Below are 141,973 nucleotides of genomic sequence, written 5' to 3'. Positions count from 1 at the left end.
GGACAGGAGGTGAGGAGGACAGGAGGTGAGGAGGACAGGAGGGGAGGAGGACAGGAGGGGAGGAGGACAGGAGGAGGGGAGGACAGGAGGGGAGGAGGACAGGAGGGGAGGAGAACAGGAGGGGAGGAGGACAGGAGGGGAGGAGGACAGGAGGGGAGGAGGACAGGAGGGGAGGAGGATAGGAAGGAGGAGGGGAGGACAACAGGAGGACAGGAGGGGAGGAGGACAGGAGGGGAGGGAGGACAGGAGGGAGGAGGATAGGCGGATAGGAGGGGAGGAGGATAGGTGGGGAGGATAGGAAGATAGCAGGGGAAGAAGATAGGAGAGAGCAGGGCAGGAAGGGGAGGACAGGAGAGGAGGAGGACAGGAAGGGAGGAGGGGGAGGAGGATAGGAGGGGGAGGAGGTTAGGAAGAAGGGGGAGGAGGACAGGAGGGGAGGAGGACAGGAGGGGAGGAGGACAGGAGGGGAGGAGGACAGGAGGGGAGGAGGACAGGAGGGGAGGAGGACAGGAGGGGAGGAGGACAGGAGGGGAGGAGGACAGGAGGGGAGGAGGATAGGAGGGGTGGAGGAAAGGAGGGGTGGAGGAAAGGAGGGGTGGAGGAAAGGAGGGGTGGAGGAAAGGAGGGGTGGAGAATAGGAGGGGAGAAAGGGAGGAGGACAGGAGGGGAGGACGACAGGAGGGGAGGAGGACAGGAGGGGAGGAGGACAGGAGGGGAGGAGGACAGGAGGGGAGGAGGACAGGAGGACAGGAGGGGAGGAGGACAGGAGGGGAGGAGGACAGGAGGGGAGGAGGACAGGAGGGGAGGAGGACAGGAGGGGTGGAGGATAGGAGGGGTGGAGGAAAGGAGGGGTGGAGGAAAGGAGGGGTGGAGGAAAGGAAGGGTGGAGAATAGGAGGGGAGAAAGGGAGGACGACAGGAGGGGAGGACGACAGGAGGGGAGGAGGATAGGAAGGAGGAGGGGAGGACAACAGGAGGACAGGAGGGGAGGAGGACAGGAGGGGAGGACAGGAGGGGAGGATGACAGGAGGGGAGGAGGATAGGAGGGGAGGAGGACAGGAGGGGAGGAGGACAGGAGGGGAGGAGGACAGGAGGGGAGGAGGACAGGAGGGGAGGAGGACAGGAGGGGAGGAGGACAGGAAGGGAGGGAGACAGGAAGGGAGGAAGACAGGAGGGGAGGAAGACAGGAGGGGAGGAACTCAGGAGGGGAGGACAGGAGAGGAGGAGGGGGGGAGGAAAGGAAGGAAGAGGGGAGGACAGGAGGGGAGTAGGGGAGGAGGATAGGAAATGAGGACAGGAAGGGAGGTCAGGAGAGGAGGAGGACAGGAGGGGAGGAGGACAGGAGGGGAGGGGGATAGGAGGGGTGGAGGAAAGGAGGGGTGGAGGAAAGGAGGGGTGGAGGAAAGGAGGGGTGGAGGAAAGGAGGGGTGGAGAATAGGAGGGGAGAAAGGGAGGAGGACAGGAGGGGAGGACGACAGGAGGGGAGGAGGACAGGAGGGGAGGAGGACAGGAGGGGAGGAGGGGAGGAGGACAGGAGGACAGGAGGGGAGGAGGACAGGAGGGGAGGAGGACAGGAGGGGAGGAGGACAGGAGGGGAGGAGGACAGGAGGGGAGGAGGACAGGAGGGGATGACAGGAGGGGAGGAGGATAGGAGGGGTGGAGGAAAGGAGGGGTGGAGGAAAGGAGGGGTGGAGGAAAGGAGGGGTGGAGGAAAGGAGGGGTGGAGAATAGGAGGGGAGAAAGGGAGGAGAACAGGAGGGGAGGACGACAGGAGGGGAGGAGGATAGGAAGGAGGAGGGGAGGACAACAGGAGGACAGGAGGGGAGGAGGACAGGAGGGGAGGACAGGAGGGGAGGAGGACAGGAGGGGGAGGAGGACAGGAGGGGAGGGAGACAGGAAGGGAGGAAGACAGGAGGGGAGGAACACAGGAGGGGAGGAAGACAGGAGGGGAGGAACTCAGGAGGGGAGGACAGGAGAGGAGGAGGGGGGGAGGAAAGGAAGGAAGAGGGGAGGACAGGAGGGGAATAGGGGAGGAGGATAGGAAATGAGGACAGGAAGGGAGGTCAGGAGAGGAGGAGGGGAGGAGGACAGGAGGGGAGGAGGACAGGAGGGGAGGAGGATAGGAGGGGTGGAGGAAAGGAGGGGAGGAGGACAGGAGGGGAAGAGGACAGGAGGGCAAGAGGACAGGAGGGGAAGAGGACAGGAGGGGAAGAGGTCAGGAGGGGAAGAGGACAGGAGGGGAAGAGGACAGGAGGGGAAGAGGACAGGAGGGGAAGAGGACAGGAGGGGATGAGGACAGGGAGGGAGGAGGTGGAGGAGGATAGGAGGGGCGGAGGGTGGGAGGACAGGAGGACAGGAGGACGGGAGGACAGGAGGACGGGAGGACATGAGGGGAGGAGGACATGAGGGGAGGAGGACAGGAGGGGAGGAGGACAGGAGGGGAGGAGGACAGGAGGGGAGGAGGACAGGAGGGGAGGAGGACAGGAGGGGAGGAGGACAGGAGGGGAGGAAGACAGGAGGGGAGGAAGACAGGAGGGGAGGAGGACAGGAGGAGGGGAGGACAGGAGGAGGGGAGGACAGGAGGGGAGGAGGACAGGAGGGGAGGAGGACAGGAGGGGAGGAGGACAGGAGGGGAGGAGGATAGGAAGGAGGAGGGGAGGACAACAGGAGGACAGGAGGGGAGGAGGACAGGAGGGGAGGGAGGACAGGAGGGAGGAGGATAGGCGGATAGGAGGGGAGGAGGATAGGAGGGGAGGATAGGAAGATAGCAGGGGAAGAAGATAGGAGAGAGCAGGGCAGGAAGGGAGGACAGGAGAGGAGGAGGACAGGAGGGGAGGAGGGGGAGGAGGATAGGAGGGGGGGGAGGTTAGGAAGAAGGGGGAGGAGGACAGGAGGGGAGGAGGACAGGAGGGGAGGCGGACAGGAGGGGAGGAGGACAGGAGGGGAGGAGGACAGGAGGGGAGGAGGATAGGAGGGGTGGAGGAAAGGAGGGGTGGAGGAAAGGAGGGGTGGAGGAAAGGAGGGGTGGAGGAAAGGAGGGGTGGAGAATAGGAGGGGAGAAAGGGAGGAGGACAGGAGGGGAGGACGACAGGAGGGGAGGAGGACAGGAGGGGAGGAGGACAGGAGGGGAGGAGGACAGGAGGACAGGAGGGCAGGAGGACAGGAGGGCAGGAGGACAGGAGGGGAGGAGGACAGGAGGGGAGGAGGACACGAGGTGAGGAGGACAGGAGGGGAGGAGGACAGGAGGGGTGGAGGATAGGAGGGGTGGAGGATAGGAGGGGTGGAGGAAAGGAGGGGTGGAGGAAAGGAGGGGTGGAGGAAAGGAGGGGTGGAGGAAAGGAGGGGTGGAGAATAGGAGGGGAGAAAGGGAGGACGACAGGAGGGGAGGACGACAGGAGGGGAGGAGGATAGGAAGGAGGAGGGGAGGACAACAGGAGGACAGGAGGGGAGGAGGACAGGAGGGGAGGACAGGAGGGGAGGAGGACAGGAGGGGAGGAGGACAGGAGGGGAGGAGGACAGGAGGGGAGGAGGACAGGAGGGGAGGAGGACAGGAGGGGAGGAGGACAGGAGGGGAGGAGGACAGGAGGGGAGGAGGACAGGAGGGGAGGAGGACAGGAGGGGAGGAGGACAGGAGGGGAGGGAGACAGGAAGGGAGGAAGACAGGAGGGGAGGAAGACAGGAGGGGAGGAAGACAGGAGGGGAGGAACTCAGGAGGGGAGGACAGGAGAGGAGGAGGGGGGGAGGAAAGGAAGGAAGAGGGGAGGCAGGAGGGGAGTAGGGGAGGAGGATAGGAAATGAGGACAGGAAGGGAGGTCAGGAGAGGAGGAGGGGAGGAGGACAGGAGGGGAGGAGGACAGGAGGGGAGGACAGGAGGGGAGGAGGATAGGAGGGGTGGAGGAAAGGAGGGGAGGAGGACAGGAGGGGAAGAGGACAGGAGGGGAAGTGGACAGGAGGGGATGAGGACAGGGAGGGAGGAGGTGGAGGAGGATAGGAGGGGCGGAGGGTAGGAGGACAGGAGGACAGGAGGGGAGGAGGACGGGAGGACATGAGGGGGGGAGGACATGAGGGGAGGAGGACAGGAGGGGAGGAGGATAGGAGGGGAGGAGGACAGGAGGGGAGGAGGACGGGAGGGGAGGAGGACAGGAGGGGAGGACAGGAGGGGAGGAGGACAGGAGGGGAGGAGGATAGGAAGGGAGGAAGACAGGAGGGGAGGAACTCAGGAGGGGAGGACAGGAGAGGAGGATGCGGGAGGAAAGGAAGGAAGAGGGGAGGACAGGAGAGGAGTAGGGGAGGAGGATAGGAAATGAGGACAGGAAGGGAGGTCAGGAGAGGAGGAGGGGAGGAGGATAGGAGGGGAGGAGGCCAGGAAGAAGGAAGACTGGAAGGGAGGACAGGAGGGTGGGAGGACAGGAGGGGAGGAGCATAGGAGAGGAGGAGGGGAGGAAGATAGCAGGGGAAGAGGATAGGAGAGGGGAGGGGCAGGAATGGAGGACAGGAGGGGAGGAGGACAGGAGAGGAGGAGGGGAGGAGGACAGGAGGGGAGGAGGAATGGAGGGGAGGAGAGGAGGAAAGCTGAGGCGGATACGAGGGGAGGAGGACAGGAGAGGAGGAGGGGAGGAGGATAGGAGAGGAGGAATGGAGTAGGATAGCAGAGGAGGATAGGAGGGGAGGAGGACAGGAGGGGAGGAGGACAGGAAGACAGGAAGGGAAGAGGGAAGGAGAATTGGAGGGGAAGGAAGAGGTTCAGAAGGAAGGGGAGGACGAATGTGAAGGAAGAGGAGATGGAGGGAAGAGAATAAGAGGCCCGAGGGAAGGGAAAATCACCCTGCCAACTTTAAAATATTGTCAAGCAGGAAATTAATTCCAGAAATGTCAGTTCACCAGCCACTATTTCTTTGACCATAAACTGTATTCAGAAGAACTGAATGAATCTCTCCAGATTTACTTGGCTGCGAGGAACGAAAACGCGTGGGACTAATTTTACAGTTCGTACATGAAGCAGCACAGACACAAAGTGCTGAATGGCCTCCTCATTGCCTGTAACATTTCATCCTCATCAACCCCCTTCTTTTAAATAATATTCTCAATGTACTAACAACACCAAGAGCATTGACAGGAGTGATGTCAGACAGAACTTTGACCCCTAGCCACACAAGGGTACATTTGGACAATTGACTAAGGCTCGGTCAGAGAGATGGGTGTTCAGAGACAAAAACAACATTCTGGGCAATCTCAGCAAGTCTGACAGCATGGGCGGGATTCTCCAACCCCCCGCCAGGTCGAAGAATCATCGGGGGCTGGCGGGAATCGCGCCGCGCCAATTGGCGGCCCCCCCCCCCCCAGGCGATTCTCCGGCCCGGATGGGCCGAAGTCCCGCTGCTGGAATGCCTGTCCCGCCGGCGTGGATTAACCCACCTCTCTTACCGGCGGGACAAGGCGGCGCGCGCGGTCTCCGTGGTCCTGGGGGGGGGCACGGGGCGATCTGGCCCCAGGGTGTGCCCCCACGGTGGCCTGGCCCACGATTGGGGCCCACCAATCCGCGGGCGGGCCAGTGCTGTGGGGGGAACTCTGGGAAGAGACCCCCTCCACTGCGCATGCGCATGCGCGGGGATGCCGTGAGCGGCCGCTAATGCTCCCGCGCATGCGCCGCCCGGCAATGTCATTTCCGCGCCAGCTGGCGGGGCAACAAAGGTCTTTTCCACCAGCTGGCGGGGCGGAAATTCGTCCGGCACGGGCCTAGCCCCTTAAGGTTGGGGCTCGGCCCCCCAAGATGCGGACCATTCTGCACCTTTGGGGCAGCGCGATGCCCGACTGATTTGCGCCGTTTTGGAGAATTTCACCCCAGATTTCCACTCCCATGACAGGAGGAAGTATTTCCTGATTTATAATCCCTGAACAGCCTCAGATTTTAACCTGTCCCCCTTATTCTGCGCTGGAGCTTTTCATGAACGTCAGGGAGAGGGAAGGAAGGGCAAGAGGGAGGGAGGAAGAGCAAGAGGGAAGGAGGAAAGGGCAAGAAGTGGGGTGGAAGAGGGAAGGGCAAGAGGGAAGGAGGAAGAGGGAAGGTGAGTGTGGAAAGAGAGAGAGGCAGGGAGGGAAGAGGGAAGGAAGGGGAGAAGAGGGAGGAGAAGGGGAAGAGGGAGGAGAAGAGGGAGGAAAAGGGGAAGAGGGAGGAAAAGGGGAAGAGGGAGGAAAAGGGGAAGAGGGAGGAAAAGGGGAAGAGGGAGGGAAGGGGAAGAGGGAGGGGAAGGGGAAGAGGGAGGGGAAGGGGGAAGAGGGAGGGAGGGAAGGGAAGGGGAAAGAGGGAGGGATGGGGAAAGAGGGAGGGAAGGGAAGGGAAGAGGGAGGGCAGGGGAAGGTGGAAGGAGGGAAGGAGAAGGTGGAGGGAGGGAAGGGGAAGAGGCAGGGAAGGGAAGTGGGAGAGGGAGGAAAGGCGAAGTGGGAGGGAGGGAAGGAAGGGCGTGTAGCGCACAAAGACTCCCGAGAGCCGAATAGAGGTGAAGTCGATGAGGCTTTATTAAGCGTGACTTGTTCCCCGCTGTTCAGTAACAGACTGGCCTGCGGGGGAGAACTCCTGGTTCTTATACTCCGCCTTCAGGGCGGAGCTAGAGGTCAACAGTCAACCAGGACCCGGGATCTGTCAGCCAATGACATCACGGCTTCACAGTCCCACATGACCCCTAATGCATACTACCACATTCACCCCTTGTTAAAAATGAACCCGGCGGGGTGGTGCTTCGCATGGTGGTAGAGGTTTACAAGGCTGGTCCTGGGAGGAAAAACTTTTGCCTCTCATCACAGTATGTACAGGGTATTTTTTGTTTTGAACTATTTACAGTATTCGTAAGAGGGAAAAAGGTAAAAAAATTCTCGTTAAAGTCCACAACATTCTAGTGTTACACCGATGCCACAAGCCGGTCGGGCGGTCTGGTCGTCCTTGTCGATCGCCTCAGCCCTGGTGGTGGTGGTGCTTGTTCCAGTGTTGTCACCTCCGGGAGCTTTACGGTTTCTGCTTCAGCTTCACTTCTGGTCGGACCTGGGAGGAGAACCGATCCTCCCGGTAAGGGGGCTGTCGCGGGGTGCGCCGGTGGCAGGGAGGGGGTGATAGGTGTCGGGGGGGGTGCGTGTTGCCGGCGGGCGCCAGATCTCGCAGGGAGACCGTGTCCTGTCGGCCGTCGGGGTACTCCACGTAGGCGTACTGCGGGTTCGCGTGGAGGAGGTGAACCCTCTCGACCAACGGGTCCGACTTGTGCGCCCGCACATGTTTCCGGAGAAAGATGGGTCCTGGGGCCGCCAGCCAGGTCGGCAGCGACGTTCCAGAGGAGGACTTCCTGGGGAAGACAAGGAGGCGCTCCTGAGGCGTTTGGTTAGTAGTGGTACACAGTAGGGACCGGATGGAGTGGAGGGCGTCCGGGAAGACCTCCTGCCACCGTGAAACTGAGATCCCTGGACCGTAGGGCCAGTAGGACGGTCTTCCAGACCGTGCCGTTCTCCCTCTCTACTTGCCCGTTCCCCCGGGGGTTGTAGCTGGTCGTCCTGCTCGAGGCTATCCCCTTGCTGAGCAGGAACTGGCGCAGCTCGTCACTCATGAAGGAGGGCCCCCTGTCGCTATGGACGTATGCGGGGCAACCGAACAGTGTGAATATGGTGTTAAGGGCTTTAATGACTGTGGCCGCTGTCATGTCAGAGCAGGGGATGGCGAAGGGGAAACGGGAGTACTCGTCCACCACGTTCAGGAAGTATGCGTTGCGGTCGGTGGAGAGGAGGGGCCCTTTGAAATCCAGACTGAGGTGTTCAAAGGGACGGGAAGCCTTGATCAGGTGCGCTCTATCTGGCCTGAAAAAGTGCGGTTTGCACTCCGTGCAGATGTGGCAGTTCCTGGTGACTGTACGGACCTCCTCCACAGAGTAGGGGAGGTTGCGGGACTTTATAAAATGGTAGAACCGAGTGACCCCCAGGTGGCAGAGGTCCTCGTGGAGGGCTTGGAGACGGTTAATTTGTGTGTTGGCACATGTGCCGCGGGATAGGGCATCGGACGGCTCGTTCAGCTTTCCGGGACGGTACAAGATCTCGTAGTTGAAGGTGGAGAGCTCGATCCTCCACCTTAAGCTCTTGTCATTTTTAATTTTGCCCCGCTGTGCATTATCGAACATGAAAGCTACCGACCGTTGGTCAGTGAGGAGAGTGAATCTCCTGCCGGTCAGGTAATGCCTCCAATGTCGCACAGCTTCCACTCTGGCTTGGGCTTCCTTTTCCACTGATGAGTGGCGGATTTCTGAGGCGTGGAGGGTTCGGGAGAAGAAGGCCACGGGTCTGCCCGCTTGGTTAAGGGTGGCCGCTAGAGCTACATCGGAGGCGTCGCTCTCGACCTGGAAGGGGAGGGACTCGTCGATGGCGCGCATCGTGGCCTTTGCGATATCCGCTTTGATGCGGCTGAAGGCCTGGCAAGCCTCTGTCGACAGAGGGAAGGTCGTGGTCTGTATTAGGGGGCGGGCCTTGTCTGCGTACTGGGGGACCCACTGGGCGTAATATGAAAAGAACCCCAGGCAGCGTTTTAGGGCTTTTGAGCAGTGAGGGAGGGGAAATTCCATGAGGGGGCGCATACGTTCGGGGTCGGGGCCTATTATCCCATTGCGCACTACATATCCCAAAATGGCTAGCCGGTTTGTGCTAAAAACGCACTTGTCCTCGTTGTATGTGAGGTTCAAGGCTTTAGCGGTCTGGAGGAATTTTTGGAGGTTGGCATCGTGGTCCTGCTGATCGTGGTTGCAGATGGTTACATTGTCGAGATACGGGAACGTGGCCTGCAACCCGTGTTGATCAACCATTCGGTCCATCTCTCGTTGGAAGACCGAGACCCCGTTTGTGACGCCAAATGGGACCCTTAGGAAGTGGTATAATCGCCCGTCTGCCTCGAAGGCTGTGTACTTGCGGTCACTTGGGCGGATGGGGAGCTGATGGTAGGCGGACTTGAGGTCCACGGTGGAGAAGACCTTATATTGGGCAATCCGATTGACCATGTCGGATATGCGGGGGAGAGGGTACGCATCTAGCTGTGTGTACCTGTTGATGGTCTGGCTATAGTCTATGACCATCCTTTGCTTCTCCCGTGTCTTTACTACTACCACCTGTGCTCTCTAGGGACTATTGCTGGCCTGGATTATGCCTTCCTTCAGTAGCCGCTGGACTTCGGACCGAATGAATGTCCGGTCCTGGGCGCTGTACCGTCTGCTCCTAGTGGCGACGGGTTTGCAATCCGGGGTGAGGTTTTCAAACAAGGATGGGGGCTCAACCTTGAGGGTTGCGAGGCCGCAGATAGTGAGTGGGGGTATTGGGCCGCCGAATTTGAAAGTTAGGCTCTGCAGGTTGCACTGGAAGTCTAATCCCAGTAATGTGGGCGCGCAGAGTTGGGGAAGGACGTAGAGCCTGTAGTTTTTAAACTCCCTCCCTTGCACCGTTCGGGTCACTATGCAGTAGCCTTTGATCTGTACGGAGTGGGATCCTGCAGCTAGGGAAATATTTTGCGCACTGGGACGGATGGTCAAAAAACAGTGTCTTACCGTGTCGGGGTGGATGAAGCTTTCTGTGCTCCCGGAGTCGACCAGGCATGGTGTCTCGTGCCCGTTGATCAGCACCGTTGTTGTCGTCGTCTGGAGCGTCCGGGGCCGTGCTTGGTCCAGCATCATTGAGGCCAGACGTGGTCGTAGTGCTTCAGCATCTTCCTCGAACCCGGTTGACGCGTCGATGCTGGGGTCCATTGTTGCCGTCCAAGATGGCGGCGGGGGGTGAACAAAATGGCCGCCCCCATGCATCGCACATGGCTGGGGGGTCACAAGATGGCGGCGGGGGTGGACAAAATGGCCGCCCCATGCGTCGCACAGGGCTGGGGGGTCCCAAGATGGCGGTGCCCCTCCTCCCCTCGTGGTGGCCGGGACCCAAAATGGCGGCGCCTGCGGGTCGCACATGGGGTGCTGGGGGGGTTGGGGAGCGTTTGAAACGCGCAGGACTCCTTGTTCTCCGGGGACAGCGGTGGCCGGGACCCAAAATTGCTGCGCCTGCGGGTCGTACATAGGGCGCTGGGGGGGATTGGGGAGCGTTAGAAACGCGCAGGACTGCTTCTTCTCCTGGGACAGCGGCGACCTCCCGGGACCGGCACACAGTCGCGAAATGGCCCTTTTTCCCGCAGCTCTTGCAAATCGCTGCGCGGGCCGGGCAGCGCTGCCGGGGGAGTTTCGCTCTGGCCGCAGAAATAGCAGCGGGCCCCCCCGGGACGACTTGGAGTCTGAACCGCGCAAGCCTGTGGGGTGGGGGGGGGGGGTTTGTCGCGATGGGGGTCCACGGAGCCCAAGGGGCTGCCGCGCCGTCGGGGCCGTACGCGCGGGCGTTTCGCGCGGCTACATCCAGGGAGGCTGCAAGGGCCCGTGCCTCTGAGAGTCCCAGCGACTCTTTTTCCAAAAGTCTTTGGCGGATTTGGGGAGAGTTCATACCTGCGACAAAAGCATCGCGCATCAACATGTCCATGTGTTCAATCGCGTTTACCGGCGGGGCAGCTGCAGGCCCCGTCCCAAAATTAGCAGCGCGGCGTAGAATTCGTTCCAGCGATTCTCCGGGACCTTGCCGTCTCATTGCGAGTTGGTAGCGTGCGTAGATCTGGTTCACTGGGCGAACATAGATGCTCCTTAGTGCTGCGAACACCGTCTGGAAATCCTCTGCGTCTTCGATGAGAGGGAAAATTTCCGGGCCTACCCTCGAGTGCAGGACCTGTAGTTTCTGGTCTTCTGTGACCCGGCAGGGGGCCGTTCGGAGGTAAGCTTCGAAACAAGTCTGCCAGTGTTTAAAAAACTGCTGCTGAGTTCACTGCGTGGGGGCTGATCCTCAGGCATTCCGGGATGATCCTGAGCTCCATAGTCCTTTAAGCACGCTTAATAAATTGTAGCGCACAAAGACTCCCGAGAGACGAATAGAGGTGAAGTCGATGAGGGCTTTATTAAGCATGACTTGTTCCCTGCAGTTCAGTAACAGACTGGCCTGCGGGGGGAGAACTCCTGTTCTTATACTCCGCCTCAGGGCGGAGCTAGAGGTCAACAGCCAACCAGGACCTGGGATCTGTCAGCCAATGACATCACGGCTTCACAGTCCACATGACCCCTAATGCATACTACTGCAAAGGCAGAAGAGGAAGGGAGGGAAGGGGGAAGAGGGAGGGAGGGAAGGGGGAAGAGGGAGGGAGGGAAGGGGGAAGAGGGAGGGAGGGAAGGGGGAAGAGGGAGGGAGGGAAGGGGGAAGAGGGAGGGAGGGAAGGGGGAAGAGGGAGGGAGGGAAGGGGGAAGAGGGAGGGAGGGAAGGGGGAAGAGGGAGGGAGGAAGGGGGAAGAGGGAGGGAGGGAGGGAAGGGGGAAGAGGGAGGGAGGGAGGGAAGGGGGAAGAGGGAGGGAGGGAGGGAGGGAGGGAGGGAGGGAAGGGGGAAGAGGGAGGGAGGGAGGGAAGGGGGAAGAGGGAGGGGAGGGAAGGGGAAGAGGGAGGGAGGGAAGGGGGAAGAGGGAGGGAGGGAAGGGGGAAGAGGGAGGGAGGGAAGGGGGAAGAGGGAGGGAGGGAAGGGGGAAGAGGGAGGGAGGGAAGGGGGAAGAGAGAGGGAGGGAGGGAAGGGGGAAGAGGGAGGGAGGGAAGGGGGAAGAGGGAGGGAGGGAAGGGGGAAGAGGGAGGGAGGGAAGGGGGAAGAGGGAGGGAGGGAAGGGGGGAAGAGGGAGGGAGGGAAGGGGGAAGAGGGAGGGAGGGAAGGGGGAAGAGGGAGGGAGGGAAGGGGGAAGAGGGAGGGAGGGAAGGGGGAAGAGGGGGGGAGGGAAGGGGGAAGAGGGGGGGGAGGGAAGGGGAAGAGGGGGGGGAGGGAAGGGGGAAGGGGGGGGAGGGAAGGGGGAAGAGGGGGGGAGGGAAGGGGGAAGAGGGAGGGAGGGAAGGGGAAGAGGGAGGGAGGGAAGGGGAAGAGGGAGGGAGGGAAGGGGGAAGAGGGAGGGAGGGAAGGGGAAGAGGGAGGGAGGGAAGGGGGAAGAGGGAGGGAGGGAAGGGGGAAGAGGGAGGAGGGAAGGGGAAGAGGGAGGGAAGGGGAAGAGGGAGGGAGGGAAGAGGGAGGGAGGGAAGAGGGAGGGAGGGAAGGGGGAAGGGGGAAGAGGGAGGGAGGGAAGGGGGAAGTGGGAGGGAGGGAAGGGGAAGAGGGAGGGAGGGGAAGGGGGGAAGAGGGAGGGAGGGAAGGGGTAAGAGGGAGGGAGGGAAGGGGTAAGAGGGAGGGAGGGAAGGGGTAAGAGGGAGGGAGGGAAGGGGTAAGAGGGAGGGAGGGATGGGGTAAGAGGGAGGGGAGGGAAGGGGTAAGGAGGGAGGGAGGGAAGGGGTAAGTGGGAGGGAGGGAAGGGGGTAAGAGGGAGGGAGGGAAGGGGTAAGAGGGAGGGAGGGAAGGGGTAAGAGGGAGGGAGGGAAGGGGTAAGAGGGAGGAGGGAAGGGGTAAGAGGGAGGGAGGAAGGGGTAAGAGGGAGGGAGGGAAGGGGGTTAGAGGGAGGGGAGGGAAGGGGTAAGAGGGTGGGAGGAAGGGGGAAGGGGGAAGAGGGAGGTGAGGGAAGGGGGAAGAGGGAGGGAGGGAAGGGGGAAGAGGGAGGGTAGGGGGAAGAGGGAGGGGAGGGAAGGGGGAAGATGGGAGGGTGGGAAGGGGGAAGAGGGAGGGAAGGGAAGGGGGAAGAGGGAGGGAGGGAAGGGGGAAGAGGGAGGGAGGGAAGGGGGAGAGGGAGGGTGGGAAGGGGGAGAGGGAGGGAGGGAAGGGGAAGAGGGAGGGAGGGAAGGGGAAGAGGAGGGAAGGCAGGGGGAAGAGGGGGGGAGGGAAGGAAGGGGAAGAGGGAGGGAAGGAACGAAGGGGAAGAGGGAGGGAAGGAACGGGGAAGAGGGAGGGAGGGAAGGAAGGGGAAGAGGGTGGGAGGGAAGGAAGGGGAAGTGGAGGGAGGGAAGGGGGATGAGGGAGGGAAGGGGGAAGAGGAGGGAGGGAAGGGGGGAAGTGGGTGGAGGGAAGGGGGAAGAGGGAGGGAGGGAAGGGGAAGAGGGAGGGAGGGTAGGGGATGAGGGAGGGAGGGAAGGGGAAGAGGGAGGGAGGGAAGGGGGAAGTGGGAGGGAGGGATGGGGGAAGAGGGAGGGAGGGAAGGGGGAAGAGGGAGGGAGGGAAGGGGGAGAGGGAGGGAGGGAAGGGGGAAGAGGGAGGGTGGGAAGGGGGAAGAGGGAGGGAGGGAAGGGGGAAGAGGGAGGGTGGGTTGGGGGGAAGAGGGAGGGAGGGAAGGGGAAGAGGGAGGGAGGGGGAGAGGGAGGGAGGGGGAAGAGGGAGGAGGGGGTAGAGGGAGGGAGGGGAAGTGGGAGGGAGGGGCAAGTGGGAGGGAGGGGGAAGTGGGAGGGAGGGGGAAGGGGAAGTGGGAGGGAGGGGGAAGGGGAAGTGGGAGGGAGGGGGAAGGGGAAGTGGGAGGGAGGGGGAAGGGGAAGTGGGAGGGAGGGGGAAGGGGAAGTGGGAGGAAGGGGAAGTGGGAGGGATGGGGAAGGGGAAGTGGGAGGGAGGGGAAGGGGAAGTGGGAGGGAGGGGGAAGGGGAAGCGGGAAGAGGGAGGGAGTGGGAAGTGGGAGGGAGCGGGAAGTGGGAGGGAGGGGGAAGTGGGAGGCAGGGGGAAGTGGGAGGGAGGGGGAAGTGAGCACGAGGGAGGGGGGAAGTGTGAGGGAGGGTGGGGGGGGAAGTGTGAGGGAGGGTGGGGGGGGGGAAGTGTGAGGGAGGGTGGGAGGGGAAGTGTGAGGGATGGTGCAAGGGGAAGTGAGAGAAGTGGGAAGGGAAAGAGCATGGGAGAGGAGAGGTGGGAGGGGAAAGAGAGTGAGAGGGAGGGAGGAAGGAAGATGAGGCAGAGTGGGAGGGAGGAAGATTGATGGATTGAGGGGGAGGGAAGCTGGGGGAAGAGGGAAGAAAGGGAAGAGGGATGAGGGAGGGAGAAGGATAAAGGTGGGAAGGAGGCGAGGGAGGCAGAAGAGTGTAAGGAGAGAGGGGAAAGAGGATAAGGAAGGAGGGGAAGAGATTAAGGCGGGAGGGGGTAGAGGTTAAGGCGGAAGGGGGAAGAGGATGGGAGGGGAAGAGGATAGGATGGAAGGAGGTTAAGGGGAGAGGAGGGTAGGAAGGGAGGAGGATTAGAGGATAGGAGATGAGGAGGGGAGGAGGATAGGAGGGGAGGAGGAAAGGAGGGGAGGAGGGGAGGAGGAAAGGAGGGGAGGCGGGGAGGAGGACAGGAAGGGGAGGAGGATAGGAGAGGAGGAGGGAGGAAGATAGGAGGGAAGGCAGTTAAGGGGGCAGGAGGATAGGAAGGGAGGAGGATAGGAGAGGAGGAGGATAGGAGAAGAGGAGGGGAGGAGGATAGGAGAGGAGGAGGATAGGATGGGAGGAGGAGGGGAGGAGGATAGGAGGGGAGGAGGATAGGAGGGGAGGAGGATAGGAGGGGAGGAGGATAGGAGGGGAGGAGGAGGGGAGGGGGATAGGAGGACAGGAGGCGAGGAGGACAGGAGGTGTGGAGGAGAGGAGGACAGGAGAGGAGGAGGGGAGGAGGGGAGGAGGACAGGAGAAAAGGAGGGGAGGAGGATAGGAGGCGAGGAGGGGAGAAGGATAGGAGGGGAGGAGGATAGGAGAGGAGGAGGGGAGGAGGTGGATAGGAGGGGAGGAGGACAGGAGAGGAGGAGGATAGGAGGGGAGGAGGACAGGAGAGGAGGAGGGGAGGAGGATAGTAGGGCAGGACGGGAGGAGGATAGGAGGGGAGGAGGATAGGAAGGTGGAGGGGAGGATAGGAGAGAGGAGGGGGAGGAGGACAGGGGGGAGGAGGACAGGAGGAGAGGAGGACAGGAGGAGAGGAGGTCAGGAGGAGAGGACAGGAGGGGAGGAGGATAGGTGGGGAGGAGGACAGGAGGGGAGGAGGACAGGAGAGGAGGAGGGGAGGAGGATAGTAGGGCAGGAGGGGAGGAGGATAGGAGGGGAGGAGGATAGGAAGGTGGAGGGGAGGAGGATAGGAGGGAGGAGGGGAAAGAGGACAGGAGGGGATGAGGACAGGAGGGGAGGAGGACAGGAGGGAAGGAGGATAGGAGGGGAGGAGGACAGGAGAGGAGGAGGATAGGAAGGAGGAGGACAGGAGGGGAGGACAGGAGGGGAAGAGGACAGGGAGGGAGGAGGACAGAAGAGGAGGAGGGGAGGAGGATAGGAAGGAAGAGGGGAGGAGGACAGGAGGGGAGGAGGATAGGAAGGAGGAGGGGAGGAGGATAGGAAGGAGGAGGGGAGGCGGACAGGAGGGGAGGCAGACAGGAGGGGTGGAGGACAGGAGTGGTGGGGGACAGGAGGGGAGGAGGACAGAAGGGAAGGAGGGCAGGAAAGGAGGAGGGGAGTAGGATAGGAAGGAAGATGGGAGGAGGACAGGAGATGCGGAGGACAGGAAGGGAGGACAGGAGAGGAGGAGGATAGGAGGGGAGGAGGACAGGAAGGAGGAGGGGAGGACAACAGGAAGGAGGAGGACAGAAAGGGAGGACGGGAAGGAGGGAGGACAGGAGGGGAGGAGGATAGGAGGGGAGGAGGGGAGGAGAGGAAGATAGCAGGAGAAGAATATAGGAGAGAGGAGGGCAGGAAGGGAGGACAGGATGGGAGGAGGACAGGAGAGGAGGAGGACAGGAGGGGAGGAGGGGGAGGAGGATAGGAGGGGAGGAGGTTAGGAAGAATGGGGAGGAGGACAGGAGGGGAGGAGGACAGGAGGGGAGGAGGACAGGAGGGGAGGAGGACAGGAGGAGAAGAGGACAGGAGGGGAAGAGGACAGGGAGGGAGGAGGGGGAGGAGGATAGGAGGGGCGGAGGATAGGAAGGAGGAGGGGAGGAGGACAGGAAGACAGGAGGGGAGGAGGACGGGAGGACATGAGGGGAGGAGGACAGGAGGGTAGGATGACAGGAGGGGAGGACGACAGGAGGGAAGGACGACAGGAGGGGAGGAGGACAGGAGGGGAGGAGGACAGGAGGGGAGGAGGATAGGAAGGAGGAGGGGAGGACAACAGGCGGGCAGGAGGGGAGGAGGACAGGAGGGGAGGACAGGAGAGGAGGACAGGAGGGGAGGAGGACAGGAGGGGAGGGAGACAGGAGGGGAGGAAGACAGGAGGGGAGGACAGGAGAGGAGGAGGGGGGAGGAAAGGAAGGAAGAGGGGAGGACAGGAGGGGAGGAGGATAGGAAATGAGGACAGGAAGGGAGGACAGGAGAGGAGGAGGGGAGGAGGATAGGAGGGGAGGAGGCCAGGAAGAAGGAAGACTGGAAGGGAGGACAGGAGGGTGGGAGGACAGGAGGGGAGGAGGTTAGGAGGATAGGAGAGGAGGAGGGGAGGAAGATAGCAGGGGAAGAGGAGAGGAGAGAGGAGGGCAGGAATGGAGGACAGGAGGGGAGGAGGACAGGAGAGGAGGATCGGAGGAGGACAGGAGGGGAGGAGGAGAGGAGGGGAGGAGGAGGATAGCAGAGGAGGAGGACAGGAGGGGAGGAGGATAGGAGGGGAGGAGATGAGGAGAGCTGAGGCGGATAAGAGGGGAGGAGGACAGGAGAGGAGGAGGAGAGGAAGACAGGAGGGAAAGAGGGAAGGAGAATTGGAGGGGAAGGAAGAGGTTCAGAAGGAAGGGGAGGACGAATGTGAAGGAAGAGGAGATGGAGGGAAGAGAATAAGAGGCCCGAGGGAAGGGAAAATCACCCTGCCAACTTTAAAATATTGTCAAGCAGGAAATTAATTCCAGAAATGTCAGTTCACCAGCCACTATTTCTTTGACCATAAACTGTATTCCGAAGAACTGAATGAATCTCTCCAGATTTACATGGCTGCGAGGAACGAAAACGCGTGGGACTAATTTTACAGTTCGTACATGAAGCAGCACAGACACAAAGTGCTGAATGGCCTCCTCATTGCCTGTAACATTTCATCCTCATCAACCCCCTTCATTTAAATAATATCCTCAATGTACTAACAACACCAAGAGCATTGACAGGAGTGATGTCAGACAGAACTTTGACCCCTAGCCACACAAGGGTACATTTGGACAATTGACTAAGGCGCGGTCAGAGAGATGGGTGTTCAGAGACAAAAACAACATTCTGGGCAATCTCAACAGGTCTGACAGCATGGGCGGGATTCTCCGACCCCCCCCGCCAGGTCGAAGAATCGGCGGGGGCTGGCGGGAATCGCGCCGCGCCGGTTGGCGGCCCCCCCCCCGGCGATTCTCCGGCCCGGATGGGCCGAAGTCCCGCTGCTGGAATGCCTGTCCCGCCGGCGTGGATTAACCCACCTCTCTTACCGGCGGGACAAGGCGGCGTGGGCGGGCTCCGGGGTCCTGGGGGGGGCGCGGGGCGATCTGGCCTCAGGTAGTGCCCCCACGGTGGCCTGGCCCACGATTGGGGCCCACCGATCCGTGGGCGGGCCTGTGCCGTGGGGGAACTCTTTTCCTTCCGCCTTCGCCATGGTCTCCACCATGGCGGAGGCGGAAGAGACCCCCTCCACTGCGCATGCGCGAGGATGCCGTGAGCGGCCGCTAACGCACCCGCGCATGCGCCGCCCGACAATGTCATTTCCGCTCCAGCTGGCGGGGCAACAAAGGTCTTTTCCACCAGCTGGCAGGGCGGAAATTTGTCCTGCATGGGCCTAGCCCCTTAAGGTTGCGGCTCGGCCCCCCAAGATGCGGACCATTCCGCACCTTTGGGGCGGCGCGATGCCCGACTGATTTGTGCCGTTTTGGAGAATTTCACCCCAGATTTCCACTCCCATGACAGGAGGAAGTGTTTCCTGATATAATACCTGAACAGCCTCAGATTTTAACCTGTCCCCCTTATTCTGCGCTGGAGCTTTTCATGAACGTCAGGGAGAGAGACAGTTTAGAACATAGAACATCGAACATTATAGCGCAGTACAGGCCCTTCGGCCCTCGATGTTGCGCCGACCTGTGAAACTACTCGAAAGCCCATCTACACTATTCCCTTGATAGAACATAGAACATTACAGCGCAGTACAGGCCCTTCGGCCCTCGATGTTACGCTGACCTGTGAAACCACTATTCCAACACTCTCCAGTTCCAACATGATCAGCCACTAATAGGGAGCTGCTGTCTGCAACCTCCTCCAGCCCCTACAGCCCTCCCTATCTCGGTAACGTCATCCAGCCCCTACAACCCTCCCTATCTCTGTAATGTCCTCCAGGCCCTAGAACCCTCCCTATCTCTGTAACCTCTTCCAGCCCCTACAGCTCCCCCTTTCTCTGTAATCACCTCCAGCCCCTACTGCCCTCCATATCTCTGTAACCTCCTCCAACCTCTACAACTCTTTCTATCTATGTAACCTCCTGTTCCTGTACAACAGACTCAAGAGGCTGAATGGCCTCCTCCTGTTCCTGTTTAACAGGATTGAGGCTGCATGAATGGCTTTCTTGTTTGCTACAGTGCAGGAGGCCATTTGGCCCATTGAGTCTGCACCAACCCACTTTCCCACCCTATTCCAATAACCCCCTAACCTAACCCACACACATCTTTGGCTACCAGGGGCAATTTAGCATGGCCAATCCGCCTAATCTACACATTAGAATCATGGGAGGAAACCGGAGTACCCAGAGGAAACCCACGCAGACATGGGGAGAAAGTGCAAACTCGTGCCGATCCTGCAGTGGTCCCGAAAGTGGGAGAAGTGCTTATGACAATATTAATTTCTTTACCCGTCAGTCTGGCCTCAATAAAACGCGAGATGGATTTGTAGGTACAGTATTATTTATTTTTAACCATCTTGCAAGTCTGACTCGCTTCATAATGAGCCTCAGAACACACAAACTGTGTCTTCTGAAACCCTAGGAACCGAGTGAGGTTGGAGACAAAGAGATCTCTGCAAATACATTCAAATGGTATCAAGTTTCACATACACGATTCCCATAGGTCGTCCTATACCCCTCCTGACCTGGCCATATATCCTGATTGGCTCACTTCGCATTCCTTAATCCTGGGCCTCTTGTTACCCAGCATCCTTTTCCCATCCTCCACCAGACACCCCTCCTCCCTTCCTTGCTATGCTTTCTGAAATCCTTTGTCTGTGAACTCACTACTGTTAGACTGATCACATCCACATTACTGTAATTAATATTTGAACTAACTATTTTATATCACATTCGTTTGTTCAATTCCTCACTTACTGGCTTTTAAATTCAGAATGGCAGCCACTGCCGCCTTTTAAATGAAAAGAAATGAGATTGTGTGCAGTTTTCCAGCCAGAAGTGGCAGCAGAGAGCAGGTCACATGCCTGGCCCAGACACCTGCCATCAATCGCCCTCCATGTACATGCTTACGGTGCCAAAGCACAGAGCTGCTTCCATTTTCTAGCTGCTGGCCAGAGGACATAGGAACATAAGAACTAGGAGCAGGAGTAGGCCATCTGGCCCCTCGAGCCTACTCCACCATTCAATGAGATCATGGCTGATCTTTTGTGGACTCAGCTCCACTTTCCGGCCCGAACACCATAACCCTTAATCCCTTTATTCTTCAAAAAACTATCCATCTTTATCTTAAAAACATTTAATGAAGGAGCCTCCACTGCTTCACTGGGCAAGGAATTCCATAGATTCACAGCCCTTTGGGTGAAGAAGTTCCTCCTAAACTCAGTCCTAAATCTACTTCCCCTTATTTTGAGGCTATGCCCCCTATTTCTGCTTTCACCTGCCAGTGGAAACAACCTGCCCGCATTTATCCTATCTATTCCCTTCATAATTTTATATGTTTCTATAAGATCCCCCCCTCATCCTTCTAAATTCCAACGAGTACAGTCCCAGTCTACTCAACCTCTCCTCGTAATCCAACCCCTTCAGGTCTGGGATTAACCTAGTGAATCTCCTCTGCACATCCTCCAGTGCCAGTACGTCCTTTCTCAAGTAAGGAGACCAAAACTGAACACAATACTCCAGGTGTGGCCTCACTAACACCTTATACAATTGCAGCATAACTTCCCTAGTCTTAAACTCCATCCCTCTAGCACACCCTCCAGTGCCAGTGTGGTGGTATGTATTAGGGGTAATACGGTACACCATGAATGCCGAGGACCTATTGGAGGACGATGCTGGGTCCCGATTGGATCTGCCGCCTACTGGGCTCCACCCAGATAGGAGGGGTATAAGAACCTGGGTTTAATCCCAGCAGCTGCATTCTGTGACTGAGCTGCTGGGGAACAAGTCTGAACAAGTCTGCTCAATAAAGCCTCGATTGAAGTTCTTCACGTCTCGCCTCATGTGTGTTCGATGGTGGTACAATTTATTGAGCAGACTTGAAAAGGAATATGGAGCTCCGGATTGCCTGCGAATCGGCCCCCAAGCAGCTCACGCAACATCGGCGTTTAAACACTGGCTGGCGCGCTTTGAGGGGTACCTCCGAACAGCCCCCGGCAGACCAACAGAAGACCAGAAGATGCAGGTCCTGCATTCCAGGGTGAGTCCCGAAATCTACTCTCATTGAGGGCGCGGAAAAATTCCCAGCGGCTATCAACTTGCTGAAGGAGATCTATATTAGGCCCGTCAACCAGGTCTACGCACGCTACCAGCTCGCGACGAGACGACAAATCCCCGGGGAATCGCTAGACAAATTCTTCAATGCTCTAACGATCCTGGGACGAAACTGCAACTGCCCAGCGGTTACGGCGAACGAACATACGGACCTCCTGATCAGAGACGCTTACGTAGCAGGTTTGGCATCGTCGCAAATTCGCCAGAGACTTTTAGAGAAAGACTCTCTCAGACTCACAGAGGTACGGGCCCTTGCAGCCTCCTTCGAAGTGGCCTCCCAAAACGCCCGCACCCATGCCCCCGACCGCGCTGCAGCCCCTTGGACTCCTTGGACCCCCGCCACGACCGACCCCCCGGCACCCCCCACGCCTCCGCAAGCATGCGCAGCCAGAATCCCAGACCACCCGGGAAGGCCCCGCTGCTATTTTTGCGGGCAGCCAAAACACCCCCGCCAGCGCTGCCCGGCCCGCTCGGCCACCTGCCCAAGCTGCGGTAAAAAGGGGCACTACGCAGCGGTGTGCCAGTCCCGTGGGGTCGCCGCTATCTCCGGGGAACAAACGGGACCAGGGACTCAACCCCCCCAGCGACCCACGGGCGGCCAACGGGCACCGCCATTTTGGGCCCCGGACACCACGAGGGGGGGACGGGCGCCGCCATCCTACTACCCACAGGCCGCGTGCGATCCATGGGAGCGGCCATTTTGTCCACCCCCGGCCACGTGCGACCCATGGGAGCGGCCATTTTGTCCATCCCCAACCGCGTGCGATCCATAGACGCCGCCATCTTGGCTGACAGGCAAGGACCCCAGCGTGGACGGCTCCACACTGCCTGAAGACAACGATCTGATGCACCAACCACGTTTGGCATCGGTGACCCTCGACCAGTCGCGGCCCCGGACGCTCCAGACGACAACGACAAAGGTGCTGGTGAACGGGCACGAGACGCCGTGTTTGATCGACTCGGGGAGCACGGAGAGTTTTATTCACCCGGACACGGTAAGACGCTGTTCCCTTGTAATTCGGCCAAACACCCAAAGACAGGGGAGAAGCAAAGGATGGTCATAGACTACAGTCAGACCATCAACAGGTACACGCAGCTAAATGCGTACCCTCTTCCCCGCATATCCGACATGGTCAATCGGATTGCACAGTACAAGGTCTTCTCCACCGTGAACCTTAAGTCCGCCTACCACCAGCTCCCCATTCGCCCCGGTGACCGCAAGTACACTGCTTTCGAAGCAGACGGGCGGCTATACCACTTCATAAGGGTTCCATTCGGCGTCACGAACGGAGTCTCGGTCTTCCAACGGGAGATGGACCGAATGGTCGACCAGCACGGTTTACGGTCCACGTTCCCGTACCTCGACAACGTCACCATCTGCGGTCACGACCAGGACCACGACGCCAACCTCCGCAAATTCCTCCAGACCGCTAACGCCCTCAACCTCACCTGCAACGAGGAAAATGCGTGTTCAGCACCGACCGTCTAGCCATCCTTGGCTACGTAGTGCGTAATAGAGTGATAGGCCCCGACCCCGAACGCATGCGCCCCCTCATGGAGTTCCCCCTCCCTCACTGTTCCAAAGCCCTGAAACGCTGCCTGGGCTCCTTTTCTTATTACGCCCAGTGGGTCCCCCAGTACGCAGACAAGGCCCGCCCGCTAATACAGTCCACTATTTTTCCCCTGTCGACAGAGGCCCGCCAGGCCTTCAGCCGCATCAAAGCGGATATCACAAAGGCCACGATGCACGCCATCGACGAGTCCCTCCCCTTCCAAGTCGAGAGCGACGGGTCCGACGTAGCTCTGGCGGCCACTCTCAACCAAGCGGGCTGACCCGTGGCTTTTTCTCCCGGACCCTCCACGCTTCAGAAATTCGCCACTCATCAGTAGAAAAGGAGGCCCAAGCCATAGTGGAAGCTGTGCAACATTGGAGGCATTACCTGGCTGGTAGGAGATTCACTCTCCTCACTGACCAACGGTCGGTAGCCTTCATGTTCGATAATGCACAGCGGGGCAAGATAAAAAACGACAAGATCCTGCGGTGGAGGATCGAACTCTCCACCTACAATTATGAGATCTTGTATCGTCCCGGAAAGCTGAACGAGCCATCCGATGCCCTGTCTCGCGGCACTTGTGCCAACGCACAAGTGGACCGCCTCCAAGCCCTCCACGAGTACCTCTGCCACCCGGGGATCACTCGTTTCTACCACTTTATAAAGGCCCGCAACCTCCGGTACTCCGTCGAGGAGGTCCGAACAGTCACCAGGAACTGCCAAATCTGCGCAGAATGCAAACCGCACTTTTTCAGGCCAGATAGAGCGCACCTGATAAAGGCTTCCTGACCCTTTGAACGCCTCAGTTTGGACTTCAAAGGCCCCCTCCCCTCCACCGATCGCAACACGTACTTTCTTAACGTCGTTGACGAATACTCCCGTTTCCCCTTCGCCACGGTCATTAAAGCCCTATGCACCATCTTTACACTGTTCGGTTTCCCCGCCTACATCCATAGCGATAGGGGGTCCTCCTTCATGAGTGACGAGCTGCGTCAATTCCTGCTCAGTAAGGGCATAGCCTCGAGCAGCTATAACCCCCGGGGGAACGGGCAGGTAGAGAGGGAGAATGGAACGGTCTGGAAGACCATCCTACTGGCCCTACGGTCTGGGAGTCTCCCAACTTCCCGCTGGCCCGAAGTACTCCCGGATGCCCTTCATTCTATCCGGTCCCTGCTGTGCACCACCACGAACCAAACGCCGCACGAGCGCCGCCTTTTCTTCCCTAGGAAGTCCGCTTCTGGAACGTCACTTCCGACCTGGCTGGCAGCCCCGGGACCCATTCTGTTCCGGAAACATGTGCGGGCGCACAAATCAGACCCACTGGTGGAGAAGGTACATCTACTCCACGCAAACCCGCAGTACGCCTACGTGGCGTACCCAGACGGCTGACAGGACACGGTCTCTCTGCGGGACCTGGCGCCCGCCGGAGCTCCCCACCCCCCCCAACACAAATCACCTCCCCCTCACTCCCGCCGGTGCACCCCACAGCTACCCCCTTCCCGGGGGGATCGGTTCTCCTCCCAAGCCAGTCCAGGAGTAAGGAAACAGAAGGGGACAGCGCGATGCTCCCAGAGTCGACCGGACCCGAGCCAGCACCACCACCACCACCCGGGCTGAGACGATCGGAAAGGGCGACCAGAGCACCATCTCGACTCATCGAATCAACTTAAGATGTATATAATTCAGTGGCCCAGTAAAGCGGCATTGTTGTAAATAGTTAACGCTGCAAATCGGGTAAAATGTGAATAATTCAGTGGCCCAGTAAAAGCGGCATGATTGTCTATAGTTCAATGGTTAAGGTACCGATCCTGCAAACCCCTACCACCCACCACCCCGCCGGGTTCTTTTTTAACAAGGGGAGAATGTGGTGGTATGTACTAGGGGTAATACGGTACACCATGAATGCCGAGGAGCTATTGGAGGACAGATGCTGCGTCCCGATTGGATCTGCCGCCTACTGGGCTCCACCCAGATAGGCGGGGTATAAGAACCCGTTTTACTCCCCGCAGCTGCATTCTGTGACTGAGCTGCTGGGGAACAAGTCTGCTCAATAAAGCCTCGATTGAAGTTCTTTACGTCTCGCCTCGTGTGTGATCAATGGTGGTACTGCCAGTACGTCCTTTCTCAAGTAAGGAGACTGTAGCACCATCGATCACACACGAGGCGAGACGTAAAGAACTTCAATCGAGGCTTTATCGAGCAGACTTGTTCCCCAGCAGCTGTGTCACAGAATGCAGCTGCGGGGATTAACCAAGGTTCTTATACCCTGCCTATCTGGGTGGAGCCCAGTAGACGGCAGATCCAATCGGGACCCAGCATCCGTCCTCCAATAGCTCCTAGGCATTCATGGCGTACTTTATTACCCCTAATACATGCCACCACAGAGATCAAAACTGAACACAATACTCCAGGTGTGGCCTCACGAATGCCTTATACAATTGCAGCATAACCTCCCTAGACTTAAACTCCATCCCTCTAGCAATGAAGGACAAAATTCCATTTGCCTTCTTAATCACCTGTTGCACCTGTAAACCAACTTTTTGCGACTCATGCACTAGCACACCCAGTTCACTCTGCACAGCAGCATGTTTTAATATTTTATCCCTTTTGCTGTTATTCCTACCAAAATGGATAACCTCACATTTGTCAACATTGTATTCCATCTGCCAGACCCTAGCCCATTCACTTAGCCTATCCAAATCCCTCTGCAGACTTCCAGTATTCTCTGCACTTTTTGCTTCACCACTCATCTTAGTGTCGTCTGCAAACTTGGACACATTGCCCTTGGTCCCCAACTCCAAATCATCTATGTAAATTGTGAACAGTTGTGGGCCCAACACTGATCCCTGAGGGACACCACTAGCTACTGATTGCCAACCAGAGAAACACCCATTAATCCCCACTCTTTGCTTTCTATTAATTAACCAATCCTCTATCCATACTACTACTTTCCCCTTAATGCCATGCATCTTTATCTTATGCAGCAACCTTTTGTGTGGCACCTTGTCAAAGGCATTCTGGACTGTGAAGATGGATCATTTTCTTAAAAGTAAGAGATGGCCAGAGACTCAAATAGGCAGTGTATCCACTGGACACAACAGAATCTGCTGGAGCGAGCTGCTCAGGAGGGTCTAGGGCAGGACAGAGCAGTGCTAGTGTTAGCTCCTTACAGAGCTCCAGGTTAACAGCCTACAAAGAAGAAATGTAGCTGGGAATAAAGCATTAGAAAGATTTCTTGTGGATGGTTCAGTCAATTGTGCAAAAGCAAATAAAGATGCAAAGCGCATGTATGTTAAATGCAGGGAAGTATTGGCAAATGAGAGATGTTTCAGATGTTAGAAGAGAAGTAGGATGAAAAATTCCTTGAGGTTGAGACCCCAGAGACAGTTATTACCTTATAGCTGACTCCAAATTAAAAGACTATGCTGATGTACCTGCCTCAGATACCACATTAAAAATAGGCCAAAAGCTTATGAGGCTGTTAGCATTCTGGTGTAGTGTCTCCCAGGAGTATCCAAAACAAGCATTATGTTTCAATTACCCTTCATAGCGACCTACATGTGCAAGGTTGGATTTTCTATTTTCACAAAGCTGAAGAAGGCACAAAGGAACTGGTTGAAGTCTGCGCCTGTGCATTGCCCTCGCCTCCTGTGAACCTGATTCAAGTGAGATTGTGAGGATCAAACAGGCATCCTTGCATATTAAAGGTAAATTAACATGGCATGGGTTGCAAAGGTGGTCGGTGTGTCGCAAATGTCGGCTGGTTGGCAAAAGTGGCTCCCTGGAACAAAGGTTTGAAAAACACTGCATCACACTTGCCCTTCCAGACAGAGCATGAATGAACGGAGATACACGGCTCAATGGGCAAGAATAAAGGTAATTTTTAATGACATTGCGCCCTGCATACAACATATTCATCTTCTGGTGATCCTCGGCAGTTCCAATCACAAATCAAGTTCCAAACTTAAGCGGATTTCCCCAGGAAAAAGACCAGCAGTGATGCAGCAGCAAGCGAACAGCAGAGTCTATGGAGAGACAGAGATTAAAATAACACCAGTACTGAGGCAATACTGCACTGTCGGAGAGTCAGTACTGAGACAAAGCTACACTGTCAGAGGGTCAGTACAGAGGGAGCGCTGCACTGTCGGAGAGTCAGTACTGAGGGAGCGCTGCACTGTCGGAGAGTCAGTACTGAGGGAGTATTGCACTGTCAGAGGGTCAGGACTGAGACAAAGCCTCACTATCAGAAGGTCAGTACAGAGGGAGCGCTGCACTGTCGCAGAGTCAGTACTGAGGGAGTATTGCACTGTCAGAGGGTCAGTACTGAGACAAAGCTGCACCGTCAGAGGGTCAGTACTGATGGAGCGCTGCACAACCGGAGAGCCAGTGCTGAGGAAGTACTGCACTGTCAGAAGGTCAGTGCAGAGGGAGCACTGCACTGTCGCAGAGTCAGTACTGATGGAGTGCTGCACAATCGGGGGGTCATCACTGAGGGAGTGCTGCACTGTCAGAGTCAGTACTGAGGGAGTGCTGCACTGTCAGAGGGTCAGTACTGAGGAAAATGCTGCACTGACAGAGGGTCAGTACTGAGAGAGCACTGCACTGTCGGAGGGTCAATACGGAGGTAGAGCTGCATTGCCGGAGGGTCAGTACTGAGGGAGTGCTGCACTGTCAGAGGGTCAGTACTGATGGAGCGCTGCACTGTCAGAGCGTCAGTACTGAGGAAGTGCTGCACTGTCAAGAGGGTCAGTCAAGAGGGTCAGTGCTGAGAGAGCGCTGCACTGTCAGAGAGTCAGTGCTGAGGGAGCGTTGCACGGTCAGAGGGTCAGTGCTGACAGAGCGCTTTGTCACAGGACCAGTACTGAGGGTGCATTGCACTGTCAGAGAGTCAGTACTGAGGAAGTGCTGCACTGTCAGATGGTCACTACTGAGGAAATGCTGCGCTGTCAGAAGGTGAGTACTGAGGGAGCGCTGCACAGTCAGAGGGTCAGTGCTGAGGGAGTACTGCACTGTCAGAGGGTCAGTGCTGAGGGAGTGCTGCATTGTCAGAAGGTGAGTACTGAGGGAGCGCTGCACAGTCAGAGGGTCAGTGCTGAGGGAGTACTGCACTGTCAGAGGGTCACTGCTGAGGAGTGCTGCACTGTCAGAGGGTCAGTGCTGAGGGTGGGCCGCACTGTCAGAGGGTCACTACTGAGGAAGTGCTGCACTGTCAGAGGGTCAGGACTGAGGGAGTGCTGCACTGTCAGAGGGTCAGGACTGAGGGAGTGCTGCACTGTCAGAGGGTCAGGACTGAGGGAGAGCTGCACTGTCAGAGGGTCAGTACTAGGGAGTGCTGCACCGTCAGAGGGTCAGTACTGAGGGAGTGCTGCACTGTTAGAGGGTCAGTACTGGGGAGTGCTGCACCGTCAGAGGGTCAGTACTGAGGGAGTGCTGCACTGTCAGAGGGTCAGTACTGGGGAGTGCTGCACCGTCAGAGGGTCAGTACTGAGGGAGCGCTGCACTGTCTGAGCATACCCTTCCCCCACCGCCTAAGCCATGAGGGAGGGGATGAAACGAGTGGGTGGGAGCATGTGAAAGAATCCCTGTCCCAGCACTTGCCGGAATGCTTTGGTCACAGTCCCAGAGTGTGTCCAATAGCGATAAGGCTCCACTTGGAAAACCGGATGTGTCTTATACGTCCTCAAGATCTTCCTGGCCCTGGAATAGAAAGTCCTGGGGTCAGAACACGTATCAAAAGATAGGAAGTCAAGATGGATTAATTCTTTTTTATTACTTCATTAACAGGATTTGCGAGCGGTGTTGCAAAGGCCGACTCATCAGTTATTCAGAGACGGTCATTCAGAAATCTGTTTGAAGAGGGAGTCTTCTCTCCCTCAGGTACTCGGTTTTCAAGGGGGAGCCTCTCCGTCATGGACCCTGTTTAAAGAAATGATCTCTCAGTCAGGGGCCCCATTTGAAGGGGGAGTCTCCCCCTCAGGGTCCCTATTTAAAGAGGGAGTCTCCCTCAGGGACCCCGTTCCATGAGGGCGTCTCTCTGCCAGGGACCTCATTTCAAGAGGCGGTCTCTCCATCATGGACCCCGTTTCAAGAGAGGTTCTCTCCGTCAAAGACCCCGTTTCAAGAAGGAGCCTCTCCTTCAGCGATCCAGTTTCAAGGGGGAAAATGTAGCTGTCTGGGGCCCCGTTTCAAGAGGGCGTCACTGTCAGAGACCCTGTTTCCACAGGGCATCTCTCCATCAGGGACCCCATTTCAAGAGGGAGCCTCTCCGCCAGGGACTCCGTTTCGAGAGGGGATGTCTCCATCTGGGACCCTGTTTCAAGAAGGAGCCTCTCCTTCAGGGACTCCGTTTCTAGAGGGGATGTCTCCATCTGGGACCCTGTTTCAAGAAGGAGCCTCTCCTTCAGGGAACCCGTTTCAAGGGGGAACCTCTCCGTCAGGGACCCTATTTCAAGAGGGCGTCTCTTCATCACAGACAGAGGGCGTCTCTCTGTTTTGGGCTCTGTTTCAAGAGGGAGTCTCTGATGCACTATCAATTACTACAAAGACGAGAGTAGTGAATAATCGAGGCTTTATTGAGCAAAGATGTGTGGCCTCCTGTCGCTGCTACCAGAATGCGAGCAGCTCCGGTGTGCACACATATTTATACGCCGCCTACTGGGCGGAGCCAGCAGGCAGGGATTTACCCATGTACCTCTAGTACAGGAGCCTTACCGTACTACATCTAATATACAGGTACTACATCTAATATACAGTTAGTGGTGACTACCACAGTCTCTCTGTCAGGGACCCCGGTTCAAGGGGGAATCTGTCACGGACCCCATTTCAAGAGAGATTCTTTCTATCAGGGATGGAGGGCATCTCTTTGTCAATGGCCTTGTTTCAAGAGGGGATTTCTCCGTCAGGGACCCTGTTAAAGGGGGAGTCTCTCCGTCAGGGACTCTGTTTAAAGGGGGAGTCTCTCTGTCAGGGACCCTGTTTAAAGGGGGAGTCTCTCCGTCAGGGACCCTGTTTAAAGGGGGAGTCTCTCCGTCAGGGACCCTGTTTAAAGGGGGAGTCTCTCCGTCAGGGACCCTGTTGAAAGGGGGAGTCTCTCCGTCAGGGACCCTGTTTAAAGGGGAAGTCTCTCCATCAGGGACCAAGTTTAAAGGGGGAGTCTCGCTGGTAGGGACCAGAGAATTTACAGTGCAGAAGGAGGCCATTCAGCCCATTGAGTCTGCACTGGCCCTTGGAAAGAGCACCCTACCTACGCCCACACCTCCTCCCTATCCCTGTAACCCCACCTAACCTCTTTGGACACAGGGCAATTTAGCATGGCCAATCCACCTAACCAGCACATCTTTGGACTGTGGGAGGAAATCGGAGCACCCAGAGGAAACCCACGCATACATGGCAAGAACATGCAAACTCCACACAGACAGTGACCCATGCCTGGAATCGAATCTGGGATGCTGGAGCTGCAAAACAAGTGCTAACCACTGTGTTACCATGCCGCCCTCTCCATCTAAAAAAGGAGTCTCTCCGTCAGGGACCCTGTTTAAAGAGGGAGACCATCTGTCAGGGACCCTGTTTAAAGGGGGAGTCTCTCCGTCAGGGACCCTGTTTAAAGGGGGAGTCTCTCCGTCAGGGACCCTGTTTAAAGGGGGAGTCTCTCCGTCAGGGACACTGTTTAAAGAGGGAGTCTCTCAGTCAGGGACACTGTTTAAAGGGGGAGTGTCTCCGTCAGGGACCCTGTTTAAAGGGGGAGTCTCTCCGTCAGGGACCCTGTTTAAAGAGGGAGTCTCTCCGTCAGGGACCCTGTTTAAAGAGGGAGTCTCTCCGTCAGGGACCCTGTTTAAAGGGGGAGTCTCTCCGTCAGGGACCCTGTTTAAAGGGGGAGTCTCTCCGTCAGGGACCCTGTTTAAAGGGGAGTCTCTCCGTCAGGGACACTGTTTAAAGGGGGGTGTCTATCCATCAGGGACCGTTTAAAGGGGGAGTCTCTCTGTCAGGGACCCTGTTTAAAGGGGGAGGCTCTCCGTCAGGGACCCTGCTTAAAGGGGGAGTCTCTCTGTCAGGGACCCTGTTTAAAGGGGGTGACTCTCCGTCAAGGACCCTGTTTAAAGGGGGATTCTCTCCGTCAGGGACCCTGTTTAAAGAGAGTCTCTCGGTCAGAGATATTCCAGCCTGCATTCCCCGTCACCTGTGGATCACTCACCCTTTCCACTCGTTTGTGGCAAGCAGGTAGTGCCTTGGACTCTCCTTTCGCACATCGAGGGAGCAGAATGTCGCAAACTCCCTTGCGATCTCCGCAGGGCTCGAACTCCAGCCGCGACGCACCTTCACCAACAGAATGGGAGGTCTTTCAGCCTGTGGATCAGCTCCTGACAGAGACTGGAAATTACAGGATGCACATGCAGAGTCAGATTCCCAGGACAGTACAGCACGGGGTTACATACTGAGCAAAGGTGCCTCTACACTGTCCCCATCAAACACTCCCAGGACAGGTACAGCACGGGGTTAGATACAGAGTAAAGCTCCCTCTACACTGTCCCCATCAAACACTCCCAGGACAGGGACAGCACAGGGTTAGATACAGAGTAAAGCTGAATAAGGCTCTCTCCACACTGTCCACATCAAACACTCCCAGGACAGGTACAGCATGGGGATAGATACAGAGTAAAGCTCCCTCTACACTGTCCCCATCAAACACTCCCAGGACAGGCACAGCACAGGGTTGGATACAGAGTAAAGCTCCCTCTACACTGTCCCCATCAAACACTCCCAGGACAGGTTCAGCACGGGGTTAGATACAGAGTAAAGCTCCCTCTACACTGTCCCCATCAAACACTCCCAGGACAGGTATAGTACAGAGTTAGATACAGAATAAAACTCACTGTTCAGTATCCATTAACCAACAGGAACCAATCATAAATTTGACATTATTAATTTACCCCCAGCCTTCACAGATGGTTGTTGGTTTGGGGCGAAGGAGGTAACAAAAATAGTTTTCTACACCCCCTTGCCTGACAAAGTGCCTGACATCATCCCTTAACGGCCTGGCTCGAATTGCCCCCTCCCCTCAACTCACCAGTCCTGACTCTCTCCTCCACCGCCACCCCCCCACCACCACCACCATTCTGTCGATTTTCTCGAATCTTTTAATCAATTAAAATCCCTCGATTTGACTATCATTAATGAAAATCGCTTATTGTCACAAGTAGGCTTCAAATTATGTTACTGTGGAAACCCCTAGTCGCCACATCCGGCGCCTGTTCGGGGAGGCTGGTATGGGTATTGGACCGTGCTGCTGGCCTGCTTTAAAAACCAGCTCTTTAGCCCTGTGCTCAGCCAGCCCCTGGCTTCAAGATAGAGAGAATACAGGACTAGTCTTTGCAAACTGTGACCCAGGAGCACACTGGTAAATCGCTGTCATTCTCTCACCGAGTTTGACTGATACTTCCAGAGACGAGGTGCACCCTCTTACTTAGATGGGATCTAACAAGAGCTTTCTGTGAACTGTAAAGTGGGTTCCACTCGTCGGTGAGGCGACAGACTCCAAATTTCCCGCACCCACCAGGGACTCACCATGAAAGAAACCCGGGCCCTGATCAGATTGACATTGTTCTTGTATGGCTCCACTGCGGTCAGATATTCCCCAATCAGTGGGATCCGGGGCTCAAACACACTTAAAGGGGAGGGGGGGGGGGAAAGAAAGAGAGAGAGCGAGAAAAAGGAGAACAGTTATGTCCATTGCAACATCCATGGATAATCTGATCATGGATCGTCTTGCGGTCCGGGGATCTTACTGGGACCAAATTACCCGCTATGTTAGATGTAGACTGACGCATTCGACAACTCCCATTTATTGGGTGCAAAGCAGCAACTGCTGGGTTAATGGTCGCATGCAAGAGATGATGTGTGCAGAAAGTGTGCCCCCCCTCCCCTCTCAATGTGCATGGGGGAGGATGGGGGCATGACACCTCCCAATGGGCAAGGGGGAGAGAGACGCCCTCCCAATGGGCGTGGGGAGAAAGATGCCTCCCCCTCAACGAGCATGTGGGGAGCGACAGCCACCCCCCCCCCCCCCCCCCCCCCACAACGGGCGCTGGGGGAGAGACCCCCCAACCACTAACGGGTGCCCTGCCACAAATAGGGGTATGGGGAGAGAAATCCACCCAACGTGCTCGAGGGGGGGGGGGGAGAGGGGGGGAGGAAGAGAGAGAAAGAGAAGACAGCCTTCCCACAACTGCCACGGGTGGAGCGACTGTGCCCCCCAATGGGCAAGAGGTGAGAGACAGCCCCCCTCCGTCATAGGAGCAGGGGGAGACGGCCCTCTTGCAATGGGCATGTGGAAGAGTCGGCTCCCTCGCAACGGGTGTGAGGTGAGAGACAGCCCACCCCAATGGGCACAGGGGAGAGAGATGCCACAGCACAATGGGTGTGGGGGAGAGAAGGTCCTCGCAATGTGCAAGGAGTGTGGGTGGGTGGAGGGGGGGCAGCCCTCCTGCAACTGTCATGGGTGGAGAGACAGCCCCTCCAATGGATACGGGAAAGAGACAGCCCCCTTGGAACGGGTGCAGGGGAAAAAGATGACCCATCCCAATGGGTACAGTGGGTGATGGGCGCCCTCCCAATGGGCACAGGGAGAGAGCCCTACCCTGCTCGCAATTGGCACCAGGGCAGAGCCCACCCCTGCTCGCAATGGGCACAGGGGGAGAGCCCACCCCTGCTCGCAATGGGCACAGGGGGAGAGCCCACCCCTGCTCGCAATGGGCACAGGGGGAGAGCCCACCCCTGCTCGCAATGGGCACAGGGGGAGAGCCCACCCCTGCTCGCAATGGGCACAGGGGGAGAGCCCACCCCTGCTCGCAATGGGCACAGGGGGAGAGCCCACCCCTGCTCGCAATGGGCACAGGGGGAGAGCCCACCCCTGCTCGCAATGGGCACAGGGGGAGAGCCCACCCCTGCTCGCAATGGGCACAGGGGGAGAGCCCACCCCTGCTCGCAATGGGCACAGGGGGAGAGCCCACCCCTGCTCGCAATGGGCACAGGGGGAGAGCCCACCCCTGCTCGCAATGGGCACAGGGGGAGAGCCCACCCCTGCTCGCAATGGGCACATGGGGAGAGACGGCCCCCAATGGGCGCAATTGCTACTGAGCACGTGAACATAAAAGGGGCCATATATGCTTTGTTAATGGCCACCAAGACCTACCTTCCCTGATTGATCAGGAGCAGTTTAGCCAGTTGCAGCAACACTGGAAATTGAATGGAAATGAAAACACGTGTTAATCTTCACGCATCAGCCTTAAATGCACCCCCCCGCCTTACTGTCACCAACACCGCCCAGCCAACTCAACAAGAGACTGCTTCCTTCCTGCTGCGTGCAGACGTGTGGCAGACTCCTTCCCACAATGGATAACGCAATAACCTAAAACCAGTGCCGTGTGCAGCGAGCCCATTCATTTCACTGCATTCGCCTAAAGGAACAAAGCCTATTTCTCCGTTAAAGCTGTGGCCCATTCTCCCTGTTCTGTATTGACATTCTGGGCAAATTAACACCTAACTGAACAACCCTGGAAAGGGGTGGCTTTAGTGATGAACTTTATTGAGAGGGTGGTGGTGGAAGGAGGTTCAATCGATGTATTCAAAAGGGAGTTGAGCTGCTATCTGAAGAGAATGTGCAAGGTCACAGGGATAAGCGTGGGACGAGGTAAAATGCTTTTTCAGAAGCCAGTGTAGATCTTATGGGCCAAATGGTCTCCTTTGGCACTGCTGAGGTTGTGACATTGGACCTATTTTTCTGCCCCCCCCCCCCACCCCTCCCCAACTCAGGAGAGGAACTGAGTCTGGCCGGGTGGGGAGATGTTTCCACCTGCCACAGGAAATAGTCTCCAAATTGAGCCCCAGGCTCTACTGCGGATGATTTACAGAGAAAGGAATAGGCCCAGCTGGTCAGGATAATCCCACCCCAGAAACCCAAATCCATTTCAGCCAGCGAAGGTGCTGCATTTATAATAATAACCTTTATTATTGTCACAAGTAGGCTTACATTAACACTGCAATGAAGTTACTGTGAAAATCCCCTTGTCGCCACATTCTGGCGCCTGTTCAGGTACACAGAGGGAGAATTCAGAATGTCTAATTCACCTAACAAGCACGTTTTTTGGGATCGGTCAGGAAGGATAAGAAGGCCACACAATAATTAAAAAAGGAGTAGAGGAGCAGAGGATCTCGGGATAGAGGTGCACAAAACTGGGTGGGGATCAAGATAACAAGGTCATAAAAACATTGTGATCCATTTTCAGAAGAATAAGATTTTAAAGCAGTTTCATTAAACCTGTTTCAGATGTTCGTTAGATCACTTGGAGCATTGTGCTCAGTTCCAGTTTCCATCTGCCTTGGTTCGGCCACATTTGGAGCAATGTGCACAGTTCTGCTTTTCATGTACCTAGGTTAGGCCACCCTTCGAGCACAGTGCACAGTTCCGGTCTCCATATACCTAGGTCAGGCCACCCTTGGAGCAGTCTGCACAGTTTTGGGCTTCATATATGTTGGTTCAACCACACCAGGAGCACGGTGTACAGTACTGGTCTCCATATACCTTGATTGGACCACACTTCGAGCACTGTGCACAGTTCTATTCTCTATAATTATAACAGGATACACAGGGAATGGAGATGATGCAAAAACCGATTTACATAGGTGGACGGCACAGTTGCACAATGGTTACTACTGCTGCCTCACAGCACCAGGGACTTAGGTTTAATCGCGACTTTGGGTGACTGTGTGGAGTTTGCACGTTCTCCCATTGTTTGCGTGGGTTTCCTCCAGGTGCTCTGGTTTCCTCCCACAGTCTAAAAATATGCAGCTTAGGCGATTGGCCATGCCAAATTGCCCCTTAATTGACCAAAGGTTAGGCAGGGTTATGAGGGAGTGGGCCTAGGTATGGTGCACTTTCAGAGGGTTGGTGCAGACTCGACGGGCCGAATGGCCTCCCTCTGCGCTATAGGTATTTTCTATGATTCTAACAAGAGAACTGAGAGGTTATAACATTAATGACAGACTGAACAGCCTGGGACTCTTGGTTTGGATGGGGTAGATATTTCTATTTATTTATGAGACCAGAGCTAGACATCTTATCGAGAATGCAGGACAATACTTTTACCCAGAGAGTGGTGTGAATGTGTAACAAACTCCCACAGGGAGTGGTTGAGTTGAACAGTACAGATACATTTAAGGGGGAAGCTGGATAATTGCATGAGGGATAAAGGAAGAGAAAGATATGGTGATAGAGTGAGATGAGATGAAGGGATGGGAGGAGGCTCGTGTGGACAATAAACACTAGCATGGTATAGATAGGCCGAATGGCCCGTCTCGGAGTTGTGAATGTCACAGAATCTCAATACTGAGGAATCTTATCAACAGACCTGCACCACAGATAAACGCATCAAATGCTGCTTCATGAGGACAGTCACTTTCAGCTGCAACAGAACAGGAGAGATGGAGGTTAATTAATTTACAACAAAGTTTATCAACCTGACTGGAGTCTATCTCTCTCCCTCAGGGAGTATATGTACACTGACTAGTGTATCTCAGTCCCTCTACCTCAGGGAGTATATGTACACTGACTGGTGTCTCTCAGTCCCTCTCCCTCAGGGATGTACACTGACTGGTATCTACTGGAGTCTCTCTATCCCTCTCCCTCAGGGAGTATATGTACACTAACTATGGCTCTCTATCCCTCTCCCTCAGGGAGTACATGTACACTGACTGGTATCCTTCAGTCCCTCTCCCTCAGGGAGTACATGTACATTGACTGGTGTCTCTCAGTCCCTCTACCTCAGGGATGTACACTGACTAGTGTATCTCAGTCCCTCTACCTCAGGGAGTATATGTGCACTGACTGGTGTCTCTCAGTGCCTCTCCCTCAGGGAGTATATGTACACTGACTGGTGTCTCTCAGTCCCTCTCCCTCAGGGAGTATATGTACACTGACTGGTGTCTCTCAGTGCCTCTCCCTCAGGGAGTATATGTACACTGACTGGTGTCTCTCAGTGCCTCTCCCTCAGGGAGTATATGTACACTGACTAGTGTATCTCAGTCCCTCTCCCTCAGGGAGTATATGTACACTAGCTGGTGACTCACAGTCCCTCTCCCTCAGGGAGTGTATGTACACTGACTGGTGTCTCTCAGTGCCTCTCCCTCAGGGAGTATATGTACACTGACTAGTGTATCTCAGTCCCTCTCCCTCAGGGAGTATATGTACACTAGCTGGTGACTCACAGTCCCTCTCCCTCAGGGAGTGTATGTACACTGACTGGTGTCTCTCAGTCCCTCTACCTCAGGGAGTATATGTACACTGACTGGTGTCTCTCAGTGCCTCTCCCTCAGGGAGTATATGTACACTGACTGGTATCACTCAGTCTCTCCCCCTCAGGGAGTAACTTGCACTGACTGGTATCACTCAGTCCCTCTCCTTCAGGGAGTATATGTACACTTACTGGAGTCTCTCTATCTCTCTCCCTCAGGGAATATATGTACACTGACTGGCATCTCTCTATCCCGCTCCCTCAGTGAGTATATGTACACTTACTGATGTGTCTCAGTCCCTCTCCCTCAGTGAGTATATGTACACTTACTGATGAGTCTCAGTCCCTCTCCCTCAGGGAGTATATGTACACTGACTGGTGTCTCTCAGTCCCTCTCCCTCAGGGAGTATATGTACACTGACTGGTGTCTCTCAGTTCCTCTCCCTCAGGGAGTACATGTACACAGACTCGTGTCTCTCAGTCCCTCTCTCTCAGGGGGTATAAGTACACCGGCAGGTGTCTCTCAATCCCTCTCTCTCAGGGAGTATATGTACACTGACTGGTGTCTCTCAGTCCCTCTCCCTCAGGGTGTACATGTACACTGACTGGTGTCTCTCAGTCCCTCTCCCTCAGGGTGTACATGTACACTGACTGGTGTCTCTCAGTCCCTCTCCCTCAGGGTGTACATGTACACTGACTGGTGTCTCTCAGTCCCTCTCTCTCAGGGGGTATAAGTACACCGGCAGGTGTCTCTCAATCCCTCTCTCTCAGGGAGTATATGTACACTGACTGGTGTCTCTCAGTCCCTCTCCCTCAGGGTGTACATGTACACCGGCAGGTGTCTCTCAGTCCCTCTCCCTCAGGGTGTACATGTACACTGACTGGTGTCTCTCAGTCCCTCTCCCTCAGGGTGTACATGTACACTGACTGGTGTCTCTCTATCCCTCTCCCTCAGTGAGCTAACAGTACACTGACTGGTCTCCCTCCTATCTCTCTCCCTTTGGTCTCTCTCGCACTCCCCTTGCATTTTTTCCGTCTTTCTCTGCCCTATTTCTGTCCACCAGCCATCCCATTTGTTCCTCCTCTCGGTCTACCTCTCTCTCTGCATCTCATCTCCCTCTTGCATCTTTTTATCTGTCTGATTCTCTCTCTCCCACCACCACCGCTTCTCTCTTTCATCTTTCTTTCCACCTTCCTCTCTCCTTCCACCTCCAATGTCTCTCGCCCTCTCTCGCTGTGTCCAGGCATGAGGGGGACAGGAAAAATCGTCGATTCCACTAACCATATTTTTCACAGCCCGAGATGTGATGCACTGAGGGTCCGTGTTGTGCCAGGTCGACTAGTCTGCTGAATGAACACAGTAGTGGGTGAGGGCTGATCGATATTCATCCTCGATCTATACTGACCCATCTGGCACTCTGCTCACTGACCTACACAGGTTCCAACAGCACCTCCAACCTCAATCCTTAGCCTGGTTTTCAGATTCTACCCACACCTCGCCTCTGCTAATCTCTGTAACCATCACCAGCCCCAACAGCCCTCCCTATCTCTGTAACCACCTACAGCGCCCCCTATCTCTGTATCCTCCTCTAGTCCCTACAGCCCTCCCCATCTCTGTAACCTCCTCCAGCCCTCCCCATCTCTGTAACCTCCTCCAGCCCTCCCTATCTCTGTACCCACCTCCAGCCTCTACAACCCTCCCTATCTCTGTACCCATCTCCAGCCTCTACAAACCTCCCTATCCGTCACCACCTCAGCTCCTACAACCCTCCCTATCCCTGTCACCACCTCCAGCCCCTACAACCCCCCCTACCTCTGTAACCACCTACAGCCCCCCCCCACCCCCTATCTCTGTAAACTGCTCCAGTCCCTACAGCCCTCCCCATCTCTGTAACCTCCTCCAGCCCTGATATCCCTCCCTATCTCTGTAACCTCCTCCAGCCCCGACAGTCATCCCCATCTCTGTAACCTCCTCCAGCCCCGACAATCCTCCCTATCTCTGTAACCTCCTCCAGCCCTCCCTATATCTGTACCCACCTCCAGCCCCTTCAGCCCTCCCATCTCTGTAACCTCCTCCAGCCCAGATATACCTCCCTATCTCTGTAACCTCCGACAGCCCCGACAGCCCTCCCCATCTCTGTAACCTCCTCCAGACCTCCCTATCTCTGTACCCACCTCCAGCCCCTTCAGCCCTCCCCATCTCTGTAACCTCCTCCAGCCCCGATATCCCTCCCTATCTCTGTAACCTCCGACAGCCCTCCCCATCTCTGTAACCTCCTCCAGACCTCCCTATCTCTGTACCCACCTCCAGCCCTTCCCATCTCTGTAACCTCCTCCAGCCCCGATATACCTCCCTATCACTGTAACCTCCTCCAGCCCTCCCATCTCTGCAACCTCCTCCAGCCCCGACAGCCCTCCCATCTCTGTAACCTCCTCCAGACCTCCCTATCTCTGTACCCACCTCCAGCCCCTTCAACCCTTCCCATCTCTGTAACCTCCTCCAGCCCCGATATCCCTCCCTATCACTGTAACTTCCTCCAGCCCCGACAGCCCTCCCATCTCTGTAACCTCCTCCAGCACTCCCCATCTCGGTAACCTTCTCCAGCCCTCCCTATCTCTGTAACCACCTACAGCCCCCCTATCTCTGTATCCTCCACCAGTCCCAACAGCCCTCCCCATCTCTGTAACCTACTCCAGCCCCTACAGCCCTCACTATCTCTGTACCCACCTCCAGCCTCTACAAACCTCCCTATCCCTGTCACCACCTCCAGCCCCTACAACCCTCCCTACCTCTGTAACCACCTACAGCCCCCCCCCCCACCCCCTATCTCTGTAACCTGCTCCAGTCCCTACAACCCTCCCCATCTCTGTAACCTCCTCCAGCCCTGATATCCCTCCCTATCTCTGTAACCTCCTCCAGCCCCGACAGTCCTCCCCAGCTCTTTAACCTGCTCCAGCCCCGATATCCCTCCCTATCTCTGTAGCCTCCGACAGCCCCCCCCCATCTCTGTAACCTCCTCCCGACCTCCCTATCTCTGTACCCACCTCCAGCCCTTCCCATCTCTGTAACCTCCTCCAGCCCCGATATACCTCCCATCACTGTAACCTCCTCCATCCCCGACAGCCCTCCCCATCTCTGCAACCTTCTCCAGCCCCGACAGCCCTCCCATCTCTGTAACCTCCTCCAGACCTCCCTATCTCTGTACCCACCTCCAGCCCCTTCAGCCCTTCCCATCTCTGTAACCTCCTCCAGCCCCGATATACCTCCCTATCACTGTAACCTCCTCCAGCCCCGACAGCCCTCCCCATCTCGGTAACCTTCTCCAGCCCTCCCTACCTCTGTAACCACCTACAGCCCCCTTTCTCTGTATCCTCCACCAGTCCCTACAGCCCTCCCGCTCTCTGTAACCTCCTCCAGCCCCTGCAGCCCTCACTATCTCTGTAACCACCTACAGCCCCTCCATCTCTGTAACCACCTACAGCCCCCCACCCACTATCACTGTAACCTGCTCCAGTCCCTACAGCTCTCCCCATCTCTGTAACCTGCTCCAGCCCCGAAAATCCTCCCTATCTCTGTAATCTCCTCCAGCCCCGACAGCCCTACCCATCTCTGTAACCTCCTACAACCCTCCCTATCTCTGTACCCACCTCCAGCCCCGACAGCCCTCCCCATCTCTGTAACCTCCTCCAGCCCTCCCTATCTCTGTACCCACCTCCAGTCCCTACAGCCATCCCTATCTCTGTACCCACCTCCAGCCCCTACAACCCTCCCTATCCCTGTCACCACCTCCGGCCCCTACATCTCTCCCGATCTCTGTAGCTTCCTCCAGCCCCTACAACCCTTTCCATCTCTGTAACCTCCTCCAGCCCTCCCTATCCGTCACCACCTCCAGCCCCTACAACCCTCCCTACCTCTGTAACCACCTACAGCCCTCCCCATCTCTATAACCTCCCCCAGACCTCCCTATCTCTGTACCCACCTCCAGCCCTTCCCATCTCTGTAACCTCCTCCAGCCCCGATATACCTCCCTATCACTGTAACCTCCTCCATCCCCGACAGCCCTCCCCAACTCTGCAACCTCCTCCAGCCCCGACAGCCCTCCCATCTCTGTAACCTCCTCCAGACCTCCCTATCTCTGTGCCCACCTCCAGCCCCTTCAGCCCTTCCCATCTCTGTAACCTCCTCCAGCCCAGATATACCTCCCTATCACTGTAATCTCCTCCAGCCCCGACAGCCCTCCCATCTCTGTAACCTCCTCCAGCCCTCCCTATCTCTGTAACCACCTACAGCCCCCCTATCTCTGTATCCTCCACCAGTCCCTACAGCCCTCCCCATCTCTGTAACCTCCTCCAGCCCCTACAGCCCTCACTATCTCTGTACCCACCTCCAGCCCCAGAACCCTCCCTATCTCTGTACCCACCTCCAGCCCCTACAAACCTCCCTATCCGTCACCTCAGCTCCTACAACCCTTCCTATCCCTGTCACCACCTTCAGCCCCTACAGCCCTCCCTATCTCTGTAACCACCTACAGCCCCCCACCCCCAATCTCTGTAACCTGCTCCAGTCCCTACAGCTCTCCCCATCTCTGTAACCTGCTCCAGCCCCGAAAACCCTCCCTATCTCTGTAATCTCCTCCAGCCCCGACAGCCCTACCCATCTCTGTAACCTCCTACAACCCTCCCCATCTCTGTACCCACCTCCAGCCCCGACAGCCCTCCCCATCTCTGTAACCTCCTCCAGCCCTCCCTATCTCTGTACCCACCTCCAGTCCCTACATCCATCCCTATCTCTGCACCCACCTCTGGCCCCTACAACTGTCCCGATCTCTGTAGCTTCCTCCAGCCCCTACAACCCTTTCCATCTCTGTAACCTCCTCCAGCCCCTACAACCCTCCCTAACTCTGTAACCTCCTCCAGCCCCCATATCTTCATAACCTCCTTTAGCCCCTCCTCCAGGACTCTGCCTATTTCCAATTCCTGCCTATTGTCTCTCACCCCTTCACCCCACCATTGGGGGCTGTGCCTGGTCTCTCAGCTTGAGAATTCTCTCCCTAAATCGCTCGCTCCTCTCACCCACTCAAAACACTCCATAAGATCGACCTCTTGAACCGAGCATTTGGTCGCCGGCAATAATAATAGCTTCAAGAAGGTGAAAGATCACTCTTTGACTCAGACTCTATTATCTAGCCATCCCATCTCCACTTACCTTTCTAGAGCAGAATGAAGAGCAAAGAGATTTGGAATTCGGAGGGACTGAAATTCCTGAAAACACAACAAATTTAATCTGTAACTGGAGTAAAACCCTCAAACCCAGAGAAAAAAAATACTTCAAACCCATCCTCAGACACTCATGTACCATAAGAACATAAGAACTAGGAGCAGGAGTAGGCCATCTGGCCCCTCGAGCCTGCTCCACCATTCAATGAGATCATGGCTGATCTTTTGTGGACTCAGCTCCACTTTCCGGCCCGAACACCATAACCCTTAATCCCTTTATTCTTCAAAAATCTATCCACCTTTATCTTAAAAGCATTTAATGAAGGAGCCTCTACTGCTTCACTGGGCAAGGAATTCCATAGATTCACAGCCCTTTGGGTGAAGAAGTTCCTCCTAAACTCAGTCCTAAATCTACTTCCCCTTATTTTGAGGCTATGCCCCCTAGTTCTGCTTTCACCCGCCAGTGGAAACAACCTGCCCACATCTATCCTATCTATACCCTTCATAATTTTATATGCTTCTATAAGATCCCCCCTCATCCTTCTAAATTCCAACGAGTACAGTCCCAGTCTACTCAACCTCTCCTCGTAATCCAACTCCTTCAGCTCTGGGATTAACCTAGTGAATCTCCTCTGCACACCCTCCAGTGCCAGTACGCCCTCTCTCTCTCTCTCACACATTTGTATCTGGGGATGTTTACACACGCGCACCCCTCCAGGCGCACGCACCCCTCCAGGCCCAAGCCCCCTTCCAGGAACATGCCCCTCTCCAGGCCCACGCACCCCCCCTCCAGGCCCACGCACCCCCCCTCCAGGCCCACGCACCCCCCCTCCAGGCCCACGCACCCCCCCTCCAGGCCCACGCACCCCCCCTCCAGGCCCACGCACCCCCCCACCACGCGGACGCATCCCTCCACACGCACGCACGCCTCCAGGCCCACGCACCCCACCAGGCCCACGCACCCCACCAGGCGCACGCACCCCTCCAGGCGGACGCACTCCTCCAGGCACACGCACGCACCCCTCCAGGCCGACGCTCCCCTCCGCCCGCAGGCACCCGCCCCTCCGCCCGCAGGCACCCGCCCCTCCGCCCGCAGGCACCCGCCCCTCCGCCCGCAGGCACCCGCCCCTCCGCCCGCAGGCACCCGCCCCTCCGCCCGCAGGCACCCGCCCCTCCGCCCGCAGGCACCCGCCCCTCCGCCCGCAGGCACCCGCCCCTCCGCCCGCAGGCACCCGCCCCTCCGCCCGCAGGCACCCGCCCCTCCGCCCGCAGGCACCCGCCCCTCCGCCCGCAGGCACCCGCCCCTCCGCCCGCAGGCACCCGCCCCTCCACCCGCAGGCACCCGCCCCTCCACCCGCAGGCACCCGCCCCTCCACCCGCAGGCACCCGCCCCTCCACCCGCAGGCACCCGCCCCTCCACCCGCAGGCACCCGCCCCTCCACCCGCAGGCACCCGCCCCTCCACCCGCAGGCACCCGCCCCTCCACCCGCAGGCACCCGCCCCTCCACCCGCAGGCACCCGCCCCTCCACCCGCAGGCACCCGCCCCTCCACCCGCAGGCACCCGCCCCTCCACCCGCAGGCACCCGCCCCTCCACCCGCAGGCACCCGCCCCTCCACCCGCAGGCACCCGCCCCTCCACCCGCAGGCACCCGCCCCTCCACCCGCAGGCACCCGCCCCTCCACCCGCAGGCACCCGCCCCTCCACCCGCAGGCACCCGCCCCTCCACCCGCAGGCACCCGCCCCTCCACCCGCAGGCACCCGCCCCTCCACCCGCAGGCACCCGCCCCTCCACCCGCAGGCACCCGCCCCTCCACCCGCAGGCACCCGCCCCTCCACCCGCAGGCACCCGCCCCTCCACCCGCAGGCACCCGCCCCTCCACCCGCAGGCACCCGCCCCTCCACCCGCAGGCACCCGCCCCTCCACCCGCAGGCACCCGCCCCTCCACCCGCAGGCACCCGCCCCTCCACCCGCAGGCACCCGCCCCTCCACCCGCAGGCACCCGCCCCTCCACCCGCAGGCACCCGCCCCTCCACCCGCAGGCACCCGCCCCTCCACCCGCAGGCACCCGCCCCTCCACCCGCAGGCACCCGCCCCTCCACCCGCAGGCACCCGCCCCTCCACCCGCAGGCACCCGCCCCTCCACCCGCAGGCACCCGCCCCTCCACCCGCAGGCACCCGCCCCTCCACCCGCAGGCACCCGCCCCTCCACCCGCAGGCACCCGCCCCTCCACCCGCAGGCACCCGCCCCTCCACCCGCAGGCACCCGCCCCTCCACCCGCAGGCACCCGCCCCTCCACCCGCAGGCACCCGCCCCTCCACCCGCAGGCACCCGCCCCTCCACCCGCAGGCACCCGCCCCTCCACCCGCAGGCACCCGCCCCTCCACCCACAGGCACCCGCCCCTCCACCCACAGGCACCCGCCCCTCCACCCACAGGCACCCGCCCCTCCACCCACAGGCACCCGCCCCTCCACCCACAGGCACCCGCCCCTCCACCCACAGGCACCCGCCCCTCCACCCACAGGCACCCGCCCCTCCACCCACAGGCACCCGCCCCTCCACCCACAGGCACCCGCCCCTCCACCCACAGGCACCCGCCCCTCCACCCACAGGCACCCGCCCCTCCACCCACAGGCACCCGCCCCTCCACCCACAGGCACCCGCCCCTCCACCCACAGGCACCCGCCCCTCCACCCACAGGCACCCGCCCCTCCACCCACAGGCACCCGCCCCTCCACCCACAGGCACCCGCCCCTCCACCCACAGGCACCCGCCCCTCCACCCACAGGCACCCGCCCCTCCACCCACAGGCACCCGCCCCTCCACCCACAGGCACCCGCCCCTCCACCCACAGGCACCCGCCCCTCCACCCACAGGCACCCGCCCCTCCACCCACAGGCACCCGCCCCTCCACCCACAGGCACCCGCCCCTCCACCCACAGGCACCCGCCCCTCCACCCACAGGCACCCGCCCCTCCACCCACAGGCACCCGCCCCTCCACCCACAGGCACCCGCCCCTCCACCCACAGGCACCCGCCCCTCCACCCACAGGCACCCGCCCCTCCACCCACAGGCACCCGCCCCTCCACCCACAGGCACCCGCCCCTCCACCCACAGGCACCCGCCCCTCCACCCACAGGCACCCGCCCCTCCACCCACAGGCACCCGCCCCTCCACCCACAGGCACCCGCCCCTCCACCCACAGGCACCCGCCCCTCCACCCACAGGCACCCGCCCCTCCACCCACAGGCACCCGCCCCTCCACCCACAGGCACCCGCCCCTCCACCCACAGGCACCCGCCCCTCCACCCACAGGCACCCGCCCCTCCACACACAGGCACCCGCCCCTCCACACACAGGCACCCGCCCCTCCACACACAGGCACCCGCCCCTCCACACACAGGCACCCGCCCCTCCACACACAGGCACCCGCCCCTCCACACACAGGCACCCGCCCCTCCACACACAGGCACCCGCCCCTCCACACACAGGCACCCGCCCCTCCACACACAGGCACCCGCCCCTCCACACACAGGCACCCGCCCCTCCACACACAGGCACCCGCCCCTCCACACACAGGCACCCGCCCCTCCACACACAGGCACCCGCCCCTCCACACACAGGCACCCGCCCCTCCACACACAGGCACCCGCCCCTCCACACACAGGCACCCGCCCCTCCACACACAGGCACCCGCCCCTCCACACACAGGCACCCGCCCCTCCACACACAGGCACCCGCCCCTCCACACACAGGCACCCGCCCCTCCACACACAGGCACCCGCCCCTCCACACACAGGCACCCGCCCCTCCACACACAGGCACCCGCCCCTCCACACACAGGCACCCGCCCCTCCACACACAGGCACCCGCCCCTCCACACACAGGCACCCGCCCCTCCACACACAGGCACCCGCCCCTCCACACACAGGCACGCACCCCTCCACACACAGGCACGCACCCCTCCACACACAGGCACGCACCCCTCCACACACAGGCACGCACCCCTCCACACACAGGCACGCACTCCTCCACACACAGGCACGCACTCCTCCACACACAGGCACGCACCCCTCCACACACAGGCACGCACTCCTCCACACACAGGCACGCACTCCTCCACACACAGGCACGCACTCCTCCACACACAGGCACGCACTCCTCCACACACAGGCACGCACTCCTCCACACACAGGCACGCACTCCTCCACACACAGGCACGCACTCCTCCACACACAGGCACGCACTCCTCCACACACAGGCACGCACTCCTCCACACACAGGCACGCACTCGTCCACACACAGGCACGCACTCCTCCACACACAGGCACGCACTCCTCCACACACAGGCACGCACTCGTCCACACACAGGCACGCACTCCTCCACACACAGGCACGCACTCCTCCACACACAGGCACGCACTCCTCCACACACAGGCACGCACTCCTCCACACACAGGCACGCACTCCTCCACACACAGGCACGCACTCGTCCACACACAGGCACGCACTCCTCCACACACGCACGCACTCCTCCACACACGCACGCACTCCTCCACACACGCACGCACTCCTCCACACACGCACGCACTCCTCCACACACGCACGCACTCCTCCACACACGCACGCACTCCTCCACACACGCACGCACTCCTCCACACACACGCACGCACTCCTCCACACACACGCACGCACTCCTCCACACACACGCACGCACTCCCCCACACACACGCACGCACTCCTCCACACACACGCACGCACTCCTCCACACACACGCACGCACTCCTCCACACACACGCACGCACTCCTCCACACACACGCACGCACTCCTCCACACACACGCACGCACTCCTCCACACACACGCACGCACTCCTCCACACACACGCACGCACTCCTCCACACACACGCACGCACTCCTCCACACACACGCACGCACTCCTCCACACACACGCACGCACTCCTCCACACACACGCACGCACTCCTCCACACACACGCACGCACTCCTCCACACACACGCACGCACTCCTCCACACACACGCACGCACTCCTCCACACACACGCACGCACTCCTCCACACACACGCACGCACTCCTCCACACACATGCACGCACTCCTCCACACACAGGCACGCACTCCTCCACACACAGGCACGCACTCCTCCACACACACGCACGCACTCCTCCACACACACACGCACAAGGTGTTGACGGGTGTCCTGTTTACCTGTTTCATCTGCTTGCTGATGTGTTTGGTATCAAAGACAGAGGGGAAGAGTTTGTGAATGTTGGTCTTAAAGTCAGCAAAACTCTCTGCCAAAGCAAACCAGAGGAAGAGAATGATTCAGTGTGAGGGAATAGAAACAACACAGTCATCTTAGGTAGATGAGGTGGGATGTTTGACAAGAGAGGCGGGTGGAGGGAGGGAGAGAGACTGGTGGGGGAATGGCGGGTGAGGCACTGACGGGATGGAGAGGCTGGTGGGGGGTCAGAGTAAGGGGGGGGGCCGAGAGGGAGCAGGGGACAAGGAAAGGAGGGCAGAAATCAGCAGAGATAAAGGACCTCGCGGTCTATTTAAGGATGGGTATATTGGTACCTGGCAGTGATCTGTAAAACTTGTCGTGAATGTACATCAAGTCCAACAACATGTTGTGTCCAATCAGAGGCTACAGAGAGAGAAAATAATCAGACCCAACAATCTAATCATGGTGTTAGATACACTCTTGCCGTCACTGTTAATGTTACTACTGGACAGTCAGTTCCCAAAATGGAATCCTGGCTCAACAAACTGTATCTTTTATTTTTGTTTAAAGACTTGGGGCATGATCAATGGCCACGCAGCACCGGAAAAGCAGCTTGCCGTGGCGCAGTGTGGCAGGAGACCCCACTCCCGGGAACTAATCGGCTCGCCACGCCTCACGAGGTCCAACACGGGATTACCGTTTTGCAAATTTTCATATGAGAGTGAGGCTAGAGCGAGACAGCTAGCCTCGCTCTAATGGGCAGCTTTCCGAGGTATCTGAGGCTTTGGGATTCATTCCCTTTGTCTGAGAGAGCTCGGGCGAGCACCTTTCAGGACTGGTCCCAACGAATGGGGATCAGGCGGAACGGCACTTGTGGAGGGTCTCCAAGGCGATTGGAGGCCCCCAGCCCCCAGCTGAATGTCCTTTCGGCAGGGTGGTGCCCTGGCAATACTGGGGGCATCTGGGCACTGCCAAGGAGCCTAGGTGGCACTTCCAGCTGGCTGTTGTAGGGGGAGGAGGATCTCGCGCTACACTGGGAAGTTCTGACGAGCGGAGCTCCCCACTGTACAAAAAGGGGCTATGTGCAGTCTCAGCCACGCATTCCCTGTTCAGGCCCCTTATACATAGTGAGTCACGTTGAATAGCCATGTGTTTTTCAGATTGCGAGCGCTGGGAAACAAGCAGCTAAAGGCGTTCACAAGGGGACTTTGTTCCTTTTTGTGAGAATTGCACCCTCTGATGAACAGAGTAACACGACTGCCAATTAACAGTTTTGCTGTTTAATTCTTACATTCAGCAAATTATTCTGATTTAGCAGGATATCCTTTCCCTGCCCATGACACTTTCCAAACTACTTTGCAGAGGCTTCTGCTGCTTTAGGTTCACCAAGTTTTAACTGAAATCGACATTTGTTATGTTTGGTTTTCCAAGATTATCATTTGGACGGTTCAAGTCCTCAGTCAAGTGTTCCACTTTTCATGATTGATTCCCAATTGTTCTCACCAATTCTCCTTTTTCATTAGCAAACCCTTCTTTCATATGTGAAAGTTGATTATCCACATTAATCAGGTTTTCATGCAATCGCTTGTTATCTGTAATAAGCGTCTCATTTTTGTCACAGAAGTTTCTGAACGTTGATTATGATAGACACCATCAACCAAATGTCTGCTACAACACAGTTGCCATTACATTACGATGTCCACAAGTCAAATCATTACCCAGAATGAAATCTATTCTTCCAATTGGTAATTTACCATAAAAATTCCATTCACAAAATTATTGCTTAAACTAACTTTACATAAAGAAACAGGATGTGCCTATTCCGTTAACGTCCCTTATGAATACTTATTCCTTCGTAAAACTTTCTGGAACACAAATTGTATCATCAACCACCACGAATGACTGATCTGCTCCTGTGTCTCTCAAAACTTTAATTTGTTTACTTATTTTGTTAGATGAGTAAGGGAATACCTCTCCCTTTAAAAGAAGACATCCAAAACCTCTACTAGTCTAACTTCCTTCACCAATACTCAAAGAATTGTCTGAACTATCTTGAGCCATATCTCCCTTTCTCAGATTCCGGGGGAGTATGCTTCATCTGTACCACTGCTATAGTTTTAACAGCCATTTCCTTTTTATCTGCTACCTTTCCTGCTACTGGTCTCCAACTTACTTTTCAGTAACCTGCCTGAATACGTTCCACCTTGTCACACTGGAAATACTTCGGCCTCAGAATGTCACTTCCACCCTCAGCACCATTCTTTCTGATTGGAGGTGAAATTCCCAGACCACGCCAAACAGTCCCCTCTCTTCCCTGACGCCATGTTTTCTTTTCACCTCCCCCCCCTCAGGTTTATAAGGATGAGCGAAACATCATTTGGCTCTATGGACCAGTTTGTAGTCATCTGTTAGTTCTGCTAATGTAGCCATGTAAAATGGCTGCGTTCCGATTAATCTGGCCAAAACCCAGTTTAAAACGGCTAACCCGAAAGACTGCTGGGAAAAGCAGCCAAGAAGACACAAGCAGGCAGCTGCAGACAGTTTTGCATATTCGGCTCTGGGAAGGTAGCCCAGATCGATACTCAGGGCTATCAACAGCCCATCAACCCAGGTATTCGCAGTTGCATTCAGGACTGTTTGCAGCCAATCTATTCAGCCATCCACAGTTAAATCGGCTATCCCCGGGAACAATTGCAACATATTAGCAATTGAATACCGGGCCAGACCTGTCGGCGCCTGCAGTGGCCGAAACAAAGACAGGTGAGCGACCACCCCCCGATCGAGGAATCGCCTCACCATTGGACACATCGACCCCAGAGATTGGGGACAGATCCAATCACTTGGGACTCAGGGTCAAGGGCCGCCCCGGGAGGTGGGAAGCCCTGGGCCCTATAAAAGTGAAGGTCCAAGTTCAGATCTCCCTCTCTCTCCTCTTCGCCTGATCGAGACCTTCGCAAGACCAGCCACCGGCAACTGTAAGTTTGAATCCAACGATCGCTATCCGGTAGAGACACCTAGCCACCGACCTGTAGCAGCCTTTTGAATCCCGCGGGCCAGATTTGATTGGACAAGCCATTTGTTTCCCTGACCTGGTGGGCTCTTCCTAAAGTTAAGCATTGGCCAGTAGTGATAGGTTTATTATATAAATAGTAGTATTAGGGTATTAATATTGCTTGTTGTATATAATAAATGACCGTTGTTTTAATCCTTACTAAGCGGTGTGCTGTATTATTAATCATAACCTGAACTTGAACCACGTGGCGGTATCATAAAGATACCTGGCGACTCATGAGCAAAGGTGACCTAAACAGAGCAAATAGACTAAGGTTAAAAAGAGCAACACTGCCTGCTCAGCAGGATCAATGTTTTGTTCTTCCACAAGAGGACTTATCACTGGAGGTAGTGAATCTTTTAATTCTTGCAAATGAATCACTGCTCCAAGGGTTTTGTATGTTCCCTCTACTTTTAGTGCCCGTATGCAATGGTCAAAATTACTTTGCTTTGCACCTCAATTTCAACATAGGTCTGTCCAGGCTGTTTTCTTGCACAAACAAACTCATACACACTAAGGATAGCTTTCTTTACTGCATCATGCTCTCCAGATGCCTGTTCGGACAGAGACGCATACACTTCATGACCTCTACCGACCAACTTACTCTGCAACAGTACTGGCTAAATTTAATTTGGCCATTTCATTTATTTAGGTACCTTTTCAAATGGAATAAAGAATGCTTCCACATCCTTTTCCTCAATCTTTGGAAGGGCTGGATAAATTTAACATCTCCCCATTAGCTTCTTGCCTCAAAATAAGTCCTTCCTTACCTTTCTCTGGGACCTCTTTCTAACTGGCAGCTTTTTAAGGTGACATTGTCTCTTTCCTTTTCTCTTTCTTCCTTCGCTAACTTCTCAATTCCCCATTCCTGTCTTCTTTCCCTCTCCTAACTTTCTACTTCTTCTCTTTGGAATGCTCCCCTCTCTCTCTCTCTCTCTTCCCCCTTCATCTTCGATTCAAGTTTCTTCATTTGCAACTGTTTTTTTGCCAATTCAATCGCCTCACTCTTTGGAGAACTTGTCTCTCAGGCCTGCTATGCAATTTCAAATGCTTCATTACACTTCCAATTCCGTCAATTTCTTTACCCTTGCACATAATGTTAACTGCAATTTATCTGCCAATTCAGTCAAGTGACTCTTGGTTACTTTCTGTAAACCAGTTAGGGTTACATCTTCCACCTTTAGGAAAGACTTAGCAACTTTCAATGATATTTTGGATTCTAACCCACACAAAAAAGTTCATAACTCCAATTCCTATGTCTAGTACCTCAGTATCTCCACTTGCTCTTTTAAAAAGAAAAGAATTACAGGTCCCACCTTAAATCAACATATCCCAGACCATATTTTACTATTCAGAGTTCAGTAACTTGTTTCCCATGTTTCAAAGTATCATAGAATTTACAGTGCAGAAGTATGAATGATCACTTATCTGTGTCCAAAACTTGTTCTTCACGTTTCAAATCCTGCATGAACCCCCACTTTTGTTACAATCTCACCTGACAACCAGTGGACAGGACCAATCCCCCCAGTAGAACACCACTGCTTTACAGGCTTTATTAAGATGTCACCAAACTTTTGATTTACCTCCTTTTTTGCCTCAACTCAGTGGTTTCTGGAATTTCTTTTGGAAAGTCTGCTTTTTGCAGCTCCATTGTCATGTCCAGCTCCTTCTGGTCCAGCTTTAAGCTGAACTGAAAAGTCTGTTCTGACCTAGAGTGGCCCCTGGTTACCAAGAAACAGTTCAACTTTTTTTACCTCGATCATTGCTTTCACGTCTTAAACCTTTAGTTACAATGCAGACACTGCTTGAAATGAAACTAAAACCCACAAACACGCAGGCACTTTTGTTTATCATGAGGCAAACTGATGGTTTAACTCTTTCCTGCACAGAAACGCAACATTGCATTTACTTGAAGCTACAGCTTAATTTCTAACACCCACAAATAAGATACAGATTACTTTTCCAGGACATGTACCGCATGGGGTTAAATACAGAGTAAAGTTCCATCTTTTTCATCCTGACACTGTGTCTTCAACTCTATCCTTGACGTTCAGAGAATCTTTTGTGGCCATCTAAAATGGCTGTCCATAGAGACCGATGGGAAATTTGGCCAAGCCTGAACACAGGCAGGCTGCAGCCTGCAAATATACAAAGCTACAGTTCAGACTTATGCAGAATCTGACACAGGAGAAAGGCCATCAAAAGGTCTTCCGGGACAATGGGCTCCACGTAGAAACTGACAGTAAGTGGCAGACTCAGCGGCGCCTGCTCTCCTTATTTGGAAAGGCCTACATGCCTCAGACACCAACGGCCATGGCCGACCGGGACACGCCCAGCCATCAAGGTGTCCGCCCCCAATTGATCAGGATCATTCAGGGTGATCTATCGATCCATTGGCCCTTCACCTGGGTCCACCCAAAAGGGCGTGAAAGCTAGAAGGATAGAAGGTACTACGTAGCTCACCACTCGCTCTCTTGACTACAGCTTCGACAGCCAACAACAATGGTGAATCCATCACCAGCCAAGAAAAACGCTATCCGCGCCATCCACAGAGGGACCAGAACAGAGAACACAGACAACCAGCTACAAGAACTCCAGCATTGCCAGACTACCAGATCTCAGATAAGGCCTTATCTGCTCTGTACTTGCCAGTCACCTGGAGTTAAGTTAAGATTGTTTTTAAGTGTATTAGTTTATAATCCAATGTGCATGAATGTGTAATTAACCTTGTAATGTTAATAAACAATTATTGTACTAAATAACTTGTGAGATCATTGGTCCACTGTATACGGGTTAAAGACACACTGTGGTTTAGATAAAGGTGGCACAATACTTTCCTCCAGCTTCACGTCCCAGTGGGAAAGACAGTAGAACAGCAATGGCAGGAGTTTCTGGGAGTAATTGAGGACACAGTACAGAGGTTCATCCAAAGAAAAGAAAGGTTATCAGAGGGGGGTTTAGGCAGCCATGGCTGACAAAGGAAGTCAGGGAATGCATCAAAACAAAAGAGAAAGCCTATAATGTGGCAAAGAGTAGTGGGAAGTCAGAAGATTGGGAAGGCTACAAAAACAAACAGAGGATAACAAAGAGAGGAATAAGGAAAGAGAGGGGCAAATATGAAGGTAGGCTAGCCAGTAACATGAGGAATGATAGTAAAAGTTTCTTTAAATACATTAAAAACAAACGGGAGGCAAAAGTAGACATTGGGCATCTCCAAAACGATGCTGGTAATCTAGTGATGGGAGACACGGAAATAGCTGAGGAACTAAATAAGTACTTTGCGTCAGTCTTCACAGTGGAAGACATGAGTAATATCCCAACAATTCAGGAGAGTCAGGGGGCAGAGTTAAATATGGTAGCCATCACAAAGGAGAAAGTGCTAGAGAAACTAAGAGGTCTAAAAATTGATAAATCTCCGGGCCCAGATGGGCTACATCCTAGAGTTCTAAAGGAGATAGCTGAAGAAATAGTGGAGGCGTTAGTTATGATCTTTCAAAAGTCACTGGAGTCAGGGAAAGTCCCAGAGGATTGGAAAATCGCTGTTGTAACCCCCCTGTTCAAGAAGGGAACAAGAACAAAGATGGAAAATTATAGGCCAATTAGCCTAACCTCGGTTGTTGGCAAGATCCTAGAATCCATCGTTAAGGATGAGATTTCTAAATTCTTGGATGTGCAGGGTCGGATTAGGACAAGTCAGCATGGATTTAGTAAGGGGAGGTTGTGCCTGACAAACCTGTTCGACTTCTTTGAAGAGATAACAAATAGGTTAGACCAAGGAGAGCCAATGAATGTTATCTATCTTGACTTCCAAAGGCCTTTGATAAGGTGCCTCACGGGAGACTGCTGAGTAATATAAGGGCCCATGGTATTCGAGGCAAGGTACTAACATGGATTGACGATTGGCTGTCAGGCAGAAGGCAGAGAGTTGGGATAAAAGGTTCTTTTTCGGAATGGCAACTGGTGACGAGTGGTGTCCCGCAGGGTTCAGTGTTGGGGCTACAGCTGTTCTCTTTATATATTAACGATATAGATGATGGGACTGGGGGCATTCTGGCTAAGTTTGCCGATGATACAAAGATAGGTGATGGTGCAGGTAGTATTAAGGAGGTGGGGAGGCTGCAGAAAGATTTAGACAGTTTAGGAGAGTGGTCCAAGAAATGGCTGATGAAATTCAACGTTGGCAAGTGCGAGGTCTTGCCCTTTGAAAAAAAGAAGAGAGTCATGGACTATTTTCTAAACGGTGACAAAATTCATAATGCTGAAGTGCAAAGGGACTTGGAGTCCTAGTCCAGGATTCTCTAAAGGTAAACTTGCAGGTTGAGTCCGTAATTGAGAAAGCAAATGCAATGTTGTCATTTATCTCAAGAGGCTTGGAATATAAAAGCAGGGATGTACTTCTGAAGCTTTATAAAGCACTAGTTAGGCCCCATTTAGAATACTGTGAACAATTTTGGGCCCCACACCTCAGGAAGGACATACTGGCACTGGAGCGGGTCCAGCGGAGATTCACACGAATGATCCCAGGAATGGTAGGCCTAACATACGATGAACGTCTGAGGATCCTGGGATTATATTCATTGGAGTTTAGGAGAGTTTAGGAGGTTGAAGGGAGATCTAATAGAAACTTACAAGATAATAAATGGCTTAGATAGGGTGGACGTAGGGAAGTTGTTTCCATTAGCAGGGGAGACTAGGACCCGGGGGCACAGCCTCAGAATAAAAGGGAGTCACTTTAGAACAGAGATGAGGAGAAATTTCTTCAGCCAGAGAGTGGTGGGTCTGTGGAATTCATTGCCACAGAGGGCGGTGAAGGCCGGGACGTTGAGTGCCTTTAAGACAGAAGTTGATAAATTCTTGATTTCTCGAGGAATTAAGGGCCATGGAGAGAGAGCAGGTACATGGGGTTGAAATCAGCCATGATTTAATGGTGGAGTGGACTTGATGTGCCGAATGGCCTTACTTCCGCTCCTATGTCTTATGGTCCTCACCTTGTTGGCTCCGACCAGCTCACGGAAGACGAGGGTAAATCCTAACGCTGCCTCCAGCACCCGATCCACACGGCAAACATCTGTCACCGAATTCTCCAACTGTGTTCGTTTGGAATAACTGACCTTCTGAATCACAACCTGAGGGGGAAGAGGGGAGAGGCGAGGGGAGAGGCGAGGGGGAGAGTGGCGAGGGGGAGAGGGGCGAGGGGGAGAGGGGCGAGGGGGAGAGGGGCGAGGGGGAGAGGGGCGAGGGGGAGAGGGGCGAGGGGGAGAGGGGCGAGGAGGAGAGGGGCGAGAGGAGAGGGGAGGAGAGGGGCGAGGGGGAGAGGGGGAGAGGGGGCGAGGGGGAGAGGGGCGAGGGGGAGAGGGGCGAGGGGGAGAGGGGCGAGGGGGAGAGGGGCGAGGGGGAGAGGGGCGAGGGGGAGAGGGGCGAGGGGGAGAGGGGCGAGGGGGAGAGGGGCGAGGGGGAGAGGGGCGAGGGGGAGAGGGGCGAGGGGGAGAGGGGCGAGGGGGAGAGGGGCGAGGGGGAGAGGGGCGAGGGGGAGAGGGGCGAGGGGGGAGAGGGGCGAGGGGGAGAGGGGGCGAGGGGGAGAGGGGCGAGGGGGAGAGGGGCGAGGGGGAGAGGGGCGAGGGGGAGAGGGGCGAGGGGGAGAGGGGCGAGGGGGAGAGGGGCGAGGGGAGAGGGGCGAGGGGGAGAGGGGCGAGGGGGAGAGGGGCGAGGGGGAGAGGGGCGAGGGGGAGAGGGGCGAGGGGAGAGGGGCGAGGGGGAGAGGGGCGAGGGGGAGAGGGGCGAGGGGGAGAGGGGCGAGGGGGAGAGGGGCGAGGGGGAGAGGGGCGAGGGGGGAGAGGGGGCGAGGGGGGAGAGGGGGCGAGGGGGAGAGGGGCGAGGGGGGGCGAGGGGGAGAGGGGCGAGGGGGCGAGGGGGAGAGGGCGAGGGGGAGAGGGGCGAGGGGGAGAGGGGCGAGGGGGAGAGGGGCGAGGGGGAGAGAGGCGAGGGGAGAGAGGCGAGGGGGAGAGAGGCGAGGGGGAGAGAGGCGAGGGGGAGAGAGGCGAGGGGGAGAGAGGCGAGGGGGAGAGAGGCGAGGGGGAGAGAGGAGAGGAGAGAGCGGGGGAGGGAGGGGAGGGAGAGGGGGGAAGAGGGAGAGGGGGTAGAGGGGCAAGGGGAGAGGGAGAAGGGAGAGTGGGGGAGAAGGGCAAGAGGGGGAGAGGGAGAAGAGGGGGAGGGGGGGGAAGAGGGAGAGAGGAGGGGAGAGAGAGAACAGAGGAGGGGAGAAGAAGAGGGGAGAAGAAGAGGTAGGAGAAGAGGGGGAGAAGAAGAGGGGGAGATGAAGAGGGGGAGAAGAAGAGGGGGAGAAGAAGAGGGGGAGAAAAAGAGGGGGAGAAAGAGGGAAAAGGAAGGGATGGTAGAGTTCAAGTTAAAAGAAAATAGATGATTAAATTGGGAATTTTCATCTTCAGTAATCGCTAGGTACTGTTGCTCTGTTTACTAGCTATAAATATGGTGGTCAATAAGGTTGCCTTTCTTAATCCTAATTATGAGTATACTTTCAGAGTTGCCAGGTATCTCTCGATACCGCCACAAGGTTCAACCCGAATACCGATCAAAGAGCCAATACACCAGTTAGTTAGTTCAAAGTCAATACTACTTTTTTTTTTACACAGTATGTTTACTCATGCACAACAACACAAGCTAAACTATATCTATCACTAACACCTATACTTAACTTCGGGTGCCCACTTAGGTCAGAGGAACAATGGCCGTTGTTCGGATCTGAGGCTGTTGGGTTCGAAGAGGTAACAGGAGTACAGCTAAGGTCGTCCGTCTGGTAGCGAGCGTTGACCTTGAACTTACTTGCTTCTGGTGATGTTGGTGGATGGGTCTCTCTGCTTGAGAGCCGAATCCAAGAGGCTGAACCTTTGGTGGGGGTTCCTTCTTATACTTGGGAGGGGCTTTGTGCACTTTTAGGTGGGACTTAAACTTGGTCCCAAATAATTGGGCAGCTTCTTGATCATTGTCATCGATCTAAACCAATAAAGGGGCGGGTGCCTGATGGCTGGGCGTGTCCTAGGTGGCCTTTGGCCTTGCTTTGTTTGTGTCTTTTGGTTGGGGTAGTGGCGCCGGGATGTCTGAGACAGTATCGGCTACCTGAGTATTAGTCCTTTGTTCCTCGGAGATGGGCCATCAATATGTAAATCGACCCAGAGTTTCGATTCCGGCTGTGGGCTGCCTTCCAAATATACATTCAGGCTCTGTGCCTGCTTGTTGCTTTGTATTGTCCATATTTCCCTATAGGTTCTGAGAGTGTCCATTTTGTGTACTGAAAGTGGCCATCCCAGATGGCTACAGTACTGATGGTGTCTCTGTCCTCTGGTTCCCTTCCCCTGCACCCGAACGCCACATTCTCCCCCTCTCCTGCCCAGTAGCCCTGCAGCGTTCTCCCACAAAATCCACTAACTCAAGGCTGAAATCGACCAGCCCCCACCCACAATGGTGGCCTGCCACCCACACCTGTCCTATACATCCTAACTCCCCATGCACCAACCACCTGTCCCCTCTCCCACCAACCACTGCAACCACAATCCCACATCCCTCGCAGCCTTGTGTCCTTTTCCTCCCCACACCACTGCATACTCTATCTCCAGACTATCGCACATCTCCCCACACGCTCTCCCCAATGACATAATCTCTTTTCCATTGCACTTGCTTCTTCCCAATTTCTAATCTCCATTTTGCCTCCCGATGTGAGCATTCACCTTGTCCTGATCTTCAATCTCAGTCCAGATATTGGATATCCCTCGCCTCAACATCAATTGGACCTCGAAAACCTGGAGACCTGTAGGCAAAAAGAGCAGATTAACTAACACCCCCAAGAGCTCCCCCTCAGCACCGCCCCTCCGACAGTGCAACACTCCCTTAGCGCCGCCTCTCCGACAGTGCAGCGTTCCCTCAGCACCGCCCCTCCGACAGTGCATTGCTCCCTCAGCACTGCCCTCCGACAGTTCAGCGCTCCTTCAGCACCACCCCTCCGACAGTGCAGCACTCCCTCAGCACTGCGTGTCTGACAGTGCAGCATTCTCACTGCACCGACTCTCCGACAGTTCAGCATTCCCACAGCACCGACTCTCCGAAAGTGCATCACTCCCGCAGCAACCGACCCACCGACAGTGCAACATTCCCACAGCACCGACCCAACAGTACAGCACTCCCTCAGCACCGACCTTCCAACAGTGCAGCACTCCTGCAACACCGACCTACTGACAGTGCACCACTCCCTCAACACTGCCCATCTGACAGCGCAACACTCCCACAGCACCGACTGTGCAATAATCCCGTAGCTGACCCTCCAACAGTATAGCACTCCCTCAGCACCAACCCACCAACAGTGCAGCACTCCCGCGGCACTAACCCTCCCAACAGTGCAGCACTCCTGCAGCACCGACCCACCAGTGCAGCACTTCCATGGCACCAACCCTCCACAACAGTGCAGCACTCCCTCAGCACCAACCCACCACCAGTGCAGTATTCCCGCGGCACCGAACCTCTGCAACAGTGCAACACTCCCGCAGCACCGACCCTCCCCAACAGTGAAGCATGCCTTCAGCACTGATCCGCCATTAGTGCAGTACTCACTCAGCACTGACCCTCCCACAGTGCTGCACTCAGGTAGTGGGGCATTGTAGGAATGGGAGCAACTGCTCTGTCAGAGAGGCTTCCTGCTTTGCTGAGTCTCAGTGGCAAGGCGATATTGAAAATGATGAGCTTACCGGGTAGGCCGGACAGCGTGAGCGAATCTCCTTCCTGGGCTTGAACAAGCCACTCTGAGACCTCAGTAATTGTCATCTTCAACATGTCCTTCAAGGCAGAGCTAAAGGGGAATGAATTGAATTGACAGATTATTTGAATTTAAATTTTGCCTGATGCCTTGGTGGGATTTGAACCAATGTCCTTGGTACATTGACCTGACCCTCTGCATTAATAATCCAGTAACATTACACTACCCTAGCACCTCCCTCAAAATGGTGGAAAATTTTGAGTGTGCTAATAATAATGTAGGCTTACTTTAACACTGCAATGAAGTTACTGTGAAAAGCCCCTAGATGCCATATTCCGGCGCCTGTTTGAGTACATGGAGGGAGAATTCAGAATGTCCAATTCACCTAACAGCACGTCTTTCAGGACTTGTGGAAGGAAACCGGACCACCCGGAGGAAACCCACACAGACACAGGGAGAACAGGCAGACTCTGGACAGACGGTGACCTAAGCCGGTAACCTGGGACCGCAACCGTGCTAACCACTGTGCTACTGAGCCGCCCTGTGACTGAATGAATAGGAGATTGATATGGGACTGAAAGCAGAGAATATTGGCTGGGGGGGGGTTGTTTTACAGCATAGAAAGAGGTCATTTGGCCCATCGCGTCCATGATGGCCATCTAGCACCTATCTATTCTAATCCCATTTTCCAGCACTTGGTCCACAGCCTTCTGTGCTGTAGTGTTTCAAGTGCTCACCCATCTTGAATGTTGTAAGGAATCCCGCCTCTCCCACATTTTCAGGCAGTGAATTCCAGATTCCCACCACCCTCTGGGTGAATAAATGTTTCCTCAAATCCCTGCGAAATCTCCTGCCCCTTACCTCAAATCTCTGCGCACTGGTGATTGACCCCACTGAGGGGCTAGGTTTCTTCCTAAACACCATATCTATCTCCCTGATACTTTGGGACAACTCCATCTCGTTCCCCTCTCAGCCTTCTCTGCTCTAAGGGAAAAGCACCAGCCTAACCAGCATCTCTTCATATCAGTACTTTTCCTCAGGGCACAGTATTAGAATTGTACTTCAGGAAAGATAATATTCATCCGGGTTTGTAGATACGGGATATAATTCCACAGCTCTCTTAGAGGACTCAAATTTAAAAATTGTCACATAAAGAGAGGGGGGAGTTGATTCATTGTGGTGAGAAGAATGGCAATATAAACTAAATAGTGCAACTTTTTATAAAGGGGTGCAGGAACAGAGATGGTGGGGGGTGGAGAATCTGAGACAGCTGTTGGAAAACAAAAGTTCAGGACCCCGAGCTAAGAGTGCGGCCAACGGGCGCCGCCATTTTGGGTCCCGGATTCCATGCGGCGGCCGGGGGGGGGATGGGCGCCGCCATCTTGTACCCCTCCGGCCACGTGCGATTCATGGGCGGCGCCATTTTGTCCACCCTGACCGCGTGCGATCCGTGGACGCCGCCATTTTGGCTGACAGCCAAGGACCCCAGCATGGACGGCTCCACTGGGCCTGGAGAAAACGCCCCGATGCAGCAACCGCGACTGGCGTCGGTGACCCTGGACCAGTCGTGGCCCCGGACGCTGGTTAATGGGTACGAAACGCCATGCCTGATAGACTCTGGGAGCACGGAAAGTTTTATCCATCCGGATACGGTAAGATGCTGTTTTCTTTCGATCCACCCGAATACCCAAAATGTTTTTCTGGCTGCGGGATCCCATTCCGTAGAAATCAAAGGGTTCTGCATTGCGAACCTCAGTGCACAGGAGGGAGTTTTAGAATTACCGACTTTATGTCCTCCCCCACCTCTGCGCTCCCACACTCCTGGGGTTAGATTTTCAGTGTAACCTCCAGAGTTTAACTTTCCAATTTGGCGGCCCTATACCCCCACTTACTATCTGCGGCCTCGCGACCCTCAAGGTTGAACCGCCTTCCCGGTTTGCGAACCTCACCCCGGATTGCAAACCCGTCGCCACTAGCAGACGGTACAGCGCCCAGGACCGAACATTTATCCGGTCAGAAGTCCAGCGGCTGTTGAGGGAAGGTATAATCCAGGCCAGCAATAGTCCCTGGAGAGTTCAGGTGGTAGTTGTAAAGACCGGGGAGAAGCAGAGGATGGTTATAGACTATAGTCAAACTATCAATAGGTACCCACAGCTAGATGCGTACCCTCTCCCCCGCATATCCGACATGGTCAACCGGATTGCACAGTACAAGGTCTTTTCCACCGTGGACCTTAAGTCCGCCTATCACCAGCTCCCCATCCGCCCGAGCGACCGCAAGTACACTGCCTTCGAAGCAGACAGGCGGCTCTACCACTTTTTAAGGGTTGCATTCGGCGTCACTAACGGAGTCTCGGTCTTCCAACGGGAGATGGACCGAATGGTTGACCAGCACGGTTTACGGGCCACGTTCCCGTACCTCGACAACGTCACCATCTGCGGCCATGACCAGCAGGACCACGACGCCAACCTCCGCAAATTCCTCCAGACTGCTAACGCCCTGAACCTCACCTACAACAGGGAAAAATGTGTGTTTAGCACCGACCGTCTAGCCATCCTTGGCTACGTAGTGCGCAATGGAGTCATAGGCCCCGACCCCGAAAACATGTGCCCCCTTATGGAGTTCCCCCTCCCTCACTGTTCCAAAGCCCTGAAACGCTGCCTGGGCTTTTTCTCTTATTACTCCCAGTGGGTCCGCTGCCTGGGCTTTTTCTCTTATTACTCCCAGTGGGTCCCCAACTACGTGGACAAGGCCCGCCCGCTAATTCAGTCCACTACCTTCCCCCTGTCGACAGAGGCCCGCCAGGCCTTCAGCCGCATCAAAGCGGATATCGCAAAGGCCACGATGCACGCGATCGACGAGTCCCCCCCTTCCAAGTCGAGAGCGACGCATCCGACGTAGCTCTGCCGGCCACCCTAAACCAAGCGGGCAGACCCGTGGCCTTTTTCTCCCGTACCCTCCACGCTTCAGAAATCCGCCACTCCTCAGTGGAAAAGGAAGCCCAGGTCATAGTAGAAGCTGTGCGGCATTGGAGGCATTACCTGGTCAGTAGGAGATTCACTCTCCTCACTGACCAAGTTGGTAGCCTTCATGTTCGATAATGCGCAGCGAGGCAAGATCAAGAACGACAAGATCTTGCGGTAGAGGATCGAACTCTTCACATATAACTATGAGATCTTGTATCGTCCCGGAAAGCTGAACGAGCCGTCCGATGCCCTATCCCGCGGCACATGTGCCAACGCACAAGTGGACCGTCTCCGAACCCTCAACGAGGACCTCTGCCACCCGGGGGTCACTCGGTTCTATCACTTCGTGAAGACCCGCAACCTGCCCTACTCCATCGAGGAGGTCAGGACCGCCACCAGGAACTGCCAGATCTGCGCAGAGTGCAAGCCGCATTTCTATCAGCCAGATAAAGCACACCTGATAAAGGTTTCCCGTCCCTTTGAGCGCCTCAGTCTGGACTTCAAAGGCCCCCTCCCCTCCACCGATCGCAACACGTACTTCCTGAATGTGGTTGACGGATACTCCCGTTTTCCTTTCGCCATCCCCTGCCCCGACATGACCGCGGCCACAGTCATTAAAGCCCTCTGCACCATCTTTACACTGTTCGGTTTCCACGCCTACATCCATAGCGACAGGGGGGTCCTCCTTCATGAGCGACGAACTGCGTCAATTCCTGCTCAGCGGTCCAGAAGTCTCCCAGTTTCCTGTTGGCAGGAAGTTCTCCCGGATGCCCTTCACTCCATCCGGTCACTGCTGTGTACAACTAAGCAAACACCTCTCTTCCCTCGGAAGTCCTCCTCCGGAACGTCACTCCCGACCTGGCTGGCAGCCCCAGGACCCATCTTGCTCCGAAAGCATGTGCGGGCGCACAAATCGGACCCGTTGGTCGAGAGGGTTCATCTCCTCCATTCGAACCCTCAATACGCCTACGTGGCATACCCCGACAGCTGACAGGACACTGTATCACTGCGGGACCTGGCGCCCGCCGGAGCGCCCCACACCCTCCCAACACCAATCACCTCCTCCCTCCCGCCGGCGCACCCCACAGCCGCTCCCTTCCCGGGTGGATCGATCCTTCTCCCGTGCCCGCCCAGGAGCTGTGAAACAGGAACAAACATCTTGACGCTCCCAGAGACGACAGTGCCCGAGCCAGCGCCTGCACCACCACCGGGGCTGAGACGATCGGCAAGGACGACCAGAGCACCCATTCGACTCATCGAATCTGCGTGACAAAGCAAGACCTGTAAATAATTCAGTGGCCCAGTAAAAGCGGCATTGTAAATAGTTAACAGTTGATATTGATGCACAGCCACTGTGTTAAGGGAATCCCAGTACCGACCTTGTAAACCCCTACCACCATACGACCCACCACCCTGCCGGGTTCTTTTTTAACAAGGGGTGAATGTGGTGGTATGTATTAGGGGTATTGCGGTACTCTGTATTGCCAAGAGGCTTTTGGTGGACAGACACTGGGTCCTGATTGGATCTGCCGCCTACTGGCTCCACCCAGTAAGGCGAAGAAAAGAACCCGGGCTCTCCCAGCAGCCGCATTCTGTAACCGAGCTGCTGGGGAACAAGTCTGCGTAATAAAGCCATCGATTGACTTAATCTCATCTCGCCTCGTGAGTGATTGATTGTGCTACAGCCCCGTTCTGGAGCAATGTGTCCATTTCTGTGCGCTGCACTTCAGAAAGCAGCCCAAGTCCTTGGGAGAGGGTTCTGTGGCCTCAAGCCCGCAGAAGCCAATTTTTGCAATTTTGTATTGTATTTTATTTCAGCTCTGCCTTGAAACTGATAAATATACATTCAAGTCATTTTGAATTGAATCTCTGTTGGTCAACATTGACCATACAGTTTTGCTTTTTTTAATAGATCAATAATAATCAGTTGTGTTTTTTCTCGACCCTGCTTTTCAACTGAAGTGCTAGGCAGCTGGTTGGTATTTAGATTAAATCTTTTGTTTTCCACTTTTTCGAGCCACAACAACACTGTCTTTTGTTTATCAGAGGTATTATTGTCCTGCATTCTGTGATTTGGACTGTAGATCTGATTCGCTGAGTAATGTCATCTGGTGTGGTCACCTGAAGCATCAGAAGATGAAGTTAAGTGATGGACAAAGCACCTGATTGGTGGCAGATGAGAAGACATCATCAGGAGCTGCATAAACAACTTGAATCTTGTAAAGTCTGGCTTGCCTTGCAGTCCCTCCAAGAACAGATAGGAACTGAGGTGTATTTAGCAAGTGTCGCATTGTGTTTTTCAAACTTTTTTGCCTGGCAACTGGCCGAGCTTCGCGACCCATGTCATGTTTGCTTGCCTTTCATGCGAAAGGGGAGCCTGCTTGGTCCTCACGATCTCACCTGAATCTAGTTCAAAGGAGCAAAGGGCAATGCACGTTATTAGATGCAGACTTCAGCCAGTTACTGTGTGTCGTCTTCATCTTCATAAAAACGGACAATCTAACCGTGTACATGTAGGTCGTTGTGAAGGATAATAGCAACAAGATGCTAGTTTTATTCAGCATTGGATACTCCTGGGAGATACTACACCAGAATGCTCACAGCCCAGAATGCTCACAGCCTTGTGGGCTTTTGGCGTGTTTTTAATGTGGTATTACAGGAAAGCTGCAGCAGCGTAGTCTTTTAATTTGGAGGCAGCTCTAAGTCAGTAACTGCAATCTCAATCTGAAAAGGAATTTTTCACACACCAGTACTCTTTCAAATTCTGAATCTTCTCTCATTTGCCAGTACTTCCTTGCATTTAACACACATGGGCTTTGCCTCCTTATTTGCATTGTCACAATTGATCACACCTCAAGAAGTCACCTTTATGCTTCTTTGGTTCGAGTTTTTTTAGGGCCGTTATCCATAGGCCCTGGAACTCCAACACTGCCCCACTACTCTGTCCTGTCCTGGACTCTCATGGGCAGGGCTCTCTAGCAGATTCTGTTGTGAGATCCTGTCCAATAGGGAAACTGCCTATTTAAGTCTCTGGCCGTCTCTTACTTTTAGAAAATCATTGATGTTCACGGTTCACTTGCCTTGCTTGCCAGCAGCTGCAAAATCAAAACAACTCTGCTCTCTGTTTTGGCGTGGAAGGTACTTGGATGGCACTTCACGTTAATTCTACATGCAAGGTGCGTGACCTGCTCTCTGCTGCCACTTCTGGCTGCGAGTCTCCATGCAGCCTAATGTATCTCCATTTAAAAGGCGGCATGGGCCGCAATTCTCAATGTAAAAGTTGGTAGCAGCTGTTCGGCAGTTCTCTTGCAATCTGGACCACATGGGAAAGGTGGGACCCGAACACTCCGCGAACCACCTGACACATGCCCGACATCCATCTGCCGGTCGCGACTCTAACTTTGGAAAATCTCTGGCGTATCAGGCCTCGAAAGGCTGGAATGGAGCCAAACACCTTGCTTAAAAAGGGGCGGTGCTTTGGTGACTGGGTGCTGCAGCCAGAGTGGAATAGTAAATCACAGATTAGGGAGGCAGGGCCAGAAATGGAGTGACTGACCATAGCGCCCACACGTTGGGGTCACTCAGCACCTTGGTAATGTATGTACCGAGCGAATGGTAACGTGTGCACCAATTTGTGGATCTATCGTGGAATAGACCAAATTGGGGCTTATGTTTGTGTTTAAAAAAACATCGGTCTGTCTTATTTTCTTCAGATATATAAAGTGCTTTCTCCTTTCAATAAAGTTATCCTTCTTCCTTTCTCGATATATTATCTTTCTATATTATCATTATTCAATAAAATTGTTGATTTTAAACACAATACTTATCACAGCCACGCATTCCTGTTAAGTCCAGTCTACAACTTATAATAATCTTTATTGTCACAAGTAAGCTTACGTGAACACTGCAATGAAGTTACTGTGAAAAGCCCTTTGTGGCCACATAAGGAACCTTTACGGGTACACAGAGAGAGAATTCAGAATGTCCAATTCACCTAACACCACATCTTTTGGGACTTGTGGGAGGAAACCGGAGCACCCAGAGGGAATCTATGCAGACACGGGAAGAACGTGCAGACTCCGCACAGACAGTGACCCAAGCTGGGAATCGAACCCAGGTCCCTGATGCTATGAAGCAACAGTGCACCCGTGCTACAGTTCAAACCTTTGGGACACTAGAATGTTCTCAGGGATGAGGTGCCTTCAGTTAATATTGGAGAGACTGGGATTGCTCTCAGAACAGAGAAGGTTCAGGGGGAGATTTAATCGAGTCCGTTCACAATCACGAGTGGGTTTGGATAGAGTCAATAAGGAGAAAGTGTTTGCAGTTGGCAGGAGGGTGGGTAACCAGAGGGGACACAGATTGAAGAGAGTCGATAAGAGATCCAGGAATGGGTGGGGTGGGGTATGAGGATTTTTATTTTTACACTGCGATTTGTTGTGAACTGGAAGGTGCTGCCTGAAAGGGTGGTGGAAGCAGATTTAACAGTAACTTTCAAAAAAAGGGGGGAATTGGGAAAGAATTTACAGGAACCTTCCGGAAATGGTTGCGGGGGGGAGTGGGACTAACTGGAAAAATCTTTCAATGAGCCAGCTCAGGCAAATGAGTCGAATGGCTTCCTCTTGAGCTGAGAGACCCAACGATTCCTGTATTTCACAGGGTGGCAGAGTCGGGGGAACAGGATTGCAAGGAGACAGGGCCCAGGTTCAGAGCCAGACCTGGGAGGGGAGCAGCTCCAGGAGGCTGTGTTATTTTTAGGCTCTGGTAGCCTCCTCCCAGTCCTCCAGTGACAAGGGTCAATTCCGGTGAACTCCCAGCAGAGAGAGTGTGGACTTTATCCAGGCACGTGGACTGAAGTGAACGTGCAAGTTGGTGCGGAAGGAGTTTGAATGATGTCAGGGCGCGATGCTTCTCCCAGTCAAACAGTCATGACCACCTACTGTGCCGTTCAGATTCATCCAAGCCCAGTCAACCCAGCAAGGAGTCACTAGCCCCCTTCTTACTTGCTCAAGGACCAAGTTCCGGCGGCAAGAAGGACTTGGAGTCTCGATTCCTGTTCCAAGTTGAGGTACGGGATTCCCTCCCTGAAAAACTGAGGTGGAGGTAAGATCAGAATCAGGTGCTCAACTTCCCCGAGCAACAGCAACAAATGCCCGCCAAGGTGACAGCCCTGCATTCTGACAATGGCTACCCCAGACTCGGTGAGCCCTGTTCGCTGCTCATTGACCCCACCCCCTCATCCCCCAGCCGCAGCTCACAAACAACAGCCTGCTCCCTAGCTATGGCCCCTGGGTACGGCTCCGAAGTAACAGCCCACTGGGCCCCATCTGCATAGCGATCACCCCCTGGGGCCCAGCTCCCTAGTGGTACCCCCTGGGGCCTGCGCCTTAGTGAATGCCCCCTGGGGCCCCGCTCCCTAATGATTGTCCCCTGGGGCCCCGATCTCTAATGAATGTCCCCTGGGGCCCCTCGCTCCCTAGTGACTGCCCCCTGGGGCCCAGCTCCCTAGTGACTGCCCCCTCGGTCCTTAGTGACTGCCTCCTGGGTCCCCACTCCCATATCGATAGCCCCTGAATTTTGTTCCCACAACAGCTGCTCCCTGAGGTCTGGTTACCTCACGACAGCCTCAGTCGCCACCCATTTGGTCCAGCAACCTACCTTCTTGAAATCAAAACCATATTTAGCAAGGAAGGAGCAGCTGGAAGACTGGAAGGTGAATTCAGCATCCAGAGGCCCGAAGCTCGGTGGGAAGAGGTAGAAGTTGTAGCAGAGAGCAGAAAACCTGGGCGGTGAGGAAGATTTAAACAATTGCAAACTCAATATTGTCAAAAGTATCTTCTATATTTCCAACATCTTTGGCAGTTGATGTCCAAAGCGTTTCACAGGAATGCAAACCAAATTTTGGCTCCAAACCACAGAAGAGATATTCAGGACAAATATTGCGGGGGGTGGGAGAGGAGGAGGGGAAAGAGAGGGAGGACGGGGCGGGGAAAAGAGAGGGAGGACGGGGGAAAAGAGAGGGAGGACGGGGGAAAAGAGAGGGAGGACGGGGGAAAAGAGAGGGAGGACGGGGAAAAGAGAGGGAGGACGGGGGAAAAGAGAGGGAGGACGGGGGAAAAGAGAGGGAGGACGGGGGAAAAGAGAGGGAGGACGGGGGAAAAGAGAGGGAGGACGGGGGAAAAGAGAGGGAGGACGGGGGAAAAGAGAGGGAGGACGGGGGAAAAGAGAGGGAGGACGGGGGAAAAGAGAGGGAGGACGGGGGAAAAGAGAGGGAGGACGGGGGAAAAGAGAGGGAGGACGGGGGAAAAGAGAGGGAGGACGGGGGAAAAGAGAGGGAGGACGGGGGAAAAGAGAGGGAGGACGGGGGAAAAGAGAGGGAGGACGGGGGAAAAGAGAGGGAGGACGGGGGAAAAGAGAGGGAGGGACGGGGGAAAAGAGAGGGAGGACGGGGGAAAAGAGAGGGAGGACGGGGGAAAAGAGAGGGAGGACGGGGGAAAAAGAGAGGGAGGACGGGGGAAAAGAGAGGGAGGACGGGGGAAAAGAGAGGGAGGACGGGGGAAAAGAGAGGGAGGACGGGGGAAAAGAGAGGGAGGACGGGGGAAAAGAGAGGGAGGACGGGGGAAAAGAGAGGGAGGACGGGGGAAAAGAGAGGGAGGACGGGGGAAAAGAGAGGGAGGACGGGGGGAAAAGAGAGGGAGGACGGGGAAAAGAGAGGGAGGACGGGGGAAAAGAGAGGGAGGACGGGGGAAAAGAGAGGGAGGACGGGGGAAAAGAGAGGGAGGACGGGGGAAAAGAGAGGGAGGACGGGGGAAAAGAGAGGGAGGACGGGGAAAAGAGAGGGACGGGGGAAAAGAGAGGGAGGACGGGGGAAAAGGAGAGGGAGGACGGGGGAAAAGAGAGGGAGGACGGGGGAAAGAGAGGGAGGACGGGGGAAAGAGAGGGAGGACGGGGAAAGAGAGGGAGGACGGGGAAAAGAGAGGGAGGACGGGGGAAGAGGGAGACGGGGAGGAGGAGGACGGGGGAAAGGAGAGGGAGGACGGGGGAAAGGAGAGGGAGGACGGGGGAAAAGAGAGGGAGGACGGGGGAAAGAGAGGGAGGACGGGGGAAAGGAGAGGGAGGACGGGGAAAGGAGAGGGAGGACGGGGGAAAGGAGAGGGAGGACGGGGGAAAGGAGAGGGAGGACGGGGGGAAAAGAGAGGGAGGACGGGGGAAAGAGAGGGAGGACGGGGGGAAAGAGAGGGAGGACGGGGGAAAGAGAGGGAGGACGGGGGAAAGAGAGGGAGGACGGGGGAAAGAGAGGGAGGACGGGGGAAAGAGAGGGAGGACGGGGGAAAGAGAGGGAGGACGGGGGAAAGAGAGGGAGGACGGGGGAAAGAGAGGGAGGACGGGGGAAAGAGAGGGAGGACGGGGGAAAGAGGGGGAGGACGGGGGAAAGAGAGGGAGGACGGGGGAAAGAGAGGGAGGACGGGGGAAAGAGAGGGAGGACGGGGGAAAGAGAGGGAGGACGGGGGAAAGAGAGGGAGGACGGGGAAAGAGAGGGAGGACGGGGGAAAGAGAGGGAGGACGGGGGAAAGAGAGGGAGGACGGGGGAAAGAGAGGGAGGAGGGGGGAAGAGAGGGGTTGGGAAGAGAGGGGGGGGAGAAGAGAGGGGGGAGAAGAGAGGGGGGGGAGAAGAGAGGGGGGAAAGAGAGAGGGGGGAAGAGAGAGGGGGGGAAGAGAGGGGGGGGGAAGAGAGGGGGGGGAAGAGAGGGGGGGAAGAGAGGGGGGGAAGAGAGGGGGGGAAGAGAGGGGGGGGAAGTGAGGGGGGGGAAGAGAGGGGGGGAAGAGAGGGGGGGGAAGAGAGGGGGGGAAGAGAGGGGGGGGAAGAGAGGGGGGGGAAGAGAGGGGGGGAAGAGAGGGGGGGAAGAGAGGGGGGGGAAGAGAGGGGGGGGGAAGAGAGGGGGGGGGAAGAGAGGGGGGGGAAGAGAGGGGGGGAAGAGAGGGGGGGAAGAGAGGGGGGGAAGAGAGGGGGGGAAGAGAGGGGGGGAAGAGAGGGGGGGAAGAGAGGGGGGGAAGAGAGGGGGGGAAGAGAGGGGGGGAAGAGAGGGGGGGAAGAGAGGGGGGGAAGAGAGGGGGGGAAGAGAGGGGGGGAAGAGAGGAGGGGAAGAGAGGGGGGAAGAGAGGGGGGAAGAGAGGGGGGAAGAGAGGGGGGAAGAGAGGGGGGAAGAGAGGGGGGAAGAGAGGGGGGAAGAGAGGGGGGAAGAGAGGGGGGAAGAGAGGGGGGAAGAGAGGGGGGAAGAGAGGGGGGGAAGAGAGGGGGGGGAAGAGAGGGGGGAAGAGAGGGGGGGAAGAGGGGGGAAGAGGGGGGGAAGAGAGGGGGGAAGCGAGGGGGGGGAAGAGAGGGGGGGGAAGAGAGAGGGGGGAAAGAGAGAGGGGGGGAAGAGAGGGGGGGGGAAGAGAGGGGGGGGAAGAGAGGGGGGGAAGAGAGGGGGGGAAGAGAGGGGGGGAAGAGAGGGGGGGGGAAGTGAGGGGGGGGAAGAGAGGGGGGGAAGAGAGGGGGGGGAAGAGAGGGGGGGAAGAGAGGGGGGGGAAGAGAGGGGGGGAAGAGAGGGGGGGAAGAGAGGGGGGGGAAGAGAGGGGGGGGAAGAGAGGGGGGGGGAAGAGAGGGGGGGGAAGAGAGGGGGGGAAGAGAGGGGGGGAAGAGAGGGGGGGAAGAGAGGGGGGGAAGAGAGGGGGGGAAGAGAGGGGGGGAAGAGAGGGGGGGAAGAGAGGGGGGGAAGAGAGGGGGGGAAGAGAGGGGGGGAAGAGAGGGGGGGAAGAGAGGGGGGGAAGAGAGGGGGGAAGAGAGGAGGGGAAGAGAGGGGGGAAGAGAGGGGGGAAGAGAGGGGGAAGAGGGGGAAGAGAGGGGGGAAGAGAGGGGGGAAGAGAGGGGGGAAGAGAGGGGGGAAGAGAGGGGGGAAGAGAGGGGGGAAGAGAGGGGGGAGAGAGGGGGGAAGAGAGGGGGGAAGAGAGGGGGGGAAGAGAGGGGGGGAAGAGAGGGGGGGAAGAGAGGGGGGAAGAGAGGGGGGAAGAGGGGGGAAGAGGGGGGGAAGAGAGGGGGGAAGCGAGGGGGGGAAGAGAGGGGGGGGAAGAGAGGGGGGGGAAGAGAGGGGGGGGAAGAGAGGGGGGGGGAAGAGAGGGGGGGAAGAGAGGGGGGGGAAGAGAGGGGGGGGAAGAGAGGGGGGGGAAGAGAGGGGGGGGAAGAGAGGGGGGGGAAGAGAGGGGGGGGAAGAGAGGGGGGGGAAGAGAGGGGGGGGAAGAGAGGGGGGGGAAGAGAGGGGGGGGAAGAGAGGGGGGGAAGAGAGGGGGGAAGAGAGGGGGAAGAGAGGGGGAAGAGAGGGGGAAGAGAGGGGGAAGAGAGGGGGAAGAGAGGGGGAAGAGAGGGGGAAGAGAGGGGAGAGAGGGAGAGGGGGAAGAGAGGGGGAAGAGAGGGGGGGAAGAGGGGGGGAAGAGAGGGGGGGAAGAGAGGGGGGAAGAGAGGGGGGAAGAGAGGGGGGGAAGAGAGGGGGGGAAGAGAGGGGGGGAAGAGAGGGGGGGAAGAGAGGGGGGGAAGAGAGGGGGGGAAGAGAGGGGGGGAAGAGAGGGGGGGAAGAGAGGGGGGGAAGAGGGGGGGGGAAGAGAGGGGGGGGAAGAGAGGGGGGGGAAGAGAGGGGGGGAAGAGAGGGGGGGGAAGAGAGGGGGGGAAGAGAGGGGGGGAAGAGGGGGGGGGGGGAAGAGGGGGGGGAAGAGAAGGGGGGGAAGTGAAGGGAGGGAAAGAGGGGGGGGAAGAGCCGGGGGGGGGGTGAAAGAGAGAGGGGGGAAAGAGCCTGGGGGGGGGGGAAGAGAGAGGGAGGAAGAGAGAGGGGGGAAAGAGAGGGGGGAGAGAGAGAGGGGGGGGGAGAGAGGGGGGGGGAGAGAGGGGGGGGGAGAGAGGGGGGGGAGAGGGGGGGGGGAGAGGGGGGGGGAGAGGGGGGGAGAGAGGGGGGGAGAGAGGGGGGGAGAGAGGGGGGGAGAGAGGGGGGGAGAGAGAGGGGGGAGAGAGAGGGGGTGAGAGAGGGGGAGAGAGAGGGGGGAGAGAGAGGGGGGAGAGAGAGGGGGGAGAGAGAGGGGGAGAGAGAGAGGGGGAGAGAGGGGGGGGGGGAGAGAGGGGGGGGAGAGAGAGGGGGGGGGAGAGAGAGGGGGGAGAGAGAGGGGGGGAGAGAGAGGGGGGAGAGAGAGGGGGGGGGAGAGAGAGGGGGGGGAGAGAGAGGAGGGGAGAGAGAGGAGGGGAGAGAGAGGGGGGGAGAGAGAGGGGGGGAGAGAGAGGGGGGGAGAGAGAGGGGGGGAGAGAGAGGGGGGGAGAGAGAGGGGGGGAGAGAGAGGGGGGGAGAGAGAGGGGGAGAGAGAGAGGGGGAGAGAGAGAGGGGAGAGAGAGGGGGGGAGAGAGAGGGGGAGAGAGAGAGGGGGAGAGAGAGAGGGGGAGAGAGGGGGGGGAGGAGGGGGGGGGGAGAGAGGGGGGAGAGAGGGGGGAGAGAGGGGGGGGAGAGAGGGGGGGGAGAGAGAGGGGGGAGAGAGAGGGGGGAGAGAGAGGGGGGAGAGAGAGAGGGGGGGAGAGAGAGGGGGGGAGAGAGAGGGGGGGAGAGAGAGGGGGGGAGAGAGAGGGGGGGAGAGAGGGGGGGAGAGAGAGGGGGGGAGAGAGAGGGGGGAGAGAGAGGGGGGAGAGAGAGGGGGGAGAGAGAGGGGGGGGAGAGAGGGGGGGAGAGAGAGGGGGGAGAGAGAGGGGGGGAGAGAGAGGGGGGAGAGAGGGGGGGAGAGAGGGGGGGAGAGAGGGGGGAGAGAGAGGGGGGAGAGAGAGGGGGGGAGAGAGAGAGGGGGGAGAGAGGGGGGGAGAGAGAGGGGGGGAGAGAGAGGGGGGAGAGAGAGGGGGGAGAGAGGGGGGGGAGAGAGAGGGGGGAGAGAGAGGGGGGAGAGAGAGGGGGGAGAGAGGGGGGGAGAGAGGGGGGGAGAGGGGGGGAGAGAGGGGGGGAGAGAGGGGGGGAGAGAGAGGGGGGGAGGAGAGAGGGGGGGAGAGATGGGGGGAAGAGAGGGGGGGAGAGAGGGGGGAGAGAGGGGGGGAGAGAGGGGGGAGAGAGGGGGGGAGAGAGGGGGGGAGAGAGGGGGGGAGAGAGGGGGGGGAGAGAGGGGGGAGAGAGGGGGGGAGAGAGGGGGGAGAGAGGGGGGAGAGAGAGGGGGAGAGAGCGGGGAGAAAGAGGCGGGGAGAGAGAGAGGCGGGGGGAAGAGACGGGAGGAAAGAGAGATGGGGGGGGGGGGGTGGAAGAGAGAGGGGAGGTTATAGGGGGCTGGTGGGGTTAGCGAGGTCACACTGGGCGACAGTGTCAGACTCTGACCCCAACCCGACAGGTCTACTCACCGATTGGTTGAATCAGGCTCCTGTGTAAACAAAGAGAGGCCTTTAAATATAAGAGTGAAAAGATAGTCAATAATTGTGATCAGATAATCAGGATAAACACACCCATTGTGGATATTGTCCTGATTCCAGGTTTTGCATACCATTTACCCAGGGGCAGAGTGTAGAGAATTTACAGCAGTGACACAGTCCATTCAGCCCATCTGCTCCATACTGGATCATTCCTCATTCCCACCGCTCTCTGGGTAAAGAGATTTCTCATGAATTTCCCATTCAAAGATTAGTGATTCTGACACATCAAAGGTATTTAATTCTAATGCCCCTCTCCCCTCCCACCGACCTCCACCCCAGGCAAACGCAGGAAGATCTTCACTGCGTCTGATCTATCAAAACTCCTTCCTTGTGTCGAAGGCTGCTTTCAGATCACTCCTCCCACCTTGTCTCATCTGGAGAAATTAGCCCTTTGTCAGTTTAGACTTTCCCACTCTACCCAAGGTCGAAACCATCCCTGCTTTTACTGTCACAGTAGAGTGCGGCTCAGAAGGTGGACATTCAACCCATCGGACCCCATGCTGGCTCTTGGAAAGAACCGATCATTGTGCCCACTTCCTCCATCCACCGTCCGGCGCCACTCTCAGGTCACCCCCTCCATGTCCCAGTAAACCTGTCCAAATTCCCCACCATTTTTGCCCACTTTGCCAGCAGCACTTACCAATCTGGGACATGGTAAACCTCGTCACACTGGGCCTCAGTTTCCCATAGCGTTCCTCCGGGGAGTCAAACAAACTGCAGGCACGAAAACTCCAGTTAGTAACTTCATTCTCCGAAACACCCACACCAGCTCTACCGCCCACTCCATAACCCGGCCCCCCCACCCCCACCGCTGCAGCCTCCATTCCCAATCCAAGCCCCTCTTGTCCTTTTTCTTCCAATCTTTCTTTGAATATCGCCATCACTGACTAAGCTCAGCATTTGTTACCCATCCCTAGTTGCCCTTGAGAAGGTGGTGGTGAGCTGCCTCCTTGAACCGCTGCAGTCCGAGGTGTAGGTACACCTACAGTACAGTTAGGGAGCGAGTACCAGGATTTGACCCAGCTACAGTGAAGGAATGGCCAATATATTTCCAAGTCAGGATGGTGAGTGACTTGGAGGGGAACCTCCAGGTGGTGGTGCTCCCAGATATCTGCTGCCCTTGACCTTCTAGATGGTAGCGGTGGTGGGTTTGGAAGGTGCTGCCAAAGAAGCCTTGGTGAGTTTCTGCAGTGCATCTTGTAGATGGTACACACGGCTGCCACTGCTCGTCGGTGGTGGAGGGAGTGAATGTTTGTGGAAGGGGATCCGATCAAGTGGGGTGCTTTATCCTGGATGTTGTCGAGTGCTGTAGGAGCTGTACTCATCCAGGCAAATGGAGATTATTCCATCACACTCCAGACTTGCGTCTATTAGATGGTGGACAGGCATTTTTTTTGGGGGGGGGGACGACGACAGGTGTTGTCAATCACCGGAGGATTCCCAGTTTCTGACCTGCTCTTGCAGCCATAGCATTTATACGGCTGAGTCCAGTTCAGTTTCTGGTCAAGGTTAACCCCCAGAATGGAGATTGTGGGATTTTCAGCGATGGCAACAGCATTGAATGTCAAGGAGCGATGGTTAGATTCTCTTTTAGGAGATGGTCATTGCCTGGCACTCGTGTGGCATGAATGTAACTTGCCAATTGTCAGCCCAAGCCTGGATATTGTCCAGGTCTTGCTGCATTTGGACACAGACTATCCGGAGCCTCCCACAACATTCCAATGAAACTCCAAGTTTCTCTCTTTCCTCAGTCCCACTTTCCTTGCCTTTGTACTTGTCAAAGCCTGTTACATCTCCTAACATTTTCCAGTTCTGATGCAGATTAATTGGGCTGAAACATTAATTCTGTTTATTGCCCCCCAGGGGTGTTTGGCCTACTCAGTAATTCCAGCTATTTACATGTATTGTTTTTCCCTCCTGTATCAGAAAAACCTCTTCACTATTCGAGGATGACCATTCGGAATCTCAGATCCTGTCATGGTTTTAGGGAAGGGACAGGGGAGTCAGATGAACTATCGACCTCCTTGTCCCTTCCCAAAACCATGACCGCTCACTTCCACATCCAGTACATCTTAGCCCACAGCTCGTCCACGTCTGTTATCTCCAGACCAAACTATTCCGAAGCTCCCCTCGTTAGATTAACATTCCGACCCTCATCTCATTCGAGTCCCTGCTACCTCCGATTCAGCTGGCATCAATTCCCATTCATTCATCACCCAGGGAATGGTGTCAGGTTCAGTACAGAGAGAGCACTGTACTGTCAGAGGGTCAGTACTGAGGGAGCGCTGCACTGTCAGAGTCAGTACTGAGGGAGTGCTGCACTGTCAGAGGGTCAGTACTGAGGGAGCGCTGCACTGTCAGAGTCAGTACTGAGGGAGTGCTACACTGTCCGAGGGTCAGTACTGAGGGAGTGCTGCACAGCCAAAGAGACAGTGCTGAGTGACTGCTACACTGTCAGAGGGTCAGTACTGAGCAAGTGCTGCCCAGCCAGAGAGATAGTGCTGAGGGAGCGCTGCACTGTCAGCGGGTCAGTACTGAGGGAGTGTTGCACTGTCAGAGGGTCAGTACTAAGGGAGTGCTGCACTGTAAGAGGGTCAGAACTGAAGGAGCACTGCACTGTAAGAGGGTCAGTACTGAGGGAGTGCTGCACAGCCAGAGAGTAAGTGCTGAGGGAGTGCTGCGTTGTCTGAACCTTCTTTGGTGGGCAGAGATGTCACAGGCTCCATTGAAAATGAAGGTGGGCAGACTTCCAGGTGCGGCTATGCAGAGCTAGGTCGCATATTTGGTAGCTCCAGCTTGGAAAGGACTTTTGGGCTCTTTTACAGGGCCCCCACGGCATTTGTTTGACATTTCCCGGTGTGGGAAGAAGACTGCAGCATTCCCCTGACAGTGTCCCCCAGGAATATTATGTCTTTTGGCTACCAGACCCGGCAGAAACAGTAAAAGATTTGGCTTGAGCTGCAGGAATAGACAAAAGCCTCTTCCAGCATGCAGGTGGGGGAAGGGCAAGCTTAAAGCTGCAATCTGACTGGAGGGCCTCTATCAAAGGTGAATTCTAGCAGCAGAGGGAACAACTGTGAAAAGATCTACCAAGGCCACTGAAGAAGCAGGGACGAGGCTTCCGGTGGCGGCCACGGAGGAGTAGGTCACGCATTCGGCAGCTCCCATCTGGAACCGACTCTCAGACCTTTTTCAGGAGTTTTCATAGACTTTTTGGGGCAGACTGGTGAAGCGAACACTGCCAAAAGGATTCCCTCTCGACTTCCGGTTGCGGCTATGCGGAGCTAAGCCGCACGATTCGGCAGCTCCTGCTACCACGGACTTTCGGGCTTGTTAGAGGAGCCCCAACGGAATTTTTTTTTTTTTTTTTTGACGCAACCCGTGGGGAAGGGAAGAGAGAGGTCCCCCTCCAACTTCTATGAAACAGACCAGAAGTGTAACGGCCAAAGGAGCGGCACTGGAGCAACGGGAGAAGCGAGGGAAAGAAAACAAAATGGCGGCGGCCAGGGACAAAGGGGAGCTGCAGGAGTTCATCAAGCGCTGCTTCGAGGAGCAGCGCGATGAGATGCGCAAGGAGATGTTGGCGCCTATGCTTTCGGCAATTGAAGGACTCGGGATCACCCAGAAGGCCCACGAAGCTAAGATTCAGGAGGTACAGAAAAGAGTCAGTCAGAACGAGGACGAGCTCGTGGGCCTGGCGGAGAGAGTGGAGCAGAACGAGGCGCTACACAAGAGGTGGGCGGGAAGACTTGAAGACCTGGAGAACAGGTCGAGGAGAAAGAATCTGCGAATCATGGGTCTCCCTGAGGGAGTGGAGGGGGCGGATGCCGGGGCATACGCGAGCACGATGCTCGAGGCGATAATGGGCACAAAGGCCCCTTCGAGGCCGCAGGAGTTGGACGGGGCACATCGGGTGCTGGCGAAGAAGCCCCAGGCAAATGACCCGCCAAGGGCGATGGTGGTGAGGTTCCACCGGTTCACGGACAGAGAGTGGGCCTGAGATGGGCCAAGAAGGAACGGAGCAGTAAGTGGGACAATGCAGAGATCCGAATATACCCGGAATGGAGCACGGAGGTTGCAAAGCGGAGAGCGGGTTTCAACCGGACCAAAGCGGCGTTGTACCGGAAAGAAGTGAAATTCGGAATGCTGCAGCCAGCGCGACTGTGGGTCACATACAAGGGCCAACAGTATTACTTTGAAACGCCTGAAGAGGCGTGGACCTTTGTACAAGCCGAAAAGTTGGACTCTAATTGAGGGTTTGTGAGGGTGGGGGGGGATGTTTTGGGGTTTGATGTGATGGTTGTTGTGTATAGGGGGTCAATCACGCGCAGGAAATGTTACATGGGCTGGGGGAGAGAGACAAGGCCGCAACAGGAGCTGCACCAGAGGGGGCGGAGCGGGCTTTGGAAAGCGCGGGGTGTTTTCCCGCGCGCGGGAAGAAAGGCGGGAAGGGGAACGAAGGAATGCATATGGATTGGGAGACTCCCACACGGGGAGGTCAATGGGACGGCGGGGGAAGCCGGGGTCAGCAGGTGTCAGCTGACTTACGGGAGTCACAGAAGAGGTGGTCGGGACGGGGGTCCACCCTCTGGGGGACTAGAGGGTGAGGGAGGCGTGGACACGGGACTGGCCCAGAAAAGGAGATGGCTAGTCGGCCAGTTGGGGGGTGGGGGGGGTGGGAGAAGAAGAGCCCCTCCAATCCGGCTGATAACGTGGAATGTGAGGAGCCTGAATGGGCCGGTGAAGAGGGCTCGCGTGTTCACGCACTTTAAGGGACTGAAGGCGGACGTGGCCATGCTCCAAGAGACACGAGACACACCTGAAGGTGGCGGACCAGGTCAGGCTAAGAAAGGGATGGGTAGGACAGGTATTCCACTCGGGACTGGACGCGAAGAATAGAGGGCTAGCAATATTGGTGGGAAAGCGGGTGTCATTTGAGGCCAAGATTATTGTAGCGGACAATGGAGGGCGATATGTAATGGCGAGCGGTAGGTGTTGGTAAACGTATATGCCCCGAACTGGGATGATGCAGGATTCATGAAGCGCATGTTGGGGCACATTCCGGACCTGGAGATAGGAGGCCTGATAATGGGAGGGGACTTCAATACAGTGTTGGATCCAGCACTAGACCGCTCCAAATCAAGGACTGGAAAGAGGCCGGCGGCGGCCAAGGTATTTAGGGGGTTTATGGATCAGATGGGGGGGGGGGGGGTCGAGTGGACCCATGGCGGTTTGCAAGGCCGCAGGCCAGGGAATTGTCTTTCTTCTCCCATGTACACAAAGCCTACTCCCGGATAGATTTCTTTGTTCTGGGTAGGGCGCTCATCCCGAGGGTGGAGGGGACGGAGTATTCGGCTATAGCTGTTTCGGACCATGCCCCCCCACTGGGTGGAACTGGAGCTGGAAGAGGAGAGGGACCAACGCCCGTTGTGGCGGCTGGATGTGGGATTGCTGGCGGACGAGGTGGTGTGTGGGAAGGTGAGGGGGTGTATCGAAAGGTACTTGGAGGCCAACGACAACGGGGAGGTGCGGGTGGGGGTGGTATGGGAGGCGTTGAAGGCGGTGATCAGGGGAGAGCTAAGTTCCATTAGGGCTCATAGGGAGAAGACAGAGGTAATGGAAAGGGAGAGGTTAGTGAGGGAGATTTTGAGAGTGGACAGGAGATACGCAGAGGCCCCGGAGGAAAGATTACTTGGGGAAAGACGACGGCTCCAGACGGAGTTTGACCTGTTGACCACAGGGAAGGCGGAGGCACAGTGGAGGAAAGCGCAGGGGGCGACCTACGAGTATGGGGAAAAGGCTAGTCGGATGCTGGCACACCAGATCCGTAAGAGGATGGCAGCGAGGGAAATAGGGGGAGTCAAAGGTGGAAGGGGAGCCACGGTTTGGAGTGCGACGAAAATAAACGAGGTATTTAAGGCCTTTTATTAAGAGCTGTACAGATCCCAGCCCCCAGCGGGGGAAGCGGGAAGGGCCGATTCCTAGATCAGCTGAGATTCCCGAGGGTGGAGGAGCAAGAGGTGGCTGGTTTGGGGGCACCAATTGGGTTGGAAGAGCTGAGCAAGGGTTTGGGGAGCATGCAGGCGGGGAAGGCCCCGGGACCGGACGGATTCTCGGTGGAGGTCTACAGGAAGTACGCAGACCTGTTGGCTCCGCTACTGGTGAGGACCTTTAATGAGGCAAGAGAGGAGGGGACCCTGCCCCCGACAATGTCGGAAGCGACAATTTCTTTGACCCTAAAGCGGGACAAGGACCCACTGCAATGTGGATCGTACAGGCCGATGCGAAGTTGCTGGCAAGAGTGCTGGCCACGAGGATCAAGGACTGTGTCCCGGGGGTAATCCACGAGGACCAGACGGGATTTGTAAAGGGCAGGCAACTAAACACCAATGTGCGGCGGCTCTTAAACGTGATAATGATGCCATCGGAGGAGGGAGAGGTGGAGATAGTGGCAGCTATGGACGCGGAGAAGGCCTTTGACCGAGTAGAGTGGGAGTACCTCTGGGAGGTGCTGCGTAGGTTTGGGTTCGGGGTAGGGTTTATCAATTGGGTTAAGCTCCTTTACAGAGCCCCGATGGCGAGTGTAGTGATGAACCGGCGGAGGTCGGAGTACTTTCAACTGTACCGAGGGACGAGGCAGGGGTGCCCCCTGTCCCCCCTGTTGTTCGCATTGGCGATCAAACCATTGGCCATGTCATTGAGGGAGTCTAATAAATGGAGGGGGGTGGTCCGAGGGGGAGAAGAGCATCGGGTGTCGCTATATGCGGATGACCTGTTGCCGTACGTGGCGGATCCAATGGAGGGGATGGTGGAGGTCATGCAGACTCCAAGGGAGTTTGGGGAGTTTTCGGGCTATAAGCTCAATGTAGGGAAGAGTGAGCTCTTTGTATTACAGGCGGGGGACCAAGAAAGAGGGATAGGGGACCTACCTCTGAGGAGGGCGGAGGGGAGCTTTCGGTATCTGGGGATCCAGATAGCCAGGAGTTGGGGGACCCTACATAAACTGAATCTGACGAGGTTGGTGGAGCAAATGGAGGAGGATTTCAAAAGATGGGACATGTTACCGCTCTCGCTGGCGGGTAGAGTGCAGTCGGTCAAAATGGTGGTCCTTCCGAGGTTTCTGTTTGTGTTTCAGTGCCTTCCCATCGTGATCACTGAGGCCTTTTTTAAGAGAGTAGGCAGGAGTATTATGGGGTTTGTGTGGGCGAATAAGACCCCGAGAGTAAGGAGAGGGTTCCTGGAACGCAGTAGGGACCGAGGAGGGTTGGCGCTGCCAAACCTGGGGAGATACTACTGGGCAGCAAATGTGGCGATGATCCGCAAGTGGGTTATGGAGGGAGAGGGGGCGGCATGGAAGAGGATGGAGATGGCGTCCTGTAAAGGAACGAGTCTGGGGGCGTTGGTGATGGCACCGCTGCCGCTCTCGCCGACAAAGTATACCACGAGCCCGGTGGTGGTGGCAACGCTATGTATCTGGGGCCAGTGGAGACGGCACCGGGGTGCAATGGGAGCATCGGTGTGGTCCCCGATCAGGGGTAACCACTGGTTTGTCCCGGGGAAGATGGACGGGGGGTTCCAGAGCTGGCATCGGGCGGGGATTGGAAGAATGGGGGACCTGTTCATCGATGGGACGTTTGCGAGCCTAGGGGCACTGGAGGAGAAGTTCGAGTTACCCCCGGGAAATGCCTTTAGATATATGCAGGTGAGGGCTTTTGTGAGGCGACAGGTGAGGGAATTCCCGTGGCTCCCGGCACAAGAAGTTCAAGATAGGGTGATCTCGGGTGTATGGGTCGGGGAGGGCAAGGTGTCAGAAATACACCAGGAGTTGAAAGAAGAGGGGGAAGCGCTGGTAGAAGAGTTGAAGGGTAAATGGGAGGAGAAGCTGGGGGAGGAGATCGAGTAAGGTCTGTGGGCTGATGCCCTAGGTAGGGTTAATTCCTCCTCCGCGTGTGCCAGGCTGAACCTGATACAATTTAAGGTGGGCCACAGAGCGCACTTGACGGGGTCGAGGTTGAGTAGGTTCTTTGGGGTGGAGGACAGATGTGGAAGGTGCTCAGGGAGCCCGGCGAACCATGTCCATATGTTTTGGTCATGCCCGGCACTGGAGGGGTTCTGGAGAGGAGTGGCGGGAGCAATATCTCAGGTGGTGAAAGTCTGGGTCAAGCCAAGCTGGGGGCTCGCAATATTTGTAGTGGACGAACCGGGAGTGCAGGAGGCGAAAGAGGCCGGCATTCTGGCCTTTGCGTCCCTAGTAGCCCGGCGAAGGATCTTGCTAATGTGGAAGGAGGCGAAGCCCTCCAGCCTGGATAAATGATATGGCTGGGTTCATAAAGTTGGAGAGGATTAAGTTTGCCTTGAGAGGGTCTGCGCAGGGGTTCTACAGGCGGTGGCAACCGTTCCTAGTCTATCTCGTGGAGCGTTAGAGGAAGGTCGGTCCTTGGGGGCGGGGGGGGGAAACTTCCTGGGAGGGGGGGGGGGGGAAGGAGGGGGGACTGCCTGGGAGGGTGGATGAGCAAGAGATAACATGAAGGGTTGGGGAAACTGGCACGTACGGGTGAGGGCCAGTGTACAAAGCTGTGTAAATAGATCATTTTGCCATGTACATATCTTGCTCTGCGCGATTTCTCATTTTTTTTTGTTACGGGGGGGGGGTTGTTATTGTTTGTAAGGGAGAAAAATTGTGTTAAAAAACGTTAATAAATATATTTTTAAAAAAAAGAAAATTAAGGTGGTCAGCACTGCTGTCTCACGGCACCAAGGTCCCAGGTTCGATCCCGACCCCGGGTCACTGTCCGTGTGGAATTTGCACATTCTCCCAGTGTTTGCGTGAGTTTCGCCCCCACAGCCCAAAGATGCAGAGTAGGTGGATTGGCCACGCTAATTTTCCCCTTAATTGGAAAAATTAATTAGGCACTTTAAATTTATTTAAAAAAAGAAATTGAAGAAGGCAAGTTCTCATTGGTGTTCTCGAGGTCAATATTTATCCCTCAGGCATCATCACTAAAACAGATCATCTGGATGACGATCGCATTGCTGTTTGAGAGAGCTAACTGTCTGCAAAATGGCTGCCACAATCCCTACATTACAGCAGAATAATCCCAACCTCCCGAAGTCTCGACAGGTTCGTTGTCTTGAACTACTAGAGGACACCTTACCTCAGCTGTCCAGCGGGGGAGCTGTTGGTATGCAAACCTGTCAGTTCAGTGTCGATTGCTAGATGTAAACCACACACATTCCACAGTTAGATAACATCAGATAAACATCTCTTTCTGTAAGGTTTCAACAAACCCAACAGCTTTCGTCAGAGAAAGTCAGCACATAATCAAATGATGAAAAGCTGGACATTCAACGACTGATTTCACATTCTATCCTGGTCATTAAACTGTTGGACTGGGGGCATCTCCCACATCATGATTAAACTGTTGAGCAGTGAGATATCCCACATCCATTATGCAATGCTGCTGCCACCTCACAATAATGCAGCACGAGGAAACACTGCACTGAGGGAGAGAACTGAGGGAGTTTTGCACTGTCAGAGGGTCAGTACTGAGGGAGACTTGCACTGTCAGAGGGTCAGTACTGAGGGAGACTTGCTCTGTCAGAGGGTCAGTACTGAGGGAGACTTGCTTTGTCAGAGAGCCAGTACTGAGGGAGTGCTGCACTGTCAGAGGGTCAGTACTGAGGGAGACTTGCTCTGTCAGAGGGTCAGTACTGAGGGAGATTTGCTCTGTCAGTCAGTACGGAGGGAGATTTGCTGTCAGAGGGTCAGTTCTGAGGGAGTGCTGCACTGTCAGAGGGTCAGTACTGAGGGAGGTTTGCTCTGTCAGTCAGTACTGAGGGAGATTTGCTCTGTCAGAGGGTCAGTACTGAGGGAGACTTGCTCTCAGAGAGGGTCAGTACTGAGGGAGTGCTGCACTGTCAGAGGGTTGGTACTGAAGGACTGTTACACTGCCAGAGCTCCTTACTTGCATCTCCTGAGGGGAAAGAAACCAAACTTGAATTCCAAGTGGCAGCTCAGCCTTCTCAGCTCAGCATTCTCGACTCCCAATCAGAATCGGGACTTCTAAAGCTGTGTAGCTTTCTCTCCACACTTGTGGTCTGGGAATAAAATAAGGCTTTATTGACCAACTTGCTCAGGTGCCTGAAACGTCTGCCATTTCTGGCTGGACACTGCCTGTTACACAAGTTTAAAGCTGGATTTACTGGATCCTAACAGAGAGATAGCCTTTCGTTCTGTTCAGCATTGAACGCAAATTTGTAAGTCCTGTCGGGTTGACCAGAAGCAGATGTGGACTCACATAACAAGCAACCGAGAGAACAACAATTGTGTTTGAAATTGTTGCAGACATGCTTTGTGCTTAATTAAAATCAGCCAACAACTCGCTGGGGAATTAATTCTCTTCTCTCCCCAAATATTTGCAGGGTCCTCACCTACAAAGTCACACTTTGCAATCTCCTCCTTGATTTGAGGATATAACAGTTGGAAATTTGCTGCTGTCACCTCGCACATATTCACCCCACTTCCCAATTCTCCCTCTTTCTGTTTCAGCCTCTGGCGCTCCTCCTGCTCCTTCCGCCGCGCCTTTTTGACGTCACTGCCCGCCATGAATGGATACACGCGCGGGAACAGCCAACTCGGCAGTCCGGACCCGCCCACTTTCCAAACATTGTCTAAGGGGGGGGGGGGCTTAGCCCAGAGTCGGCTGCAGGCAGATTTAGGGGGGGGGGGGGGGTGGGTGGTCCCGGGTGGTCCCGACCTGCATCCACGTGTGGTGAATAGGGAGTATCCTCGACAGCCCCACCTCTCTGCAAAGCGACATTCGACCATGATAGGCTTCGCATTGTTTCTGTTCATTCATGGCAAGTGGCCTTCACTGGATAGGCCAGCATTTATGGAACATCCCCAATTTATCTTGAGAAGGTAATGATTAGCTGCCTTCTCGAACCACCGGAGTCTATGTGGTGTAGTTACATCCACCGTGCTGTTAGGGACGGAGTTCCACAAATTTGACCCAGTAGCAGTGAAGGAACAGTGATATATTCCAAGTCAGGATGGTGAGTGTTGGGACATTGTGATAAAATTGGAAAGATAAGCAATCCAATAATTGGGTATGTGTTCTGGTCGTTGTTTGTTTAAAGGAGAAACAAGTTACTTTTAAAATGGAAACTGGGTAAATACAGTTTGTCCAAATGGATGGAATTGGGTCTTCTGAAATGCTGATTAGATTAGCACCACTGTGAACAAAGGTTTACCAAAGGCAAGTTGGTAACACAGTGATGGAGTGACAAAAGTTAAAGCAGAGATTGTAAAAGTTAAAAAGCAAAGATGGGGTTGAATTTCACATCTACATTCAAAAAGGTGAGCTCATGTAACATAGATGATTAAGAGGGACTTCTGAGCAGGTTAGTTCAGATATGAAATGAAATGAAAATCGCTTATTGTCACAAGTAGGCTTCAAATGAAGTTACTGTGAAAAGCCCCTAGTCGCCACATTCCGGCACCTGTTTGGGGAGGCTGTTACGGGAATTGAACCGTGCTTGCTGGCCTGCCTTGGTCTGTTTTCAAAGTCAGCGATTTAGCCCTGTGCTAAACAGCCCCTAAACAGAAGGTCGAAAGGAAAAACCGTGTACCAGAAGCAAGTTCACCTAATGTAAGAGAGCTGTTTAACATCAGCTGTGACTCTTAAAAATGAGTGGCTATGAGGGTACCATGTGTTTACTGCCCTTACCCTTCTGATTGGTAGTGTTTGTAGGTTTGGAAGGTGCTGTCTAAGGAGCCTTGGTGAGTTCCTGTGCTGCATAGTATTTGCAACCTTAAAACCGGCCATCCAGTCGACCTAGTGCCTGCTGGCCCAGAAGGAAAATCAGTAAAACTTAGGAAATTAATGGTACTGGTTTGAACTGGTCTTATAAAGCTTGAAATGGAACTCCAATTTGAAACAGTACTGGTACTTTCCCAAGTTTTACTTGTTTTTTCTTTTGGGTGCTTTGATGCCTCCACTTGATCATTCACCCACTCTTTCTCATCTCAACCATCAGCATCTCCTATTATTCTCCCTTCTGTGTTTATCCAGCTTCTTAACCGTATGTGTACTATTCACCTCAACCACTCCCTGTGGGAATGAGTTCCACATTCCCACCACTCTCTGGGTGAGGATGTTTCTCCTGAATTCCCTATTGGTTTCATGAATGACTCTTATTTTATGACCACCAAGTTCTGATCTTGCTCATAAATGGAAACACCTTCCCTAGGTTTATCTTGCCAAACCCCTTCATAGTCTAGGACTTCCTCAGCCTTCTCTTTTCTACAGAAAACAGCCCCAGCCAGTTCAGCCTTCTGTGATAGTTGCAATTTCTGAATTCTGGCATCTTTCTTTCCTGATTGACACAACCTCAACATCCCAGTGGCTGATTCATCCTCCATCCTTACTTTATTCATATATTTGTAATTATCATAATAATCTTTATTGTCACAAGTAGACTTACATTACCACTGCAATGTAGCTACTGTAAAAAGCCCCTAGTCGCCACACTCCGGCACCTATCGGATTCACCGAGGGAGGATCTATACTGCCCAAATCATCTTACAGCACATCACCTCCTAGTGTCTGCGGCCCAACCACCTTCAGCTGCTTCAACAATGACCTTCCATCATAGGTCAGAAGTGGGAATATTTGCGGAAGACTGCACAATGTTCAGCACCATCCGCGACTCCTCAGATAGTGAAGCATTCCATTTCCAAATGCAGCAAGACCTGGACAATATCCAGGCTTGGGCTGACAAGTGGCAAGTTACATTCGTGCCACACAGGTGCCTGGCAATGACCATCTCCTACAAGAGAGGATCTAACCATCGCTCCTTGACATTCAATGGTATTACCATCACAGAATCCCCACAATCAACATCCTGTGGGGTACCATTTATGAGAAACTGAACTAGCCATATTGATATTGTGGCTACCAGGGCAGGTCAAAGGCTAAGAATCTTAACTCCCCTCCTTACCCCCCCACAACCAGTACAGCATTAGGGTGGCACTGTGGCTCAGTGGTTAGCATTGCTGCCTATGGCGCTGAGGTCCCGGGTTCGATCCTGGCCGTGGGTGGCCATGTGGAGTTTGCCCATTCTCCCCGTGTCTGCGTGGGTTTCACCCCTACAACCCAAAGATGTGCAGGGTAGGTGGATTGGTCACACTAAATTGCCCCTTAATTGGAGAAAGTTAATTGCATACTCTAAATTTATATTTAAAAAGTCTGTCCACCATCTACGAGGCACAAGTCAGGAGTTCACTTGGACCTACCTGATGATGAAATGTGTATGCAATTGAACTGCGTCACCATGTCCCATTCGGATACCGACCAGATGGACGGTCTCCCACTAGAGATGGAGTTGGACATGGGGCTGCAGTTTCTGTCATTGAGAGACAGACGTTCGAGAGGATTAGGACTGGAGTGCAATGGCTGAGTTTATGGGACACCATGCCAAGACGAGCAGCCTACATAGGGGAAGCCCTAGCCATAGGGGGCACGATGATGACCCTGGTGGCTTACGGGCAGAAATCTGTTAGATTGCTATTGATTATAGTGAAGGGCTCTGGACCGGGTCTGCTGGGCTGTGACTGGCTACAACGCCTTTGTTTGGACTGACAACAGGACTTTACAAATTATTGGGAATGTACCCTGAAGTTTTTCAGGAAGTGTTGCTCTGTTTACTAGCTATAAATATGGCGGTCAATAAGATCGCCTTTCTTAATCCTAATAATGAGTATACTTTCAGAATCGCCAGGTATCTCTCGATACCGCCACAAGATTCAACCCGAATACCGATCAAAGAGCCAATACACCAGTTAGTTATTTCAAAGTCAATACTACTTTATTTACACACAGTATGATTTGCACATGCACAATAATACTACAAGCTAAACTATATCTATCACTAACACCTATACTTAACTTCGGGTGCCCACTTAGGTCAGAGGAACAATGGCCGTTGTTCGGATCTGAGGCTGTTGCTTTTGAAGAGGTAACAGGAGTACAGCTACGGTCGTCCGTCTGGTAGCGAGCGTTGACCTTGAACTTACTTGCTTCTGGTGATGCTGGTGGAAGGGTCTCTCTGCTTGAGAGCCGAATCCAAGAGGCTGAACCTTTGGTGGGGGTTCCTTCTTATACTTGGAGGGGCTTTGCGCGCTTTTAAGCGGGCCTTAAACTTGATCCCAATTAATTGGGCTGCTTCTTCATCATTGTCATCGATCTCAGCCAATAAAGGGGTGGGTGCCTTGATGGCTGGTCGTGTCCTAGGTGGCCGTTGGCTTTGCTTTGTTTGTGTCTTCTGGTTGGGGTAGTGGCGCCGGACTGTCTGGGACAGTATCGGCCACCTGAGCACTCGTTCTTTGTTTCCCGGAGATGGGCCATCAATATGTAAATCGACCCAGAGTTTCGATTCCGTCTGCAGACTGACTTCCAAATATACATTCAGGCTCGGTGCCTGCTTGTTGCTTTGTATTGTCCATTTTTCCCTATAGGCTTTGCGAGTGTCCATTTTGTGTACTGAAAGTGGCCATCCCAGATGGCTACAGAAGGCCTGGGTGAAACTAAGGGAGCTGTGGCTAAAATACATGTGGACCCTGAGGTCCAGCCTCAACAAGTCAATAAAGTATCAATTAAAAAAACACTTTGCGTCTTGGTTTCGCTTCACAAACAGGATTAGATCATATGAACACCTCTCACAATCACTATATTCTTTTCCATCAGTCATGGGAAACCTACCGCCCATAGCCCACGCGGCCCACCAGCGTTCTGAGTGTGATCGCAAGACATTTTATTGACCACTCCCCATGCACAGAGTTGTCACATTTCCTCTGGTTTCCATCCACGTAGATTTTGTTCCTAAAAGGCCCAGTGATGTGAGGTGCATGCTGATTGCACACAACATTTACTGTAACAGCCATGTGCTCCCTCTGCCTCTGAAGTGTAAATATTTATTTTCTTTTTACCATTTGAAATTGATAAAATTTCTACTGATATATAAATGATTCAGCATTTTCTATAACCTGTCATGAAATACTCAAAAAGTGTATTTGATGTATCCAATCTTATTCCTGGGTCTTGGTTCGTCAACAAGTCCGATTTCAATCTTGTGACCCAATAAGATGAAGAAGGGCCAATCATAATAATAATAATAATCTTTATTAGTGTCACAAGTAGGCTTATATTAACACTGCAAATAACACTGCAATGAAGTTACTATGAAAATGTGGACTTCCGGGTGCGGCTACGCTGGGCTAAGTCGCACGTTCGGCAGCTTCCGCCAGAAACAGACTTTTGGGCTCTTTTGAGGGGCCCCAACGGCAATTGTTCGACGGTTCCCAGCGTGGGAGGGTGACAGTACGGATCCCCCGGCACTGTACGGATTGGACCAGGAGTGCAGCAGTCAAGAAAGTGATTTTAGTAGAGCGAAAAGTGCGAGGGAGGAGAAGCAAGATGGCGGCAGGTGGAGACCAAGCTGCGTGGGTGCTATGGTCACAAGAGCAGCAGGAGCTCCTCAAACGCTGCTTTGCAGAGCTGAAGGCAGAACTGCTAGAGCCGATGAAGGTGTCGATCGACAAGCTGGTGGAGACCCAGAAGGCCCAAGGGGTGGCGATCCGGGAGGTGCGGCAAAAAGCCTCGGAGAACGAGGATGAGATCCTGGGCCTGGCGGTGAAGGTGGAGGCGCACGAGGCGCTGCACAAGAAGTGGCAAGAAAAATTTGAGGACATGGAGAATTGGTCGAGGAGGAAGAATCTCCGGATTCTGGGTCTCCCGGAGGGAGTGGAGGGGTCTGATGCTGGGGCATATGTGATCACGATGCTCGACGCGCTGATGGGCGTGGGAGCTTTCCCGAGGCCCCTGGAGCTGGACGGGGCTCATCGAGTCCTGGCGAGGAGGCCCAAGGCCAACGAGCCGCCAAGGATGGTAATGGTGCCGTTCCACTGCTTTGTGGACAGGGAATGTGTCCCGAGATGGGCCAATAAAGAATGGAGCAGCAGGTGGGCAAACACCGAGATCCGAATATACCAGGACTGGAGCGTGGAGGTGGCCAAGAAGAGGGCCGGCTTCAACCGGGCTAAGGCGGTTCTACATTGGAAGGGGGTGAAGTTCGGGATGCTGCAGCCAGCGCAATTGTGGGTCACATTTCAGGATTGGCACCACTACTTCGAGACGCCGGAGGAGGCGTGGACCTTTATCCAAACTGAAACGTTGGACTCGCACTGAGGGTTTGATGGGAGGGGGTGCCTAGGGGGGTTACTGTGTTTTGGGGGATGTTCTATTCTGTTTTCTTTGGTGCTGGGTGGGGTTGGGCGAAATGGTTCGATGTGGGGGCTGTGTGATGTGTGCGTCGGTGTTGGAAGGACAGGGCCCCACGGGGGGATGGGGGGGTTGGAGGCCCGGGGATGGGGAGTTGAGACAATGCCGCAAAAAGGAGCTGCGCCAGAGGGGGGCGGGGCCGGCTTGCATGGAAAGCACAGGCTTTTTCCAGTGCTAGGGAAGGAAGGGGGCGGGGCTGGGGGGGAAGGACGGTGCTGGAGAGGAGCACACACTGATTGCCAGGGGGAGGTGGAGGGATTCTCACACTGGGGGTCGATGTAGTGGCGGGAGAGGCCGGGGTCAGCAGGAGTCAGCTGACTTACGGGAGTGCCATGGGGGGAGCAAAACGGCTAGAGATGGATCTAGCTGGGGTGGGCGGAGATGGGGGGAGGGAGGGGTTGGTGGGGGAACTGGGATGCTGCTGCATTTGCCAAAGGGGAGCTGGAGTTTGGAGAGGGAGTCGGGGCGGGGGTCCGCCGCCTGGGGGAATGGAGGGTGCGGGAGGCGCGTGCACGTGGCTGGCTTAGAAAGGGAGATGGCTAGTCGGCAGGGGGGCACACGTGATGGTGAGTTGTAGGTTGCAGGGGGTGCGGGTGGTATTGATGACTGTATATGCCCCGAATTGGGAGGCAGGGAGCCTGATAATGGGAGGGGACTTCAACACGGTGCTGGACCCAGCACTGGACCGGTCTAGGTAAAGGACGGGTAAGAGGCCGGCTGTGGCCAATGTGCTTAGGGGGTTTATGGAGCAGCTGGGGGGAGTGGATCCATGGAGGTTCGCCAGGCCGGTGGCCAGGGAATTTTCCTTTTTTTCCCACATCCATAAAGCCTACTCCCGGATAGATTTTGTTCATCATGAGTAGGGCGCTAATCCCAAGAGTGGAGGGCACGGAATATTTGGCCATAGCCATTTCAGATCATGCCCTGCATTGGGTGGAGCTGGAGCTGGGGGAGGAGAGGGGCCAGCGCCCGCTGTGGCGCCTCGATGTGGGACTGTTGGCGGATGAGGAGGTGTGCGAGCGGATTCGGGGGTGTATCGAAAGATACTTAGAGGCCAATGACAATGGGGAGGTACAGGTGGGGGTAGTCTGCGAGGCAGTGGTCAGGGGAGAGCTAATCTCCATTCGGGCCCATAGGGAAAAGAGAGAGGGAGAGACTGGTGGGGGATATATTAAGGGTGGACAGGAGCTCTGCAGAGGCCCCCGAGGAGGGATTACTTAGGGAGCGACGGAACCTCCAGATGGAATTCGACTTGCTGACTACTGGGAAAGCGCAAGGGGCGACGAATGAGTATGGGGAGAAGGCGAGTCAGATGCTGGCACATCAGCTTCGGAAGAGGGAGGCAGCAAGGGAGATAGGGATAAAGGGTGGAACACGGTGCGGAGTGTGGTGGGAATAAATGAGGAATTCAGAGACTTCTATGAGGAGCTGTATAGGTCTGAGCCCCCGACGGGGGTGGGGGTGGGGGGGATGCGCCAATTTCTAGATCGGCTGAGGTTCCCGAGGGTGGAGGAGGAGCAGGTGGTTGGGCTGGGGGCACCGATTGGGGAGGAGCTGGTTAAGGGACTAGGGAGCATGCAGGCAGGGAAGGCCCCGGGGCCGGATGGGTTCCCGGTAGAATTTTATAGGAAGTACGTGGACCTGCTGGGCCCGCTGCTAGTGAGGACATTCAATGAGGCGAGGGAGGGGGGGACCTTGCCCCCAACAATGTCCAAGGCGCTGATCTCTTTGATCTTGAAGCGCGACAAGAACCCATTGCAGTGTGGATCGTACAGGCCGATCTCGCCCCTCAATGTCGACGCAAAGGTTCTGGCCACGAGAATTGAGGACTGTGTCCCGGGGGTGATTCATGAGGATCAGACGGGATTTGTGAAGGGTAGGCAGCTGAACACCAATGTGCGGAGGCTCCTTAATGTAATTATGATGCCTTCGGTGGAAGGGGAAGCGGAGGTAGTGGCGGCTTTGGACGCGGAGAAGGCCATCGATAGGTTGGAGTGGGAGTATCTTTGGGAGGTGCTGCGGAGGTTTCGGTTCGGGGAGGGGTTCATCAGTTGGGTTAGGCTACTATATAACTCCCCGGTGGCGAGTGTGGCTACGAACCTGCGGAGGTCAGAGTACTTTCAGCTGTCTCCGTTGTTGTTTGCACTGGCAATTGAGCCGCTGGCCATGGCATTGAGGGAGTCCAGGAACTGGAGGGGATTGTTTCGGGAGGGGAGAGGAACACCGGGTGTCGCTGTATGCCGATGACCTGTTATTGTATGTTGCGGACCCATTGGAGGGGATGGCGGAGGTCATGCGGATCCTTAGGGAGTTTGGGGACTTTTCGGGGTATAAACTTAACGTGGGGAAGAGTAAGCTCTTTGTGATGCACCCAGGAGACCAGGGAAGGGGGATAGACGAGCTTCTGCTGAAGAGGGCGGAAAGGAGCTTTCGGTACCTGGGGATCCAGGTAGCTAGGAGTTGGGGGGGCCCTTCATAAGCTCAACTTGACGCGGTTGGTGGAGCAGATGGTGGAGGATTTTAAAAGATGGGATATGCTGCCACTCTCACTGGCGGGTAGTGTGCAGTTGGTAAAAATGACGGTCCTTCCGAGGTTTCTCTTTGTGTTCCAGTGCCTTCCCATTCTGATCCCTAAGGCTTTTTTTAAACGGGTAAGCAGGAGCATCATGGGATTCGTGTGGGCAAATAAGACCCCGAGGGTAAAAAGGGTTTTCCTGGAGCGTAGCAGGGACAGAGGAGGGCTGGCGTTGCCGAATCTATGTGGCTACTACTGGGCAGCCAATGTGGCGATGATCCTTAAGTGGGTAATGGAAGGGGAGGGGGTGGCGTGGAAGAGGCTAGAGATGGCGTCCTGTGTGGGCACAAGTCTGAGGGCACTGGTGATGGCACCGTTGCCGCTCCCGCCAACAAGGTACACCATGACTCTGGTGGTGGCGGCGACTCTGAAGATTTGGGGGCAGTGGAGGCGACACAGGGGTGAGGTGGGGGCCTCGGTTTGATCCCCGATTCGGGAGAACCATCAGTTCTTCCCGGGAAGGATGGATGGGGGGTTTCTGAGCTGGCATCGGGCGCGGATTAAAAGAATTGGGTCCTGTTCATTGATGGGACGTTTGCGAGCCTAGGGGCACTGGAGGAAAAATTTGGGCTACCCCCGGGAAACGCTTTTAGGTATATGCAGGGAGGGCGTTTGTGAAACGGCAGGTGAGGGAATTCCCGCTGCTTCCAGCACGCAGGATTCAGGACCGGGTGATCTCTGGGGTATCGGTTGGAGAAGGCACGGTCTCGGCGATTTACCAGGAGCTGCAAGAAGAGGAGGAGACCTCGGTGGAGGAGCTAAAGGGCAAATGGGAGAAGGAGCTCGGGTAGGAGATAGCTGATGCCCTGAGTAGGGTTAATTCTTCCTCCTCTTGCGCCAGGCTCAGCCTATTACAGTTCAAGGTTACTCACAGAGTGCATATGACAGGGGCGATGTTGAGTAGGTTCTTTGGGGTGGAGGAGTGATGTGTGGGGTGCTCGGGGAGCCCAGCAAATCACGGCCATATGTTCTGGACGTGCCCGGCGCTGGATGGGTTTTGGAGGGGCTTTGCGAGGACTATGTCCAAGGTGGTGAACGCCCGGGACAAGCCGAGCTGGGGGTTGGCATTATTTGGTGTATCGGACGGGCCAGGTGTGCATGAGACGAAAGAGGCCGGTATTCTGGCCTTTGCGTCCCTGGTAGCCTGGCGGAGGATTTTGTTACTGTGGAAGGATGCGAAGCCCCCAGCATGGAAGCCTGGATTAATGACATGGCAGTGTTCATCAAGCTGGAGAGGATGAAGTTGGCCTTGCGAGGGTCTGTGCAAGGGTTCTTCAGGCGGTGGCAACCGTTCCTCGATTTTCTCGTGGAGCGTTAGGAGGAGGTCAGCAGCAGCAGCAACACGGGGGGGGGGGGGGGGGGGGTTCTTCTGGGGTGGCGTTAGGGTAGGGGTGTTTCCCTATTTGTGTTTTTATTATATGGGGGGGTTATTGTAGTTTGGGGAAACTCGATGTATAATTCTTGCGGGTGGTGTTCTTATGTTCTTGTTTCTTTTTTCTGGGGGGGGGGGGGTGGGTGTTGTTGAAAATCTGTTGAAAATTTGAATAAAGATATTTAAAAAAAAAGAAAATGTGGTCCACTCACTAACATCAGTTGCCGATCACTGATTTACACTCTCTAGCCCCCTCTGATGGTGTCTCTCTCTCTCTGTTATCATATTCTGTTAAACTCTTTTCATCTCTCTGCTGATTTCTCTCTCTCTTTATTCTGTTACACTCCCTCTATCATCCTCTGCTGATGTCTCTCTCTCTCATATTACCATATTCTGTTACACTCTATCTTCCTCTGCTGATGTCTCTCTCTCTCTCTTTCACTACACACTGTTACACTCTGTCATCCTCTGCTAATGTCTCTCTCTATCACTATATTCTGTTACACTCTCTCTGTCTCCCTCTGCTGATGTCTCTCTCTCTCTCTCCATAACTGTCACCTCCAGGACTGTGAAACAAGCGCCTGTTAGTGGGAATAGTTTGTACAGCTCCTTTTCTGTCCAGCATGGCCACAATGTGAATAAAGACTCCCTTCTCTGCTGTAAATTGTTTGTGCTTTCAATGTTTTTCTGAGAGAATCTCTATGAGAAATGTAGTAAATTATCTTCAAAACATTTTAAATGAAAACTTTATTAGCATGATCCAGTGTGCAGTATTGAAAATTGACAATTTATTGCAGCGTATATAATTACAGAGTACAGCAAAGTTTACTTATTACCATTGTGATTAATATCCAATAACTACATCAAATTTACACATTATAGTATGGGATTATTTCAGTTTACAATCTCCAGACGATCTGCAATGGGAATGATTAACACAACTCACGTACAGTGTGTTGGCGTCTGCTGATTGAATAAAGACACCCCGCTCCAGTTCCAAGCCTCAATCCCTTACAATGTAGTTTGATATTTTCACTTCATCAATCTGTGTCTGGAGCAAATCTAGAGACTAAACTACACTGAGACCCAAAGCCCAGAAACAGATGAGATTATGACCAGAGAATCTGCTTCTGTGTTATTGGTTGAGGAATGAATATTGGCCCAGACAACATGGAAAATTTCCATATTCACCTTTAAAACAGTAGCTGTAGAATTTTTTTATGTCCATCTGAGAGAAAAGAGGGCACAGGTTTAACATTTCAGCTGCAAGATAGAACCTCTGACGTTGCAATGTTCCCTTAGTACTGACCCTCTGACAGTGCAGCACTCCCTCAGTACTGACCCTCTGATAGTGCAGCACTCCCTCAGTACTGACCCTCTGACAGTGCAGCACTTCTTCAGTACTGACCCTCTGATAGTGCAGCACTTCTTCAGTACTTCACTGGTTGTGTTGGCCTAGATTTTGTGTTCAGGTTACTGGAGTGGAATTCAAACCCCGTTTAGCACATTACTAACTGAACCATGGTGAACACCGAGAAGTGTCTGTGTAAATGTGTCAGAGGAAAAGAGGGGTTATTAACTTGAGTAAGTACAAGGCAGGAATTTGATGCATGGATAGGTCTGCACAAAGCTTCAGTACAGAGAAATTTCATTGAGGGATTCCAATCAAACCAAACACTGAGGCCCAGAAATGGGATGCAGTTTGGAATTAGGGAAGAAAGTCCCCTCATGTCATGTTACCGATCCCGACTGGCGAATCATTATCTTAGAACACAGAAGGAGGCTAATAGGATCACATTGTTGTCAGAAATATGGTTCTCTCAGAGCTGAGGAACTTTATGAAAATATAACACTTCTCTGATTTAATTTCTTCGAGCCTTCCTTAAAACAGACACAGTATCAGATGAATTAATGGCAGGATGAGGGTCACAGAATGTGCTGTGCTGAGACCTGAACTTCCATCCCCAAGATTACAACCACTCTCGTTGCAGCAGTAGAAATCTTTCTTTGGTTGTAGACCATAGAACTTTAGCACATCTGGGTTATTGCAGATACTCTCGGAGGCACAGCCTTTAATGGTGCCAATCTGCTGAAACTTGCCTAAAAATGGGAACATTAGTGAGATATTGCTGTCAGGTTAGTGCTACATTTGACTTACGTTGTCAATACATTGACGTTATACTGGTGTTACATTGGGGCTGTGTCAGTGTTACATTGATGCTGTGTCGGTGTTACATTGACGCTGTGCCAGTGTTCCATTAACGTTGTATCGGTGTTACATTGACGCTGTGTCGGTGTTACATTGACGCTGTGTCGGTGTTACATTGACGCTGTGTCGGTGTTACATTGACGCTGTGTCGGTGTTACATTGACGCTGTGTCGGTGTTGCATTGACGCTGTGTCGGTGTTGCATTGACGCTGTGTCGGTGTTACATTGACGCTGTGTCGGTGTTACATTGACGCTGTGTCAGTGTTACATTGACGCTGTGTCAGTGTTACATTGACGCTGTGTCAGTGTTACATTGACGCTGTGTCGTATTACATTGACGCTGTGTCGGTGTTACATAGACGCTGTGTCGGTGTTACATAGACGCTGTGTCGGTGTTACATTGACGCTGTGTCGGTGTTACATTGACGCTGTGTCAGTGTTAGTGTTACATTGACGCTGTGTCAGTGTTACATTGACGCTGTGTCGGTGTTACATTGACGCTGTGTCGGTGTTACATTGACGCTGTGTCAGTGTTACATTGACGCTGTGTCAGTGTTACATTGACGCTGTGTCAGTGTTACATTGACGCTGTGTCAGTGTTACATTGACGCTGTGTCGATGTTACATTGACGCTGTGTCAGTGTTACATTGACGCTGTGTCAGTGTTAGTGTTACATTGACGCTGTGTCGGTGTTACATTGACGCTGTGTCGGTGTTACATTGACGCTGTGTCGGTGTTACATTGACGCTGTGTCGGTGTTACATTGACGCTGTGTCGGTGTTACATTGACGCTGTGTCGGTGTTACATTGACGCTGTGTCGGTGTTACATTGACGCTGTGTCGGTGTTACATTGACGCTGTGTCGGTGTTACATTGACGCTGTGTCGGTGTTACATTGACGCTGTGTCGGTGTTACATTGACGCTGTGTCGGTGTTACATTGACGCTGTGTCGGTGTTACATTGACGCTGTGTCGGTGTTACATTGACGCTGTGTCGGTGTTACATTGACGCTGAGTCGGTGTTACATTGACGCTGCGTCGGTGTTACATTGACGCTGCGTCGGTGTTACATTGACGCTGCGTCGGTGTTACATTGACGCTGCGTCGGTGTTACAGTGACGCTGCGTCGGTGTTACAGTGACGCTGCGTCGGTGTTACATTGACGCTGCGTCGGTGTTACATTGACGCTGCGTCGGTGTTACATTGACGCTGCGTCGGTGTTACATTGACGCTGCGTCGGTGTTACATTGACACTGTTGTCGGTGTTACATTGACTGTGTCAGTGTTACATTGATGCTGTGTCAGTGTTAGTGTTACATTGACGCTGTGTCAGTGTTAGTGTTACATTGACGCTGTGTCGGTGTTACATTGACGCTGTGTCGGTGTTACATTGACGCTGTGTCGGTGTTACATTGACGCTGTGTCGGTGTTACATTGACGCTGTGTCGGTGTTACATTGACGCTGTGTCGGTGTTACATTGACGCTGCGTCGGTGTTACATTGACGCTGCGTCGGTGTTACATTGACGCTGCGTCGGTGTTACATTGACGCTGCGTCGGTGTTACATTGACGCTGCGTCGGTGTTACATTGACGCTGCGTCGGTGTCGGTGTTACATTGACGCTGTGTCGGTGTTACATTGACGCTGCGTCGGTGTTACATTGACGCTGCGTCGGTGTTACATTTGACGCTGCGTCGGTGTTACATTTGACGCTGCGTCGGTGTTACATTTGACGCTGCGTCGGTGTTACATTTGACGCTGCGTCGGTGTTACATTGACGCTGCGTCGGTGTTACAGTGACGCTGCGTCGGTGTTACAGTGACGCTGCGTCGGTGTTACATTGACGCTGCGTCGGTGTTACAGTGACGCTGCGTCGGTGTTACAGTGACGCTGCGTCGGTGTTATATTGACGCTGTGTCGGTGTTACCTCAATGCTGTGTCAGTGTTACATTGACGCTGTGACAGTGTTACATTGATGCTGTGCCTGTGTACAATGATGCTGTGTGCATGTTACATTTGGTCATTATTGATGGACTCAAATCTAAGGCTTACCTGTAGTTGACGAGTGAAGACACCTTGTTTGTTTCCCGATACAGTTCACCATGATCTTGGCATCTGAACAATTCTGATTTGAAAATGGTGTGCACCCGTAACACACAAGGCCATTTAAGTTGGTGTTTGCTTCCACTGACAAACATACAAGAAGATACATTTCAGATTCTTCCAGCCTGACCAATTCAGAAATCCTGAGGTTGAAAATCCACCTTGGACAGCCGCACAGTTTGTATCACATGAATTGTGGGGTTATGGCATTTCCCCGCCCTTAACCTTCTGAAATTCGGTTTCATTCACCTTATCTGCACAAGGATGACATGTAAATTCGTGAAATTTTACACATTTCTGGGATGGCACAGTGGTTACCACTGTTGCCTCACAGCGCCGGGGATCCGGGTTTGATTTCAGCCTTGGGTGACTGTGTGGAGTTTGCACATTCTCCCCGTATCTGCTTTGGTTTCCTACTGGTGCTCCAGATTCTTCCCACAGTTTATTGACGTGAAGGTTGGGCGATTGGCCATGATCAATGCGCATGGCTAGGACAGGGGTGTAGGCCTAAGTAGAGTGTTCTTTCGGAGGATCAGTGCAGACTAGATGGGCTGAATGACCTCCTTCTTCACTGGAAGGATTCTATGGATCTGGGCTGATTATAATGGGCTCCTAATCCGACCACCCTAAGACTTGACTATTCAGTCTAATTGATCTGTGATTTCAATCCCCTCTCACATTTGATCACATGGTTTTGGGTGGGGTGAGGAATTTATATATTGCCATAAGCAATGATTACAATTGTGTCGGATGGCCTCAATGAACAGGAGGGTCTTTTCCTGCTTATTATTTATTATATATGTTTCTATCTTTTAATGGACCCCCCGTCCATTATTGTGATCTCCTACAACCCTCTCTATCTCTGTAACCTCCTCCAGCCTCTACAACACTACAATCTCTGAATCCTCTTCATGCCCTTAGAACCTTCTGAGATATCTGCATTCCTGCAATTCTAGCTTTGTAAGCATCCTATGATTTCCATCTCTCCATCATTGGTGACCGTCCCTTTAATCATCTGGGCTGAAGCTCTGAAATTTCCTCCATTAACAGCCCTGCCTGGTTCTCCTCCTCTGAAGGCTCCCTCTTTGACCAAGTATTTTGTTTTCATGTCTCCCTATGTGACATGGTCTGGTGATATCTGTGGAGTGACTTGGGAAGTTTGACTATATTTTACTGCCACATTTCAGATAGTACAGGAATATGTTATATTACTCTTTGGTAATATATCGTTACTCTTTGCTTCATAATCCAGAATGGTGTGATGGTGTGATTATAAATAAACCACCAATCTCTAACTTGCAGCAAAACTGATTTATTGATTAACGATTGATTAATATTGAGTTTGCACACTCCACAGAACTACAACTAGTAATCAAGTAATCCATATTAAAGTAATAACTAATTTAAACTACACGTGCTGCCTTAACTATGCTGTGATCTATCTCTCTTACACTCTGCTGTCTAGACTCTCCTGGTTGGAACTACCCAAGATCCTCTGAGTTCTCGTATTTATAATAGGAACTAATGGTGCCCTCTAGTGGTTGTGTTGCACTGAGATGTAATAATTAACCCTTTACTTGTCTATATATCTACAAATCATTACATATGGGACATGGGATCAGGTGGTAAAACGGTGTTGAGGTAGATCCTCAGACATGATCTTATTGAATGGGGAAACATGCTCGAGGGACCAAATGCTCAATCTCTGTGTTAATATTCATCTGTGTTGTGCCTTGTCGAGAGAAAGTGGAGTGAGTTTTTCTAAGCCCATGAACTGGGGTATTAATAATTTCAGAATTGAGGTAAAGTTGCCTCATTCCCTACTTACTGAAATATTGGAAATGAGTTTCTATATAAACATGGCCAAGGTAATACATTTTGGTCAGACGTATAAGGAAGCCACATTCTACCTGGATAACAGGAGTGTAAAAGGGGCCGAAGAATAAATGGACCTGGGGTTGCAGATCACAAAAAATAGTGACACAGGTTCATGAAAAAAATTAAAGACCAGCAAGCATGGGATTGTCCAATAATAACAGTGAGAGTCGGGAGCTTGGTTCCGCCATCTATAACTCTGGGTCTTTACGAGTGGGGTAAAAAAAATCACCGGAGTTTGATCCCTTTGCTGTTCTCTGTTCCCGCTTTTTCCTTTCTCCATTTTTTTTTGAGGGAGGGAGAAGATTGAGGGAGGAAAGGAGAAAAAAAGATTTGAAACTGGTCCCGGTGTGTTCAGCGGAGGAGCTGCACATAGAGGAGCTCCCATCGGGGATCGCGATTTTGTTCCTTTTTTTTTTACTTTGAATGAAATGAAAATCGCTTATTGTCACAAGTAGGCTTCAAATGAAGTTACTGTGAAAAGCCCCTAGTCACCACATTCCGGCACCTGTTCGGGGAGGCTGGTACGGGAATTGAACCGTGCTTCTGGCCTGCCTTGGTCTGCTTTCAAAGCCAGCGATTTAGCCCTGCGCTAAACAACATGCATGCAAGACCTCTAAATAGCTTTGTCTGTTTAAGCCCCCCACGGCACAGAGGTGCTGAATAGGTGTTGGGCCAGATACTAAGAGAAGAAAGAAACCACTTCAAAGTCGGAGAGCGTAAAGAGCATGGAGAGTATTTTTTCTTTGAACATTTTTTTCGAATTTTTTTTCCGTCTTTGGGGCTCCAGGGAAGTTCACCAAACCGATTTAAAACCAGTAATAGAGGCTTCCATGGCCGGGAAAGTATGGAAAAGCGTGCTGAAAAAGGAGCTAAATGCCATGAAGGAGGCACTCCGGACTGGGTCCACATGATGATGAAGGAGGTGATGTTGGAGGCGACAGACAAAATGCAGCGTACCATCGAAGGCCTGGGATGGAAGGTGGAGACGCTGGAGAAAACAATCCTGGAGTTGGAGAAGGCCGCCTCGGACCAGAGCGACAGGATTGTAGCTCTGGAAACCGAGGTGAAAAGGTTGGTAACGACCCAGGGGAGCCTAAAAAGGAAAGTGGAGGGACCAGGAAAACAGGTCCAGATGGCAGAACGTCAGAATAGTGGGTCGGCCAGTGGGATAGAGGGCAGGGACCCAACGAGCTACATCGCCCAAATGCTGGGTAAGCCAGTGGGAGGGAGAGCTTTCCAAACCCCCCAGAAATGGACAGAGCGCAAAAGTCGCTTTGTCCCAGGCCCAAAACAGAGGAGCAGCCCAGAGCGATTATCGTGAAGCTGCACCAGTTCCAGGACTGGGAAAAAATCCTAAGGTGGGCCATTCAGACAAAATCGTGCACATGGGAAGGGAAGAAGATAAGGGTGTACCAAGACACTGGGGCAGACCTGGCAAAAAGGAGGGCCGAGTTCAATAGAGCAAAATCAGCACTCTGCAAAAGTGGGGTGCGATTTGGGATGTTAGTCCCGTCCAGGTCTGGGTAACATTCAAAGGAAAGGAATTGTATTTTAACACTCCGGCGGAGGCTGACGAGTTTGTTAAATCGAACAAATTGGGTGAGGAACAACCACAACAACAATGAAAGCTGCAGGGGTGGGAAAAAAAAGAATTGGAATGAAGTGCGGAGGATGGACTGCAAACAGACACAATTAGATAACGAACTGGACACATTTGTTTTCTGTTTTGCGCGGGACTCTGCTGCCTCCTTTTTGGGCTTGACTCTTCCCTCAGTGCGATGAAGGGGAGCGGAGCGAGGGTGAGATAAGCAGGCAGGAAGGCGAGACAAGTGGTGGAAGGAGGACGGTAAAGCAGGGCCAGAGCAGGACAAGTACTGGGAGGGGAACTACCGTACTAGCAAGGAGGGCCAACACAGTAGGGCAGAAAGAAAGAAGGGCCGCAGCGCGCCTCTCGGGGGAGATGGAGTGCCTGGCACAAAGAGGAGGGGGGGCGGGCAGAAGGGGGGGGGAAGAACACAGTGGGAGACAGAGGGACAGCGACTCTGGGTAGGTAGGGAGGTCGGGGGAAGGGAGCGCAGAACAAAAAAGAAGCAAAGAGAAGGTTGAGGTAGAGAAATAGAATGGACAAAGGCCTCGGCAAGCATGGAGCAGGGTGAGGAACCAAGATGGCGCCACAAACAGCCACTCGGGAGGGCATCAGGGCGAAGGGAGACCCCGGAATGCAGGGGCGCATCTATGTGCCGTACACACAGCTGGTGGCTATGTTGGGTGCCCCTGGACAAAGGGAAACCCCGGAGCGCTGGGGCCGAAGCTCAAGGTGAGAGCGGCAACTGTGGCCATTTTGGACAGCCCCCGAACAAAGAGAAACCCCAGAGTGCAGGGGTGCATCCACCGCGTAAATATGGGTGACCCCACAGTACCGGGGGGGTCAGAAACCCCCCACCAAGATTGTTACTTGGAACGCAAGGGGACTCAACGGCCCAGTGAAAAGATCCAGAGTCTTTGCCCACCTAAGAAGCCTAAAAGCAGACATAATCTACTTACAAGAGACACACCTGAGGGAGAAGGACCGACTGCTGGTACGGAAGGGCTGGGTGAGACAAACGTACCATTCATGTTACAAGATGAAGGCTAGGGGGGGTAGCAATACTAATTAACAAGAGGACGAGGTTTACAGAAACCAAGACAGTTACGGACCCAGGGGGACGGTGCGTCATGGTCAGCGGTGCCCTGGAAGGGGCACTGGTCGTACTGGTAAATTTGTACATTCCCAACTGGGACGACACAGAATTCATAAAGAAGACCATGGCAGAAATCCCCGACATTGACACACACTGACTGATTATGGGGGACGACTTTAACTGCGTGCAGGACCCACTGGCCGACCAATCAAACTCCAGAACAGGTAAAAAGACTGGCATGGCTTGTGAACTAAGCGCTTTTATGGAGCAGATGGAGGCGGGGGACCCATGGAGGTTCCTCCACCCAGGAGAAAAGGAATTCTCGAGTAACATCGGTAAATATAGATGTTGAGAGGAGGCTCCCGCCGTGTTGCTGTTTTTGGCGCTTTCGGGCGTTTCCCCGTTTTCTTTCACTCTTTCCCCCCCCGCCCCGCCACCCCCTCAGTTTTATCGGCCTTTGGTGCCGTCCCGGGCTGGTTTAGGAACCAGCGAGGAGCCCCACGCGAGTGTTAGGCGGCCGGAACTGGGGTTTCAAGCCCGGGATGTGCGGCATTTGGAGCGGCGGGGGTGGAGCCGAACTGAACACGAGACAGTAGAGGCAGCAGGCCTGAATCCAGGATGTGATGTAGTGGGGATGCTGCACATTGGGTGCTTCCTGCTTAAAATGTGTTTTTAAGAAGTCTGAAGTCCGGTCCCGGGTATGTTTTTTTGAAATTAAAAAAAAAAAAAGATTAAAGAAAGAAAAAGAAAAATAATAAGTTGTTGAAGGATGCGAAACACAGCTGTAAAGCAGGGAGGAAATGCGGGTTCGCTGTCGAATGAGAGGACCAGCAAAACCGCGAACAAGTTGGCGGATGCCGGACCGCATGGTGGGGCCGCACTATTTACGGTGGAAAAGATGACCGAGGTGATGGCTGTGGAGCTGGAAAAGCAGTTTGCGAGGCACATGGAGGCGTTGAGGAAGGTGGTCGCACTGAAATCATTGGTGGAGGAGGCAATTGCCCTGGTGAGGGTAGCTGTGGCAAAGTCATCGGCCGAGGTGAGAGAACAAGGTGAAAAGATGAAGGAAGTGGAGGAGGCCGTGTCTCAGCACAGCGACCAGTTCACCTCGATGGGGGACGAGCTGCGGAGAGTGGTGGAGGTCAACAGAGGGCTCCAAGCAAAGCTCAAAAATTTGGAGAACTGCTCGAGGCGGCACAATCTGAGAATTGTGAGCTCGAGGCCAACAGAGTACTTCGCTAAGATGCTGGCGGAGTTGATGGGGGAAAATGGGAACCCCTCCCAGTATGAGTTGGACCGAGCTCATCAGTCGTTAAGGCCGAAGCCCAAAGTAAAAGAGCCGCCGAGAGCAGTAATTATCTGCTTCCATAAATACCACATGAAGGAGAAGGTGTTAAGCTGGGCCAAGCAGGTGGTGCAGTGCAATGGTGCTAGAGTTCGGATTTACCAGGACTTGACGGTGGAGTTGGCGAAGAAACGAGCGGTGTTCGGCCGAGTAAAGGCGACACTGTACAACAAGGGGGTCCGATTTGGTATGGTATACCGGGTGAAGCTGAGGGTGACGGACAACACCAAAGATTTTTATTTCTGGAGGCGGCTGAGGCGTTTGTGAAGGCAGAAGGCTTGGGAAAGAAGTGACGAGTGGAACGTGAAGAGAGATTGTAGACTGTGATTGGGGAATTGGAAAATGTATAAATGCTATAACTTTCTTTTCATTGACCTGTATTGCAACTTACTTGACTTCACATTGTTATAGAGTTTAAGTTTTTGTTTGGTTTGATTGGCATTCTTTATTGCGACGGTTATATGTTATTTTAGTGAATTGTATGGGTTGGATATTTTTTTTTCCTTCTGGGACTGGGAGGGAGGGGACAGTATGCTTTAGGGGCGCGGGAGGGAGGGGGGGCTAGTGAACGGAGGTGAAGTGAGAGGAGGACTGCGGATATTGGAGCCTGGTTATCAGGTTTCGATGGGTCAACGAGGGGAGCAAGGGGGAGGGAAGGGATCGATACTGGGTGAAGTTTTTTCGAGAAGAAGTGCAGGGGGAGGAAGTGCATGGGGGATTCTGTGTGCGGGGGGGGGGGGGTTGATGTCAATGGATAGGGGCGGTTCACGTTCATGGGGCAGGGCCTGGTGGTATGATGATGATGGACAAGAAGAGGGGGCAGGAGACGCCCAGTTAGGATTGACACGTGGCACGGGAGGGATTAGGAGGTCCAGTCAAGAGGTCAAGGGTGCTTGCGCATCTTAAAAGTTTGAAGGTCGATGTAGCGATGCTGCAGGAGACTCACTTGAGGGTGAAGGACCAGGTGAGACCTAAAAAGGGCTGGGTTAGTCAGGTGTTTCACTCTGGATTTGACAAAAGGGCTCGAGGGGTAGCGGTAATGGTCTGCAAAAGGGTACGCTTCCAGATGGAGAAGGTGGTTGCGGATCAGGGGGGTAGGTATGTGATTGTGACAGGGGCGCTGGAGGGGAGGCTAGTGGCACTGGTAAGTTTATATGGTCCCAATTGGGACAATGTGGGATTCGCGAAGAAGGTGTTTGGGGCCATCCCTGACTTGGACACACACAAACTGATAGTCGGGGGGGACTGGAACTTGGTGCAAGAGCCAAGGTTGGACAGGTCACGGCTGCGCTCGCTGCTCCTGTCAGGGATGACAAAGGCATTGGCTGGGCTGTTGGTGGAAATGGGAGGGGTGAACCCTTGGAGGTTTCTGCACCCGAGGGAGCGGAAGTACTCGTTTTTATCGGCAGGCCTTAAGGTAAACTCCCGGATCTACTTTTTTTGTGGTGGGGAAGATTTTGCTGGCTGGGGTTAAGGGGTCTGAGTACTCGGCAATTGCAATATCAGATCATGCTCCGCATTGGGTGGATATGGTACTGGAGAAGGGGTGGTACAGAGGCCAAGGTGGAAATTAGATGTGGGACTGTTGGGGGACAGAGGATTCTGTGACAAAATTGAAAAAGTAATCGAGGAATATGTAGGGTTCAACTGTACGGGTGAGGTGTCTAAGGTGGTTGTCTGGGAGGCTCGAAAGGCAGTGGTGAGGGGTGAGGTGATCTTGTTAAAGGTAAGGGTGGACAAAGAGGAGAGGTTGGACCGGCAGAGGGTAATAGATGAGATGCTGGAGGTAGATGAGAGCTATGCAGACGATGGGGACCCAGCGAAGTTGGAAAAGAGGAAGGAACTACATGCGAGCATTGACCGACTATCCACCAGGCAGGCGGTGCGCCAACTGTGGCGAGCAAGGGGTGCAGTGTACGAGCATGGAGAGAAGTATGTTAGCGGGTCAGCTTCAGAGGGAGGTGGGTGACAAGGGAAATTGTTTAGGTGAGGGACAGGGCAGGGAATTTGGTGGTGGCTCCGGATCAGATTAACAAGGTCTTTGAGGAATTCTATGAGAGGTTGTACAGGTCAGAGCCACCTGGGGGAGACCAGGAGATGCAGGAATTTCTAGATGGTCTCGAGTACCCGAGGTTAGGGAAGGGGGACAGGACTACATGAGAAGGGGCAATAGTGGAGCAGGGGTTAAAAGATGCGATTGGGGGGATGCAGTCGGGGAAGGTGGCAGGGCCGGATGGGTTTCTAGTGGAATATTATTAAAAATTCAAAAATAAGCTGGTACCGCTGATGGTAGGGATGTTTGAGGAGGCGATAGGGAAGGGGGTGTTACCACAAACCTTGGGGCAGGCATCGATTTCCCTCTTGCTTAAAAAGATAAGGCGTGTAGGTCGTATAGGCCCGAATCACTTTTAAACGTGGACGCAAAGGTATTCGCGAAGGTACTGGCAGGTAGGCTGGAAGAGTGCCTCCCGAAGGTGATAGGTGAAGATCAGACGGGGTTTGTGAGAGGAAGGCAGCTCTTTTCAAACGTTAGCAGGGTATTGAATGTGGTTATGGCACCGGCAGGTATTGAACGTGGTTATGGCACCAGCGGAGGGAAAGGAAACAGAGGTGGTTGTGGCATTGGAAGCCCAGAAAGCGTTTGACCGGGTAGAATGGGGGTACTTGATGGCAGTTCTGGAGCGGTTTCGGATTGGTCCACGATTTGTGGACTGGGTAAAGCTATTGTATAAGGAGGGCGAGTGACCGCACAAATAACTTCAGCTCGAGATACTTTTCTCTCCACCGTGGGACTAGGCAGGGATGTCCTATGCCCCCCCTGCTGTTTGCACTCGTGAGTGAGCCGTTGGCTATCATAAGTACATAGATAAATAGAAGATAGGAGGAGGCCTTTTGGCCTTTCGAGCCTGCTCCGCCATTCATCACGATCATGGCTGATCATCCAACTCAATAGCCTATAGATACATAGAAGTTAAGAAGTTGTGTTAAGAAGTTCGGGGAATGGAAGGGGTTAGTGTGGGGAGGGATAGAGCATAGGGTGTCCTCGTATGTCGATGACTTGTTATATGTGTCGGAACCGAGTGTGTCAATAGGGGGAATATAGGAGCTGCTTTGGGTGTTTGGATCTTTCTCTGGGTACAAATTCAATCGAGACAGGAGTGAGTATTTTGTGGTGTCTCGGCTGGAGGTGAGGGCAGGGGTGTGGGGGCTGCCATTCCGTAAGGCAGGAACTCACTTTAGATACCTGGAGGTGCAGGTTGCTCGGGATTGGGGATCAACCCCTCTGACCCAGCTCCGCACCTTCTCCACATTCGCCACCCAGTAATAATACATCAGGTTCGGAAGACCCAAACCCCCTGCCTTCCCCTCTGTAGAAGCACTGGGGCAGAGGGGTTGATTCCCAGTAGGTCAGAATGGAGGAGAGTTTGTGTAGGAGGCCAGGATTGAAGGCGATAGCAACAGCGCCACTCCTGATGGCCACAGGGAAATACTGAGGGAGTCCGGTAATAATAGCTCCATTGAGAATTTGGAGGCAGTTTCGCCAGCACTTCGGGTTGGGGGCAGGGTCAAGGGAAATGCCGATTCAGGGAACCACAGATTTGAGTCAGGGAAGTGGGACGGAAATTTTCGGAGATGGGAGGAGAAGGCGATTAAGACATTAAAAGATTCTTTGCTTGGGGGTCGGTTTGCAGGAGTGAAGGAGCTGGGAGCGAAGAATGGGTTGGAGCAGGGGGAAATGTTTAGATACATGCAGGTTTGAGATTTTGCCAGAAAGGAGATACAGAGTTTCCCGGGGGAGCCGGCCTCCACATTGCTGGAGGAGGTGCTGACAACAGGGGGACTGGAGAAGGGGGTAGTGTTGGCGGTTTACGGGACTATTATGGAAGCGGAGAAGGCACCACTGGAAGGGATCAAAGCAAAGTGTGGGAGGAAGAGTTGGGAGAGGGTATGGAGGAGGGGTTCTGGTGTGAGGTGCTCCGGAGAGTGAATGCCTCCACCTTGTGCGCGAGGTTGGGGCTGATACAGCTGAAGGTGTTATATAGAACGCACCTCACAAGGACGAGGATTAGCCGGCTCTTTGAGGGGGTAGAAGATATATGTGAACGTTGCAGGGGCGTCCCGCAAATCACGTTCGCATGTTTTGACCCTGTCCAAAGCTGGAGGATTAATGGAAGGATGTTTTTACGGTAATCTCTAAAGTGGTGCACATGAAATTGCCCCCTCCCCCGACTGAGACGGCGCTGGGCTGAGTTTGCATGTGTCCCATGCTGTCGGGAACTCGGCCGGTTGGGGGCAGAGCATTGGGGAACGGACCTCAGATAATGTCCTGAGGCCGTCGCTACGGGTACGCCGCTTTGGAGGGGGCGGACCATCGCGAAAGCGGCGGCGCCCCCGAGTGGGTTGGGAACTCGGATCCTCCAACCAGTCGGCGAACGCGATTTTGGCGTCGGTGACTGGAGAGTCCAGCTCCTGGTCTCCATATCGTAAAAGGGATATAGCGACACTGGAGAAGGTGCAAAAAGAGATTTACTAGAATAATAGCAGAACTGAGAGGCTATAATGATGAGGAAAGATTGAACAGACTGAGGCTGTTTTCTCCAGAAGGCTGAGGGGTCACCTGATTGATGTTTTAAAAATTATACAAGTGTTTGATCGGGTAGATATAGAGAAGAGGTTTCCTATAGAGACCACAACTAGGGGTAACGTATGTGATAGTCACTAATGGATCTAATCAGGAATTCCGGAGAAACTTCATTACCCACAAAATGGTGAGAATGTGGAGCTCGTTACCATCGGAAGTGGTTGTGGTGAATAATATACAGTAGGTCCCTATTTTAAGTCGTCGTGCCTTAGTTATTTAATTTAAAAAAAAAAAATTTCAGGTCCGTTTTCCCCTATTTAAATCACCCTTTCTGCTTTTGAATCATTTTGCGTCATTGTCATCAGTTCTCATTGCGCGCATCTGATCGAGCCATTGCCGGTCCTCGTCATCGTGCAGTGTGCACCATCGTGCATCGGCTCGTCATGTAACATTTGGCCCTGTGACCCAGTCAGTGCCATTGTTTTTAAAAAAATATATATATTTCATTGAAAATTTTTCGATCACAATTTTTTCCCCTTACACATCGAACATAAGAAATTTTTTTTTTAACAGTACATGTAACATAATAATCAGTCTAATAACAAGTAACTAACCAACATGGTAAACTAATCAATTAACATAAAATAAAACTTTCCCCCCCCCCCCCTCCCCCCTGGGTTGCTGCTGCTGGTCATCTATCTTCCCTCTAACGTTCCCCTAGGTAGTCGAGGAATGGCTTCCACCACCTGGTGAACCCTTGAGCCGATCCTCTCAGCGCAAACTTCATCTGCTCCAGTTTTATGAACCCCGCCATATCGTTTATCCAGGCCTCCAGTCCAGGGGGTTTCGCTTCCTGCCACATGAGTAAAATCCTACGCCGGGCTACTAGGGACGCAAAGGCCACAACATCGGCCTCTTTCGCCTCCTGCACTCCCGGCTCATCCGCAACTCCAAATAAAGCTAACCCCCAGCCTGGTTTGACCCGGACCTTCGCCACCTTCAAAATCACTCCCGTCACTCCCCTCCAATACCCCTCCAGTGCCGGGCACAACCAAAACATATGTGTGTGGTTTGCCGGGCTTCCACCGCACCTCCCACGCTTGTCCTCCACTCCGAAGAACCTGCTCAACCTTTCTCCCGTTATGTGTGCTCTATGTAGCACCTTAAATTGAATCAGGCTAAGCCTGGCGCACGAGGAAGAGGAATTTACCCTGCTTAGGGCATCAGCCCACATACCCTCCTCTATCTCCTCCCCGAGCTCTTCTTCCCACTTACCTTTTAGTTCGCCCACCAGCTCCTCCCCCTCTTCTCTCATCTCTCGGTATATCTCTGACAACTTGCCCTCCCCGATCCACACCCCCGAGAGCATTCTATCCTGGATCCCCTGTGTCGGGAGCAATGGAAATTCCCTCACCTGTTGTCTTCTGAATGCCCTCACCTGCATATACCTAAAAAAGTTTCCCCGGGGCAGCTTATACTTTTCCTCCAACGCTCCCAACCTCGCAAACTTCCCGTCTATAAATAAATCTCCCACCCTCCTAATTCCCAACTGGTGCCAGCTCTGGATTCCTCCATCCATCCTCCCTGGGGCAAACCTATGGTTGTTCCTGATTGGGGACCCCACCAGGGCTCCGAGCACACCTCTCTGTCGCCTCCATTGTCCCCAGATATTTAATGTTGCCGCCACCACTGGGTTCGTGGTAAATTCTTTTGGTGAGAGCGGTAGCGGCGCCGTCACCAGCGCCTCTAGACTCGTCCCTTTACAGGACTTTCTCTCCAGTCTTTTCCACGCCGCTCCCTCTCCCTCTATCATCCATTTACGGATCATCGCCACATTGGCGGCCCAATAGTAGTCGCCCAAATTCGGCAGCGCCAGTCCCCCTCTGTCTCTGCTACGTTGTAAGAACCCCCTCCTTACCCTCGGGACTTTCCCTGCCTACACAAAGCTCGTGATGCTCCTGTCTATTTTTTTAAAGAAGGCCTCAGTAATTAGAATAGGGAGACATTGGAATACAAATAGGAACCTCGGGAGGACCATCATCTTAATTGCCTGCACTCTGCCCGCCAATGACAGTGGCTGCATGTCCCACCTCTTGAAGTCTCTTCCATTTGTTCTCCCAATCGTGTCAGATTAAGTCTGTGCAAGGTTCCCCAGCTCCTGGCGATCTGAATCCCCAGGTATCGGAAGTTTCTTTCCACTTTCCTTGGAGGCAGGCCTTCTATCCCTCTACTCTGGTCCCCAGGGTGTATCACGAAAAGTTCTGATTCCAGGTTTTGCATACCATTTAACCAGGGGCAGAGTGTAGAGAATTTACAGCAGTGACACAATCCATTCAGCCCATCTGCTCCATACTGGGATTCATTCCACATTCCCACCGCTCTCTGGGTAAAGAGATTTCTCATGAATTTCCCATTCAAAGATTAGTGATTCTGACACATCAAAGGTATTTAATTCTAGTGCCCCTCTCTCTCTCTCTCTCTCCCCCCCCCCCCCCCCCACCTCCACCCCAGCCAAACGCAGGAAGATCTTCACTGCGTCTGACCTATCAAAACTCCTTCCTTGTGTCGAAGGCTGCTTTCAGATCACTCCTCCCACCTTGTCTCATCTGGAGAAATTAGCCCTTTGTCAGTTTAGACTTTCCCACTCTACCCAAGGTCGAAACCATCCCTGCTTTTACTGTCACAGTAGAGTGCGGCTCAGAAGGTGGACATTCAACCCATCGGACCCCATGCTGGCTCTTGGAAAGAACCGATCATTGTGCCCACTTCCTCCATCCACCGTCCGGCGCCACTCTCAGGTCACCCCCTCCATGTCCCAGTAAACCTGTCCAAATTCCCCACCATTTTTGCCCACTTTGCCAGCAGCCCTTACCAATCTGGGACATGGTAAACCTCGTCACACTGGGCCTCAGTTTCCCATAGCGTTCCTCCGGGGAGTCAAACAAACTGCAGGCACGAAAACTCCAGTTAGTAACTTCATTCTCCGAAACACCCACACCAGCTCTACCGCCCACTCCATAACCCGGCCCCCCCACCCCCGCCGCTGCAGCCTCCATTCCCAATCCAAGCCCCTCTTGTCCTTTTTCTTCCAATCTTTCTTTGAATATCGCCATCGCTGACTAAGCTCAGCATTTGTTACCCATCCCTAGTTGCCCTTGAGAAGGTGGTGGTGAGCTGCCTCCTTGAACCGCTGCAGTCCGAGGTGTAGGTACACCTACAGTACAGTTAGGGAGCGAGTACCAGGATTTGACCCAGCTACAGTGAAGGAATGGCCAATATATTTCCAAGTCAGGATGGTGAGTGACTTGGAGGGGAACCTCCAGGTGGTGGTGCTCCCAGATATCTGCTGCCCTTGACCTTCTAGATGGTAGCGGTGGTGGGTTTGGAAGGTGCTGCCAAAGAAGCCTTGGTGAGTTTCTGCAGTGCATCTTGTAGATGGTACACACGGCTGCCACTGCTCGTCGGTGGTGGAGGGAGTGAATGTTTGTGGAAGGGGATCCGATCAAGTGGGGTGCTTTATCCTGGATGTTGTCGAGTGCTGTAGGAGCTGTACTCATCCAGGCAAATGGAGATTATTCCATCACACTCCAGACTTGCGTCTATTAGATGGTGGACAGGCATTTTTTTTTGGGGGGGGGACGGGGACGACAGGTGTTGTCAATCACCGGAGGATTCCCAGTTTCTGACCTGCTCTTGCAGCCATAGCATTTATACGGTTGAGTCCAGTTCAGTTTCTGGTCAAGGTTAACCCCCAGAATGGAGATTGTGGGATTTTCAGCGATGGCAACAGCATTGAATGTCAAGGAGCAATGGTTAGATTCTCTTTTAGGAGATGGTCATTGCCTGGCACTCGTGTGGCATGAATGTAACTTGCCAATTGTCAGCCCAAGCCTGGATATTGTCCAGGTCTTGCTGCATTTGGACACAGACTATCCGGAGCCTCCCACAACATTCCAATGAAACTCCAAGTTTCTCTCTTTCCTCAGTCCCACTTTCCTTGCCTTTGTACTTGTCAAAACCTGTTACTTCTCCTAACATTTTCCAGTTCTGATGCAGATTAATTGGGCTGAAACATTAATTCTGTTTATTGCCCCCCAGGGATGTTTGGCCTACTCAGTAATTCCAGCTATTTACATGTATTGTTTTTCCCTCCTGTATCAGAAAAACCTCTTCACTATTCGAGGATGACCATTCGGAATCTCAGATCCTGTCATGGTTTTGGGGAAGGGACAGGGGAGTCAGATGAACTATCGACCTCCTTGTCCCTTCCCAAAACCATGACTGCTCACTTCCACATCCAGTACATCTTAGCCCACAGCTCGTCCACGTCTGTTATCTCCAGACCAAACTATTCCGAAGCTCCCCTCGTGAGATTAACATTCCGACCCTCATCTCATTCGAGTCCCTGCTACCTCCGATTCAGCTGGCATCAATTCCCATTCATTCATCACCCAGGGAATGGTGTCAGGTTCAGTACAGAGAGAGCACTGTACTGTCAGAGGGTCAGTACTGAGGGAGCGCTGCACTGTCAGGTTCAGTACTGAGGGAGCGCTGCACTGTCAGGGTCAGTACTGAGGGAGCGCTGCACTGTCAGAGTCAGTACTGAGGGAGTGCTGCATTGTCAGAGGGTCAGTACTGAGGGAGTGTTACACTGTCCGAGGGTCAGTACTGAGGGAGTGCTGCACAGCCAAAGAGACAGTGCTGAGTGACTGCTACACTGTCAGAGGGTCAGTACTGAACAAGTGCTGCCCAGCCAGAGAGACAGTGCTGAGGGAGCACTGCACTGTCAGCGGGTCAGTACTGAGGGAGTGTTGCACTGTCAGAGGGTCAGTACTAAGGGAATGCTGCACTGTAAGAGGGTCAGAACTGAAGCACTGCACTGTAAGAGGGTCAGTACTGAGGGAGTGCTGCACAGCCAGAGAGTAAGTGCTGAGGGAGTGCTGCATTGTCTGAACCTTCTTTGGTGGGCAGAGGTGTCACAGGCTCCATTGAAAATGAAGGTGGGCAGACTTCCAGGTGCGGCTATGCAGAGCTAGGTCGCATATTTGGTAGCTCCAGCTTGGAAAGGACTTTTGGGCTCTTTTACAGGGCCCCCACGGCATTTGTTTGACATTTCCCGGTGTGGGAAGAAGACTGCAGCATTCCCCTGACAGTGTCCCCCAGGAATATTATGTCTTTTGGCTACCAGACCGGGCAGAAACAGTAAAAGATTTGGCTTGAGCTGCAGGAATAGACAAAAGCCTCTTCCAGCATGCAGGTGGGGGAAGGGCAAGCTTAAAGCTGCAATCTGACTGGAGGGCCTCTATCAAAGGTGAATTCTAGCAGCAGAGGGAACAACTGTGAAAAGATCTACCAAGGCCATTGAAGAAGCAGGGACAAGGCTTCCGGTGGCGGCCACGGAGGAGTAGGTCACGCATTCGGCAGCTCCCATCTGGAACCGACTCTCAGACCTTTTTCAGGAGTTTCCATAGACTTTTTGGGGCAGACTGGTGAAGCGAACACTGCCAAAAGGATTCCCTCTCGACTTCCGGTTGCGGCTATGCGGAGCTAAGCCGCACGATTCGGCAGCTCCCGCTACCACGGACTTTCGGGCTTGTTAGAGGAGCCCCAACGGAATTTTTTTTTTTTTTTTTTTGACGCAACCCATGGGGAAGGGAAGAGAGAGGCCCCCCTCCAACTTCTATGAAACAGACCAGAAGTGTAACGGCCAAAGGAGCGGCACTGGAGCAACGGGAGAAGCGAGGGAAAGAAAACAAAATAGCGGCGGCCAGGGACAAAGGGGAGCTGCATGAGTTCATCAAGCGCTGCTTCGAGGAGCAGCGCGAGGAGATGCGCAAGGAGATGTTGGCGCCTATGCTTTCGGCAATTGAAGGACTCTGGATCACCCAGAAGTCCCACGAAGCTTAGATTCAGGAGGTACAGAAAAGAGCCAGTCAGAACGAGGACGAGCTCGTGGGCCTGGCGGTGAGAGTGGAGCAGAACGAGGCGCTACACAAGAGGTGGGCGGGAAGACTTGAAGACCTGGAGAACAGGTCGAGGAGAAAGAATCTGCGAATCATGGGTCTCCCTGAGGGAGTGGAGGGGGCGGATGCCGGGGCATACGCGAGCACGATACTCGAGGCGATAATGGGCACAAAGGCCCCTTCGAGGCCGCAGGAGTTGGACGGGGCACATCGGGTGCTGGCGAAGAAGCCCCAGGCAAATGACCCGCCAAGGGCGATGGTGGTGAGGTTCCACCGGTTCACGGACAGAGAGTGGGCCTGAGATGGGCCAAGAAGGAACGGAGCAGTAAGTGGGACAATGCAGAGATCCGAATATACCCGGACTGGAGCACGGAGGTTGCAAAGTGGAGAGCGGGTTTCAACCGGACCAAAGCGGCGTTGTACCGGAAAGAAGTGAAATTCGGAATGCTGCAGCCAGCGCGACTGTGGGTCACATACAAGGGCCAACACTATTACTTTGAAATGCCTGAAGAGGCGTGGACCTTTGTACAAGCCGAAAAGTTGGACTCTAACTGAGGGTTTGTGAGGGTGGGGGGGATGTTTTGGGGTTTGATGTATGATGGTTGTTGTGTATAGGGGGTCAATCACGCGCAGGAAATGTTACATGGGCTGGGGGAGAGAGACAAGGCCGCAACAGGAGCTGCACCAGAGGGGGCGGAGCGGGCTTTGGAAAGCGCGGGGTGTTTTCCCGCGCGCGGGAAGAAAGGCGGGAAGGGGAACGAAGGAATGCATATGGATTGGGAGACTCCCACACGGGGAGGTCAATGGGACGGCGGGGGTCACATACAACAGTAGGTCATCCGCGTAGAGCGACACTGTGTTCTTCTCCCCCTCTAATCACCCCCCTCCATTTTCTGGAGTCTCTCAGCGCCATGGCCAGTGGTTCAATTGCCAACGCGAACAGTAATGGAGATAGCGGGCATCCCTGTCTTGTTCCCCTGTATAGTCGGAAATACTCCGATCTTTGCCGACCCGTGACCACACTTACCGTTGGGGCCCCATAAAGGAGTTTGACCCAGCTAATAAACCCGTTCCCGAACCTCCTTAGCACCTCCCATAGGTACTCCCACTCCACCCTGTCAAATGCCTTCTCTGCATCCATTGCCGCCACTATCTCTGCCCCCCCCCTCTACTGGGGGCATCATTATCACCCCTAATAGCCGTCGCACGTTGACATTTAGTTGTCTCTCCTTTACGAACCCTGTCTGGTCTTCGTGCACCACCCCCGGGACACAATCCTCTATCCTCGATGCCAGCACCTTTGCTAGCAATTTGGCGTCCACATTTAATAGTGAAATAGGCCTATAGGACCCGCACTGCAGCGGATCTTTATCCCCCTTCAAAATTAGCGATATCGTCGCCTCCGACATTGTCGGGGGTAGAGTCCCTCCTTCCCTGGCCTCGTTAAAAGTCCTCACCAACAGCGGGGCCAGCAGGTCCACATATTTTCTATAAAATTCCACCGGGAACCCATCTGGTCCCAGAGCCTTCCCTGCCTGCATGTTCCCCAGCCCCTTGGTAACCTCGTCCACCCCAATTGGTGCCCCCAGGCCTTCCGCCTCCTGCTCCTTCACCCTCGGGAACCTTAATTGGTCCAGGAACTGCCGAATCTCCTCTTTTCCCTCCGGGGGTTGGGACCTATAAAGTCTTTCGTAAAAGGTCTTAAACACCCCGTTTATCTTCCCTGCTCGCCGCACCGTAGCTCCCTTTTCATCTCTAATTCCCCCTATCTCCCTCGCCGCTGTCCTCTTTCGCAGCTGATGGGCCAACAGGCGACTAGCCTTTTCCCCATATTCATACCTCACCCCCTGTGCCTTCCTCCACAGCACCTCCGCCCTCCTGGTGGTCAGAAGGTCGAACTCCGTCTGAAGTCGTCGTCTCTCCCTGTACAGTCCCTCCTCCGGGGTCTCCGCAAATTCCCTGTCCACCCTTAAGATCTCCCCCAGTAGTCTTTCCCTTTCCTTTCCTTGGCCTCTGTTTTCCCTTTGTGGGCCCTGATGGAGATCAGCTCTCCTCTGACCACCGCCTTTAGTGCTTCCCATACCACTCCCACTCGGACCTCCCCGTCGTCATTGGCCTCCAGGTACCTCTCGATACATCCCCGCACTCTTCCACAGACTCCCTCATCCGCCAACAATCCCACATCTAATCGCCAGAGTGCTCGCTGCTCCCTCTCCTCTCCTAATTCCAGGTCCACCTAATGGGGGCATGATCCAAAATAGCTATGGCTGAGTACTCAGCTTCTTCCACCTTCGAGATCAACGACCTTCCCAAAACAAAAAAAATCTATCCGGGAGTACACTTTATGAACATGGGAGAAGAAGGAGAACTCCCTAGCCCTCGGTCTAAGAAATCGCCATGGATCCACTCCCCCCATTTGGTCCATAAACCCCTTAAGCACCTTGGCCGCTGCCGGCCTTCTTCCGGTCTTAGATCTGGATCTATCTAACCCTGGGTCCAGCACGGTGTTGAAGTCTCCTCCCAATATCAAGTTTCCTACCTCCAGGTCCGGTATACGTCCCAGCATCCGCCTCATAAATCCCGCATCGTCCCAATTCGGGGCATATACGTTAACCAACACAACCTCCATTCCCTCCAGCTTGCCACTCACCATTACATATCTGCCTCCACTATCTGCTACAATGCTCCTTGCTTCGAATGCTACCCGTTTCCCCACCAGTATGGCCACCCCTCTATTCTTTGCATCTAGCCCTGAATGGAACACCTGTCCCACCCATCCTTTCCTTAACCTAACTTGGTCCGCCACCTTCAGGTGCGTCTCCTGGAGCATAGCCACGTCTGCCCTCAGTCCTTTCAAGTGCACGAGCACTCGGGCCCTTTTAATCGGTCCATTTAGGCCTCTCACGTTCCACGTGATCAGCCTCACTAGGGGGCTACCTGCCCCCTTCCCGTGTCGACTAGCCATCACCTTCTCTAGGCCAGTCCCACGTCCCAATTCCGCGCTCCCACTCGTTCCCCAGGTGTCGCATTCCAGCCCCGACCACCCTTTCTTTAGCCAGTTCCTCTTTGATTTCTGCAGCAGCAACCCAGTTATCCTCCCCCCCCCCCCCCCCCCCCCCTGCTAGATCCCCCTCTAGCGTGATTGCTCCCCCCATATTACTTCCGCAAGTCAGCTGACTTCAACTGACCCCGGCTTCTCCTGCTCACTCCTTGACCCCCCCCGTGTGGGGAACTCCCATCTACCTTGCGCCTATCTTCCCGCCATTATCTTTCTGGCGCAGGAACATCTCTGTAGCTGACCCGCCTCTTGTGGCGCAGCTCCCTTTCCCACCCCACTCCCATTCCTCATCATCCGCCTATGTCCCTTCTTTCCCCCCCCACCGGCGCCCACATTTCTTTGTGTCTCCCCCCTTCCCAATTTACTTCTCTATATACATTGACAGTAACATTCCCCTGTAATATCAGTCCCTCAGTTCCGATCCAATTTCTCATCTTTAATAAAGGACCATGCTTCTTCCGCCGTTTCGAAGTAGTAATGTCTCTCCTGGTACGTGACCCATAGTCGTACCGGCTGCAGCATCCCGAACATCACCTTCTTCTTGTGTAACACCTCCTTGGCTCGATTAAAACTCGCCCTCCTTCTCGCCACCTCCGCACTCCAATCCTGGTACACCCGTACCACTGCATTCTCCCATCTACTACTCCGTACTTTTTTGGCCCATCTCAGAACCACTTCTCTATCATTAAAGCGGTGAAATCGCACGATTGTCGCCCTAGGTGGTTCTCCCGCTTTTGGTCTCCTCGCCGGGACCCGATGAGCCCCCTCCACTTCTAAGGGGCCCGAAGGGGCCTCAGCTCCCATCAGCGAGCTTAGCATCGTGCTCACGTAAGCCCCGCAGTCCGCTCCTTCCACTCCCTCAGGGAGACCCAGAATCCGAAGGTTCTTCCTTCGTGCTCTTTTTTCTAGGGCCTCAATCCTTTCAATGCACTTTTTGGGAGCGCCTCGTGCGTCTGTGTTTTGACCGCCAGGCCCAGGATCTCGTCCTCATTATCCGTCACCTTCTGCTCCACCACGCGGAGCTCTGTCTCCTGGGTCCTTTGTGCCTCCTTAAACCCCTCAATTGCCTGTAGCATCGGGGTCAGCACCTCCTTCTTTAGTAGCTCCACACACCGTCTTAAAAATTCGTCTTGACCAGGCCCCCATGTCGCCTGGGCTTTCTCCGCCGCCATCTTGTTTCTTTTTCCTTTCTGTCCCTATCGTCGAGGATTCCTCACGCTGCAGCCGCCGCCGCCGATATTTTCCTCTTTCGTTGGGGGGGACTCCATATTAACTCACCCCACACCGGGTTTTGTCGCGCGAACATTTCCCGTTGGGGCTCTTAAAAGAGCCCGAAGGTCCGTTGGAGCTGGAGCCGCCGAAACGTGCGGCTTAGCTGGTCATCGCCGCAACCGGAAGTCTAGTCAGTGCCATTGTTAATAAGGCTGTTGATACTGTATTTGAGGCAACATTTGTTTTAAAAAAAAACCTAGAGGCACCCAAAGCCAGTTGTTTGTTTTTGGATTGTTTTTTATTTACATTTTGGAGTTTCAGGTGTGGCAGCTGTGGGTGCGACTTTTAAATTATTTTAAAACATGAGTCAGAAATCATATATAATCCCTGCAGTACAGAAGGAGGCCATTCGGCCCATTGAGACTGCACCGACCCCCTGAAAGAGCACCTGACCTAGCTCTATGCCATCACCCTATCACCGTAACCCAGTAACCCCACCTAACCTTTTGGACATGAAGGGGCAATTTAGTATGGCCTCTAAATTGCACATCTTTGGACTGTGGGAGGAAACTGGAGCACCCGGAGGAAACACATGCAGACACAGAGACAATGTGCAAATTCCACACAGTCACCCGAGGTTGGAATTGAACCCAGGACCCTGGAGGTGTGAGGCAGCAGTGCTAACCACTGTGCCACCCACTAGTGTTGTTCGTATGCCTGATGATGCCGTGAAATTGGCTATTTTAAATGTCTTGAGTCCAGTGCATGTTACCTAATTTTAATTTTTACAGGATTTGTTTTTTATATTTAGTGTTTTGTTTTGCACGTTATTCAGCCAGGAATGCAGTGTGCTCACATACTCAATCAGTGTGTTTTTTTCTGGGAGAGAAATGTCTGAAGGAACCTATCTCTGGTTTTAACAATGATTCCTAAAGTTGTGGTTTCCAGGAACGCAATCACTACCTAACATTAGGATGATGAGGGGAAGACAGATAAACACATGAGGGAGAAAGGAATAGAAGGAAATGGGAATGGGGTGAGGTGCTGAGAGGATGGGAGGAATCTAGTGTGCAGCATAAACACCAGGATGGAGATGGGCTGAATGGCCTGTTCCTGTGATATAGATTTTTGAAATATTTTGACATGGATATAAAGTTGAACCTTGTGTAAATATTTGTACCATACCTGTGACGGTTTGGTTGTTGCAGTTCTCAGATTGGCAGCATCTATCAGCTCTTTCCACTGAGAATGGACCGGCATTAAAGGACAGACTTCCAAAACAATTCCCGCAACCTTTAACGACAAACTCTTGGGATGTTCCGCCTGTGAAAATTGAACCATGCATTTTATTCAGTTACAGGCTGTGAGGACCGTGTAGCCTGGTTTCTGTCCCAACCCTCCTGAAGACAGTTAGTTCACACAACATAGCCTTCATTAATCTTCTCCATGTTGGTGGTCTTCATGACCAACACAACTGACAGAGAAAAGGCCATTTGGTCTATCGTGGTGTTACTGCTCCGCACGAACCTCCACCCACCTTACTTCACCTAACCCCAGTCTGGGCTCAGGGGTAATTTTATTTGTTCCGTTTTCTAAGCTGGGACACACCACTGAAAGTGCTGTGTGATCAGTCATAAGAACTGATGCACGATCAATTGCACAAAGACTTGAGTTGGATACAACTGAGGCTTTATTGCTCTAAGATGTGTGGCAGCAGCTGGTGAAATGTCTGCAGCATGGAGGACCCACATATTTATACTCCGCCTACTGGGCTAAGCCAGCAGGCAGGGACTACTGGCGGACCTAGCGTACAGGTCCTACCATACATCATCTAATAGAGGTGCAACAGTGGTTTACCACATTCACCCCCTGTTAAAATTGAGTCCAGCGTGGGTGGTGGAGAACTATATGCAACAAATGGGTTTTATATTTACAATATTTGAGAGAACAAAAAATGTATTTTTATGTCCAATGGACCAGTTAGAGGTTTAACCGGTCCGGGGCCTTGATGTTCCAGTGGGAGCGACGTAGTGGTGGTGGCGATGTTAATGCTGGTCTGATGTTCGGTGACTCCGGGAGCGTGCTGAAATCCTCTTCATCCTCGGGCGTGGGCAGGGGGAGGATGGATGGTCCTGGGGGGGTTGCTGCTGGGAGCGCCGGGGGAAGAGAGGGTGGTGCCGGGCCGGAGGGGTGTGTGTGTGGAACCTGCTGGTGCCAGGTCCCTGAGGGAGACATTATCTGGTGGCCGTTGGGGTACGCCACGTAGGCATACTGGGGGTTTGCATGGAGCAATTGCACCCTCTCCACCAACGGGTCCGGCTTGTGGAGTCGGACATGCCTACGGAGCAGGACGGGTTCTGGAGCTGCGAGCCAAGTCAGGAGCGACACCCCGGATGTGGACTTCTTGGCCGGTAGAAGTGCGGTTTGCACTCCGCACAGACCTGGCAGTCCCTGGTTATTGATCCGTACTTCCTCGATCGAGTAGGGCAGATTGCGGGCCTTTATAAAATGGTACAAACGTGTGACTCCTGGGTGACAAAGGCTGTCATGCAGGGCCCGGAGTCGGTCTACTTGTGCGCTGGCACGTGTACCTTGGGATAGGGCGTCTGGGGGCTCGTTGAGCTTGCCGGGGCGATACAAAATCTCGTAATTGTGGGTGGAGAGCTCGATCCTCCACCTCAAGATCTTATCATTCTTGATCTTGCCCCGCTCTGTGTTATTGAACATGAAGGCTACCAACTGTTGGTCAGTGAGGAGAGTGAATCTCCTGCCAGCCAGGTAATGCCTCCAATGCCGCACAGCTTCAACAATAGCTTGGGCCTCTTTTTCGACGGATGAGTGACGAATTTCTGAGGCATGAAGGGTGCGGGAAAAGAATGCCACGGATCTGCCTGCCTGATTTAGGGTGGCGGCTAGGGCGCCGTCTAATGCGTCGCTCTCTACTTGAAAGGGCAGTGTCTCATCTACTGCGTGCATCCCGGCCTTGGCGATATCGGCTCTGATACGGGCGAAGGCCTGTTGTGCCTCGGGGCGCTTGCAGTCAGGATCGGGCCCCAGAACTCCGTTCTGGACCACATAGCAGAGGATGGCTAAGCGGGTCGTGCTAAACACGCACTTCTTCTTATTGTAGGTGAGGTTTAGGAGAGTGGCGGTGTGGAGAAATTTGGCAAGGTTGGCATCGTGGTCCTGCTGATCATGGCCGCAGATGATGACGTTGTCTAGGTACGGAAAGGTGGCCCCAAACCATACCGGTCGACCATTCAGTCCATCTCCCTTCGGAAGACCAAGTCTTCCTTCGGAAGACGCCGAAAGGAACCCTGAGGAAGTGATAGAGGTGACCGTCTGCCTCGAAGGCAGTGTATGGGCGGTCCGATTTAAAAATGGGGAGCTGCTGGTAGCCGGATTTGAGGACTATCGTTGAGAAGATCCGGTCCTGTGCAATCTGAATGACCATTTCAGATATGCGTGGGAGGAGGTATGCGCGAGCTGCGTGTACCGATTGATGGTCTGGCTGTAGTCCACGACCATTCTGTGTTTCTCCCCAATTTTAACTACTATCACTTGGGCTCTCCAGGGGCTGTTGCTGGCCTCGATGATGCCTTCCCGAAGCAGCCGCTGGACCTCGGACCTGATGAAGGTCCTGTCCTGGGTGCTGTACCGTCTGCTCCTGGTGGTGTCGGGTTTGCAATCCGAGGTTAGATTTGCGAAGAGGGAAGGCGGATCGACCTTTAGGGTTGCGAGGCCGCACACAGTAAGGGGTGGTAGGTGCCCGCCGAATTTCAGGGTTAGGCTCTGGAGGTTGCACTGGAAGTCCAGGCCGAGTAGTATTGCAGCGCAGAGGTTAGGGAGGACGTAGAGGCGGAAGCCGCTGTATTCTACGCTCTGGACCGTAAGTGTGACCGTACACGGAATGGGATCCGGAGGCCAGGGAGATTCTTTGGTTGGCGGAGTGTACCGCGAGGGAGCAGCGCCTTACCGTATCTGGGTGGATGAAGCTTTTGGTGCTCCCGGAGTCCAGCAGGCAAGATGTCACGTGTTTGTTGATTTTAATGCTGGTCGATGTGGTGGCCAGGTTGTGCGGACGAGACTGGCTGATGGTCACTGAGGTGAGTCGTGGTTGGTCGTCGCTGGTGTCGGATGATGGGGAGCCCGACGGGCCCACGTCCTGGAACGCTGTCGGTGCCCATGTGCCATGCGGGAGACAAGATGGCGGCGCTTGAAGATCTTGAGGAGGACAAAATGGCGGCGTCCATGGGCCGCACGTGGCGGGGGTTGAACAAGATGGCGGCGCCCATGGAACGCACGTGTTGCGCGGAGGGGAAGATGGTGGCGCCCACTGGCCACGCTTGGTCTGAGGGGGAGAAGATGGCAGCGCCCACTGGCCGCGCGTGGTCTGAGGGGGGGAAGATGGCGGCGCCCACTGGCCACGCGTGGTCCAGGGAGGTGAGGATGGTGGCGCCCATTGTCCGTAAACGAGGGGGGTGGGGGCGATCGCGGCGACTGCACGGGCCTGGCACACCGTGGCGAAGTGCCCCTTACCGCAAGCCTTACAAAGGGCAGGGCGGGCCGGGCAGCATTGGCAGGGGTGTATCTGCTGGCCGCAAAAGTAACATTGGGGTTCACTGGCTGGCGCGTGGCGTAGGCGTATTGGCTGGGTAAGGCCCCCGCTGGGGCGGCCGTCTGTGGGGTCCACGATGCGTAGGAGGTGTGGGCTACGCGGCTGGGGGTGTAGGCCTGATTGTTGCGCGAGGCAACCGTCATAGAGAGCGCTAGCTTCTTTGTCTCTGCTAGATCGAGAGTGGCCCTTCTAACAGTCGCTGGCGTATGAGGTCCGACCCAATCTCCGTAACGAACGCGTCCCGCATAAGGAGGTTTGAATGTTCAGTGGCCGTAACGGCCTGACAGTCACAGTCCCAGACGAGTGGGATTAATGCCCGCCAGAAGTCTTCTATGGACTCACCAGGGAGTTGAGAGCGCGTGGCGAGTACGTGCCTGGCAAAGAGAGAGTTCGTCTTCTGAGCGTAATTGTCTTTGAGAAGCGTCATGGCTTCGGCATAGTTTGGCGCGTCCTGGATTAGCGGAAAGACGTTGGAGCTCAACCTTGAGTACGGGATCTGTATTTTCTGTGCCTCCGAGACAGGGCTGGGTGCTGAATTGATGTACGCCTCGAAACAAGCTAGCCAGTGCTGAAAGTCCTTTTTAGTGTCGCTTGATTGCAGATCCAGCTGCAGGCGATCCGGCTTGATACGGAGGTCCATCTTTTAGAAAATCTTAGAGCAATAAATTGAGGCAAGATCAATTGCACAAAGACTTGAGTTGGATACAACTGAGGCTTTATTGCTCTAAGATGTGTGGCCTCACACAGCAGCTGGCGAAATGGCTGCAGCATGGAGGACACACATATTTATACTCTGCCTACTGGGCGGAGCCAGCAGGAAGGGACTACCGACGGACCTGTAGTACAGGTCCTACCATACATCACCTAATAGAGGTGCAACAGTGGTTTACCACAAGAACAAAATGTAAAGTCATCACAGTCCCAGAGGACATAGGCTGCTCTCCTCTTTGAGGGAGAGCTGACTGGTGGTGATGTAACCTGAGAGCCACACCCCTCGGGCGAGGGGTAAGGTTGAGAAGACCATGCCTTTATGAACAACCTCAACCTGGACAGGAATTAAACCCAGCTTTTGGCATCACTCTATCATGAACCAGCCATCCAGCCAACTGAGCAAAACGACCCCAATATTAAAAAAATCATTCGCTGTCTGAACAGCTCCCAATGATACTGCAGTTACTGTTTTATTCCACTGGTGGTGCTGTCGCTCTCCTGTACCCTGGAGCATGATTAGAACCAGCCAATCTCTGAGCATGAAGAAGGCAATTCAGCCTCGCATAACCATCCCAGCTCCATCATACAACCATCCCAGCTCCATCATACAACCATCCCAGCTCCATCATACAATTCTATTAAGTGGTAATTTTAAATTCAGATCACTGTTTCAAAATTTGGCCTTTTCTCTGTCAGTCTCTGTAACCTACTACAGCCAGTGTAATCCTCCCTATCTATGTAAACTCCTTCAGCCCCTACAATCCTTCCTATTTCTGTAACCACCTCCATTCCGTAAAAGCCTCCCTGTATCTGAAATCTCCTTCACCCCTGCAACTCTCCCTATCTCTGAAACCTCCCCCAACACCCTTTCTCTGAAACCTCCTCCACTCCTACAATTCTCCTTATTTCTGTAACCTCCTCTAGACCTTACAATCCTACCTATCTCTGTAATATCCTCCAGAGCTTACAACCCCGCCTTATGTCTGTGAGCCCCTGCAGTCCCTACAACCGTCCATATCTCTGCAAACCCTTCCAGCAACTACAAAACTCTTTATCTCTGGAACATGATCCAGCCCTATAATGCTCTCTATCTCTACAACATCCCAAATCTTTTATAACCCTTCATTACTCTGTAACCTCTTCCAGTCCATACAATCCTCCCTATCTCTGTAATCTGCTCCATCCCCTACAACCTTCTCGATCTCTGTAACCTCCTCAAGCCCCTGGAATGCTTGCTATCTCTGTGAACTCCTCAAGCATCTACAACCTTATTTATCTCTGAAACTTCTTCCATCATTACAATCGTCGCTATCTCTGTAAACTCCTCCAAACCCTGCAACCCTCCCTATCACTGTAACCTCCTCCAGCCCCCACAATCCTTCCTATCTCTGTAACCTCCTCCATCCCCTAAAACCTTCCCCACCTCCGTAACTTCCTCCAGCCCCGACAACCCTCTCTATCTCCGTAAACTCCTCCAGCCCCTACAACCCTCCCAATCTCTATAACCTGCTCCAGCCCCTACAACCCTCCCTCTATCTTAACCTCCTCCAGACCCTACAATCTTCCCTATCTCCGTAACCTCCTCCAGCCCCTACAATCTTCCCTATCTCCGTAACCTCCTCCAGCCCCTACAAGTCTCCCAGATCTCTGCACTCCTCTAATTCCAGCCTCTTGATGTCCATCGCTCCATCACTGGTGCCCGTGCCTTCAGTTGCCTGAACTGGAAGCTCTGGAATTCTCAATCTCTCTCTCCTCCTGTAAGAAACTCATTGAAATCTACCTCCTCAACTAGGTTTTTGGTCACCTGTCCAAATATCCCCGTAAATGACTCGGGGTGGGATTGTCTGGCCCCACCCACCACCTTGATCATCCACCTGTCAAACACCGTTTAATAATGTACCTGTTAAACACATGTTTTATAGCAATGGAACTATCACAATACAAGTCATGTTGTTGGTACTTTATTAGAGGCTTTATAGATATCGATGTATTGTCATTGGTAATACTGAATCTAAAGAATAAACAATTCATATTTGGAGCCCAGCTTGCCCTGGATTACTTACTGATGACTTGTTTGATGGCGGCCACTGTGCAGCTTGAAGAGATGCACTGTATTGGCTTGGAGCTGCAAACTCCAGACACCCCAATACAGGAGTAACAGCGTCGTCCTGAAGTGGCATAAAAATAGAATATCATTCTCAGTGACTTCACACAGTAGATTTCAGTGCCCTCTGTATCTAGTGCACAATGATTGGTACCTGGGAGGATTGTTTCCTTGTTGCATAGGTTCCCATGACAACACTGGATTTCAGAATTGGTTTGTACTCCAAAAAATGGTGATCTGAGTGATTTACAGATGCTCTCAGACACACAACCTTTGACGACAGCATGCTGCCCAGCTGTTGGTAACAGAGAAAATCAGGTCATCTCTAGCCGGTCTGATGTGTAAAAATCTGTTATCTAGGATCGTCTGTCCCTTCAATCAAATCTGAGACCTCCTGGGGGATTCTGGAAACTACAGTATTCAAACTCAAATCGAAATGTTTACTTATTTACAGAACAAAATCAGCTCCAAAGACTGGCATTGGAATCCAGGTGAGGTTTACACTTTCATAGTGAGATTCCCACTCCCTACTCCTCCCAAACTTACCCTGAACCTACAGCACAGACACAGGCCATTCGGCCCATCAACTCAATGTCAGTATTTATGCTGCACACAGTCCTCTCTCCATCTTACTTCATCGGAACCTATCAGCACAGTTTCCTGTTCCTTTCCCTTCTGTTCTTATCGACTTCTGACCTGAAATGGATTTGGACAATTTTCACCTCCAGCCCAACTGGATGCAAATTTACAGGGCAGCCCTGCTCCTAATTTAGCTAAGATCTCATTCTCTCTCTCTCCCTCCCTCATATCCACCCCCCCCCCCCCCCCCCCCCCCCCCATATCACACTCTCCCTATCTCTGCAAACTCCTGCCCAGAACAATATTCCTATATCTGTACTTCCTCTCATCTCATCCCTCGAACCCTCCCTATCTCGGTAACTCCGTCTTGCCCTGCAACCCTCCAAGATCTCTGCACTCCTCCAATTCTCTTGCGCATCACTCAATTTCCATCGCTCCACCACATTCATTCATGTCTTAGCTGCCTTGGGTGCTACGCTCTGGAATTCGCTCCTTAAACCTCTGCACCTCTCTCCTCCTTGAAGATACACCTTTAAAATGATCTCTGAATTCAATTAGTTAGGAATGAAGGGGTAAAATTAATTTGATGATCCTCTGCCTCATATTCCAAGAATGGTTTATCGATTTACGGTTCACTCCAACCTGAAATAACATTTCATAACTGACCCTGAAATCACACCCCAATTTGATTGACATTTATATCTCCATGGGATTACTTTCAAAAAACAGGAAACTTCCCTAATCTCTTGGAGCCATTACTCTTATCGTGATTTATTAACAGGCAAACTTACGAATGGCAACTTACAAACGGGTAGTTGAATGTAAGTGTAGGCGCAGCGATTCTGAATCCCTACACATTTTACAATGCTGGTACTACTGGTACAGGTAGCAACAGATCCATTATGGCAGGCATAACACTCCACACCATTCAATGCTGTATTCTCTTCCACTGAAATAGGAACACAACATTTTAATGATTCAAAAGCATTGCCTTGAGGAGGAAGACACAAGTTTATTCATGTGGTTAATAAAAATCAATGCATCATCAGTTACTTCGACAATTATGGCACAAAAAGAGGCCATTCGGCCCATCTTTCATGTGCCACCACCTTCCCTTGAGCCTTGTAATTAGTTCCTTTCCGAGGATGTGATCCATCCATGGGTTTAATATATTCATGACTTTACCTTGGTGACTGACATCATTGCACAGGTCAGAGGTGCAGCATTTGGATCCTTGGAAATATGTAAATACACCCGTTGTCATGATATTCAAACACACACATCATGATGGACACACTAACAGGCAAATCAGAGTACACAACACCACAACCAATCACAGACAAGAACACCAACCACATAAAAAGCACGAGCACGACACCTGGAGGTCAGTAGGTCTGGGGAGAAGGAAGCATGAAAGAGCTGTTGAAACACCACAAGCAGGGAGCCCCCCACGTGCAGAGTGCAAAGACCAAGTTGTAAATAGTGAGTTTAAATAAACAAGTGTTGTACCATATGCAACTGTGTTGGCTCTTCTGTGTGTTAGAACACCCAACACCACATGGTACAGGAGTGGATCGATACCTGCCTACCAACCTGCCATTCTGGACATGGACCACACCGGCAAACCGCAGCCGATGCAAGTCACGGGGAACCTAGGCACCAACTGGAAGCTCTACAGGCAGCGATTTGACCTGTACATCCGTGCCACCGAAAAACAGAATGTCTCGGATGATTCGAAGATTGCAATGCTCCTCTTCTACGCAGGCCCCCACCCAAATGATGTCTTTAATTCACTGGTGTTCGAGGAAGGCGAAAACCAGGCCAAATATGACACGGTCATCCTCAAAATGGACCAGCACTTTCAAACTGAAGTAAACGAAACTTTCGAAAGATACATCTTTCAGCAACGCCTGCAAGGTAAGGAGGAGCTTTTTCAACCCTTTTTGACGCACCTCCGGATTCTAGCGCAGTCCTGCGGTTACGGCACCACCACAGAGTCCATGATCAGGGACCAGATTGTTTTTGGCGTTGCCTCCAGTGGCCTACGCCAGCAGCTTCTTAAAATAAAGAGCCTCACCTTAGCGTCTGCTGTGGAAGCCTGTGTCCTCCATGAAAATGCGACCTGCCGTTTTGCCCGATTTCAGGCGTCCGAGTTGGCACGGAGGGGGTCCCCAGCCGTCGAATCGGCAAGCCAGGCCGCCCACGACGTTGAACGCATCCAGGCCGTCGATTTCTTCCCGCCCCACGGCCCGGACGACAGCGGCCGCTTCCCGCGCTTTTCGCGGTCTCCCGCGCAGGTGCGCGCCAAGAATAACGGCCACAACGAGGGACGCACTGCGCAGGCGCGCCCACCGCAAGATCGCACTGCGCATGCGCAGTGGCGCAACGAACGCCGTGACGTCATGACGTGCAGCAAGTGTGGAGGTCTACACTTAAAAGGGCAATGTCCTGCAAAATACCAACAGTGCAACAGATGTGCCATGATAGGCCACTACGCAGCCCGCTGTCGTGCGGCTCAACCCATGGATCCGGCGCATCCTCGACAACCTCGCACACGAGTCAGGACCGTCCAGCCCACGCATCAAGACTTCCAGTTAAGTGATGCAGATGACCAGGATGACTTCAGAGTTGCCGTCATTGATGTCAACAAGGTCAATGCCATCAATCCAGACGATGAGTGGTGTGCCACCCTGACGGTCAACCGATCGCGCGTCGCCTTCCGTCTGGACACCGGCGCATCCGCCAACCTGATTGCTTACTCTGCAGTCCAGGCCATGAAGGTCAAACCACTCATCACACCATCCCGGCTTAAGATGGTTGACTATAACGGGAACGTTATCCCGTCCGTAGGATCTTGCCAGCTACAGGTGACTCACAAGGGGTACACGGCCACACTCCCCTTCGAAGTTGTGGGCTCATCAAAGGACTCGTTACTGGGCGCACAAGCGTGTAAGGTCCTTCACCTGGTACAGCGCATCATGTCTCTCTCTCCAGATGAGATATCCGACTTCCCGGATGCTGAGTTCCACGCGAATCTCCATTCCCTCCTCGCTCACAACCAGGAGGTTTTTGAAGGCATGGGGACATTGCCACACACGTACAAGATTCGACTCAGACCGGACGCCATCCCTGTCGTTCACGCACCTCGCAGGGTTCCTGCGCCTCTCAAAGACCGCCTCAAGGCACAACTGCAGATTCTTCAGGACCAAGGGGTCCTATCCAAGGTCACGGAGCCCACGCCATGGGTCAGCTCCATGGTCTGTGTAAAGAAGCCCTCTGGCGAGCTCCGTATATGTATAGATCCAAAAGATCTGAACAACAACATCATGCGGGAACACTATCCCATCCCAAAACGAGAAGACCTCACCAGCGAGATGGCGCGAGCCAACATATTCACTAAATTGGATGCGTCCAAAGGATTCTGGCAGATCCAACTGGACCCGGCCAGCCGAAGACTATGCACATTCAACACCCCTTTTGGCAGATTCTGCTACAACCGGATGCCATTCGGCATCATTTCGGCATCTGAAGTATTCCACCGCATTATGGAGCAGATGATGGAAGGCATCGAAGGGGTACGTGTATATGTGGACGATATCATCATTTGGTCCACCACTCCGCAGGAACACATGCATCGTCTTCGACGTGTCTTCACCCGCATACGGCAAAATGGCCTGCGTCTCAACCGTGCGAAGTGTGCTTTCGGCCAGACGGAGCTGAAATTCCTCGGGGACCACATCTCAAGGTCCGGGGTCCGTCCCGATGCAGACAAGGTTAGCGCCATCACAGCCATGCCACGACCGGCTGACAAGAAGGCTGTCTTAAGATTCCTGGGCATGGTCAACTTCCTTGGGAAGTTCATTCCCAACCTGGCTTCTCATACAACAAACATGCGCCATCTCGTAAAAAAATCGACGGAATTCAACTGGCACCAGTCGCATCAGCAGGAATGGGAGGAGCTCAAGCACAAACTGGTCACGGCACCAGTGCTGGCCTTCTTTGACGCGACTCGCCCTACAAAGATCTCAACAGACGCCAGCCAATCTGGTATTGGAGCGGTACTCCTGCAAAAAGACAGCACGTCATCATGGGCCCCGGTTGCGTATGCCTCACGAGCCATGACCCCTACCGAACAGCGCTACGCGCAAATCGAAAAAGAATGCCTGGGCTTGTTAACTGGACTGGACAAGTTCCACGACTATGTGTATGGCCTGCCACGATTCACGGTCGAAACTGACCACCGCCCCCTGGTCAACATCATTAACAAAGACCTGAACGACATGACTCCTCGCCTCCAGCGCATCTTACTCAAACTCAGGAGGTACGATTTTGAACTGATCTACACTCCGGGGAAGGAACTCATAGTGGCGGACACTCTTTCCCGAGCAGTGAGCACACCACCAGATGCGGAGGGGTTCGTGCGTCAAATTGAGGCACACGTGACTCTGACAGCAGCAAATATGCCAGCTGATGATCCTTGTCTGGCCCACATACGCGCAGAGACGGCGACTGACCCTCTGCTGCAGCGAGTGATGCGCCACATGACGGAAGGGTGGCTAAAAGGGCAGTGCCCCCAGTTTTACAATGTGCGAGATGATCTCACCAATATAGACGGGGTCCTTATGAAATCGCATAGGATCGTCATTCCACACAGTGTGCGCCAGATGATTCTTCGTCAACTACACGAAGGCCACCTGGGTGTCGAAAAATGCAGACGAAGGGCCCGGGCGGCGGTATATTGGCCGGGTATTAATGAAGACATAGCCAACATGGTGCTCAACTGCACAACCTGTCAGAGGTTTCAGCCGGCGCAACCTCCGGAAACACTTCTACCACACGAGATGGTGACGTCCCCCTGGGCGAAGGTGGGTGTTGACCTATTTCACGCGCTCGGCAGAGATTACATTGTTATTATAGACTACTTCTCAAACTACCCGGAAGTCATGCCTCTCCATGATCTGACGTCGTCCGCAGTCATTGGGGCCTGCAAGGAAACGTTTGCTCGCCATGGCATTCCAAGGACTGTCATGTCAGACAATGGACCTTGTTTTGCCAGCCGTGAATGGTCGTCCTTTGCCGCAGCATATGGTTTCACTCATGTGACATCCAGCCCTCTGCATCCACAATCGAACGGGAAGGCTGAAAAGGGTGTCCACATCGCAAAGCGGCTCCTGTGCAAGGCGGCTGATGCCGGATCGGACTTTAACCTTGCCTTGCTGGCATATCGATCGGCCCCGTTATCCACGGGCCTCTCGCCAGCGCAGCTACTAATGGGTCGCTCCCTCAGGACGACGGTACCTTCCGTCCTGGCACCGACAACAGACCATGAGGCGGTTCTTCGGGACATGCAACTGCAGCGTGATCGCCAGAAAGGTCGGTACGACACACGAGCGACGGACCTGCCCCCCCTGTCCTCCGGAGACAAAGTACGCGTCCATCAACCGTATGGTGGCTGGTCAGCACCGGCCGAAGTCCTCCGACAAGTGGCTCCCCGCTCGTTCCTGGTTCGCATGCCGGATGGTTCCGTGCGTCGCCGCAATCGGCGCGCCCTTCGCCGACTTCCACGTTCACAGCCACACAACACGCCAGATCCTCAACAGGCTTCCGAGGATGACTTTGTGGAGCTGCCGCACATCACGCCCTTTCCATCGCCACCCATGGCCATGCCTGCACAGCAGCCGGTGGTTCTTGATCCACCCTTAAGGCGGTCAACCCGAATTCGTCGCAAACCCATTAGAATGGACTTATAATACAGTTCATATGTTTAATAAGTTGGACAATTTTACATGATAACCTGTTGTTGTTTATCGTTCCAGATGTCGTCTGACTGGACAACTGTTCAAAATTTTTTTTCTTCTTCTCTCGTTCGAATTTCTGTTATGTTATGGTACAACTGGATTCATGTGACGCACTCGACATCGCCCCATGTACATAGTTCCGTCATAGACACATGCTGCACACGACACACACACACTCTTAGATGCACTCACGTCACGATCATATTTATTACCACGTAGGCACATATCTTTGTAAAAAGGGGGGATGTCATGATATTCAAACACACACATCATGATGGACACACTAACAGGCAAATCAGAGTACACAACACCACAACCAATCACAGACAAGAACACCAACCACATAAAAAGCACGAGCACGACACCTGGAGGTCAGTAGGTCTGGGGAGAAGGAAGCATGAAAGAGCTGTTGAAACACCACAAGCAGGGAGCCCCCCACGTGCAGAGTGCAAAGACCAAGTTGTAAATAGTGAGTTTAAATAAACAAGTGTTGTACCATATGCAACTGTGTTGGCTCTTCTGTGTGTTAGAACACCCAACACCACACCCGTGTTGAACGATACAGGCTCAGTGCAAATCCCGCAGGATTTGATAATCTGTCTTGCACCTGAAAACATAGAGTTTGGTCACGTTCAGCTCGGTATACAAACCACTCCACCCATCTCTCTGTCTACCTATCTCTTTATATGTCATTCATCTATACCTCTTTCTTTCTATCTATTTTCTGTATATATATATTTATACTTATGTTTATCTGCCAATCTGACTTTAATTAATCTGTTTGTCAGTCTTTCTATCAATTCTCCTACCCGTCTGTCTGTCTATCCGCCCGTCCATCTCCCTTTCTATCGTCCGATTTATCTATTTTCCCATTCATCTCCGTCTTTCTATCTATCCACTGCAGTCTTCCAAGGAATTATAGTTATTTGGAGGCATTCTCACCCTGGTTTGCATTGGTTACAGTGATTGCAGTGGTTGTGCATTTATAGTTCCCGGCTGGGTTGCAGACCACCTGCTGTGAACAGTTTCCTAGTGGACTCGCACATTGGTAACATTTCAGAGTCGAGACTGGAACAAAACAAAAGAAAGTTAATCAGTCACATTGAAAGGAGCTGATATACAGATCATAGAATCGGGCACTTTGGGAGTGACCGGGATGTCCCAGGCTGTTTGAGTGATCAGTCAGAGGTGCAGTCACTGTGATAGGACAGGAAACACATCATTGATGCACAGCAAGAACAAAGAACAATGCGATGGATGACCAAAGGAATGATATTCCATTCCCTGAGTGCTCCGTCTGAAAGCAGGTCCCTGGCTAACTTTGAGAGAATAAATATTGGTCCACGACGACACCTGATCTTTAAATAGTGGCTTTGGGATCACTTGAGAATGGTTTAATGTCTCCAGGAGAGGGCAGCACTTCCTTAGTACAGTCATGGGGTTTATCAGTCTGGATTCTATGTGCTCAGTTCTTCGGGCGAAGGGCTTTGAAGCTTGTGACTCAGAGATTAGATTTATACCCACTGAGTTACAGGTGACACTGAGTACAGCATCTGTTCATAGGTGGAGGTTGGCAGGGAGATCATTGATTGGAAACTGAACTGGACCAGCCATATAAATACTGTGGATACAAGAGCAGGTCAAAGGCTGAGAATTCGGTAGAGGATAACTCACCTCCTGACTCCCCAAAGCCTGGCTACCATGTACAAAGCACAAGTCAGGAGTGTGATGGATTATTCTTCACTTGCCTGAATGAGTGCAGCTCCAACAGCACTGAAGAAGCTCAACACCATCAAGGACAAAACGGTCTCACTTGATTAACACCTCTTCCACAAACGTTCACTCCCTCCACCACCGACGCACATTAGCAGCCGTGTGTGCCATCAATAAGATTCACTGCTGTAACTTTTCTGAGTGATGTGTATATGTTTTGATTGTCATTTTTCTTCTGCTTTTAAGTTTGGGTGAAGATGGTGAAGTAAAAGTTATTCGGTTTCAATGGGTTTTCGGTGTTTTGTTGGGGGTGGCTAGTGGGGGCTTTTTACTTTTTATTACTTTGATTTGCACTATTGGGGGGGTTCTTTGTGGGTTTTTTGTTTTGGGTTGTCTCCTATGGTAATTGGGAGATTGTTCGGTCTAGGTTTGTTGAGGGAAATGGGAGACTTCTTGGAGCCGGAGGCGAGGGTCACCAGGCTAGCTGGGTGAGCTAATCTATGGAAGCACAATGGGGGGGGGTGTATATTTTCAATATATGGCAGAGGTTAGGTTACAAGGTGGTGTTGCTAGGGGGGGGGGCGGGGGGAGAGTTACTCTGCTGATGTGGGAGGGACTTAGGTTTTGGGACAGAGAGGAGGTCGGGGGTGGGGGCTGCCAGGAGGCGGGCCGATGGAGGCGTGGCACATGGGATGGGGGCGGGCCCAGGAAAGGGGATGGCAGATCAGCGGAGGGGGTGGTGCAGTGTCCCCCAACCAGGCTGATCACCTGGAATGTTAGAGGGTTGAATGGGCCGGTCAAGAGGGCACGTGTGTTCGTGCATCTGAGGGTTCTGAAGGCGGACGTGGTGATGTTGCAGGAGACGCACTTGAATGTAGCGGATCAAGTTAGGCGAAGGAAGGGTTGGGTCAGTCCGGTCTTTCACTCGGGGCTGGACACCAAGACTAGAGGGGTGGCGATTTTAATCAATAAGCGGGTGCAATTCCAGGTAGGCAGTATAGCCTTGGACGGGGGGGCCGGTATGTCATGGTGAGCGGTAAGCTGGAGGGGAGGAAGGTAGTCTTGGTTAACATGTACACGCCAAACTGGGACGCTGTAGAATTCATAAAGAGGGTACTGGGGAAGATACCTGATCTGGACTTGCACAAGTTGGTGATGGGAGGGGATTTTAATACGGTCACGCGACCCCGGCCTGGACCGGTCGTGTTCAAAAACGGGGAGGGTGCCAGCAATGCCAAAGGAACTGATAGGGTTCATGGAGCAGATGTGGGGGGGGGGGGGGGGATCAACTCATGGAGGTTTAGGCAGCCGACGGGAGGGAGTTTTCTTTTTATTTGCATGTGCAGAAGGTTTACTCCCGGATTGATTTTTTCATTCTGAGCAGGGATTTGCTGGCGGGGGTCGTGGACACTGGGTACTCGGCCATCGGTATTTCGGATCATGCCCCACACTGGGTAGAACTGCACGTTAGTGAGGGGTGCTTCTAGATTGGACGTGGGCTTGTTGGCGGACGAGGCGGTGTGCGAGAGAGTCAGGAAGTGCATGCAGAACTACCTGCAGGTCAACGACACGGGGGAAGTCTCAGCAGTGGTGGTCTGGGAGGTACTGAAAGCAGTGGTGAGAGGGGAGCTGATTTTGATCCGGGCTCATAGGAACAGGACGAATAGGGCAGAGACGGACCGGCTGGTTAAGGAGATCCTACAGATAGCTAGGAGGTATGCAGCGACCCCGGGGGTGGAGCTGTTAAGGGAACGTCGGGACTGCAGGCTGAATTTGGTGTGTTGTCCACAGGCAAGGCAGTGGAGCAGCTTAGAAAGGCGAGGGGGGGCGTTTTATGAACACGGGGAGAAGGCCAACAGAATGCTGGCACAGCAACTTAGGAAGAGGGAGGCAGCCAGGGAAATAGAAAAGGTGGTTGATGGGGATGGGAATCTGGTAGGGGACTCGGCCGGGCTAAATAGGGCGTTTAGGGACTTTTACAGCAGACAGCTCGGAACCCCCTGTGGGGCCCGAGGTGATGAGACGCTTTTTGGACGGACAGACCTTCCCAAGGGTGGGCATGGAGCTGGTGGATGGGCTGGGGGCCCCGATCAGGGCCAAAGAAATAGCTGAGGCTTGAAGGCAATGCAGTCGGGTAAGGCCTTGGGGCCAGACGGGTATCCGGTGGAATTCTACAAGAAATTCTCGGGGATATTAAGGCCGTTGCTGGTCAAGGTTTTCAATGAGGCGAGGGGTAGAGGGGTGCTGCCCTTGATGTTACAGGCCACTATTTCGTTAATATTGAAGCGGGGCAAGAACCCAGAGCTATGTGGGTCTTATAGGCCGATCTCACTGCTTAATATGGACGCCAAGCTGCTGGCCAAGGTTTTGGCCTCCAGGATTGAAGATTGTGTGCCGGATGTGATTATGGAGGATCAAACCGGGTTTGTCAAGGGCAGGCAGTTGGTGGCCAATATAAGAAGGTTGCTCAATGTGATTATGATGCCCCCGGAGAGTAGGGAGGTCGTGGTAGTGGTGACCATGGATGCAGAGAATGCGTTCGACCGGGTGGGATGGGACTAGCTATGGGAAGTGTTGGGACGATTTGGGTTCGATAGGGGCTTTATCGACTGGGTTAGGCTGTCGTACCAGGCTCCGGAGGCTAGTGTAAGGACGAATAGAATGACCTTAGACTATTTTAGACTGCACTGGGGGACAGGACAGGGATGCCCCCTCTCCCCACTTCTGTTTGCGTTAGCTATAGAGCCGCTGGCGAGTGCTCTGAGAGCTTCAAGGGGCTGGAAAGGGCTGGTTTGGGGGGGGGGGGGGGGGGGGGGTGGAACATAGGGTCTCGCTGTACGCCGACAACCTGCACTGATATGTAACAGATCCAGGGGCAGGGATGCGTGAGATCATGGCGATGTTGGGGGAATTTGGCTGGTTTTCGGGATATAAACTGAATATGACAAAGGGCGAGATGTTTGTAGTCCAGGCAAGAGGTCAGGAGGGTTGGCTGGGGGAGCTACCGTTTATGTTAGTGGGGGACAGTTTTAGGTACCTAGGGATACAAGTGGCGTGCGACTGGGGCCAGTTACACAAGTTGAACTTGTCCCGGTTGGTCGAGCAGATGAGGGGCGGGTTTCGGAGATGGGAGGCGCTACCGCTGTCGCTGGCTGGGAGGGTGCAGATGGTTAAGATGACGATTCTACCGAGACTTTTATTTGTATTCCAATGCTTCCCAATTTTCATCCCGCAGTCCTTTTTTAAGGGGATTAACAAAATTATTTTGGGCTTTGTCTGGGCGGGTAAGTCTCCGTGAGTGAAGAAGGTGATGCTTGAGAGGAATCGGGAGGAGGAATCAGGAGGAGGGAGGGCTTGCCCTGCCAAGTTTCAGTAATTACGACTGGGCGGCCAACATTGCTATGATTAGGAAATGGGTGGTGGGGGAGGGGTCAAGTTTGGAAGCGGATAGAGGCAGCTTCATGTAGGGTCACCAGCTTGGGGGCGTTGATAACAGCACCTCTTCCGTTCCCGATGGCGAGATATTCCACCAGTCCCGTGGTGGTGGCGGCCTTGAGGATCTGGGGTCAGGGAGGATCTGGGGTCAGGGAGGAGATATGTTGGAGCAGGGGGAGCATCGGTTTGGTCCCCAATATGTGACAACCACCGGTTTGCCCCAGGGAGCCTGGATGGGGGGTTTCGAGTATGGCATAGGGCGGGAATTGAGAGGATGGGGGACATGTTCCTGGAAGGGAGCTTCCCTAGCTTGAGGGCGCTGGAGGAGAAGTTTGGGTTGGCAAGAGGGAACGACTTCAGATATTTACAGGTGTGGGGTGTCCTGCGCAGGCAGGTTTCATCTTTCCCACTCTTGCCACTAAGGGGGATCCAGGATAGGGTAGTGTCTAGGGGGTGGGTGGGGGAGGGGAGTGTCTCGGACGTCTACAAAGAACTAATGGAGGCGGAAGAGACGCAGACCGAGGAGCTGAAGAGTCAGTGGGAGGAGGAGCTTGGGGGAGAGATGGAGAACGGCTTATGGATGGACGCATTGAGCAGAATCAACGTGATCACTACATGCGCAAGGCTCAGCTTGATCCAATTCAAGGTGGTACACTGGGCCACATGACAGTAGCCCAGATGAGTAGATTCTTTGGGGTGGAGGACAGGTTGTAACATGTGCGGGCGGACCAGCGAACCATGCCCACATGTTCTGGGTGTGTCCAAAACTTAGGGGATATTGGCAGGGGTTTGCGGACGTCATGTCCAGAGTATTGAAAACAAGGGCGGCAATGAGTCCAGAGGTGGCGATTTTTGGGGTGTTGGAAGATCCGGGAGTCCAGGAGGAGAAAGAGGCAGATGTTCTGGCCTTTGCCTCTCTGGTAGCCCGGAGACGGATACTGCTAGCTTGGAGGGACTCAAAGCCCCCGAATTCGGAGGCCTGGTTAACCGACATGGCGAGCTTTCTCGGCCTGGAGAAGATTAAGTTTGGCTTGAGAGGGTCAGTGTCAGGGTTCGCCCGGAGGTGGCAACCATTCATGACTTCTTTTCGGAGAATTAATCGTCAGCGGGGGCGGGGGGGGGGGGGTTCTAGGGTAGCGAAGAATAGAGGGTTAAATAGGAGGGTCTTGGAGCGACGGGTGTCGGTGTTTGCACTATGTTTATTGTTCATGTACACAGTTTTTATACCGTTGTTGTTTGTAATGCCAAAAATACATCATTAAAATTGTTTGTTTAAAGAAAAAGATTCACTGCAGCGACTCACCAAAGCACCTTTACCACTTCGAAGGATAAGGGCAGCAGATGTATGGGGACACCCCTGCCTGAAAGTTAGCCTCCAAGCCACCTGACTTGGAAATATACCAACCGTTCCTTCATCGTCGCTGGATCAAACTCCTGGAATTCCCTTCCTGTCAGGACTAGCAACATCCATTTCCAAAGAACAAGTTTCAAATGCACTCACATATCACTGGTATAATGAGCATTACTTTAACACATTCTCTATGTGGGGACTGAATAGAGGTACCACTAGTTTATATTCTCATTGAAATAAATAACCTGAAAGTGATTAATATGTGACCCATTTAATAAAAAGTCTCACCTTCAGTCACTAGAGCACAAATGATGACGATGCCAGAGAACAACTTCACCATGATTTGATCTTGGGTGTTCCTCCTGCAGAGAAGTGACACAAATATCTCCTCAGCGCTCTGTGGATGGTGTCTCATCAGACAGCAAATATATATGTGAGGGGGTGTAACCAATTTCCAGTTTCCTGTGTCTTTGGTTTCACTTGCACTCCAATAATAATGATGAGTTGTTGTATTGCCTCCCTCCCTCCCTCAAGAATTTAGGTTGGCTATTATGCATGTCCATCTCACTCTTGCTAGTCTTGTCTTGAGATGGTGTGACAGGAACATTTGGGATGAAAAGGTGGAGAGCTCGATCCTCCACCTTAAGATCTTGTCATTTTTAATTTTGCCCCGCTGTGCATTATCGAACATGAAAGCTACCGACCGTTGGTCGGTGAGGAGAGTGAATCTCCTGCCGACCAGGTAATGCCTCCAATGTCGCACAGCTTCCACTATGGCTTGGGCTTCCTTTTCCACTGAGGAGTGGCGGATTTCTGAGGCGTGGAGGGTTCGGGAGAAAAAGGCCATGGGTCTGCCCGCTTGGTTAAGGGTGGTCGCCAGAGCTACGTCGGATGCGTCACTCTCGACCTGGAAGGGGAGGGACTCGTCGATGGCGCGCATCGTGGCCTTTGCGATATCCACTTTGATGCGGCTGAAGGCCTGGCGAGCCTCTGTCGACGGGGAAGGTAGTGGTCTGTATTAGCAGGCGGGCCCTGTCTGCATACTGGGGGACCCACTGGGCGTAATATGAAAAGAACCCCAGGCAACGTTTCAGGGCTTTGGAGCAGTGGGGGAGGGGAAACTCCATAAGGGGGCGCATGCGTTCGGGGTCGGGGCCTATTATCCTGCGCACTACGTATCCCAGGATGGCCAACCGGTTTGTGCTAAAAACGCACTTTTCCTCGTTGTATGTGAGGTTCAGGGCGTTAGCGGTCTGGACAAATTTTTGGAGGTTGGCGCCATGGTCCTGCTGATCGTGGCCGCAGATGGTTACGTTGTCGAGATACGGGAACGTGGCCTGCAACCCGTGCTGGTCAACCATTCGGTCCATCTCCCGCTGGAAGACCGAGACCCCGTTCGTGACACCAAATGGGACCCTTAGGAAGTGGTATAGACGCCCGTCTGCCTCGAAGGCTGTGTACTTGCGGTTACCTGGGCGGATGGGGAGCTGGTGGTAGGCGGACTTGAGGTCCATGGTGGAGAAAACCTTATACTGGGCAATCCGATTTACCATGTCGGATATGCGGGGGAGAGGGTACGCATCTAGCTGTGTGTACCTGTTGCTGAACTGCTGGGGATAAGTCTCGCTTAATAAATTGTAGCGCACAATGACTTACGAGAGAGACGAGTAGTGGTGAAGTCGATGAGGCTTTATTAAATGAGACTTGTCCCCAGCAGTTCAGCAACAGAATGAAGCGGCGGGGAGAAGCTCGGGTTCTTATACTCCGCCTTCAGGGCGGAGCCAGGAGTCAACAGCCAACCAGGACCTGGGATCTGTCAGCCAATATCATCACGGCTTCACAGTTCCACATGACCCCTAATACATACCACCACAAGCATGTTTTCCAGCGCTTGCTGGATCGCTGGGTCCGAGGTCCGCAGGTCCGCCATCTTTTCTCCCAGGTCAGCTTCCCCTGCACCTTGCCTTTGTCCCTTCCTTCCTTTCTGTTTAAGAAGGGTAGCAAGGATAATCCCGGGAACTACAGGCCGGTGAGCCTTACTTCAGTGGTGGGAAATTACTGGAGAGAATTCTTCGAGACAGGATCTACGCCCATTTGAAAGCAAATGGACGTATTAGTGAGAGGCAGCACGGTTTTGTGAAGGGGAGGTCATGTCTCACTAACTTGATAGAGTTTTTCGAGGAGGTCACTAAGATGATTGATGCAGGTAGGGCAGTAGATGTTGTCTATATGGACTTCAGTAAGGCCTTTGACAAGGTCCCTCATGGTAGACTAGTACAAAAGGTGAAGTCACACGGGATCAGGGGTGAACTGGCAAGGTGGATACAGAACTGGCTAGGCCATAGAAGGCAGAGGGTAGCAATGGAGGGATGCTTTTCTAATTGGAGGGCTGTGACCAGTGGTGTTCCACAGGGATCAGTGCTGGGACCTTTGCTCTTTGTAGTATATATAAATGATTTGGAGGAAAATGTAACTGGTCTGATTAGTAAGTTTGCAGACGACACAAAGGTTGGTGGAATTGCGGATAGCGATGAGGACTGTCTGAGGATACAGCAGGATTTAGATTGTCTGGAGACTTGGGCGGAAAGATGGCAGATGGAGTTTAATCCGGACAAATGTGAGGTAATGCATTTTGGAAGGGCTAATGCAGGTAGGGAATATACAGTGACTGGTAGAACCCTCAAGAGTATTGAAAGTCAAAGAGATCTAGGAGTACAGGTCCACAGGTCATTGAAAGGGGCAACACAGGTGGAGAAGGTAGTCAAGAAGGCATACGGCATGCTTGCCTTCATTGGCCGGGGCATTGAGTATAAGAATTGGCAAGTCATGTTGCAGCTGTATAGAACCTTAGTTAGGCCACACTTGGAGTATAGTGTTCAATTCTGGTCGCCACACTACCAGAAGGATGTGGAGGCTTTAGAGAGGGTGCAGAAGAGATTTACCAGAATGTTGCCTGGTATGGAGGGCATAAGCTATGAGGAGCGATTGAATAAACTCGGTTTGTTCTCACTGGAACGAAGGAGGTTGAGGGGCGACCTGATAGAGGTCTACAAAATTATGAGGGGCATAGACAGAGTGGATAGTCAGAGGCTTTTCCCCAGGGTAGAGGGGTCAATTACTAGGGGGCATAGGTTTAAGGTGAGAGGGGCAAGGTTTAGAGTAGATGTATGAGGCAATTTTTTTACGCAGAGGGTAGTGGGTGCCTGGAACTCACTACCGGAGGAGGTAGTGGAAGC

At 54.0% G+C, this 141,973-nt stretch overlaps 2 protein-coding genes and 1 long non-coding RNA gene across 3 annotated transcripts; all 3 read right to left on the bottom strand.

Moving 5' to 3' along the window:
- Positions 1–25,990: 25,990 nt before the first annotated feature.
- LOC140387090 (poly(A)-specific ribonuclease PNLDC1-like) lies at positions 25,991–83,715 on the bottom strand. The gene is made up of 19 exons (XM_072470098.1): positions 83,541–83,715; positions 82,265–82,322; positions 73,750–73,823; positions 73,041–73,080; positions 67,313–67,436; positions 66,658–66,746; positions 58,681–58,781; positions 57,670–57,749; positions 54,916–55,053; positions 47,229–47,298; positions 46,860–46,945; positions 41,621–41,676; positions 37,697–37,758; positions 35,533–35,586; positions 33,318–33,360; positions 31,691–31,790; positions 30,321–30,496; positions 27,728–27,826; positions 25,991–26,154 (listed from the first exon to the last, which is right to left on the bottom strand). Exons 1-19 carry the CDS (start codon positions 83,713–83,715, stop codon positions 26,094–26,096), a joined length of 1,686 nt encoding a protein of 561 aa, XP_072326199.1. The 3' UTR covers positions 25,991–26,093.
- Positions 83,716–94,124: 10,409 nt separating this feature from the next.
- Positions 94,125–127,704, bottom strand: LOC140387088 (urokinase plasminogen activator surface receptor-like). Its single transcript, XM_072470097.1, has 7 exons — positions 127,626–127,704; positions 127,246–127,389; positions 126,016–126,156; positions 125,821–125,925; positions 119,614–119,751; positions 97,659–97,793; positions 94,125–95,496 (listed from the first exon to the last, which is right to left on the bottom strand). Exons 1-7 carry the CDS (start codon positions 127,702–127,704, stop codon positions 95,279–95,281), a joined length of 960 nt encoding a protein of 319 aa, XP_072326198.1. The 3' UTR covers positions 94,125–95,278.
- A 5,077-nt stretch (positions 127,705–132,781) lies between these two features.
- LOC140387217 (uncharacterized) lies at positions 132,782–139,114 on the bottom strand. The gene is made up of 3 exons (XR_011933784.1): positions 139,026–139,114; positions 133,181–133,306; positions 132,782–132,845 (listed from the first exon to the last, which is right to left on the bottom strand). It is a non-coding gene; the product is annotated as an uncharacterized lncRNA (long non-coding RNA).
- Between the last annotated feature and the right edge of the window lie 2,859 nt (positions 139,115–141,973).

Source organism: Scyliorhinus torazame, chromosome 12, assembly GCF_047496885.1.
Source record: "Scyliorhinus torazame isolate Kashiwa2021f chromosome 12, sScyTor2.1, whole genome shotgun sequence".
NCBI lineage: Eukaryota > Metazoa > Chordata > Chondrichthyes > Carcharhiniformes > Scyliorhinidae > Scyliorhinus > Scyliorhinus torazame.
This window is presented reverse-complemented; position numbering and strand designations above follow the sequence as displayed.

Coding starts and splice junctions, on each gene's coding strand:
- LOC140387090 (XM_072470098.1), bottom strand. CDS start 83,715: ATGGCGGGCAGTGACGTCAAAAAGGCGCGGCGGAAGGAGCAGGAGGAG. Junction 82,323..83,540: donor TGCAAAGTGTGACTTTGTAG/GTGAGGACCCTG, acceptor GTTTACATCTAG/CAATCGACACTGAACTGACA. Junction 27,827..30,320: donor GCCACAAACGAGTGGAAAGG/GTGAGTGATCCA, acceptor TTTCTATTCCAG/GGCCAGGAAGATCTTGAGGA.
- LOC140387088 (XM_072470097.1), bottom strand. CDS start 127,704: ATGACAACGGGTGTATTTACATATTTCCAAGGATCCAAATGCTGCACC. Junction 119,752..125,820: donor CGCCATCAAACAAGTCATCA/GTAAGTAATCCA, acceptor CAATTTTCACAG/GCGGAACATCCCAAGAGTTT. Junction 95,497..97,658: donor TCTTCACTCGTCAACTACAG/GTAAGCCTTAGA, acceptor TCCCATTTTTAG/GCAAGTTTCAGCAGATTGGC.